At 49.2% G+C, this 121,199-nt stretch overlaps 3 protein-coding genes across 4 annotated transcripts; all 3 read right to left on the bottom strand.

Annotated features, from left to right (window-relative positions):
• Positions 1 to 3,145: 3,145 nt before the first annotated feature.
• prpf3 (PRP3 pre-mRNA processing factor 3 homolog (yeast)) lies at positions 3,146 to 30,491 on the bottom strand. Of its 2 annotated transcripts, none has more exons than XM_059642940.1 (16): positions 30,420 to 30,491; positions 25,664 to 25,818; positions 23,515 to 23,645; positions 22,106 to 22,246; positions 20,930 to 21,013; positions 19,712 to 19,932; positions 14,933 to 15,242; positions 13,984 to 14,150; positions 11,692 to 11,774; positions 10,835 to 10,978; positions 10,641 to 10,740; positions 10,045 to 10,158; positions 8,537 to 8,655; positions 6,329 to 6,412; positions 5,891 to 5,952; positions 3,146 to 5,126 (listed from the first exon to the last, which is right to left on the bottom strand). In XM_059642940.1, exons 2-16 carry the CDS (start codon positions 25,806 to 25,808, stop codon positions 4,977 to 4,979), a joined length of 2,055 nt encoding a protein of 684 aa, XP_059498923.1. In that variant the 5' UTR covers positions 25,809 to 25,818; positions 30,420 to 30,491; the 3' UTR covers positions 3,146 to 4,976. The 2 variants fall into 2 exon arrangements, with proteins under 2 accessions (XP_059498923.1, XP_059498922.1); XM_059642939.1 differs by lacking the exon at positions 30,420 to 30,491 and adding an exon at positions 30,259 to 30,364.
• A 17,153-nt stretch (positions 30,492 to 47,644) lies between these two features.
• On the bottom strand, positions 47,645 to 65,323 carry LOC125449660 (extracellular matrix protein 1). Its single transcript, XM_048525507.1, has 6 exons — positions 65,161 to 65,323; positions 57,610 to 58,007; positions 54,487 to 54,903; positions 52,455 to 52,675; positions 51,584 to 51,671; positions 47,645 to 47,883 (listed from the first exon to the last, which is right to left on the bottom strand). The coding sequence occupies exons 1-6, from the start codon at positions 65,225 to 65,227 to the stop codon at positions 47,740 to 47,742; spliced, it is 1,335 nt and encodes a 444-aa protein (XP_048381464.1). The 5' UTR covers positions 65,228 to 65,323; the 3' UTR covers positions 47,645 to 47,739.
• Positions 65,324 to 82,433: 17,110 nt separating this feature from the next.
• LOC125449824 (zinc finger protein 687-like) lies at positions 82,434 to 113,819 on the bottom strand. The gene is given in 10 exon segments (XM_048525745.2): positions 82,434 to 84,528; positions 85,546 to 85,678; positions 91,253 to 91,365; positions 92,881 to 93,144; positions 93,721 to 93,883; positions 96,208 to 96,384; positions 97,750 to 97,928; positions 101,999 to 103,863; positions 103,866 to 104,162; positions 113,575 to 113,819. Coding segments are annotated over 10 exon segments (3,648 nt in total). The 5' UTR covers positions 113,591 to 113,819; the 3' UTR covers positions 82,434 to 84,087.
• Positions 113,820 to 121,199: the final 7,380 nt, after the last annotated feature.

Here is a 121,199-nt window from a genome sequence, read left to right as displayed (position 1 = left end):
CACGCCCCCTTCTCAACACACCTCCACACCTTTTCGTCAGAACACGCCTTCTTTCCCTAAGTCGAATAACCATTTCCACTCCCGCTCCCATTCTTTAGATGACATGTCCATCATGGGCCTCCTGCACTGCCACAATGATGCCACCCGAAGGTTGCAGGAACAGCAACTCATATTCCGCCTGGGAACCCTGCAGCCATATGGTATCAATGTGGACTTCACCAGCTTCAAAATCTCCCCTTCCCCCACCGCATCCCAAAACCAGCCCAGTTCATCCCCACCCCCCACTGCACCACACAACCAGCCCAGCTCTTCCCCCCCACCCACTGCATCCCAAAACCAGCCCAGCCTGTCTCTGCCTCCCTAACCTGTTCTTCCTCCCACCCCAAGCCGCACCTCCATCTCCTACCTACTAACCTCATCCCACCTCCTTGACCTGTCCGTCTTCCCTGGACTGACCTATCCCCTCCCTACCTCCTCACCTATCTTCTTTTCTCCATCTTCGGACCGCCTCCCCCTCTCTCCCTATTTATTCCAAAACCCTCACCCCATCCCCCTCTCTGATGCAGGGTCTAGGCCCGAAATGTCAGCTTTTGTGCTCCTGAGATACTGCTTGGCCTGCTGTGTTCATCCAGCCTCACATTTTATTATCTTGGATTCTCCAGCATCTGCAGTTCCCATTATCATTGACTCCCTGGTGAGCAAAGAGGCCATTCAGTCCATCAAGTCTGCACTGGCTCCAAAGATCATCCCACCATCCTGTCCCTGTAACCCTCGATTTTATCATTATTCCTTTCCACACGTGACTTGAAACACTGGGTGTTTTAACCATCCCAAAGTCACAGTTGCAATGCACCAAGTGTGGCAGTTTTCAAACACCATTTTCCCAAAACATGGTTAAATAAGCAAGTAAGCCAAGCAGCATCTCAGGAGCACAAAAGCTGACGTTTCGGGCCTAGACCCTTCATCAGAGAGGAGGATGGGGAGAGGGAACTGGAATAAATAGGGAGAGAGGGGGAGGCGGACCGAATGTTTATTTCGGGTAGATTTCTTTCTACACACACACACAGAGTTCCCATTATCTCTAAATAAGCAAGTAATTGGCTGAAGTATTGGAATGTGCTTTTAACTATCATGCCAGGATACCATGAAGAACTTACCTGCTCTTCTCCAAAATAAGGCAGTGCTCAAAACAGTCAGCCAATCATCTGCATGACGAGACCCCACCATGGGGTAACTCAGAGTGCCAAACCCTCAGCACTGACGCCCTATCATTGCCCGCTCCCTCAACACTGATGCTCTGGCAGTGTGACAACCCACAGCACTGAGCCTCCAAACAGTGCAGTGCACCCACAGCACTGACGGTACAAACGTACAATAATGCTACACTCCCTCACAACTGAACCTCTAACAGTGCACCCCTCCACCAAGGTGGAACAGTTGTTCAGTGGTCAGAACTGTCCCCTCATAGAACCAGGGGCCCATGTTGGGTTCCAGCCTCTGGTGACTGCCTGCGTGGAGTTAGTACATTCTCCCCGCTGTCTGCGGGGGTTTCCAACAGGTGCTCCCGCTTCCTTCCACAGTCAAAAGATGTGCAGATTAGGGTGGATTGGCCATGGGAAATGCAGTGTTATAGGATAGGGGAATAGGTTTGGGTGGGATGCTCTTCAGAGGAACGGTATAAACTCCATGGATCAAATGGCCTGCTCCTACACTGTGTGGATTCTATCAGTGCTCAAACAGTGCACTGCTCACTTAGTATTTTATCACTTATAAATGCCCAGTCAGCTTTGAGCCCACAAGCATCAAACTTGAATGATGGGGCTGCTACCAACTGACATGATGTGAACAAGATTTCAAGGCTAGGCGGCATATTTTAAGTGTGAGGAGGACGACGATTTGGAAAGACATGAGGGGCATTTGTTTTTTTAAACAAAGAGAATGGTTCACATATACAATGAGCTTCCAGAGGAAGAGGCAGACATGGACACAGTTACAATGTTTAAAAGACTAAGCACATGAAAAGGTTTGGAGGGATATAGGCTAGGAGCAGGCAGGTGGGACTAGTTTAGTTTGGATTTATGGTCAGCATGAACGAACGAGTCTGTTTCCATACTGTATGAATCTACGGCAAAAAAAGAGCGACACACTGGGGCATGGATGATGATCAGGTGGTACCTTTGGAACGCAATTCAGGGAGCGGCAGCTGTTAGCTTGACAATTGCCAAGGAAACACAGTTCTTAGTTGGCTCAAACTACAATCTAACAGAAGAAAGCATCGTTAAGTTGATCTGCATAATTTCCAATGGGCACTGGTATTTGTTTTGTAGGTTAATTTGTTCTGGTCCACCTGGTCTATCCAAATCTTACCACCCACTTCAATGTGTTGTTGTCTTGCCTCACCTATGAATGCTGGCAACCTAGCTAGGCCCCAACTCATGCAGCATGAAGATCAAACCTGGAATCTTGCTGCTCGGTGGCGCAGGCCACCGTGGATGGGTTGCTGCCAAGTAAAGCCATCTGAACAGGGTGAATGGGCTTGAGTTACAGGTCAGTCATGATCCAGTGCAACAGGATTGGGGGTGATGAGGCTCCAGCAACAAATGACCTCTTCGCTTTCCTATGGTAAGAAGACATTGACTCCACTGACAAGAGGCCGCCCAGACAGAAGTGAAGCTGTTTGGGTGTACTGTAAAACAAGGATAAATGGTGACAGCGTCATGGAAGCCATCCTCCAATCCATGGACTCCACTTAACACTTCTCGTTGCCTTGGAAAGGCAGCCCATATCATCAAAGCCCTCCCACACCATTAATGCTCTCTTCCAATATCTTCCATCAGGCAGAAGGTACAGAAGCATCTTCTCTGTTGTTATTAGACTGCTTAATGGACCTTTCTAATTTCAAATAATGTTGATCTTGCTAATGCTGATTTTTGTGCACCTCCTGTGAAGTCATAACCTTGTATGCCTTGCTCTGTCTAAGCACACTATGATTTGTATGTCCTTGTTTGCTGTGATCGGCCTGTACTGCTCATTAAACAACACTTTTCAATGTACTGAGGTACACGTGACTACGATAAATCACATCAAGAGGCAACTGTGCTACACTGCTGCCAAGGACACAAACTTCAGAACACTGCACTGACACTTTAGAAAAAAAATAATTAGTCTTTATTATGAAACTCCAAGCTGTAACCCTCTACAGCACTGAAATCGTATCTGAGCAGCTTCTCTTCTTTTTACAGGCTGTTAACACACTCTTTGAGGTTCTCACTTGAAAGGTAACAATCAGCTGTTAATGGGAGATTATTCAGGTTGAGCACAGGACATAAGGGTAGAATGAGACGGTCACCTTGAGATATGTCAAGGAATGCCAGCAGTTGTCAGAGTGTCAAGTTCAGGACATGGCAGAAGTGGGACAATTTCGCACATTAGACATCACTCCCCGGAGTCAGCATTGCATCATCTCAGAGCTGTTACAGCAGGGGGTTAGATAACGATTAAAACTCCTTCTACACTGTCTGCCTCCATCAATCACTCCTAGGACAGGGACAGCACAGAGTTAGCTTCAGAGTAAAGCTCTGCTACACAAAGAAACAATCTGTCTTAACCTCAGCATCAGAAACAGGACCACTGCAGCACAGAGAGCTCTCACAATATCCTCAGGCTCAAGTACAAAGTGCAGTAAAAATCCTGACCACACTGGGCTATCCTCCAAACCAGGGGCAATCCAGCCTTCAGACCAGAGAGATTCCAACCCACCTCTCTGTGGCCAAGTCAGGGTCACTCCACTGCAGTGAGCATTCACCTCTTAACCAGAATTCCTTACCACCAGCAGACAGGGCAAACAGAACATGAACACGTTACGGCCAGAGAGAGAGAATAAGAAAGAGAGATATGAGTCTCTGGGTGGAAAAAAACAGCACATTTTCCACAGAACTTTTGTCAGGAGTGTACATTTGCACAAACTGCAGGAACACCACAAGCAGAAGGTCCAGAATAAAATAACTCAATGCACTCATCGCTGAACTCAAATGAAGTGGGGGACCCAGGGCTCAGTCCGAGTTTAAATTAAATCGGAACTTTCCGATCGATGCTCAAAACTGAATTTATCTTAAAGGTCTTCAGTGGGTGGAAGTGGCATGGATCATTTCAGAAACCTGTTTGATCAACCCCAAGAGAAGCACACGTCAGCTTTTCTTTTGCGGAGGTGAGCGGGGAGTGAAAAATCATGATGTGGTAATGGCATGCACATGTCTGCCAAAGGTCGACAGCAACGCACACACAGTCTGAGCAGCTCACCAACTCTCACTGTCCACGTGCCACAAATGAGGATTCTAGACCTGGGGAAGGGGGAGAAAACAAATGATCACGCCACCTCTGCCCCCACCCCTCCAATCCTGTTATGTATAACAAAAATGCACATCATCACATGGAATGGATAGGGTGAGAGAAGCAGCTGGTTCCTAACAGGGTGTGTGGTTCCAAACAGACTAGAAGCTGTTCAGAAAACAATTCAGCTCAAAAGCATCCGAACCATCAAAACAGACTGGCAAAGGGATTACAAGACCCTCCCCCCCACCCACCACCGACCTCCATCAACCCCTCTCTCATCATGCTGTGACTGGCCACTGCATCACATTTGCAACACTCAATAGTTCTTTCCCCTGGCAGACTTACGCACCATTGACATTAGATCAGAAAGGACTGCACATCTTTGCAGTCTCCTACATGCTCTAACGACACGATGACTGTGCAGACAATGGGGTGCACAAGAGAATAGCGGTATCTATATCTGGAGGCAATATTGAATTCCTGCATTTTCGATCAGAGAGCCTTTGAACTCCTGGCTTCTTCCTGGCCCCAGAGGAAAGCTGTCCCATGCCAAGACACCACCTCCTCTCACCCTCCCAGGCCCAACACCCGTGAAAAATCCAAAATGGCCACAGTCGAAAGACACGGAGCTGGGTGATGCTGCCTCAGTCCTCTGTAACCTCCAGCACCGATTCACTGATCGCCAGGTCCCAGTACTGTTCCACTCCGTGTTTTTTGAAATGTTCCCGTGCCATGCTCTCTGTTGGACACTGCTTGAACTTCATGTCACCAAAGCTCCTCTCTTTCGCCGTGCCCTGGTGGCAGAGACAAGGGGAAGGGACAGTGTCACACACAAACATTTCAGTCTGTCAGAACAAAGACCCGGCGGAGCAGCTGCTGAACCCGTCACTCCTCATGCATGCCAACACCCACCAAAAATCGTGGCTAGTCCTGAAAACGACAATCCACCACGGATGACTTGCATTGATGTAGCACTTTTGTGCCAGCACCAAAGAGAAGCACGTCCAAAATTAAATTGACACCAAGCCACTTGAGGGATGGCTGAGGAAAGAAGCCAGATTTTTGAAGGGGAAGAGCGTGCGTGCAAGCGAGAGAGAGAGAAAAAAAGTAAGAGAGAGAAAAGCAGCAGAGTAGAGGTTTAGGCAGCTGATTCCAGAGCTCAAGGCCTTAGGCAGCTGGGATATGGGCCTGTAACACAAACCAGGTAATGAGCAACGGTCCAGAATTGGATCTCGAAAGACCGCAGAGGCTGAAGACGTTACAGCGAATAAGCTACTCAATTAAATGTATTAGTTAACAGCTTCACCAAAGACTCTGGAGAGGTGTGGCGGGACAGGCAGCTGTTCTAGTTGGCCTCAGTGCCATCAGCCTGAGGGAGTGGGGTCAAGCCTGGGGTTCCAGCAACTCCACTGACCATACAGGATCAGTTCCAGGTAGTAGTTAGGCAACCCCCGGCTCTGGTGTTTAAACAAAGGGGCTAAGCCATCACGCCGGGCATCTGTGAGGTTACAGTGTTGGGGGGACAGGGGGTGAAATAATTGACAAGACCGCTGCTTACCTCCCAAACTAGTACACACTTGTTCACCTTCTTCACAACCTCATCGTCCGATCCGTCGTCATCTGCGCGGGCAGAAAGGTGGAAACTCACGATTACAACTTCTGGCTTAACTCACTCGAAAAACGGTGAGCTGCACCCGCCATTGTGGCCCTTTGACTACCTTCCCTCATGTCCACCACTAAATAGCTGAAGGCGATGAGCTTCAGCACGAAAGCACACTGCACTGAAGGTGGCCATTTAGCCCATCATGTTGGGTCTAGGAGGAGCTTTACCATTAGTGTGCCCTCCTGCTCTCTCTGCATGCGGTAGCAAGTAGCCACTGGACACTGACAGGTGTGTGCTCTGTTCCCTCAAACTCTGCCCCAGCGTCAGGTTCATACCGGGGGGAGCGAGCTCCTCAACATTTACCCCGCAGCTGGAAACAACAGCAGAACTCACCATCATCCCGAGAAGTGGCTGTCTGCTCAGCCCACTTTATACGATGCAGCATCAAACGTTTGAATTTCTTCTGTGCTTTGGGACCTGAATGGAGAAGAGAGGAGAACTTCGAAACAGGGATTCGAAGGTTTTAAGCTGCGCCTTCTGGCCACGCTCACAGTTCTGAAGGCATAGAGATGGCTGCATCACATCGCCTGCCCTAATAGGGACATGACCCATGTACTGAGCAAATTACCCCCAATACCTTGACCCTAGGAAGTACTCTTTGAAGACAATAGATAGGCTCCTGCTACTCCTTTAATTATATTCATTGGAATTTAGAAGAATGAGGGGTGAATCTTAGAAACATATAAAATGATGAAGGGAATAGATAGAAGCAGGGATGTTTCCACTGGCAGGTGAAACTAGAACAAGAGGGCACTGCCTTAAAATGAGGGAGAGCAGATTTAGGGCTGAAGTGAGGAGGAACTCCAAAGGGTTGGCAATCTGTGGAATTCCGAACCCAGTGAAGTAGTTGAGGCTACCTCATTTAATGTTGTTAAAGCTAAGATAGGTAATTTTTTGAACAGTAAAGGAATTATGGTGAGCGAGTAGATAACTGGAATGGAGGTCACCAAAAGATCAGCCACGATCTTCTTGAATGACAGGGCAGGATTGCTGGGCCAGGTGGCCTACTCCTGGTTCTTATGTTCAATGTTTAAAACTAATGTCAATCTCCTTCTACGCCTTTAAAACAAAAGTAATTCTCTCTCTACATAGTCACCAAACTTCCAGGACAGGGACAGTTTGTGATTCTACTCTTTTAAACTGAAATCAAAGCTTCCTCTACTCTGTCCCCCATCAAACACTCCCAGGACAGGGACAGCACGGGGTTAGATACAGAGCAAAGCTGCCTCTACACTGCTCCCCCATCAAACACTCCCAGGGACAGGGACAGCACGGGGTTAGATACAGAGTAAAGCTCCCTCTACACTGTCCCCCATCAAACACTCCCAGGGACAGGAACAGCACGGGGTTAGATACAGAGTAAGGCTCCCTCTACAGTGTGCCCCCATCTAACACTCCCAGGACAGGGACAGCACAGGGGTTAGATACAGAGCAAAGCTGCCTCTACACTGTTCCCCCATCAAACACTCCCAGGGACAGGGACAGCACGGGGTTAGATACAGAGTAAAGCTCCCTCTACACTGTACCCCATCAAACACTCCCAGGGACAGGAACAGCACGGGGTTAGATACAGAGTAAGGCTCCCTCTACAGTGTGCCCCCATCTAACACTCCCAGGACAGGGACAGCACAGGGGTTAGATACAGAGCAAAGCTGCCTCTACACTGTTCCCCCATCAAACACTCCCAGGGACAGGGACAGCACGGGGTTAGATACAGAGTAAAGCTCCCTCTACACTGTACCCCATCAAACACTCCCAGGGACAGGAACAGCACGGGGTTAGATACAGAGTAAGGCTCCCTCTACAGTGTGCCCCCATCTAACACTCCCAGGACAGGGACAGCACAGGGGTTAGATACAGAGCAAAGCTGCCTCTACACTGTTCCCCCATCAAACACTCCCAGGGACAGGGACAGCACGGGGTTAGATACAGAGTAAAGCTCCCTCTACACTGTACCCCATCAAACACTCCCAGGGACAGGAACAGCACGGGGTTAGATACAGAGTAAGGCTCCCTCTACAGTGTGCCCCCATCTAACACTCCCAGGACAGGGACAGCACAGGGGTTAGATACAGAGCAAAGCTGCCTCTACACTGTTCCCCCATCAAACACTCCCAGGGACAGGGACAGCACGGGGTTAGATACAGAGTAAAGCTCCCTCTACACTGTACCCCATCAAACACTCCCAGGGACAGGAACAGCACGGGGTTAGATACAGAGTAAGGCTCCCTCTACAGTGTGCCCCCATCTAACACTCCCAGGACAGGGACAGCACGGGGTTAGATACAGGGCAAAGCTGCCTCTACACTGTCCCCATCAAACACTCCCAGGGACAGGGACAGCACAGGGTTAGATACTGAGTAAAGCTGCCTCTACACTGTCGCCCCCCCCATCAAACCCTCCCAGGATAGGGACAGCACGGGGTTAGATACAGAGTAAGGCACCCTGCACGCTGTCCCAATCAAAACAAAAATCTCAGAACAGGTACATGGTGACCTGAAGCGCAGGACACCAGCACAAACCCTGCCCAATTGTCCTCACCTCCCTCCACCACCACCACGTTAACGTCTTTGTGCAGGACCACAGTCCCTGTCAGGTATAGCTGCCCCGCATTTGTTTCCACTTTGAACTTCTTCGCCGAGTTGCTCAGGTTTCTGATTCTGAAATTGGCAGAGGATCATCTGTTAGCATAAGGCAATGGCCTAGTGGTATTATCGCTGGACGGTTAATGCTGAGACCCGGATAACATTCTGGGGACCTGGGTTCGAATCCCGCCAGGGCAGACGGTGGAATCTGAATTCAATAAAATATCTGGAATTAAGGATTTAATGCTGACCATGAATCCGTTGTTGATTGTCGGGAAAAAGCCACCTGGTTCACTAACGTCCTTTAGGAAAGGAAACTGCCATCCTTACCTGGTCTGGCCTACACGTGATTCGACCTACAGCAACGTGGTTGACTCTGAACCGCCCTCTGGGCAATAAATGCTGCCTGGCCAGCGACATCCTGATCCCATTAACAAATTTTAAAAAATAAAAATTCCACAGCAATCCAGTGGGGGCGGAGGGGTGTATGTGCATCTGTCTGTGTGGAGCCCTACAGTTTAACATCAAATATACAGAGATCATCATACAGCGGTGTCGAGGGAGTGGGCTTTGTCAGAGAGTCGGCACCAACGGAGCGTCGCAGTGCAGGTGGGTCTGTTCCCTGAGATGCCGTTCTTTCAAAGGCATTGGCTATAAGAGAAGACACTAAACCAAGGTTCTGATTCTTGAGTGAATGGAGAAAACCCTGTGAGCCCCATTGCAAATAACAGAATGGAGCAGTTGAGCCCCATTTCCTTTGGGCCAATACTATATGTGAACCAACATTTAGGTGGTCTGAGTTCAAGCTCCTGTTCGTTCGACCTGATCGAGCAGGTTAGCCACTTTGCTTCCTATCGCAATGTGTAAAGTTCAAAAATGTTTGCTGGGAGCGAATACACTAACACTAATGATTGCCAGAGCTGATCAGATAGTGATATCCTAAAGCACTTTGGCTCCCCGCAAGGACCGAATAACATGCACGCACACACAATAAGACTTTTCAAGTTAGGAGTAACGGTGAACTAACTGATGGCTGGCTGGCTGATGCTGCCCTGGGACCAGCATCACGTCAGGCAGAACGACTGTAGCTTCCAGACTCAACTGCCAGGGACAGGCAGAGCTTGATTGAATCTGTGCAGCTGTGGAGGGGAAGCAGCGAGTGCGCGGGGCTGGCAAAGGGAGTGAGGGGGACTGGAATTCCCTGACACGTGAAAAGAACACAGTGATCACCACTCAGCCCAGCTCCCATACCCTGCTAAACAGGGAGGATGGCTGCGATGTGTCACCCTCGACAGTTGAATAGGCCACAGGTGGCGCATGCATTTACGATGGGCACCTCAGGCGAAGGAAGGAGGCAGTAAATCAAGTGGAGAAGCAAAGAGGGTCAATTCAGAAGGCGAGGAAGGGATATTATCCTGCCAGAGATGAGGAGCTGGCAGCCAAAATCTCTCAGCCCAGACCCACCGGTAGACTGCGATGTGGACACCCTGGGACACGTCTTCCTTCAGCTTCTTCACCTTCTTTTCTCTCCGCTGGTCAGCTGTCAGCTTTCGAGCACTGTTGGCATCCTGATGAGCCCTGAAATGAAACGTGTGGGTCACCCGAGGCCTGTGAAACTCCCAAGCCATGCTCTCCCGCTGGTATCCCTCACTGGCACCGTCCTCCCCGATTTCCAAGGAACCTGGCTCACTCTCCTCACAAGCTGTCCCCCACACCTCCAAACCACTCAATGCCTGTCAGTCACCGTCACTCCCGTACTCCAAGCCCAATTCTGCCTCCCTCCCATGGTGGGACGCTGCTCCCAGAAGAAGGAAACATGAATTCAAAGACAAACCCCCTCTCAGACTATGGGCTGCTGAGTCCTGCCAAGGCAATGTGTCTGCTGTTTCCCAATCTCTCTATCCCATGACCTCAAATCCCTGGCAACTTCATCACATGGACAAATGTGACACCCGTACAATCCACCAGACTCTGCCCTCTCCTACCCTGGCCAAGTCTCCACCCTTGCACGACCCGTGCATCCTCAGCCTCCATGCTCCCTCCCCCAGCCCCTCACTTACTTGAGCCTCTTAGCCATCTGAGCCCTGACATGAGCCTCCACCTTGGTTGGATCCTGCACAGCCTCTGTCCCAAGAACCCGCATCAGGTTGGAGATCCGCACTGTGGAGAGAGAAAGCAGGCCCTGGGTTAGGGGTGGGAGCGGGAGCCGATAGAGGGGGAATGTGACCGTGCGAGGGTTCTGCTGCCTGCTCACCCTTGGGCTCGGGAGGAGGCATGAGCCCCAAGCGGATCTTCTCCTGCATCTCCTTGAGGCCCTCCCGCCGGGTCTGTCGTCGCAGCTTCTTCTGCTCCTTCTTGGTCAGGTAAACGCCAAGCGTCACCGGCTTGTCCGTGTCAACTGTGCAGACAAACGTGGGAGCAGACAGACAAGGAACATCAATCAACCACAGCCTGATCCCTGTGCTCTCTCCAGCAGCCAATTTACTCTCTCTCTCTCTCTCTCTCTCTCTCACACAAACACGCGCGCATAGAACAGGCAGAGATAAACCCCACGCCAACCCACAGCAAACGTGTTAGTTGCAGCCACGCACAAAGGGTGGATATTCGGTCCCTAACACATGAAACACATTCCACTCTCTCCTCCACCCAGCCAGAAGCTCAAGGGCTCAAGCCCCAGATTTCAGCACAACATTCAGACTCTCCACTGCCATCACTGATGGGGCGCCGTGCCAAGGGAGCACTGCACTATCACAGGGTCCACACCAAGGGAGCACAGTGCCGAGGGCAGTGCTGAAGGGGCACCGCGCCGTTTGGTCCACACCAAGGGAATTTATCATTCGGCCACCACATATTCTACATCTCTGGAGAGTTTTGATTGTACCACAGCAGTTGAAAAATATTTTGGTATCTGCCGAGGTCCTAAAAATTGCCATTGAAAAGTTGTTGTTTTCTTGTTGGGCAGAACTAAAATGGACTGCGCAGGCTTACCCAGCAGCTTGAGAGGGGAGATGTAGGGAGTGGGGAGGAATGTGTAAAGCAGTTAAAGCTGGACTGGCCTTCCCGCGCGCACACACCCCACAGCATCAATGTTAACCCCCGAGGGGCTCATACCGGGAGGGCTGATTTGAGTTGGATGCTCCACCAGGTTCGTGATGCCGTGAAAATTCTGCTCGTTCTTCAGATTCTCTGGTGTCCTGAACAGAGGCAGTGAGATGCAGACAAACATCAAGACGGGAACAAATAAGGGTGCAATCCTGCTCGCTCTCCGGCTTTTTCACACAACTTACCAGTGCACGGAATTTGGGAAACACAGACATGTCTTGGCTGCCCTAACTACTTCCGGAGGCACAGGTGTGCATTAGTGCCTCAGGACGTGGGCATGTTTGCATAAGACCATCATTTGTTCCCCTGCCCCTAAATGCCCCTTGAGCAGAGTGCCCAGCTCAGGGCACTTCAGAGGCCCAGTGACAGTCAGCCCTGTCGCTGCGGGGTCTGGAGTCAAAGCCCCGGTAAGGCTTGTAGATCCCCCCTCACCCCAACACCCCGTGGATTTTTTAACAACAATCTATGATAGTTTTTGTGGTCACCAAGATTAGCTTTCAATTACAGACTCCATTCGTTGAATTTAAATTCCACTCAGTCCCGCGGTGGGATCTGAACCCGGAACATTCTATCCAGAAATGTTACTGTCATGTCACCCCAGTCACAGTCAAAGTTAACTCTGGGCTGGATGAGCGTGACAGGCAACAGAGGTATAATTTGTGTTTAAATCAACCAGCTCAGATGTGTTATGACACACCTCTTGAGCAGGTGGGATTTGACCCCGAGTGTTCTGTCCCAGAGGCAGGACCACTACCACGACACCACAAGAGCACTTCATGGAATTATAGAACCCCGACAGTGTGGAAGCAGGCTATTTGGTCCATCGAGTCCACACCAACCCTCTGAAGGTCACTGCACCCAGACCTGCCCACCTGTAACCCTGCATTCCCCCACGGCCAATCCACCCAAACCTACACATCCCTGGACACTACGGGGTAACTTACCATGGCCAATTCCACCCTGACCTGCATATCCCTGGGCACTATGGGTAACTTAGTATGGCCAATTCCACCCTGACCTGCATATCCCTGGACACTACGGGATAACTCAGCATGGCCAATTCCACCCTGACCTGCATATCCCTGGACACTATGAGTAACTTAGCATGGCCAATTCCACCCTGACCTGCATATCCTGGGCACTACGGGGTAACTTACCATGGCCAATTCCACCCTGACCTGCATATCCCTGGGCACTATGGGTAACTTAGTATGGCCAATTCCACCCTGACCTGCATATCCCTGGGCACTATGAGTAACTTAGCATGGCCAATTCCACCCTGACCTGCATATCCTGGGCACTACGGGGTAACTTACCATGGCCAATTCCACCCTGACCTGCATATCCCTGGTCACTACGGGATAACTCAGCATGGCCAATTCCACCCTGACCTGCATATCCCTGGGCACTATGGGTAACTTAGTATGGCCAATTCCACCCTGACCTGCATATCCCTGGGCACTATGAGTAACTTAGCATGGCCAATTCCACCCTGACCTGCATATCCTGGGCACTACGGGGTAACTTACCATGGCCAATTCCACCCTGACCTGCATATCCCTGGTCACTACGGGATAACTCAGCATGGTCAATTCCACCCTGACCTGCATATCCCTGGGCACTATGGGTAACTTAGAGTGGCCGATTCCACCCTGACCTGCATATCCCTGGGTACTACGGGATAACTCAGCATGGCCAATTCCACCCTGACCTGCATATCCCTGGGCACTACGGGATAACTCAGCATGGCCAATTCCACCCTGACCTGCATATCCCTGGGCACTATGGGTAACTTAGCATGGCCAATTCCACCCTGACCTGCATATCCCTGGGCACTACGGGATAACTCAGCATGGCCAATTCCACCCTGACCTGCATATCCCTGGGCACTACGGGATAACTCAGCATGGCCAATTCCACCCTGACCTGCCTACCTTTGGACTGTGGGAGGGGACCGGAGCAACCAGAGGAAACCCACGCAGGGCGAACATGCAAACTCCACACAGTTGCCAGAAGCTGGAATCGAACCCAGGTCCCTGGCACGGTGAGGCAGCAATGCTAAATACTGAGCTACTGTGCAAAAAATTCAGTAAACCAGGCAACCAACCAGATTTCATTAAGTTTCGTGGGGTTTAAGCCTCACAAACAGATAGGCCAAGGACACGGGTTGGAATTCCATTTCACAACATGTGTATGTCAGACATTCCCACCCTCCCTTAGTTAGCTTGAATCTATCAGACCTCGGGGAGGGGAGGGCTGCGACTTCAACCTCACTCCCCAGCCCACATTCGGGAAACTCACAGGTCAATCCCGCTTTGAATGATGTAGGAATCCCACCACTCGATTTCCGGCACCTCACCCTCCCTCAGCTCCTTCTTGGGGGCGATCAGTGCCAACTTGGTCGAGGTCTGGATGCCTGTCTTCTTGGCCGCCTGTGCGATTTCGGTCTGCAATTTCTCCAGCTGCGCCTGAACATAGAATGGGGGAGGGAGGTGATAACCGCATGAAAGATACAGCACCAGCAACATCACACCTTCCTGCATCATTGCCCGCTTCCTTTATCCAATTCTAGGATGCAAGGACTGCACCTCTTTCCCCCGCCATCCATGCTCGCTCCTGTCATCCACAGGGTAATCCTGCGGGGGGGAGTGACTTTAACGTGAGCTTGGTGGGGTTTTCCTCTACCTTTAACACATCCCTTCACTGATTCAATTTCAAACGTTTTTCGAACAGGATTTCTGAAATGCCTGGCTGTACGGCTCGGACTTCTTCCTAGATTATTAAATCAGTGATATGTAATCACTGCTCTGCTTACCCTATAAAAGACACAGCGACTTCCTTATCAAGCAGAAAAGGCCACAGGTAGAGGGAAGTGTGGTGAAGGATGAAAATGGGGTTCTGTTTCCCCTTCACAGGGTCACTGGAGTTTTACAAACCGTCAAAGGTTTGCATTGGAGGCCCATGAAACAGCAAACCAATCAGCTTACAAAAAAGTGCGGAGGGGTGGGGGGAGCTATCCAAACGGTCACAGCTTTCAGTTCACTGTGGAAAACTGAACTATAAGGACGGCATTCCATTCTGCTCTTTATCCCTACCCTCAAATCAATGTACTCTGCTGCTAGCCAGTTTAAAATACCACACTGCCCCCCTCCCCCATCAGATTCCTCTTTCCCAAGGCGGGGCTTGAGGGGAAGGGGAGCCTCCTCCCAGCCCCATCACAGCTTGCTTGTCCCAGGCCGGCCGCCGCTACCTTGGTGCGTATCCTCTGGGCTATTTTCTCAAACTTGCCCCTCTCGTGGAAGCGGAAGATCCTCTTCTGGCGCTGGGAGGGCAGCACGGGCACACGGGGATCGTAGAAGGTGTTGCTCTCCAGGTCGTCGCTGGGCTTCTCCCTTAGCAGCAGCTGCTTGAACTGTTCCCGCTTCACCGCCCGGATGTTGGCTTTCAGGGTGGGCATCCTGTGGGTCAGCTCCACCTCCTTCCCAGTGGCATCCACCGTCCGGCCCTGGTCATCCAGGATCAGCGGCGTCGGCTTCAGGTGCTCCTTTAACTCCACTTTGCTGCCAATGGAAACAGGAGGTCAGTCTGAACCAAAACACATATTAACACCTCAGATTCCAGACAGCCCACCATCTGGGGAGGGGGTGTGACCATAGTTATGCCCAGTATTTTTTGGGAGGGGGCAGACAATCGGACTGGGTGCTAGTAATCAAGTCATCGATTGGGGTTGACATGTCGCAGATGGCATTTGTACCATGCAATGACCATCTTCAATATAAAGGAATCTTACCACCTCCCCATCTTCCCTTGGAGTTCAATGGCGTTACCATCACTGAATGCCCCACTATCAATGCACATTTGGTTGCTATTTCCAACAAGACAGAATCTAACCATCTCCCCTTGACACTCAATGGCATTACCATTACTGATCAGTCTGCTTGAAATGCCATTGTTAGATTAATGCTAATGCTAGATTCTCTCTCATTGGTAACCCCTCATTGTTGATTATGGGGGATTTGACAATATCAACAACCAAAGGGAATGTAACCATTTCCCTTTGACATTCCATAGTGTTACCGTCACTGAATTCCCACTATTTACATCCTAGAGTTTACCATCTCACAAGAGATGATCTACCTATCAGTCCTTAAAGCTCAAAAGCATTACCAACACTGAATACCCTCCACTGTCAACATCCTGGGAGTTACCATTGACCAGTAACTGAAGTGTAACAACCACATAAATAGTGTCCACGACAGCAGGTCAGAGGCTGGAAATCCTGCAGCGAGTAACTCACCTCCTGACTCTTTTCCAAAGCCTGTCCCACCATCAACAAGGCACAAGTCAGGAAGGTGATGGAACACTCCCCACTTGCCTCAATGAACGTAGCTCCATCAACACTCGAGAAGCTTAACACCATCCAGGACAAAGCAGCCCACTTGATTGACACCACACTCACACGCATTCACTCCCTCCTCCATCGATGCTTATTAGCAGCAGTGTATAACATCTACAAGATGCACTGCGGCTACTCACGAAGGGCTCCTTTCACAGTACCCTCCAAACCCACAATCATGACTATCCACAAGGAAACGGACAGCGGATGCATGGTAATACCACCCCCCTGACAGTCCCTCTCTGAGCCCCTCACTATCCTGACTTGGGAAATATATCATTGTCCCTTCAGTCACCGAGCCAAAATCCTGCATCTCCCTCCATATAGGTATTGAGAGTCTACCACAATGCTTCAAGAAGGCAGTTCACCTCCACCTTCTCAAGGGCAACTACAGATGCTGGCCCAGCCATCAACACACCAATCCCATGAATAAATACACATTTTCTAAAAAATACCAAATAAGGATCAGCCTCAGCTAGCTAAATGATGTGCTTGTCAGCAAGCTAGAATTCACTTGTGGAGCGGCAGTACTGATAAACAGAGAAATCGTATCAAGCTTACGGAACCTCGGAGGCGCCAGACAGGCAGGGCAACTGGGCACTGGTCGAGTTTACACATGATGCAAGGACACGAGGGGACAATAAGAGAATGTTACAGCTTGGAAACAGATCTGAGAGGTTATATCAAGTTTTGAGAAGGTTTAAGGTGAGAGATTGACAGATTTCTGGTTAAGTTGTGTGTGGAGTCAGATGAGATAGGGGAAGCGCTAAATGAATATTTTTCAACAGTATTCACTCTAGAAAACGACAATGTTGTCGAGGAGAATACCGAGATACAGGCTACTAGACTAGGTGGGATTGAGGTTCACAAGGAAGAGGTATTAGAAATCCTATAGAGTGTGAAAATAGATAAGACCCCTGGGCCGGATGGGATTTATCCTCGGATCCTCTGGGAAGCCAGGGAGGAAATTGCCGAGCCTTTGGCATGGATCTTTAACTCGTCATTGTCTACAGGAATAGTGCCAGATGACTGGAGGATAGCAAATGTGCTTCCCCTGTTCAAGAAGGGGAGTAGAGACAACCCTGGTAATTATAGACCAGTGAGACTTACCTCAGTTGTTGGTAAAGTGTTGGAAAAGGTTATAAGGGATAGGATTTATAATCATCTAGAAAAGAATAAATTGATTCGGGATAGTCAGCACGGTTTTGTGAAGGGAAGGTCGTGCCTCACAAACCTTAATGAGTTCTTTGAGAAGGTGACCAAACAGGTAGATGAGAGTAAACCGGTTGATGTGGTGTATATGGATTTCAGCAAGACGTTCGATAAGGTTCCCCACAGTAGGCTATTGTACAAAATGCTGAGGAATGGAATTGTGGGAGATATAGCAGTTTGGATTGGAAATTGGCTTGCTGAAAGAAGACAGGGTGGTGGTTGATGGGAAATGTTCATCCAGGAGACCAGTTACTAGTGGTGTACCGCAAGGGTCGGTGTTGGGTCCACTGCTGTTTGTCATTTTTATAAATGACCTGGATGAGGGCGTAGAAGGATGGGTTAGTAAATTTGCAGATGACACTAAGGGTGGTGGAGTTGTGGATCGTGACGAAGGATGCTGTAGGTTGCAGAGAGACATAGATAAGCTGCAGAGCTGGGCTGAGAGGTGGCAAATGGAGTTTAATGCAGACAAGTGTGAGGTGATGCACTTTGGTAGGAGTAACCGGAAGGCAAAGTACTGGGCTAATGGTAAGATTCTTGGTAGTGTAGATGAGCAGAGAAATCTCGGTGTCCATGTACACAGATCCTTGAAAGTTGCCACCCAGGTTGACAGGGCTGTTAAGAAGGCATACAGTGTTTTAGCTTTTATTAATAGAGGGATCGAGTTCCGGAACCAAGAGGTTATGGTGAAGCTGTACAAAATTCTGGTGCGGCCGCACTGGGAGTATTGCGTACAGTTCTGGTCACCGCATTATAAGAAGGATGTGGAAGCTTTGGAAAGGGTGCAGAGGAGGTTTACTAGGATGTTGCCTGGTATGGAGGGAAGGTCTTACGAGGAAAGGCTGAGGGACTTGAGGCTGTTTTCATTACAGAGAAGAAGGTTGAGAGGTGACTTAATTGAGACATATAAAATAATCAGAGGGTTAGATAGGGTGGATAGGGAGAGCCTTTTTCCTAGGATGGTGATGGCGAGCACGAGGGGGCATAGCTTTAAATTGAGGGGTGATAGATATAGGACAGATGTCAGAGGTAGTTTCTTTACTCAGAGAGTAGTAAGGGAATGGAACACTTTGCCTGCAACGGTAGTAGATTTGCCATCTTTAGGTACATTTAAGTCGCCATTGGATAAGCATATGGACATACATGGAATAGTGTAGGTTAGATGGGCTTGAGATCGGTAAGACAGGTCGGCACAACATCGAGGGCCGAAGGGCCTGTACTGTGCTGTAATGTTCTATGACATCTATGACATAAGGGGGTTGCACATGTAACTGGCATCAAAGTAAGTCATCAGCCATGATCAAGAATGGTGGAGCAAACCCGAGGGGGGGGTGACCAGCCTTCTCCCATTCCTATTATTCCTAGGCAGGATAACAAGCTGGAGTTTCCAACACCAGAAAGGTGAACTTTAAGGTTCTGAAAAGGGTTTGAAATGACAGATGGACTTTTATGGGAATAAGGATCCATTAATACAAGAGAAATCACTAATAAATCCTATCAGGAGAAACATGTTCACACCAGAAGCAGGAAGAACATCAGACTCACTCATTTTGGAAGTGAGGCGGACTTGCTCCCCCAGGGGGCTGGGCAGAGACCCACTCAAATGTGGAAATACTTTGCGCACAGAAAAAAAAAGTGTGAAGGAATGGCCGCAACTACAGGACTGTCAACACGTTGCAGTTACTAATAAACAACAATCCAGAAGAAATGTCTGCATCCGGACAAGGGGAGAACGTGGAATTAACTAACATTAGATTCATTTTTCAGACACCCTCACTGACTTGATGCAAGAGCAACCTGGTCACAAAAACACAGTCCTTTATTACTAGGCAAGTACAAGCTGCAGAGGATCGCTGTACGCAACCCGACACAGAGTGCTGAGTATCGTGAGTGATTCTCCCCGAACAGGGGACAGTCCCCGCTTTTATACCCTTGGAATTGGCAGATACATAAAAAAAGTACTACATCTGAGAGCAGGATACAGCTTTGATTGTCACGAAGTGTATGATAACGACAGGATGTGATTTCAAGTGGTGACAACTGCCTGGTCTGATCAAAGGTCACTGACCGAGCCGTTTCAGCAGAAACAGGGGCAGGCAACAGTGTGGGTAGAGCGATAGATTAGAGAGCTTAATGCCATTTGTTTTTACAAATATTTCACACCCTTACACATTACACATGTTTCACACCCAATCCTGTTCAGACAGTGTTCACAAACCCCTGTATGAGGAGCATAAAAAGTCATGGGATGTTAACCTATTAACATCTCACTACCACAGGGTATGGTCAAGATATATAGCAGGACAGGGGTAACAGGAGGGAGTCAGTGTTACAGAAGATGTACCCACGCACCCTCAGCCAATGTTGCCGGGACCACTCGTTTTCTCCCCATGGGCAGTAAGCTGTGACTCAGATACTCACGGGGGTGCGATGCCCATGGCATGCAGATTGGCGAGGCCCACCAGGTTGGTGCTCTGGAGCAGCCCTGGCTTCAAGGAGAGCTGGGTTTGGATCCGGGCCTGCAGCTCGGCCGCCTTCTTGGCCTTCTCAATGGCGTCGTTCATGAAGGAGGCTGCCTGCGACGGTTGGATGGTCTGGCCCATCGGAGGCAGGTCCGAATTGGGAGCCAGGGCCGAAACCCGCTGCAGGGGAACAACATCGCATCAGGCAACAGAGAACAACAAACAAAGAGAGACAGCAAGAAGTGCCGATGCTGGAGTCAGAGATTAACAGTGTGGAGCTGGAGGAACAGGCAGTATCAGGGGAGCAGGAAAGCTGACGTTTTGGGTCGGGACCCTACAGCTCGATTTCTAGAGGACCTCTCGCAACCTCTGCAAGCCCCCGAACTGTTTGCATCCCTTGATGCTGGGCAGCAGCCACTCAAAACTACAGGCAGCTTGACGGTCACTCCGTCCACAACTTGTTTAGTCCCTCCACCACCAACGCGCAGTAGCAGCAGTGTATACCATCTACAAGATGCACTGCTGCGACTCACCGAGGATCATTAAACAGCTTGGCCTCCACCAGCTGGAAGGACAAGGACAGCAGATCTATGAGACTGTAAGCTCCCCTCCAACCACTCACCCCCGGCTGTTCTTTCACTGTCACTGGGACAAACTCCAGGAACTCACTCCCTAAAATCACCATGGACTGCAGCGGTTCAAGAAGGCAGTTCACCATCACCTTCTCAAGGGCCAACCAGCGACAACAATAAACGCCGAACCAGCAAATGACTGCCACCCTCCCACGACCAAACTGAACCTCAACAGGCGATGTGCACACCGCAAGATGCCAGAAACACGACACCATGACCCATCACCTCACCTCGCACTGATGTCATGTCAGCCACGGAAGGAATGACCCTCCGCAATCCCTCCCTTTCCCTCTTACACAACACCTTGCCAGTCTGAGCACTCAGTCCGAAGATAGAATCCCCTTGTTAATTCCCAGGACATTCCTTCCAACTGGGCAGGAGTGATAACTGGAACTGTCCCATACCCTACTCACTCTCCCAGTCGGAGGCACGCTGAAGTGCATCAATGATCAGGCACATTGGGACTTCCCTACACAGCACAGGCCCACTATCACAGCTCCTGCAGTGACAGTACTCTCAGTCGCCCCGTAACATTTCACCATTACCTGCTGGAACGAAGGTGTGATTAGACTCAGCTGCCGTTTCCGTTCTTCAATTTGTTTGGTCGCCGCTTCCATCATCTGTTTGATCTGTAAGGCGCAGTTAATAAAAAGGGAAGAAAACAGATTAACAGCAAAACAATATTAGAATCAACAACCAAACTCCGTCAACGCTTTGAAGCTGAAGGTAAAGCTTCATCAACTCTGTCTCCAACAAACACTCCCAGGACAGGGGCTGCATGGGGTTAGATACAGAGTAAAGCTCCCTCTACACTGTCACCCCATCAAACACTGCCAGGGCAGGGGCTGCATGGGGTTAGATACAGAGTAAAGCTCCCTCTACACTGTACCCCATGAAACACTCCCAGGATAGGGGCAGTGCAGGGTTAGATACAGAGTGAAGCTCTCTCTACACTGACCAGCAACACTCCCACGGCAGGGGCATGTCAATAATTCAGCCATCGTTAAATATTGAGGTTGTGAGGCGGTTTATAAAATAATGGAGGGATATGAAAATGGTGAACGATAGTTGTCGTTTCCCTAGGGTGGGGGATTTCAAGACCAGCGAGCACATTTTTAAAGTGAGAGGAGACAGATTTAAAAAAGAGAAATTAGGGGCAACATTTTTGTTTAGATGGAGAGTGGTTGGCTTGTGGAACAGCTTCCTGAGGAAGCGGTGGATGAGGGTACAGTTAGAACATTTAAAAGACATTTGGATAAGTACATGAGTAGACAAGGTTTGCAGGGACACGAGCCAGACAGGTGGGACTAGTTTAGTTTGGGATTATTGTCAGCACGGACTGGTTGGTCTGAAGGGTCTGCTTCCATGCTGTAGGACTCTATGATTCTATGTTGCTACAGTTATGCTCAAAGACACTGTCCTCCTGCTGCTCATCAACAGTTTGCTGCAGTGTGCAGTTTAAATATTTTTTAACTGTATATTGTAACAATGTACATGTGACAATAAATAAAATCAAATCAAACTGACCCTGTAGACTGGGCGCCGCAGTGTCCTAGTTAAATAGAATCTGTATATTGTGGTTAATAGTGTGCTGTTTAAGTAGATACAACTTGCTGTAAAATACACTGTTTGTTGAATCCTGGTGTAAATCCAACGTTGCCTTTCCCACTCCTTGCGCAGCCCCATGATATCTGTACATGTCATGGAGAAACCAGACTGACCTGAATCTTTGTTAGCATTCCTGGGCTCTCTGTGGGTGGTCCAGGGATAATGTCATTCTCCTCAACCTCTTCAAACCTCAGGATCCGTTTCCTCTTGGATGATAATTCCCGAGTGACCTCCGAATCCTCGCCGAAGACCTCCTGCCAGCAAAGTAAAAAGGGAAAACGATGAGGGACCCGTCGAGGTTAATTCTGTCTGTGGGCAAAGGCTTGCATTAACATAGCACCGTTAACACACCAGCACGTTACGTAGGGTATAAACTGGATCAAATTTAACCACAAGACACACAAGATACGAGGTGACCAAAATTGTAACTAGAGTGTCTTAGAAGTGGAGGGACAGGCAGAGAGGTACTGGGAGAGAATTCCAGGCTCAGGTACCATAGGCAGTGAGGATGTGGTCATCGACCATAGAGCAATTACAATCCGACAGGGGAGAGTGTGCAGGAGGGTCAAACTGTAGAAGTGCAGAGACCACAGAGGGTTGTAGAAGCTGGAGAAGGGTAAGAGAAACGGAGGTTCCTAAGGACTGAAGGAGATTCGACACAGGGAGCGGTATAGGGGTTGAAGGGGATTAGAGAAATACGGTAATGAACATGAGCTGGAGGGGGTGGCCGGTTTGGGGAGAGGCATCGGGGCTGGTGATGGGAGAGGGTGGCCGCAGAGGGAGGGTCAACTGCTGTGAAGGAAGGGGAGTGCAAGGGAAGGAGGGGGTGACAGAGATAGGTAGGGGGGTCTAGGAGCTGCAGGATAGAAAAAGACAAGGATTTCTAAATGAGAATTTTCAAATCAAGGTGGTGGCAACCTCAAGAAATATTAATTTGTACTCTTGGAGAGGGAGCTGAAAATCAATACCCATACATTTGCACTTCCTCTAACACCTCAGTCAAGAGAGAGAGGCTGTTGAGGTTCCAATTGATTAAGTGAGAAAGTGTTTCCTTGGGCAGGAGGACTGTCAAAAGAGGGATACAACTTAAAGAGAATATTCAAAGAAACCAGAGTGGGAAAGGAGGAGAGTTCCTTTGCCACAGTGAGCTGTTCTGATCTGGAAAATACTGCCTGAAGATTTAACAGGAACAGCCGCAGAGTTGTGGGCTGTTGGGGAACGGGGAGGTGGATGTGAACGGGACCTAATTGGTATCTCTCGCACTGGCACGATGGGCTGATGGTCAGTGACGAAGGATTTAACGTGACTGCGTCTCAGAGAGAGGGGCTGGCAGAATTTGGAAAAACAGCGAGCTCAGTCATAAAACAGAGAAGGGAAAAAGCACAATCCCACTCCACCCCCACTGTCGGTGCCACAGTCAGCATCTCAACCAAGTGAGGCAGCATACAGAGTTGGCCTGGCATAGTAAATGAGCAATGTCTATGCCCCACACCAAATGCTCAGGGCTCCAGCAAGTGCCAACCTTTAGCTCCCTTTTCCTGTGTTTCTCGCCGCCAGATTTGGAGTGCCGGGTGTTACGACCTTCCTCCACCGCCTCAAACAGCTTGTCCACGAACCGCACCGTTGAATCATCGAGGAATGGTTTCAGATGCTCTGCGGAGGAGAGGGGGCAGACACAAAGGAGTAGGGGCGCAGAAGAGCACGGAGAAACCGAGAGAGCACACAAACACAGGGTGGTAAGGAAACAGAGACACAGTGTGCACGCACAGGGAGAGAGAACATGGTGAGTGTGAAAAACGGAGAGAGAACATATTGCGTGAGAAACAGCCAGAGAGCAAACGAGCACAGACAGAGAGAGAGAGAGAGAGAGAGAGGGAGAGATAGAGAGGGAGAGATAGATAGAGAGAGAGAGAGAGAGAGAGAGAGAGAGAGAGAGAATGGTGACACAGTCAGACGGACCATATGGGAAAAAAAGAGACAGCAGTCATTTTTTTTTTTTGGGGGGGGGGGGGCAGGGAGACACAGCGAGCACGCACGGGGAAAGCCAGAGACGGAAGTTGCGCACAGGTAAGACAGAGAAAGAGAGACAGCAAGCATAGTGAGACAGAGACAGAAACAGCACAGGCAGTGAGCAAGCAAGAGGACGGTGAGAGAGTCAAAGAGAGCGTGGCAGTAGGGGGCACAGGCAGAGAGAGAGGGGGAGGGACGGCATGGAGAGAGAGAGAAAGGGAGCACAGCAGAGGGACAGAGAGATTACGAGCACAGGGAGAAAGAGTGAGCAGGGCAAAGGACAGAGTGAGCATGGTGGGGGTGGGGAGAAGAGACCGAGGTGGTGGGGGGGGAGAAAGAGGTAGTGAGAGTGAGCATGGGGAGAGGGACAGAGATAGACCAAGACAGCATGGAGAGAGGTGAGATAAAGAGGCAAAGAATAGAGAGAGGACAGAAGTTAGATGCATACAGCATCACTTTCTGTTCACTGCCTTTTGCCCACCTCACAGAAGAATCACAGAATTGTTATAGAGGAGGCCATTCAGCCCAACATGCCCGCACCCACCTCTTCATACGAGCATCAGGCCCCCCCCCTCCCCCGGGGCCCCCACCGCCAACTCCTGTAGCAACACCCAGGGGTTTTTTTACTGGGTCAGTTAGCTGTACAGCTACTTTACTACAGTGACATCAACAGCAGGGGTTCAATTCCCACAAAAATTCCATCTTCTCAACTTCCTCCAAGGCATGGGGATCGTAAGTTTGAACCCACCACCAGTCGTCCCTCTCTTTCTCTCTCTCGAATGAGACAGCAGTCCCCGGTCTGTGGGCACCACAGCAACTTTACTTGGTTTTGGCACTGGGCCATCTGCCCGCTGGCTAAAGAAACTCAGGCCGGGTTGAGGGTGGTACCTGTGACCATATCATGCAGGGACAAAATCAACACCCTGCGGCTCATCGGCTACATCAGTCAAAAGGCCACCTTGGCTGAGCAGGTCCTCACATCTGCATACTCCCCACTGAATCATAGAATGATCGAATCCCTGCAGCCTGAAAGCAGGCCATTCGGCCCTTCAAGTCCACAGCGAGCCTCAAAACAGCATACAGCCAAGAGCCTATCCCAGTAACCCTGCATTCCTTATGGCCAATCCACCCTAAGCTGCACACCTTTAGACTGTGGGAGGAAACAGGAGCACCCACACAGACGCAATGGGAATGTGGAAACTCCAGAGGCTGGAATCGAACCTGGGTCCCTGGCGCGGTGAGGCAGCCATGTGAGCTACAGGGCCACTGTGCTTGCTGTCTCTCTCTCTCTCTTCCCTTTCTCCCCCCACACCACACCACCACCACTATCAAAACTGGATGTCCAAAGATCAAGAAGAGTGCAACCAGGCATATAGCAGCAGCCCTATCAAAAACTAGAAGTTGCAACCTTGCGTAGCAAAAGAAAACTTTAAATATTTTCTAATTGACCTATTCAACGATGTTATTCGATATCTGTGCAGCAGGTAGGATTTGAACCTGGGCCTCTTGGCCCTGAGGTAGGGGCACTACCACTGCACCACTCGTTATGTGCACTCAAGGACATCATCAATCAATATATTCCACCTGCTAATGTCTACCCTTAGCAATCCAAATGAAACATGAACCAGTCTCCAAGTTTACAAAGGGCATTACCACCTTACCCACTGTTTTCTTTTTGTCCATTCCTTTGCCCACACAGTTGAGTGCGGCCGTGACAACCGTCTGCTCTGAGAAGCCCAGTACCTTCTTCACCGTCTTCTCCACCCATGGTTTCAGTTCGTCCAGATCACGCTTGGACAACGACATCTCTGCTGAACTGGGTGGAGGGAAAAAGAAAGAAACACGGCATCAGGATAACAAATTCAATCATTCCTGCAACCTCCAAATCTGGAAAGGACGACTCTCACTCACGCCCTCGTGGACGGATGCATGGCCGATGCAGTTTAATGTGGATAAATGTGTGGTTATCCACTTTGGTGTCAAGAACAGGAAGGCAGATTACTATCTAAATGGAGCCAAGTTCGGTAAAGGAGAAGCACAACGAGATCTAGGTGTTCTTGTACATCAGTGAATGAAAGCAAGCATGCAGGTACAGCAGGCAGTGAAGAAACTAATAGCATGCTGGCCTTCATAACAAGAGGAATTGGGTACAGGAGCAAAGAGGTCCTTCTGCAGCTGTACAGGGCCCTGGTGAGACCACACCTGGAGTAACCTCACTCCGGAGACCTGAGCAACCATAATCCAGAATGATCATGCTAGTGCAGTACAGAGGGAGTGCTACATTGTCACAGGTTCACATACATTCCCACTGTAATCATTGTGATACTTCCACAAGGTCACCAAATTAGCTTCAAATAATGACATTTCAGTCTCTCATCCACGTAAAACAAACAGCACCTTTTCCCACCACACAGGTGTCCACTTACTCTCTCTGGGCTTGCTGTGATGGCCCCAGAGCCTAACTTATTGCTTAGCTTCATACCGAGTCAGAGAGTCCGAGTTGTACAGGCCCCTCAGTGCCACTTGTCTGTGTCGACCAGATATCCTAAATTAATCTAGTCCCATTTACCAGCATTTGATCCATATCCCTCTAACTGTTCCTGAAATGTACTCGTCCAGATGACTTTTAAATGTTGTAATTGTACCGACTGCCACCACAGCCTCTGACAGCTTGTTCCATACACACATCACCATCTGTGAAAAAGTTGCCCCCTCAGGTCCCTTTTAAATCTTTCCCCTGCCCTGGGGAAAAGACATTGGCTATTCACCCTTTCCATGCCCCTCATCATTTTATAAACCTCTATAAAAGTTTCTGAACCCTTTCAAATTTCACAACATCCTTCCTGTAGCAGGGAGACCAGAATTACACGCAGTGTTCCAAGAAGTGGCCTAATTATTGTCCTGTACAGCCGCAACATGACCTCCCAAATCCTATACTCAATGCGTTGACCAATAAAGGCCAGCGTACCAAACGCGTTCTTCACTATCCTGTCTACCTGCGATTCCACGTTCAATGAACTATGAACCTTCACCCCAAGGTCTCTTTGTTCACCAACACTGCCCAGGACCTTACCATTAAGTGTACACATTCTGCTCTGACGTGCCTTTCCAAAACGCAGCACCTCACATTTATCTAAACATTATCTGCCTCCCACTGGCCCATCTGATTAAGGTCCCGTTGTACTCTGAGGTAACCTTCTTGGTTATAAACTATACCTCCAATTTTGAACTGGAATATATCACACTCAGGCACTTGTCATTAACACTGACTGAAAATGATTCAAATGGCAGCGTTATCAACTTGAAGCTCAGCCTTTCCAAACCGACTGTTTCCTGTCTCTTATTCAATCCTCTATCTGCTTGTCCCTTAGTCAGTGCTATATCCATGCTGATATATTAACCTCAATTCTATGTATCCTGCTTTACAGTAATTGACTCATACGTGGCACTTTAATCAAATGCTTTATGAAAATCCAAATACCCAACACTTTTTTTACTCAGCCTACTGGTGAACACACTGCAGCGTATTTGTGCTCACATTGGAGAGGAGAAGGGAACTTGATCCCAGCCTCCCAAGTCAGGGGTCAGACTCTTTCCACTTGCCATGGCTGACAGACACAAAACCTGTGCTTGATGTCGCTGCTGTTTCCTTGTTCCCCACGTTTACTTTCAACAGCTGGTTCCATTTTATATATTTACAGAAGGCTCTTTTCATTTTTCTACAATTACACATGCAATCTCCTCCATCAATTATTTTTGTCATTTTTTGCTGAATTCTAAAGTCCTCCCAATTCTCAACTTGATACACGTCATTTAATCTGTACCAAACCTTATAACATCATGTGGTTTGACTGCTTATCCTGTTTGGTAGTTATTCCACATTACAGGAAGGATGTGGAGGCTATGAAGAGGTTTACCTGGATGCTAGCTGGATGAGAGGATATGAGCTATAAGGAGAGGCTAGAAAAACTCAGATTAATTTCCACTGCTCCAGAGAGCAAGGGCAGACTTGATAGAAGTCTTTTAAATTATGAGATGCATAGATAGGGTTGACAGGCAGAATCTTTTTCCCCAGATTTGAAGTGATGAAAACTAGGGGGCATGTATTTAAGATGCAAATGAGAAGTTCAAAGGAGGTGTGAGGGGCATTTTTTTTAGACACAGACAGCGCTAGTAGTTTAGAACATGCTGCTGGGGTGGTGGAGGCAAATACAATAGGGCCATCTAAAGGACTTTTAAATAAGCACATGAATATGCAAGGAATGGGGGGGGGAGCGCGATATGGACAACGAGCAGACAGAAAGAGTGAATTTAATTTGCAGTCATGTTCGGAAGAACGTTGTGGGCTGAAGGGCCCATTCCTGTGCTGTACTGTTCTATGTTCTAAAATGTATTTACCACAAATTATATATAAAATTTAAATATCTTTTAATACATCATGGATTTTGTAACAGTTTCCTTCGAATGCCAACGTGCCTACTGAGAGCTTCTAGTATTTTCTGTTTTTATCAGTGATTTCCCACATCTGCAACATTTTGATTTTGGATCATGATTTTGTTCCAATCTGTTGAGGTCAAATTTGCCTTTGTACACCGTTCACCTTGCTCAGACTTAAGAGCCTAATTCAAATGTAGAAATTAACAGAAACTCAGCAGGGCTAGCAACATCTATGGGCAGAAAATGTCATTAACGTGTGAGTCCAATAACCCTCTTCAGACCCTAGGTTATGACTTAACAAAATTATTCCCAGTGTCATGACCATGTTACGATCACTCTTCCTCAGATACCCTATAAAGTTATTAGTTAACCCTGTATAATACAAGATCAAAAACCAGCCTGAATGATTCCACAACTGGTTGATCAACGAAATGATTGTGAATGCATGGTGGGAGGTAGGCATTAATCAAACTTGGTTTTCATCAATTCGTCTTGTGCCTGGAAGAGCTTCTGGCCAATTACGTCATGGCTACAAGAGGGCAGGAGGGAGCAGTTAGTCAGGGTCACTGGCCGTCAGTGTTTACTGAAAGCCAGCTGGTCAACCACCTTTACTCCACCACCAATGTAGAACCACTCATCAAATGTCAATGACAGAATATGTGAAGACACTTGTGCGGGAGATTGGGAGTAGGGTTAGCACATGGGAGTTCTGATCAGGGACAATGATGGGTCAGCTCACAGGAATTGACATTTTAATGTAGACAGCACAACAGGATCTCTCATGTTCTACAGCAACAGGCCGCTCTCTCGTCACAAGGACGGTGTTGAATTCTATGCTGAAATTCATTTCAAAATTAGGTTGGAACCCATAATCTTCATCCTGCGACTGGGAGCTCTCAGGACCAAAGAATAATACAGGTCCTGGCAGGTGATTGACAGAGCATCAGCACTGAGGGAGCGTTGCACTATCGGAGGAGCAGTGCTGAGGGAACCGGTGGTTGGTGCCAGTCTGACTCACGGGTGTGTGTGTGTGCGTGCGCGCGTGTGCATGTGCGGTGTTTTGCTGATGAGGGTGCCAGATCACCACCGTCACCCCCACCCCCTCCAGGTGCCCTGGAGTGGAGGGATCAATGGGGCGCAGATCTCTTCGGTAGATTCAGACAGTCTTTCACCACCATCCCCATCTAGCCATATCCCACACTAACCCAGCCCCTCCTTCAAGTCTGGAGGGAGCAGCAGGGTGGGGGTGGTGGGGGTGGTTGGGGTGGTGGGGGTGGGGGTGGGGTGGGGGGGTGGGGGTGGGGTGGGGGGGTTGGGGTGGGGGGGTTGGGGTGGGGGGGTGGGGGTGGGGGGGTGGGGGTGGGGGGGTGGGGGTGGGGGTGGGGGGGTGGGTGGGGGGTGGGGGGGAGAAGGGGATGAAGAGAGGGAGAGCAGGAGGAAGGGCTGGAGGGGTCGGGGAGAGTAGTGGTGGTGGTAATAGGGGACCACACGGTCGGGGGGGGGGGGGATTAGAAGGTGGGGTGGGCCAGGGGGATGGGGAGGGAAGGGGGGGTGGAGTGGAGTGGGGAGGAGGGGGGGTGGAGTGGAGTGGGGAGGGGGGAGGGGGAGTGGAGTGAGGAGGGGAGGGCGTTGGGGTTAGGGGATGGAGTGGGGGGGGGTGTAATGGGAGGGCAAAGGCCCCAGGACCTCGTCCGAGTGCCACATTGAGGCTGTTAATGATGTGAGGATGGCGATGGTGGATACTACCCCGCGCCAAGCCTACTGCCCCCCCCCCCCCCGACACAACAGGCGCAGGCCGCAGGCCTCAGGCCTCACTCACCCGCTGCGACGACTGTCCCGCGAACAGACGGGGAGTGAGAGAAAAGGGGTCGGGAACCGGAAACCGGTGTCCCCGGCTCAACCGTCCTCCCGGACCCGGAAGCCGGTGCCCCCCTCCTCAACCTTCCCCCTTCGTTCCCCTCCCCGCCAGCTCCCTCGTACCTTTTCGGCACAGCACACCGGCCTCACCGGAAGTCCGCTGGCGCCACACTCAAAACCGTCCGGGGCCGAGTGTAACAACGAATGCACTCCCCGATTGGGCGCGATGCATCTGTTTTGGGGAAGACTGGGGGCGGCGGGAGAAGAAAGGTTCCGCTTCGTCCTCCTGACCGCGGGAAGGCGCCAGAGGGTTGCCCCGAACTTTCCAGACGCTTCTAGAACATCACAAAGGACCGTTTGGGGGGAACGTGTGTTGTTTTCGACAAACCCCAGCCACGATGTTTTGGAAAAAAACAGAGGAATCTGGGGTGGTGTAAGAAGGACATTGTCCCAGAATTGTACTAGAACATCACAGGGGCAAAGGCCTAGCGTGTTCTAGAACATTCCAGAGCGGGATCCAGCCTTTCCAAACAGAAAGAAACAGAAAAATAGTCTCCCTCCCCAAACAAAAGCATTCCTGGAGAAAGGATGGAAATGTACCGTAAAATAATTTCAGATACAGATCCAGAGGAATGCTCTGGTGAGTTCTGGAAAGTTCCAACACACCTAACTCCATGTATAAATCGGAATTCGGAGTAGAACCAGGCTGGACACAGTCAACAGAAAGTTCTGGAATATTCCGTGGCCCCAGAATGTTCCTGACTATTCCAGGGGAAGATGGGAATTCTCAAAAGATCAGTTCCAGGGAAATATACAGAATATTCCTGGGGAACGTTGAAACTCAAGGAGATAATTTCCAGGGAAAGGCCTGGATTGTTACAGGATATTCCAGGGGAATACCTTTACAAGATCAGTTCCAGGGAAGCGTCAGAACATTATGGAAATTTTCACAAATCGTCCCCAGGAGTACCCCAGATTGTCCCAGAAGATTGCAACCAAATGGCTCCTGAAAATTCCAAGCGAGTACCCAGAACTCTACAAGATCAGTTGCAGGGAAGGTCTGGATCATTCCAGAAAATTCCAGAGCTTTGCTGCAAATTTAGCAACTGTGAAACAAACGTCCAGGCATGCAAGGAAATGCCCAGATGTGGGGGAATTTGACAACCCTGAAAACAAAAATTACCCCAGAATCTCACAGAGAAGGTGTATCAGGATTCCTAAGTTTGAATCCAGGATTCAAGAAGTTCCATCAAACTTGAATAGATTCACGAATGGGTTTACAGTGAGCCTTTTGAGAAAGAATTTGGAAGATCTGAAAATTCCTGGAATCTCACACCTACCAAAAAACAGAATTTCACCAGGAATCTGAACCTGATCTAGAGCATCCCTGACAAAGCTGGAATTTTCAGATTCTTCCCAATTTGGTTTCTTTCCTTGCACCTGTGTAGATTCCACATCTGCTGCATCATTTACCGAAAATCCCAGGATTTGCAACTGACGTATCTGAAGATGAGCCTTACAGTCCACTAGGCCATCTTTCATCCAGTGGGAATAAAGTATCAGAGATTTGAGTTACTGAATTTGCACTCTTTTTAGTAAGTGCCATTGCAAAGTTAATGACCACGCCAAGGGCCCTAAGAATGCTTCATTGAAATTTTGAAATTGTTTGTGTATGTAGGAAAATGGATGCATGTGGATGAAGTTAATAAATGCAGATCAGTCACGTTCGCATTAAATGTCAGAACAGAGGATCTCAGTGACTTCTTCCTATTCCAGTTGTTACACCTCACTGGGTAGCATGCTAGAAATCAAGCCTCACTCTTCTGGGGTCATCACAAAAGCTAAAGATTTTAAAACATATGCCAAATTCTCCAATTTACCTGACCTTTACTCCCAGGTTGACAGAAAGAACAGACCAGGTTTCCATATTTAACAAGAATATGACTATATATTAGAAGTAAATAGACTCTAACTACAGGTAAACAATTTTGAACCATCAACAAATAGAATTAGATTTTATTGTCATGTGTACTAAAGTATAGAAGAACAGTGAAAAGTGTTCAATGTTGCCTCTTGTGGCACCATCTTAGGTAATAAAGGTACTTTATTAAATCTTAGATACCAAAAGAGGAATAAAAATTAACTACTAATTAAAACTCTAAATCCACTTATAAACCCCTCTAAGCACAAATTTGGGGGAAAAAATGAGTGTTTTGGATGGAAGGAAAACTGAGAAAACAGTTTCGTGCTCTCTGTTCACAGGACCTGCTGGGATGGTTCTTGTGCTGATCAGAACGCTGTTTCTCAATCTTCCTTTACTGGAGGTTTTCACTGATTTGAAGGAAGCTGGTTCACTTAAAGATGGTCTCTGATTCTTTACTTAAAATTCGCAGCATACTGCACTGCTGAAGGACAGTACGGTGATTCAGTGATCAGCACTGCTGCCTCACAGCGCCAGGGACCTAGCCTTGGGCTGTATGGAGTTTGCACATTATTCCTGTGTCTGCGTGGGTTTCTTCCCACAGGCCAAAGATGTGCAGGCTGGGTGGATTGGCCGCACTAAGTTGCCCATAGTGTCCAGGGATATGCAGGCTTAGAGGGATTAGCCATGGGAAAAGCAGGGTTACAGGGATAGGGCAGGGTTTGTGTCTGGGTTGGATGCTGTTCAAAAGGTTGGTGTGGCCTCGATGAGCCAAATGGCCTGCTTCCACACTGTAGGGTTTCTATGAAATGAATCCTATCTAATAAATAAACTTTTTCTTTGGTTTAATGGGTGATTTGATGGTGGAGATCAAAGAAAAAGTACTTTCAGAGACGTGTAAAAGCCTCCCTGGTAAGAAGAAGAATTTATCTGGAGGCTGAAAGAGAACAAAAATAATTCCTGAGCTGGTGGAGATCAGATGGCCTCTCACCATGTCTTGTTCACAACCTCAAGCAGTTCAGCTACTTGAGAACCAATCGCAGATCTTTGTCATTGATAACTGGACACTAGTTGACAGACTTGTGGCCAGCTGTATCTCCATTTGTATACACCATTGCCTGTGCTGTGTCTGCACCTTCTCCTCCTCCTGTTTGAACCAGCAGCTGTGCAAACAGTACTTCCAATGAGAGAAAACAAGGTGTAGAGCTGGACGAAGACAGCAGACCAAGCAGCATCAGAGGAGCAGGAAAGCTGACATTTCGGGTCAGGACCGAAGGGTCTAAACCCAAATGTCAGCTTTCCTGCTCCTCTGATGCTAATTGGCTTGTGGTGTTCATCCAGCTCTGCACCTTGTTATCTCGGATTCTCCAGCATCGGCACTTCCTTCTGTCTCTGAAACACTTCCAATAAGTGTCAGGTTGCTTGCTTTCAAAGAGCATAACAGTAGCCTTTCAGCAATCCTTGGTTTTAAAAGAGTTCTTCTCTCATTTCAGTCCACTAATAAAAATACAGAAAAGTGAAAAGACTCTTACGACACTGCATAACAGGCCTGAGGGGCTGAATACCACCCTCTCTTGCTTCACCCACCCTTTGGGCACCTCCAAACCCTCCCTCTTTATCCCTATCCCTCATCCATTTACCCCCTCTATCCCATTCCACCCCCCTTTAAGACCCCCATCCCCATTCCCTACCCCATCCCTCTCCCATTCCGCCACCCCACTCACTTCCACACTCCCTGCTACCTTTCACCATCCTGCTGCATCGATTTCAACTCACTCCCACCTTCCTTTCACCCCCACCTTGTCCCTCCTCTCCAACCCTTCCCCTCACCTTTCCAACGTCCTTCCCATTCCTCATGCACCCCCCCATTCCTTCTGCTGCTCATCTCCATCCCTTCTCCCCAAAATCCCCATCCTGCCCCCCTTCCACCTTCACCACTTCCCCCTCTGTCAGTTTTAGCCTCTCCCCTCCCCTTCAATGCCTCTCCAGTTCCTACATCTCTTTTCCCCCTCCCTTTCCCCCACCCATTATCTCCCCTGCCTTTCCCCTATCATCCATCCCATCCACCCCGTTCCCATTTCTTCCAGACTTGAGGGAGGCCTAGTTAATGTGGAATGTGGTTACTTGGGATGGAGGTGAGGGACTGTCTGAATCTGCCAAGGAGATCTGTCCCCACAGAACCCTGACCACACGGCACCCAGGTTGAGATTTGACAGCCTCATCAGCAAAGCACCCCCTCACCCCAGGTCCTGGAACCAGACAACAGACTGGCACGAGGTTCTGTCAGCACTGACCCTCCGACAGTGACAACTCCCTCAGCACTGAGCCTCTGACAGTGCCCGCTCCCTCAGCACTGACCCTCCAACAGTGCCGCTCCCTCGGCACTGACCCTCCAACAGTGCCGCTCCCTCAGTGCTGACCCTCCAATAGTGCAGCACTCCCTCAGCTCTGACCCTCCAACAGTGCAGCTCCCTCAGCACTGAGCCTCCGACAGTACCCACTCCCTCAGCACTGACCCTCCGACAGTGCCCGCTCCCTCAGTACTGAGCCTCCGACAGTGCCCGCTCCCTCAGTACTGAGCCTCCTTCAGTGCCTGCTCCCTCAGCACTGACCCTCTGACAGTGCCCATTCCCTCAACACTGACTGTCCCACAGTGCCCACTCCCTCAGCACTGACTCTCCAACAGTGCCCGCTTCCTCAGAACTAACCCTCCAACAGTGCCCACTCCCTCAGTGTTGACCCTCCAACAGTGCCCATTCCCTCAGCGCTGACCCTCCAACAGTGCAGCACTCCCTCAGCGCTGACCCTCCTACAGTGCCCGCTCCCTCAGCACTGACCCTCTGACAGTGCCCATTCCCTCAACACTGACTGTCCCACAGTGCCCACTCCCTCAGCACTGACTCTCCAACAGTGCCCGCTTCCTCAGAACTAACACTCCAACAGTGCCCACTCCCTCAGTGTTGACCCTCCAACAGTGCTCACTCCCTCAGCACTGACTCTCCAACAGTGCCCGCTTCCTCAGAACTAACCCTCCAACAGTACCCGCTCCCTCAGTATCGACCCTTCAACAGTGCCCACTCCCTCAGCACTGACCCTCCGACAGTGCCCACTCCCTCAGCACTGACCTTTGTGGTAAATACATTTTAGAGCATAGAACAGTACAGCACAGGAATGGGCCCTTCAGCCCACAACGTTCTTCCGAACATGGCTGCAAATTAAATTCACTCTTTCTGTCTGCTCGTTGTCCATATCGCGCTCACCCCCCCCCCCATTCCTTGCATATTCATGTGCTTATTTAAAAGTCCTTTAGATGGCCCTATTGTATTTGCCTCCACCACCCCGGCAGCATGTTCTAAACTACTAGCGCTGTCTGTGTCTAAAAAAAATGCCCCTCACACCTCCTTTGAACTTCTCATTTGCATCTTAAATACATGCCCCCTAGTTTTCATCACTTCAAATCTGGGGAAAAAGATTCTGCCTGTCAACCCTATCTATGCATCTCATAATTTAAAAGACTTCTATCAAGTCTGCCCTTGCTCTCTGGAGCAGTGGAAATTAATCTGAGTTTTTCTAGCCTCTCCTTATAGCTCATATCCTCTCATCCAGCTAGCATCCAGGTAAACCTCTTCATAGCCTCCACATCCTTCCTGTAATGTGGAATAACTACCAAACAGGATAAGCAGTCAAACCACATGATGTTATAAGGTTTGGTACAGATTAAATGACGTGTATCAAGTTGAGAATTGGGAGGACTTTAGAATTCAGCAAAAAAATGACAAAAATAATTGATGGAGGAGATTGCATGTGTAATTGTAGAAAAATGAAAAGAGCCTTCTGTAAATATATAAAATGAAACCAGCTGTTGAAAGTAAACGTGGGGAACAAGGAAACAGCAGCGACATCAAGCACAGGTTTTGTGTCTGTCAGCCATGGCAAGTGGAAAGAGTCTGACCCCTGACTTGGGAGGCTGGGATCAAGTTCCCTTCTCCTCTCCAATGTGAGCACAAATACGCTGCAGTGTGTTCACCAGTAGGCTGAGTAAAAAAAGTGTTGGGTATTTGGATTTTCATAAAGCATTTGATTAAAGTGCCACGTATGAGTCCATGACTGTAAAGCAGGATACATAGAATTGGGGTTAATATATCAGCATGGATATAGCACTGACTAAGGGACAAGCAGATAGAGGATTGAATAAGAGACAGGAAACAGTCGGTTTGGAAAGGCTGAGCTTCAAGTTGATAACGCTGCCATTTGAATCATTTTCAGTCAGTGTTAATGACAAGTGCCTGAGTGTGATATATTCCAGTTCAAAATTGGAGGTGTAGTTTATAACCAAGAAGGTTACCTCAGAGTACAACGGGACCTTAATCAGATGGGCCAGTGGGAGGCAGATAATGTTTAGATAAATGTGAGGTGCTGCGTTTTGGAAAAGCACATCAGAGCAGAATGTGTACACTTAATGGTAAGGTCCTGGGCAGTGTTGGTGAACAAAGAGACCTTGGAGTACATGTTGTCAGGGATAATGGAACTGCAGATGCTGGAGAATCCAAGATAACAAAGTGTGGAGCTGGATGAACACAGCAGGCCAAGCAGCATCTCAGGAGCACAAAAGCTGACGTTTCAGGCCGAGACCCTTCATCAGAAAAGGGGGATGGGGAGAGGGAACTGGAATAAGTAGGGAGAGAGGGGGAGGCGGACCTCCATCCATTTTCGGTCCACCTCCCCCTCTCTCCCAATTTATTTCAGAATCCTCTCCCCATCCCCCTTTTCTGATGAATGGTCTAGGCCCGAAATGTCAGCTTTTGTGCTCCTGAGATGCTGCTTGGCCTGCTGTGTTCATCCAGCTCCACGCTTTGTTATCTTGGAGTACATGTTCATAGTTCGTTGAAAGTGGAGTTGCAGGTAAACTGTCCAGTGAAGAAGGCATTTGGAATATTTGTCTTTATTGGTCAGTGCATTGAGTATAGGAGTTCGGAGGACATGTTGCAGCTGTGCAGGACATTAGTTGGGCCACTATTGGAATACTGCATGTAATTCTGGTCTCCCAGCTGTAGGAAGGAATTTGTGCAATTTGAAAAGGTTCACAAAAGATTTACAAGTATGTTGCCAGGATTGGAGGCTTTGAGCTTCAGGGAGAGGCTGAATAGGCTGGGGCTATTTTCCCTGGAGCACTGGAGGCTGAGAGGTGACCTCATAGACGTTTATAAAATGATGAGTGGCATGGATAGGGTGAATAGCCAAGGTCTTCTCCCCATTATGGGGAAATCCAAAACTAGAAGGCATAGGTTTAAGGTGAGAGGAGAAAAGGGACCTGAGGGGCAATATCTTCATGCAGAGTGTGTTGTGTGTACGGAAAGAGCTGCCAGAGGAAGTGGTGGAGGCTGGTACAGTTACAACATTTAAAAGGCATCTGGATGGGGACATGAATAGGAAGGGTATAGAGGGATAGGGGCCGAATGCTGGGAAGTGGGACGAGTTAATTTCAGGTACTTAGCCAGCAGGTTTGACCGAAGGGTCTGTTTCTACATTGTCCCATTCTGTGACTCTCTGACAGTTTAACAGATCTTGCTGCATCTCCATTGTTACCATGGTCTGACCAGCACCGCCTCCTCATCCTGCATAAATTGCTATTCCCTTCCTGAGCTTGGTTTCTTGATTTTGAGTCCTGATCAGCGCAAGATGAAAAACGTCAACTTCATGTTCCCTTTAATCAACATGCGAGACAGTGCTGCATTATAGACTTGTAGAACAGAGTTAACAGTTTATGGGATAATGGGGACAGTACATTAACACAGCATCAGGCTGCATGGCAGTAATTAGAGAGTCGCGGTTAATGTAGGAAATCAAAGAGCTGCAGAAACAAAGACGGAAGTTGCTGGAAAAGGTCAACAGGTCTGCCAGCATCTGTGGGCAGAAATCAGAGCTAATGTTTTGGGTCTTCCTCAGAAAGAGCTGCAAATAGAACAAAGAACAAAGAAAATTACAGCACAGGAACAGGCCCTTCGGCCCTCCAAGCCTGCGCCGATCCAGATCCTCTACTTCAACTTGTCACCTATTTTCCAAGGAACTGTATCCCGCTGCTCCCTGCCCATTCATGTATCTGTCTAGATACATCTTAAATGACACTATCGTGCCCGCCTGTACCACCTCCACTGGCAACCCATTCCAGGCATCCATCACCCTCTGCTTACAGAACTTTCCACGCATATCTCCCTTAAACTCTTCCCCTCTCACCTTGAAATTGTGACCCCTAGTAATTGAGTCCCCCACTCTGGAAAAAAGCTTTTTGCTATCCATCCTGTCTATACCCTTCATGATTTTGTAGACCTCAATCAGGTCCCCCCTCAACCTCCATCTTTCTAATGTAAAAATCCTAATCTACTCAACTTCTCTTCATAGCTAGCGCCCTCCATACCAGGTAACATCCTGGTGAACCTTGTCTGCACCCTCTCCAAAGCATCCACATCCTTTTGGGAATGTGGCGACCAGAACTGCATGCAGTATTCCAAATGTGGTCGAAACAAATTGCTATAAAACTGTAACATGACCTGCCAACTCTTGTACTCAATACCCCGTCTGATGAATGAAAGCATGCCATATGCCTTCTTGACCACTCTATCCACCTGCGTTGCCACCTTCAGGGTACAATGGACCTGAACACCCAGATCTCTCTGTGTATCAATTTTCCCCGGGGCTTTTCCATTTACCACATAGTTCGTTCTTGAATTGGATCTTCCAAAATGCATCACCTCACATTTGCCTGGATTGAACTCCATCTGCCATTTCTCCACCCAACTCTCCAATCTGTCTATATTCTGCTGCATTCTCCGACAGTCCCCTTCACTGTCTGCTACTCCACCGATCTTAGTGTCATCAGCAAACTTGCTAATCAGACCATCTATACCTTTCTCCAGATCATTTATGCACATCACAAACAACAGTGGCCCCAACATTGATCCCTGTGGAACACCACTGTTCACAGTTCTCCATTTTGAGAAACTCCCTTCCACTACAACTCTCTGTCTCCTGTTGCCCAGCCAGTTCTCTATCCATCTAGCTAGTACACCCTGGGCCCGAACTTCACTTTCTCCATCAGCCTACCATGGGGAACCTTATCAAACACTGGAGATTTGAGACAAATGCAAACGGAAATAGCTGGACAAACTCAGCAGGTCTGGCAGCATCTGTGGAGACAAAATGGCATTAACATGTCAAATGCTGTGACCTTTCTTCAGATTAATGGATGTTCAGACTGGAAGAGGTTTCATAGTGGAGTTCCCCAGGGTTTGGTGGTTGAACCTTTTCTCTTCTTGATACATCAATGATCTACACCTTGGCGTATAGGGGACAATTTCAAAACTTGCGGATGAGACCAAACTTGGAAACATTATTAACTGTAAGGAAGATAGTGCAAGATTTCAAAAGGGCGTTGGCACATTGGTGAAGTGGACAATGTCAGATGAAGTTCCATGAGGAGAAATATGAAGTGAGTCATTTTGGCAGGAAGACTATGGAGAGACTAAATAAATTAACGGTTATAAGTCTTACAGGAGGTTCAAGAACAGAAGGATCTGGGTGTATACGTGCCTGAGTCATGGGAGGCTGTAGGAGAGCATTTCATAAAAGTATACAGTGTCCTAGACTTTATTAACAGGAACACAGAGTACAAGAGCAGGGAAGTTATAGATTCATACAGCACAGAAATATACCTGCCTGCTGCTGGCCCATATCCCTCCAAACCTTTCCTATTTATTTATTTATCCAAACGTCTTCTAAATGTTGTAATTGTACCCACATCCACCACTTTCTCTGGAAGTTCATTCCACACACGAACCACCCTCTGTGTTAAAATTTGCACCTTCTTTTTAAATATCTGTCCTCTCGCCTTAAAAATATGCCCCCTAATCTTGATAACCCCCACCTTAAGGAAAAGAAACCTACCATTAACCCTGTCTGTACCCCTCATGATTTTATAAACGTTTAAAAGATCTCCCCTCAATCTCCTACGCACCAGTGAAAAGAGTCTCAGCCTAACCAGCCAATTGCAGCATTCCATATCTTGCAACATCCTGGTAATTCACTTCTGAACCTTGTCTAGCTGAATAATATCTTTTCTATAACATGGTGACAAGAACTGGACACAGTACTAAAGAAGAGGTCTCACCAATGTCTGGTAGAACATCAACATGACGCCCCAACTCCTATCCTCAAAGGACTAAGCGATGAAGGCAGGTGTGCCAAATGCCTTCTTAACCACTCTATGTTGAATTTTTATAAAGTCAGAAGTCAAACGACACCAGGGAATAGTCCAACAGGTTTATTTGAAATCACAAGCTTTTGGAGCATAGCCCCTCATAGCCACTTCACCTGATGAAGGGGCTACACGCTGAAAGCTTGTGATTTCAAATAAACCTGTTGGACTATTCCCTGGTGTCGTTTGACTTCTGACTTTGTCCACCCCAGTCCAACACCGGCACCATCACATCAGAAGGCAATGACCTGGTGTTATCACCGGACTGCTAATCCAGAGACACAGATAACATTCTGGGAACCGGACTTCAAATCCTGCCATGGCAGATGATTGAATTTGAATTCAATAAAAATATCTTGAATTAGGAATCTAATGATGACCAAGAATCCATTGCCACTTGTCGTTAAAAACTCACCTGGTTTACTAATGCCCTTTAAGGAAGGCAATTGCCATGCTTACCTGTTCTGGCCTACATGTGACTCCAGACCCACAGCCGATGTGGTTGACTCTTCACTGCACTCTGGGCAATTAGGGATGGGCAATAAATGCTGCCTGGCCAGCAATGCCCTCATCCCATTAATGAACAATAAAACAAACTTCTACAAGACAGAGTAGATGGCACAAACCTATCCCGACTTGTGAAAGGGTAAAGAATGAGATAACACTGCTTGAAAGTAATTCTCAAAAGAAGCAAAAACGTCATGAAATTTCAACACACAAGTGGTTTAAGGTCTGAAATGCACTGCCAGGAAGCACATTCAATTGAACATACAAAAGGGAAATTCAACTGTTACCTTATTACGATCCTGGACCAGAATGCCAACTTTTATGTTACAATCTGACTAGGGACCAGTGACTCTTACTTTTAAATTTGGCAAAGTGTGAGGTCTGGGGATGTAAACCAAGAGAGTAAAGCCACAAGATTCCAATGTTTTGAACAAACAACACACTTTATTATACAACATTAAAACAGTCTTACATTCTACAATATACGTGCAGCAATAACATGATAAATATGACAGTAAACTGTCTGAGCACTGTAAATGTACTCGATTACTCAAATTACTCAATGTAAATCAAATAGCAAATGTAATCAAAGCAGATCTCACAGAGTTTTCACCCAGATGTTAATGACACAATGGTTTATCAAACGTACTTCAATTTCATAAGGGATTACAATTCTTCACTGTTGCTAAACTGACCCTCTCATGAGTCACTGTCATGGATTGCCTTAACAACTGCTCGTATTCTGGTTGATCATCCTCCTTTCCTATGTTCGAGAGTTCCACACCAACTCCACAACTGCAGTTCAGCTTTTACCTGCAAGCATGACTCAAACTCTTCACCGAGCCAGCCCTGCCCCTGAATTCCATCCCCACCCCGCCGCCTCTCCCCAACCCAAGTTCCAATCTTGCTCAGTAGTATTCAGGCAAATACTGCTCAAACACCCATTCTCTCACTTGTGTTGAACTCATAATTCTCCTGATCCTTTCATGGCTTCCCCTATCACAGAGCCAGTGACTTCCCACTTTCTCAGCATCTTAAGCCTGGCTCCAATACATAGCTATCTGCTAATTCCTAGAATCTCATGCTCTGAGTTCTAACGACACAGAGACATCCAACTGCTCTTGACTCCTTCAATGAGTCTCCTGGTTCAGCTGTCTCCCCAGCAGTAAGCTAACCACAACACTCCATAGAACCACAACATAGAAAAGAGAAACAGGAGCAGGCACTTTGCCCCATTGAGCATGCTCTGCCATTCAGGATGATCACAGCCAATCCTCTGTGTCACCATGATATTAATGCTTTCTCCCCATGCCCCTTGATGCCTCTAGCATCCGGAAATCTATCTATTTCTCTCTGAAATGTATTCAATGACTTGGTCTCCACACACTTCTAAGGACATTACGTGAGGAATAAGAGAATGATCAAAGAAAGAGTAGGGCCGATCAGGGATAGCATAGGGAACTTGTGTGTGGAGCCTGAGGAGGTAGGGGAAGCCCTAAATGAGTTTTTTGCTTCTGTCTTTACGAAAGAAACGAAGTTTGTAGTGAATGAAACCTTTGAAGAGCAGGTGTGCATGCTGGAATGGACAGAGATAGAGGAAGCTGATGTGCTGAAAATTTTGTCAAACATTAAGATTGACAAGTCACCAGGCCCGGACCAGATTTGTCCTCGGCTGCTTTGGGAAGCGAGAAATGCAATTGCTTCGCCACTTGCGAAGATCTTTGCATCCTCGCTCTCCACTGGAGTCGTACCTGAGGACTGGAGAGAGGCAAATGTAATTCCTCTCTTCAAGAAAGGAAATAGGGAAATTCCCAGCAATTATAGACCGGTAAGTCTCACGTCTGTCGTCTGCAAGGTGTTAGAAAGGATTCTGAGGGATAGGATTTATGACCATCTGGAAGAGCATGGCTTGATCAAATACAGTCAACACGGCTTTGTGAGGGTAGGTCATGCCTTACAAACCTTATCGAGTTTTTTGAGGATGTGACTAGAAAAGTTGATGAGGGTCGAGCTGTGGATGTGGTGTATATGGACTTCAGTAAGGCATTTGATAAGGTTCCCCATGGTAGGCTCATTCAGAAGGTCAGGAGGAATGGGATACAGGGGAACTTAGCTGCTTGGATACAGAATTGGCTGGCCAACAGAAGACAGCGAGTGGTAGTAGAAGGAAAATATTCTGCCTGGAAGTCAGTGGTGAGTGGAGTTCCACAGGGCTCTGTCCTTGGGCCTCTACTGTTTGTAATTTTTATTAATGACTTGGACGAGGGAATTGAAGGATGGGTCAGCAAGTTTGCAGACGACACAAAGGTCGGAGGTGTCGTTGACAGTGTAGAGGGCTGTTGTAGGCTGCAGCGGGACATTGACAGGATGCAGAGATGGGCTGAGAGGTGGCAGATGGAGTTCAACCTGGATAAATGCGAGGTGATGCATTTTGGAAGGTCGAATTTGAAAGCTGAGTACAGGATTAAGGATAGGATTCTTGGCAGCGTGGAGGAACAGAGGGATCTTGGTGTGCAGATACATAGATCCCTTAAAATGGCCACCCAAGTGGACAGGGTTGTTAAGAAAGCATATGGTGTTTTGGCTTTCATTAACAGGGGGATTGAGTTTAAGAGTCGTGAGATCTTGTTGCAGCTCTATAAAACTTTGCTTAGACCGCACTTGGAATACTGCGTCCAGTTCTGGGCGCCCTATTATAGGAAAGATGTGGATGCTTTGGAGAGGGTTCAGAGGAGGTTTACCAGGATGCTGCCTGGACTGGAGGGCTTATCTTATGAAGAGAGGTTGACTGAGCTCGGTCTCTTTTCATTGGAGAAAAGGAGGAGGAGAGGGGACCTCATTGAGGTATACAAGATAATGAGAGGCGTAGATAGAGTTGATAGCCAGAGACTATTTCCCAGGGCAGAAATGGCTAGCACGAGGGGTCATAGTTTTAAGCTGGTTGGTGGAAAGTATAGAGGGGATGTCAGAGGCAGGTTCTTTACGCAGAGAGTTGTGAGAGCATGGAATGCGTTGCCAGCAGCAGTTGTGGAAGCAAGGTCATTGGGGTCATTTAAGAGACTGCTGGACATGCATATGGTCACAGAAATTTGAGGGTGTATACATGAGGATCAATGGTCGGCACAACATTGTGGGCTGAAGGGCCTGTTCTGTGCTGTACTGTTCTATGTTCTATGTTCTATGTTCTATGACATTATGGTGGGGTTGTACAGGGCATTGGTGAGGCCTCTGCTGGACTACTATGTCCAATTCTGGTCTCCCTGTTGTAGAAGAATATTATTAAGCCAGTCAAAGTTCAGAAGAGATTTACCAGGTTGTTACCAGATATGGGGGTGTTTGAGTTGTAAGGAGAGGCTGGATAGGCTGATATGTTTTTCGCTGAGCATAGGAGTTGAGGAGTGACCTTACAGAGCTTTATAAAATCATGATGGCCATAGATAAGGTGAAAAGCAGGTGTCTTCTCCCTAGGTTTGGGAATTTCAAGACTAGGGGACACTTTTTAAGGAGAGAGGAGAAAGAGTTAAAAATGATACGGGGGTGCAAATTTTTTACACAGAGAGTGGCTTGTGTTTGGAATGAGCTTCGAGAGGAAGGGGTGGATGCAGTTACAGTTACAACATATAGATGAATACGTGAATAAAAAACATGTTTGCAGGGATATAGGCCTGGAGCAGGCAGGTGGGACTGAATAGGCTGTGGCTAGGTTCTCTGGAGCGTTAGAGGCTGAGTGGTGACGTTATAGAGATTTATAAAATCATGAGGGGCAGAGATAGCGTGAATAGCAGAGGTCTTTTTCCCAGGGTAAGGGATTCCAAAACTAGCGGGCATAGGTTTAAGGTGAGAGGGCAAAGGTTTAAAAGGGACCTAAGGGACTCTCTTTTTCACACAGAGGGTGGTGTGTGTATGGAATGAGCTGCCAGAGGAAGTGGTGGAGGCTGGTACAATTACAACATTTAAAAGGCATCTGGATGGGAAGGGTTTAGAGGGATATGGGCCAAATGCTGGCAAATTAGACTAGATTAGTTTAGGATATCTGGTCAGCACGGTCGAGTTAAACTGAAGAGTTTGTTTCTATGCTGTACAGGTCTAAGTCTCTATGACTCTTTCTGAATGCCACAGGTATCTGTACCGGGGCTGCAATTACTTACAATCTGCATTAATGACCCGGATGATGGGACCAACCATTCTGTAGCCACAGTTGCTAATGATATAAAGGTGGTAGAAAATCCATGAGGAGGAAACAAGAGATATGTTAAAGGGAGTGAACAAAAATTTGGCAGATGGAGAATGATGTGGGAAAATGTGAGGTTGTGCACTTTGGCAGGGAAAAAAGAAGAGCAGAATATTATTTAAATGGAAAGAAACTAGAGCATGTTGCAGTGCAAAGAGACCTGGGTTTTCTTGTACATGAATCACAAGGCAGAAGGAATGTTGGGTTTTATTGCAAGGGGTGGAATTCAGAAGGAAGACTTGCTACAACCATGCAGGGTATTGATGAGATTCTGCATGGAGTGCTGTTATAGCTCCTGTCTCTTTGCCTGAAAAAATGCACGCTTGCATTGGAGGAAGATTCACTCAGCTGATTCCTGAGATGAAAGGTTTCTCACATGAAGAAAGATTGAGCAGGTTGTGCCTCTCCACATTGGCTTTTAGAAGAATGAGAGGTAATCTTACAGAAGTATTAGATTCTGACGCAGAGGCTTGCTGCTGAGAGGATGTTTCCCATGACTCATGAGGACTCTAAAAACCAGAGGGCATTGTTTGAAAGTAAGAGGTCTCCTCCCAAAAGGAGAATACTTTTTCTATCTTTGTTAGTCTTTAGAATTCTCTCCCCCAGAGACCAGTGGAGGCTAGCTCACTGAATATATTCAAAACTGAGTTGAGTTTTGATTGATGAGGGTATAAAAATTGATTCAGTGTGAACAGGAAAGGGAATTTGAAGGCAGAACCAGACCATCCATGACTTTACCAAATGATGAAGCAGGTTAGAGAGGCTGAATGAATGCTCCCACTTACATTCCCTCCATTCTTGAACATTCTGACCAGGCACTTTAATGTGATCAGATAATACAAACTGTTGGTAGTTTGAGCAATGTACGTCTAGATACTAAAAAAACCCAAACTGTTAACCACCCAACCCTTTGGCCTGTGCATCGGGTGGTTGTTGAAAATCCCTCACATTCCACATGGATAGAGTGCAGACAAATTCTTTTCAGGCAATTTGCCTGTATGTTTGCATTTTTAAAAAGCCCTTAGTCAATATTTCTGTCCACTTAAATGTGTATATATGGTCAATCAATGGTGCAAAATTGTTACACTTGGCATGAAGTCATGTTGGCAAATGAACAGACGTTTCAGATACAACAAGATCCCACAAGAATGCATACTCAGTCGATTCTTTTTTCCATGTTATTAATGGGAATGTTGGCCAGGGCATAGGGAGAATCCCACCCCCACCACCATCACCCTTCAGTAGTTGTTTGGGGTATTTAACATTTACCCAAGAGGGCTCCTGGCTTGATCCCTCCTCTGATACACAGTGACAGACAATGCGGCACCCCCTCCCCTCGGTATGGACACTACCCTCGGTATGTCAGTCCAGCCAGAGGATGGAGCTCAAACCTTCTCATGAAAAGTAAGTCATTCCAGATGCCACCTAGCCTCTCTCAAAGACAACACACATCATCAGTACAGGTTTCCACAAATAACTTTTTAACTGATCCTGCAAAAAGGATATGAACCAACTTGAGATTGTGAGCATCTGGCTAAAAAGTACATCCCCTGTCCTCCAGTCAGAACACCACCCAACCAAAGTTAGCAGTGACTGAACACTAATTGTACAAGCACACCTCACCCATCCGAAAAGAAATGATTGGTTAAATATGAAGAGGAGTTCAAGAATTTATTGGAATAGACAAAATCTCAAGGATGTGATTGGTATCTTTCACTTTCCACCCATCTGTCCCATCGTGTGTTTCTCTCTATCCCTCTGTATGTGTGTGTGTCTCTCTCTCCCTCTGTATGTGTGTGTTTCTCTCTATCCCTCTGTGTGTGTGTGTCTCTCTCTCTCCCTCTGTCTATGTGTCTGTTTTTCCCTTGATCTGTTTGCCTCTCTGTCCCTCCACATGTCTCTCTCTGTCCTTCTGTATGTATGTCTCTCTCAGTGCCTCTGCAGGTGTTACTCTGTTTGTCGCTCTGAATGTGCATCTCTCTGTGTGCCTCTGTGTATGTCTCTCTCTGCCCTTCTGTGTGTCTCTTCCAGTGCCTCTGTCTGTGTGTCTCTCTGTCTCTCTGCACATGTCTCTCGCAGTCCTCTGTATGTACGTCTCTCGCTGTCCCTCTGTCTATGTGCCTGTTTTCCCCTCAACCTGTATGTCTCTCTGTCCCTCAGTATTTCTGTCTTTTTCTTTGCATCTCCACCCCTCATTGCTCCATCCGATTCTGCACCTTGTGCTCTCAGTCTCTGACCTTGGCCTACTGTAAAGATATTCACATATCACAAAGATCTGAGAACTCTGTGCGGCTGTAATCACCAGCTAAACACACTGTCCAGTCCATCATATCATTCAGCTACCTTCCCAAATTCACCTCATGATAGGGACAGACGCCTATGAAAATGAACCCATTGAGCATCCCTCAAACATACTAAAATTTATCAAAAGTGGAAGCTACAAACCAGAAAATCAAGACATTTAATCATTCACTTTATATACTTGAATTGTTCAAAACCATCACCAACTGAGCCACAAGATTCCCCTCGACACTCAGAAATTATACATAGCGGCCACTGTAATGTTGGACAGGTAAAGAGAATTGAAGCAAGACTCAATGTCATGGGAGCAGCAATTCAGGTGATTTTTCCGGGTACCATGCTGACTGCCACACAAGCGGGAAAAGAAAGACCGTTTCTGTGGAAACAAAATCAGACAGCAAGGCATCTCATTGGAGTTTTTTGGTTCATTGTAACTTGCTGCGGTGATTTTTCCACCATGACCACAAACAGAAATCTCAGCAACAAGTCAGTTGCTCATTTTGTCATGTTAGCATCAATGATTGGAGACATCAGAATCCACCAGGACAGGGACAGCACGGGGTGAGATACAGAGTAAAGCTTCCTCTACACTGTCTCCCATCAAACACTCCCAGGGACAGGGACAGCACAGGGTTAGATACAGAGTAAAACTCCCTCTACACTGTCCCCCATCAAACACTCCCAGGGCAGGGACAGCACGGGGTTAGATACAGAGTAAAGCTCCCTCTACACTGTCCCTCATCAAACACTCCCAGGGCAGGGACAGCACGGGGTTAGATACAGAGTAAAGCTCCCTCTACACTGTCCCTCATCAAATACTCCCAGGACAGGGACAGCACGGGGTTAGATACAGAGTAAAACTCCCTCTACACTGTCCCTCATCAAACACTCCCAGGGCAGGGACCGCACGGGGTTAGATACAGAGTAAAGCTCCCTCTACACTGTCCCTCATCAAACACTCCCAGGGCAGGGACAGCACGGGGTTAGATACAGAGTAAAGCTCCCTCTACACTATCCCCCATCAAACACTCCCAGGGCAGGGACAGCACGGGGTTAGATACAGAGTAAAGCTCCCTCTACACTGTCCCCCCCCCATCAAACACTCCCAGGGCAGGGACAGCACAGGGTTAGATACAGAGTAAAGCTCCCTCTACACTGTCCCCCATCAAACACTCCCAGGGACAGGGACAGCATGGTGTTAGATACAGAGTAAAGCTCCCTCTACACTGTCCCCCCCATCAAACACTCCCAGGGACAGGGACAGCATGGTGTTAGATACAGAGTAAAGCTCCCTCTACACTGTCCCCCCCATCAAACACTCCCAGGGCAGGGACAGCACGGGGTTAGATACAGAGTAAAGCTCCCTCTACACTGTCCCTCATCAAACACTCCCAGGGCAGGGACAGCACGGGGTTAGATACAGAGTAAAGCTCCCTCTACACTGTCCCTCATCAAACACTCCCAGGGCAGGGACAGCACGGGGTTAGATACAGAGTAAAGCTCCCTCTACACTGTCCCTCATCAAATACTCCCAGGACAGGGACAGCACGGGGTTAGATACAGAGTAAAACTCCCTCTACACTGTCCCTCATCAAACACTCCCAGGGCAGGGACCGCACGGGGTTAGATACAGAGTAAAGCTCCCTCTACACTGTCCCTCATCAAACACTCCCAGGGCAGGGACAGCACGGGGTTAGATACAGAGTAAAGCTCCCTCTACACTATCCCCCATCAAACACTCCCAGGGCAGGGACAGCACGGGGTTAGATACAGAGTAAAGCTCCCTCTACACTGTCCCCCCCCCATCAAACACTCCCAGGGCAGGGACAGCACAGGGTTAGATACAGAGTAAAGCTCCCTCTACACTGTCCCCCATCAAACACTCCCAGGGACAGGGACAGCATGGTGTTAGATACAGAGTAAAGCTCCCTCTACACTGTCCCCCCCATCAAACACTCCCAGGGACAGGGACAGCATGGTGTTAGATACAGAGTAAAGCTCCCTCTACACTGTCCCCCCCATCAAACACTCCCAGGGCAGGGACAGCACGGGGTTAGATACAGAGTAAAGCTCCCTCTACACTGTCCCTCATCAAACACTCCCAGGGCAGGGACAGCACGGGGTTAGATACAGAGTAAAGCTCCCTCTACACTGTCCCTCATCAAATACTCCCAGGACAGGGACAGCACGGGGTTAGATACAGAGTAAAACTCCCTCTACACTGTCCCTCATCAAACACTCCCAGGGCAGGGACCGCACGGGGTTAGATACAGAGTAAAGCTCCCTCTACACTGTCCCTCATCAAACACTCCCAGGGCAGGGACAGCACGGGGTTAGATACAGAGTAAAGCTCCCTCTACACTATCCCCCATCAAACACTCCCAGGGCAGGGACAGCACGGGGTTAGATACAGAGTAAAGCTCCCTCTACACTGTCCCCCCCCCCATCAAACACTCCCAGGGCAGGGACAGCACAGGGTTAGATACAGAGTAAAGCTCCCTCTACACTGTCCCCCATCAAACACTCCCAGGGACAGGGACAGCATGGTGTTAGATACAGAGTAAAGCTCCCTCTACACTGTCCCCCCCATCAAACACTCCCAGGGACAGGGACAGCATGGTGTTAGATACAGAGTAAAGCTCCCTCTACACTGTCCCCCCCATCAAACACTCCCAGGGCAGGGACAGCACAGGGTTCAAAACACAATAAAGTTCTCTTGACATCGTCATAGCAGGAAGAGCTGCTGTATTTCGATATTGTGGAATGCTTCCATTTCTGAGGCCTGTTGAAGATACTCCAAATCAACTAGTGATATTTTTCTGTTGTCTATTGTGATGGGAATCTTTTTGTCCCGTTGATTAAGATGGATTAGAACTGAACTGAGGGTGGAGGGGAAAACACTCATTGTTTAACTGCAGGGCAGCCACTTCCACTCGTGTTTCCAAGTCCCTGTCATAATTTGCTAACTGATCATGGACACTAGGTGACAGCACTGGGCTATCCTACAGGCAGTTTCTACACAGAGACAGCAAGAACTGCAAATGCTGGAGTTGGAGTCAATACAGCTTGGAGCTGGAGGGACACAGCAGGTCAGGCAGCATCACAGGAGCGGGAAAGTCGACGTTTCAGGTTTACACCCTTTGTCAAGATTGTACTGGCTGCTGAGCTGGGTAACGTTCAACTGGCCAATTCAATTCAGCACGATGCTGAGGTTAAGCTAGACATAACCAAATTGTTTAACTAAGAGTTGGTAAGTCATGTCACGGCTGCACATGACGTGCTTTAGGCCACTTTTGGAATACTGTGTTCAGTTCTGGTCTCCCTGCTATAGTAAAGATGTTGTCACACTTGAAAGAGTTCAGAAAAGATTTACAAGAATGTTGCCAGGGTTGGAGAGTTTGAGCTATAGAGACAGATTGACTAGGCTGTTTCCCGGGAACATCGGAGGCTGAGCGGGTGACCTTTTAGAGGTTTGAAAATCATGAGGCAGTTGAAGAGTCTTTTTTCCTGGGTTGAGGTGAGTCCAAAACTAGAGGAGCACAGGTTTAAGGTGAGAGAGGAAAGATTTAAAAGGGACCTGAGGGGTAACTATTTCACACAGAGGGTGGTGCGTGTGTGGAATGAGCTGCCAGAGGAAGTGGTGGAGGCTGGTACAGTTACAGCATTTAAAAGGCATCGGGATGGGTACATGAGTAGGAACGGTTTAGAGGGACATGGGCCAAACCCAGGAAAATGTGGCTAGATCAGTTTCAGCTATCTGATTGGCATGGATTAGTTGGACCTACAGGTCTGTTTCTATGCTGTACAACTCCATGACTCAATAATTTGAGTGTGATCACCATGTCTTTTCTGACTGTACCTAGCTATTTACTAAAACTATGAGTGTGTGCTGGGATAGACCAGCTCCCCTTGCAGGCAGCTTCCACGTGGATGAGATTGGTATCAGCAAAGTATTTGCTTCCTAGATGGATTGATCTTGTCTATGATGCACGACACAGTCAGATAGGCAGCCAGCACCATTAAAAGTGCTACTGGGGGAGGGAAAGAAGAAATCATGAAAGAAGATATATTCTGACCTTCTCCGCTCCGCAGTGAAATCTTTGCTTTGGATTGCTATGGGGGCAGCAGTCACTTCGTATCATCGTCAATAGTTTAGATACAGGCCTGGAGGTATAAAAACTATCAGTGTAATTCAAACAATAAACAATTTAGTTTCTAAATATTTCCTTTCCCCATTCTCCTTATATTGTCGGGTTATATACCCCATATAGCTCTCCATGCCTCCCACCTAGGGTAACCAGTGCAGTTCATAACCTTTAACACCCGAGTGATACCCTGATTAAGTTTAACAGTCAGTTTACTGAACAGTGCCATCGTCAGAAAGGCAAATCCCTTCATTGTTGCATCTTTTCTGGGCGTGTTTGATGGGGACTGTGTGGAGGGAGCTTTACTCTGCATCTAACCCTGTGCTGTCCCTGACCTGGGAGTGCTTGATGGGAACATGTAGAGACAGCTTTACTCCGTATCTAACCCTGTGTTGCCCTGTCCTGGAGACGTTTGATGGAAGGACAATGTAGAGAGAGCTTTACCCGGTATTGCCCCTGTCCTGGGAGTGTTTGATGGGGACAGTATAGAGAGAGCTTTACTCTAACCCTGTTCCGCCCCTTTCCTGGATTTCGTGTGTGTGTGTGTGTGTGTGTGTGTGTGTGTGTGTGTGTGTGTGTGTGTGTGTGTGTGTGTGTGTGTGTGTGTGTGTGTGTGTGTGTTTGTGTGTGTTGGGGGTCCCGGTGGAACAGTGTAGAGGGAGCTTTAGAACATTTATCATCCCTTAAATAGGAATATTCACTGGAGACTGTGGGATAAACAGTAGTTCATTGCTCAAAACTGACTCTGCCCTTCATTAAAAGCCAATTCACCCAAACTTTATCAAATAGATTCGCCACTCACCTTCTGGTCAGTGATTTGAAATGTTTCTGACACAGTGTGAGCAGAGTATTGTCTGTCACATTTACCAGACTGATGGTCTTTATCTCGTGATCGTATTTGGGGAAAGGAGCAATGTTTCTGAAGCAAGTGAACAATTCATCCTCTTTCTTCCAGCAGCAATGATCATCCAAGTTCTTTGCAGATAATTTGTTGGCACAGTATTCAAGCAGCATCTGCTTCCACTGCAAGAATTGAATTGAATTAGCTTTACTGTCACACGTACTCACATAAGTACAATGAAAAGAAACATAGAATCCCCTACAGTGTGGAAGCAGGCAGTTCAGCCCATCAAAACCATACTGACCCTCTGAAGAACATCCCACCCAGACCCACCCTATCCCCACATTTCCAGTGGCTAACCCACTCAGCCTGCACATCCCTGGACACTGTGGGACAATTTCCCACGCCTAATCCACTCTAACCTGCACATCATTGGGCTGTGGTAGGAAACCTACACATACACTGGGAGGCCATGCAAACTCCAGGCTGAACTTGAACCTGGGTCTTTGGTTCTGTGAGGCAGCAGTGCTAATCACTGGGCCACCGTGCCCCTTTTCTTTAACACATCACCACTTAAGGCGCTAAAGGCCAGCATTACGGAAATTCAGAAATACAAAATTACAGACATAAATTAGAAAAATGAAGACATAAAAGCTTCATAATAACAGTGCTTCCACCATAACATAACAGGGGAAAAAAGGAAAGAGAATTTAGGACAAAATGACAAGGTGAACTCAGTGCAGCGTGAGGAGGAGAAGGTCAGGGAGTGATAGTAGTCCACAATGCCAGGCAAATGCCTCAAGGAACAAGGGTTGAAATCCTCATTATAGCTCAAGCTATTAAAATTGGCTTAATAAATCTGAAATAAAAAGCCAGCCATCATAAATGGGAGGGAGGGAATCAGCTATCCTCAGCACTGACCCTTCAACAATGCGGCACTCCCTCAGCACTGACCCTTCAACAATGCGGCACTCCCTCAGCACTGACCCTTCAACAATGCGGCACTCCCTCAGCACTGACCCTTCAACAATGCGGCACTCCCTCAGCACTGACCCTTCAACAATGCGGCACTCCCTCAGCACTGACCCTTCAACAATGCGGCACTCCCTCAGCACTGACCCTTCAACAATGCGGCACTCCCTCAGCACTGACCCTTCAACAATGCGGCACTCCCTCAGCACTGACCCTTCAACAATGCGGCACTCCCTCAGCACTGACCCTTCAACAATGCGGCACTCCCTCAGCACTGACCCTTCAACAATGCGGCACTCCCTCAGCACTGACCCTTCAACAATGCGGCACTCCCTCAGCACTGACCCTTCAACAATGCGGCACTCCCTCAGCACTGACCCTTCAACAATGCGGCACTCCCTCAGCACTGACCCTTCAACAATGCGGCACTCCCTCAGCACTGACCCTTCAACAATGCGGCACTCCCTCAGCACTGACCCTTCAACAATGCGGCACTCCCTCAGCACTGACCCTTCAACAATGCGGCACTCCCTCAGCACTGACCCTTCAACAATGCGGCACTCCCTCAGCACTGACCCTTCAACAATGCGGCACTCCCTCAGTACTAACCCTCCAACAGTGCCCACTGCTTCAGCACTGACCTTCCAATAGTGCCTGCTCCTTCAACACTGACTCTCCGGCAGTGCAGCACTGATCCTCTGACAATGTGGTGCTCCCTCAGCGCTGACCCTCCGACAGTGCCCACTCCCTCAGCGCTGACCCTCCGACAGTGCCCACTCCCTCAGCCCTGATCCTCTGATAATGCCCGCTCCCTAAGTGTTGACCCTCTGACAGTGCAGTGCTCCCTCAGTGACAGCAGTGGAAATGTTGACCAGGACTTTACACCGAAATCTGGGAGTAGATTGCGAACCTGCCTCCTTGTGCCTCCGTGAAAAATTAAGCAGATGGTGATAACCACCAGAAGGAGCTGTCAGCCACCTGAGGCTCTGCAAGGGCAATGCCCTCTCCCTGAGTTCCTTACCTGTTTATGTGCACACCCCAATTTGTTGTGTGCAATGCAGCATTTCTCGTAGTTGGCCTCTAGCTGATCAGTCACCTTAGCCCGAAGAGTCAGCTCATGGTAGCCTGTCAGTGGCAGGGTCCCAGGTGGGTATCGTGGCCGGATCTTCCTCAGGCTACAGATGTTGTGAATGTTGTCCCTGTTGGGTTCTCCCGGAGGGAAGATGACATTTGGCAATGACATGGTCGACATGGGGACGTTATCACGACCGGCAACACTATGTCTGTTCCTTCCCTGCCGAATGTCATCAGTGTAGCTGTGGTGACGAGCATCATTCTCAAAGCAGTTGTATCTTTCATTGCCCTTCAAGCAACAATGATACTGCTTGGTTTTAATTGACTTCTCCATCTCACAATAGTGATGCAGTTCCCTTTTCCACTGTTGGGAGAAATTAGGCAGAATTTCATGGCAGCACTGTTACAGCCTCAACACCATAGGCCCTTTGACAGAGCCAGACAAGACACCATTAAAAATGCACTGGCTATCAATGACTGACAGACAACTGCCAGGCTTTGTTTAAATTTCAAATCAGGCAGGTTGACTGTGATTGGTCAAGGAATTGCCCTGAGAAATGAATCAGAAAATGGCTATCATCTATCTTGTTCAGTTGAACAAGTGCATTGCCTGTACATATTCCATCTGTCTGCAAATAATTAATATACATAGATTTTAGTATGTGCAAGTGCGAAACATTGACAATCGTGAATTTGTTGTCAGTATAATACTGGGCACGCTCAGGATTATTCAACAAATGTCATCTAATTTCAGAATCACACCTAATGCGGTGTAGAGTGTTTGGCAACTAGAAGACGATTGGGTCCAGTCAATAACTGCTTGTTGAGAATGACCAAATGCTTGTTGTTTGATAAATTGGCCAATCTTTGCTGTACAGCCTCCATAGTTGCCTGGTATCACACTAGCACTGAAATTCATTTCCTACATCGTGTATTTGTGTGATTGGCAGAATGTCTTTTTCCCATTCTAACAAAGACATAGAGCATATAATCAGTGATAATGGGAACTGCAGATGCTGGAGAATCCAAGATAATAAAGTGTGAGGCTGGATGAACACAGCAGGCCAAGCAGCATCTCAGGAGCACAAAAGCTGACGTTTCGGGCCTAGACCCTTCATCAGAGAGGGGGATGGGGAGAGGGTTCTGGAATAAATAGGGAGGGGGGGGAGGCGGACTGAAGATGGAGAGAAAAGAAGACAGGTGCAGAGGAGAGTATAGGTGGGGAGGTAGGGAGGGGATAGGTCAGTCCAGGGAAGACGGACAGGTCAAGGAGGTGGGATGAGGTTAGTAGGTAGGAGATGGAGGTGCGGCTTGGGGTGGGAGGAAGGGATGGGTGAGAGGAAGTGAAAATGGGAACTGCAGATGCTGGAGAATCCAAGATAATAAAATGTGAGGCTGGATGAACACAGCAGGACCAGCAGCATCTCAGGAGCATATAAGCAGGGCTGGTTACCCAAGGATCACCTCTAGGCAGAAGTCAAGAGGTTGAGGGACCAGGGCTCAGTGCTCCAGGTGGCTGCAGGCATGGCTTACAATGTGGAGTGATGGGAAATGTGCAATAGTCCAGAATTGGAGGACGGTGACAGAGACAGGGAGGGATGTAGTGGCTGAAGGATGTCACAGAGATGGGGATGTGTAGAGGCCGGAGGAAGGGACAGCGATAGGGAGGGAGTGTAGGGGATGGAGGAGTCAACAGAGATAGAAAGGGTGAGTAGGGGCCAGATATGGCTGCCCAAGATAAGGAAGGGTGCAGGGATAGCGGAGGTGACAGTGAAATGGGGGGGGGGGTGGTAGAGGGGTTTACAGAGATAGAGAGGGGGTGTAGGGGCTGGACGGGGGGTTACAGAGATAGGGAGGGGTGTTTGGAAATGGTTACAGAGAGAGGGAGGGGTGTGTGGAAAAGGTTACAGAGAGAGGGAGGGGTGTTTGGAAAAGGTTACAGAGAGAGGGAGGGGTGTTTGGAAAAGGTTACAGAGAGAGGGAGGGGTGTGTGGAAAAGGTTACAGAGAGAGGGAGGGGTGTTTGGAAAAGGTTACAGAGAGAGGGAGAGGTGTTTGGAAAAGGTTACAGAGAGAGGGAGGGGTGTTTGGAAAAGGTTACAGAGAGAGGGAGGGGTGTATGGAAAAAGTTACAGAGATAGGGAGGGGTGTGTGGAAAAGGTTACAGAGAGAGGGAGGGGTGTGTGGAAAAGGTTACAGAGAGAGGGAGGGGTGTGTGGAAAAGGTTACAGAGTGAGGGAGGTGTGTGTGGAAAAGGTTACAGAGATAGGGAGGGGTGTGTGGAAAAGGTTACAGAGATAGGGAGGGGTGTGTGGAAAAGGTGACAGAGATAGGGAGGGGTGTGTGGAAAAGGTTACAGAGATAGGGAGGGGTGTGTGGAAAAGGTTACAGAGATAGGGAGGGGTGTGTGGAAAAGGTTACAGAGAGAGGGAGGGGTGTGTGGAAAAGGTGACAGAGATAGGGAGGGGTGTGTGGAAAAGGTTACAGAGATAGGGAGGGGTGTTTGGAAAAGGTTACAGAGAGAGGGAGGGGTGTATGGAAAAGGTTACAGAGATAGGGAGGGGTGTTTGGAAAAGGTTACAGAGATAGGGAGGGGTGTTTGGAAAAGGTTACAGAGAGAGGGAGGGGTGTGTGGAAAAGGTTACAGAGATAGGGAGGGGTGTGTGGAAAAGGTTACAGAGAGAGGGAGGGGTGTATGGAAAAGGTTACAGAGATAGGGAGGGGTGTTTGGAAAAGGTTACAGAGAGAGGGAGGGGTGTATGGAAAAGGTTACAGAGATAGGGAGGGGTGTGTGGAAAAGGTTACAGAGATAGGGAGGGGTGTTTGGAAAAGGTTACAGAGAGAGGGAGGGGTGTGTGGAAAAGGTTACAGAGAGAGGGAGGGGTGTGTGGAAAAGGTTACAGAGATAGGGAGGGGTGTATGGAAAAGGTTACAGAGAGAGGGAGTGTCAGAACTGCTTGTGTTTAGAAATAATTATATAAAATGAAGAAAACACAGTGGAGTGTTAATGTCTGGGGTGGAATAAGTGCCGGATCTAACAAGGTCGAACAGCAGGTTGATAAATAACTCACCACTTCCAATGAGCACGCCAATCTGTGTTCTTCACTCGACATGTGACAACAGTTCCTGTAGCCCTTCTCCATCCTGTCTACTGCTTTAATCTGTCGGTGTAAATTGGCGAAACCAGTTTTCGGGAGCTGTGTTTGACTGTGCGCCCTCCTTTGCCCATGGTAATGACAGACATCATTGATGTTGGCAGCACTGGGACGTGCCAGGGGGAAGGTGACCTTGTATTTGTGCTGGTTGCTGTGCCTATGCTTTAATGCTTTTGGACATGCGTGCACATCTTTACAACCTGACCTGGCTGGGTGTCTATGGGGCTTGAAGGAAGCCATTGCTGGATAGTTTTGACGTTGCAGTATGCTGTGGGGTCCTGTTACATCACCGTGTGTCTTAGTATGTTCACCATCTATGATGAATCAAAAATAAAAACGCATTTTCATTATAATGACCAGACCAGACCAGGCTCCCTCAAATTATTTTAAGATATTAGCCTAGGCCTTAACTTTTTCTTATTTTTAAGGCAAATGTAACATGCTGTGTTCCCAAGGCATTGCAACTGCTCGGAGTTAAGAAAAACTCAATTTATTTAAATGAAATACAACTAAAGAAAAAGAAATTTAGATTACCTTAACTCTTTTGGAAAACTTAACAGAAACAATAGTTACTATAACTATCACTAATGAACTATTCCAATATGCCTAAAACACACTCTTTGGCAAAAAGGCAAACTCAGAAATCAGATTTTGTCTTGTGCAATCAAGCAGCCTAGAGAGAGAAGCCCCAGGCTTTAGCTGTAATTAAGAGAGGGCAAAAATAGTGTCCAATTCTTCGGGTCCACAACAGCAACTGCTTAGAGCTAAACCTGAAAACTAAAAAAACCTAGAAATCCTGGTTCTGTGAGAGCTGGTCACACCCAGCCAGGCTGTTTCTATTGTTCCAATTTAAAAAAACCCAAAGCCCAAAACATTGACTTTCCTGTTCCTTGGATGCTGTCTGACCTGCTGTGCTTTTCCAGCTTCACAGCTGTTGAATCAAGCTTTCAGCATCTGCAGTCTTTACTGTCTCCAAGGCCCCCACAAGCTGTTTAGTCTCTGGTTCTGGTCGATGGGCCAATGGGTTGAGGAGTGGCAGATGAAACTTAATTTAGATAAATATGAGGTGCTGCATTTGGGAAAGGCTCATCAGGGCAGGACTTGTATGCTTAATGGTAAGGTCCTGGGCAGTGTTGCTGAACAAAGAGCCCTTGGACGCTGGTTCATAGTTCCTTGAAAGTGGAGTCACAGGGTGGTAAGTTAGTGAAGGCGGCATTTGGTATGCTTACCTTTATAGGTCAGTGCATTGAGTACAGGAGTTGGGAAGTTATGTTGCAGCTGTAGGGGATGGAGGAGTCAACAGAGATAGAAAGGGTGAGTAGGGGCCAGACATGGCTACCCAAGATAAGGAAGGGTGTAGTGATAGCGGAGGTGACAGTGAAAGGGAGCGGGTGGAAGGGTTTACAGAGATAGAGAGCGGGTATAGGGGCTGGAGGGAGTTACAGAGATAGGGAGGGGGTGTAGAGGGTGGAGGGGTTTACAGAGATAGAGAGGGGGTGTAGGGGCTGGAGGGGGTTACAGAGATAGGGAGGGGGTGTATGGAACAGGTTACAGAGATAGGGAGGGGAGGTGAGGCCACTTTTGGAATACTGCATTCATTCTGGTCTCCCTGCTACAGGAAAGATGTTGTCAAACTTCAAAGGTTCACAAAAGATTTACAAGTATGTTGCCAGGTTTCGAGGGCTTGAGCTACAGGGAGAGGCTGAATTGGCTGGGGCTATTTTCCCTGGAGCATCAGAGGCTGAGGGGTGACCTTGTAGAGGTTTATAAGACTATGAGAAATATGGATAGGGTGAATAGACAAGATCTTTTTCCTGGGGTGGGGGAGCCCAAAACTAGAGGGGCATGGGTTTTGAGGTGAGAGGGGAATGATTTAAAAGGGACCTGAGGGGCAGCTTTTTCAGACAGAGGGCTGTGTGTGTATGGAATGAGCTGCCAGAGGAAGTGGTGGGGGCTGGTACAATTACAATATTTAAAAGGTATTTGGATGGATATGAAAATGGGAAGGGTTTCGAGGGACATGGGCCACATAGGAATAGATTTATTAGCTAGTCACCATGCTGTATATCTCTATGTGTCTATAACTGCTTGGTACCTCTGTCTTACAACCTCTGTTTTACAACAAAAACAATGCAAAATAACCTCTTAAAGCCACAGCATCCTCACAGGGTTATGAACATTCCCTGGATTATAATAGCAGTCTGAACGAAGAAACCCTACAGTGTGGAGGCAGGTTATTTGGCCCATCAAGTCCACACCAACCCTTCAAAGACATCCCACCCAATCCTTGTAACCCTGCATTTCCCATGACTGATCCACCTAACCTATACATCCATAGTCAATCTGCAACAATTTAGCACGGCCAATCCACCTAACCTAAACACCTTTAGACCATGGTGGGAAACCAGGGCACCCAGAGGAAGCTCATGCAGACACAGGGAGAACGTGCAAACTCCACACAGACAGTTGCCCAAGAATGGAATCGAAGTTGTGTCTCTGGTGCTGTGAGGCAATAGTTCTCGCCACCGAGCCACCTTTCTTTCCCAACATGCTTGAGTGAAACTTGCCCAGTCTCTTCCCATGTGTGTGGGCCAAACAGAAACTGCAAGGGCAGGATATTATCACAGTGTAGTCAAAGAAGTCACTATTTTTTTCTGTTTTTATCAATAACAATTTTAATGGACAACTTTGAGAAGTGAAATTGAACACACTGCATCAGTAGAATTTCTATTAATTGCACACAGACAGAACTGATCCACAAGGGAGTGGTGCTCTGCACAAAGTGTTGGGGCTGGGAAAATCATGCTGAGAAGATTGGTTTGTGGAAGGAGTCAATTCGGTGACAGTAGAGTGCAGCGAGACACATCCACAAGTCAATGCTAAACTACAGAAAATTCCAGGTCATCGAAAAACAGAAACTTCTAAACACGCAGTAAGGTTTTAAGGAGAAAATGTTATGCTGATAGTCCGGTAGCTGGAGCTTGAAATCACACTTAGCTTCAACAAAAGCTGTACTTGCGTAGCAGAGAGCTGAATGTCTCTAACTGCAAAACCATGCCTAGGCTGATGGCAGCTAAGAATAGAACAGATAACATATTAACAAAATGTCATAAGGTGATTGCTTTATTGTGTTGTTAAGGCACGTGATCAAAATATTATTGGACAACAGCAAAGTATGACTTAGTGTGAAAAATGCAACTGTAACCACCTGTATCAGACGTGCCCTGTCGAGTAGTTAAAAGCCACAGGTCAATTCTCCAAGCATGCAGCTAATAAAGAAGAAGTCATTTGGTGTGTTACCATCTGACAAGTTATTTCTTCAACAGGTTCTGTACGCACTTTGACAAATTTTCCTTGCGTATTACATGGAGACTGTAAATCATTCTGGCTGTTAGCACATGCCATTCCCACACCTGCACATGCATCAAAACTAATAGGCAGAATATGCCTCTTAAAAACAACAGAAAATATGATTCCTAAACCTAGGCCAACAGCAAATTTCCCCACCATGTCTGCCATATACCCCTCCAAAACTTCCTTGCTAATTCAATCTCCGCCATCTTACAATGGCCCACATTCATCACCTTTACACAGTATTTTCAAGGAGCACAAAGAGATGTGGAGATACCTAAGGAGGACATTCCAGAGATTGGCCCACAGGCAGCGGAAGGTATGGCCCCCAGTGGCACAGCGATGGCTATCAAGAAAGGTCAGAACAGGAGGAGAGCAGAGACCTGGGAAGTTTGTGGGGGGTGACAGAGATAGGGAGGGGGTGTAGGGGGCTGGAGGGGGTGACAGAGATAGGGAGGGGGTGTAGGGGGCTGGAGGGGGTGACAGAGATAGGGAGGGGGTGTAGGGGGATGGAGGGGGTGACGGAGATGGGGAGGGGGTGTAGGGGGCTGGAGGGGGTGACAGAGATAGGGAGGGGGTGTAGGGGGCTGGAGGAGGTGACAGTGATAGGGAGGGGGTGTAGGGGGCTGGAGGAGGTGACAGTGATAGGGAGGGGGTGTAGGGGGCTGGAGGAGGTAACAGTGATAGGGAGGGAGTGTAGGGGGATGGAGGGGGTAACAGTGATAGGGAGGGGGTGTAGGGGGATGGAGGGAGTGTCAGAGATAGGGAGGGGGTGTAGAGGGCTGGAGGAGGTGACAGAGATAGGGAGGGGGTGTAGGGGGCTGGAGGAGGTGACAGAGATAGGGAGGGGGTGTAGGGGGCTGGAGGAGGTGACAGTGATAGGGAGGGGGTGTAGGGGGCTGGAGGAGGTAACAGTGATAGGGAGGGAGTGTAGGGGGATGGAGGGGGTAACAGTGATAGGGAGGGGGTGTAGGGGGATGGAGGGAGTGTCAGAGATAGGGAGGGGGTGTAGAGGGCTGGAGGAGGTGACAGAGATAGGGAGGGGGTGTAGGGGGCTGGAGGAGGTGACAGAGATAGGGAGGGGGTGTAGGGGGCTGGAGGGGGTGACAGAGATAGGGAGGGGGTGTAGGGGGATGGAGGGAGTGACAGAGATAGGGAGGGGGTATAGGGCTGGAGGGGGTGACAGAGATAGGGATGGGGTGTAGGGGGCTGGAGGGGGTGACAGAGATAGGGAGGGGGTGTAGGTGCTAAAGGGGTGACAGAGATAGGGAGGGGGTGTATGGGCTGGAGGAGGTGGCAGAGATAGGGAGGGGGTGGAGAAGGTGACACATAGGGAGAGGTTGACAGAGATAGGGAGGGAGTCATTAATTTAATTTGAAAACAAGGGCATGAACATAAATGTGGTCATTGATTTAAACTGCAGCTACAGAGATCACGGGGGAATCAGTTTCCTGGGAGTTTGATTACAGCGTAGCAGAGTGCTTTAATTCTCGGGGCTCTGGCAGGCATGGTGCAGGAGGGAGGTAGGGGTGGTTCGCTTAACAAGTGTTGGAACAAATAAAAGTATCATTGCAGTTAAATGGCAGAGCCGGCTTGGAATATTAAACAACTTCCTTCCTGTTCCTCTGAGCAGTGAAATTGGAGGGGTTGAGACAGGGTCAGAAATCACATGACACCAGTTTATGTGTCCATGAGCAGATGTCGTGTGATTTCTGACTTTGTCTACCCCAGTCCAATCCTGGCACTGCCACACGAAAATGGTCCCAGGAATGGAAAGCTTAACATGTGAGGAATGTTTGAGGACTCTGGGACTATACTCATTGGAGTTTAGAAGGATGTGGGGGGATCTGATTGAAACTTACAGAATGCTGAATGTCGTAAACAGTGGGAAGATGCTTCCATTGGTGGGAGAGACTAAGACCCGAGGGCACAGCCTTAGAGTAAAGGGAAGACCTTTTAGAATGGAGATAAAGAGAAACTTCTTCAGCCAGAGAGGGGTGAATCTATGGAATTCACTGCCAGAGAAGGCTGTGGGGGCCAGGTCATTGAGTACATTTAAGACTGAGATAGATAGGCTCTTGATTATCAAAGGGATCAAGGGTTACAGGGAGAAAACAGGAGAATGGGGTTCAGGAACTTATCGGCCAGGATTGAATGGTGGATCAGACTCAATGGGCCGGATGGCCTAATTTCTACTCCTGCGACTTATGGTCTTATCAGGATGAGAGCGAGTGAGTGAACATTTGCAGAAGTGGAGCTGTATAAACTTGGAGATTAACAATGACTGAGTCATCGATGGAGTAATCAAAAGATTTCCTGCATTCAGTGCAATCCGTGCCCATGATCCAAACAGTAAACCTTCACACATCAAAGACTCCCTGCAGAGTCTGATTGCAGTATAAATCCCTTCTGCAGAACCTGCTCGTCGTATAACAGGTTCCTGTCATAGTCATCATCAACACAAACAGACAGGGGCAATAATAGGTGAATACCACACCCAGCATAACTTCATAAAGTGTCATTTATAAACCTAGAACAGTCCAAAGCATTTTCACAATGTTTTGAGGTGAAGTCAGTGTTACACTTCAGCAAATATAGTGCCCCTGGCCCCCAATACACACACACAAACACACGCATACACACACACACACACACACACACACACACACACACACACACACATGCACACATACACACACAAACACGCATACACACACACACACAAACACGCATACACACACACATGCACACACACACGCACACACATACACACACACACACATGCACACACACACACAAACACACATACACACACACACAAACACACACACACACATGCACACACGCACACACGCATACACACACACACACACACACACACACAAATACATGCATACACACACATGCACACAGAAAGGACAGTGTAATCATCACTAGATATTCTGATCCTAATGTCAGAGGCAGGGGAGAGTGCTGCTACCAGTCTGCAACTTATTTGCCAAAGGATGTTCAATCTGAAAGGAGCCTCCGACAGTGTCCACTCCCTCCAACAACAACTCTCTCAGCTCTGACCCTCCGACGGTGCAGCACTCCCTCAGCTCTGACCGTCCAACAATGCCTGCTCCCTCAGTGCTGACCGCCCAAAATTTCTGAACTGAGAGTCTCAGCCTAAATTTCTGCTGTGGTCTTTGAAGTGGAGTAAGGATGGGCTCCCCACTGACAGCAGTATGTCAATCCCAGTAGGTAAGAAGTTGATATGAATGCTGATTCACCAGGAAGTCGCCTGGGCTGGAGTCTTTCAGCTCACTACAGGCTGCGTTTGTTTTCCTTAGAGCAGCGAGAACTGAGGGACATGAGATTTGAGATGTAATAAAATTATAAGGAGCATAGATAGGGAGAACATTTCCTGTTTAATAGAGGATCAAAAACTGAGGACAGTTTTAAAGGTGATGTGCAGGAGGTTTAGAGGGGACTTGAGGAACTAATCTTTCACCCTCAGGATGGAGAGAATCACTGTCAGAAATAATGGTGGAGGCTAAAACCCTCGAGGCTATGGGGGAATCCCTGGGGGAAAAAAGGAGTAGAATAGATAGACTGATGAAAGCATAGTGGGCTAAAGGTCTGGTGGAATCACTCAAGATTCCAGTTTCCAATATAAAAAGAAAAAATCTTTGGAATGATCCTATGTCCCAATCTTCCCTTTTGGATGTAACCCCCTCATTCTTGAAAAGTCAGATTGTACTCAAAACGTTAAACTCAGTTTTTCTCTCTCTCTCTCTGCACAGATCCTACAGCCCTGCTGAGCTTATCCCACATTTTCTGTTTTTCTTTAAAAACAACTCCCCCAGACCCCTGTTCATCAATCGAGAGAATCTACATCGAGTGTAAAATATATCCCATTTCCCAATCAGGTTTTTCCTGGGGGGTGAGGTCTGCAGTTCCAGGAGGCAAGACAGACTCTGAGATTTCAGTCAAAAATCATCAGACTTTGTCTCCCTGTCAATCCTCCGACAATCTTCTTGGACCATATCCTGCTCCCCATACGAACCCTGCAGCCACAACAACAATATTTGCACTGTCAGTCTTTAGCAGAAAAATAAATTTCGAGACACTTACGATGTTCAGTGGTAGAAGAGATGTGGAGGAGCAGGAGGAAGTGAGTAATGAACAGATGGACCCACATTTTGTCCTCTCCTTGAATAATTCGAGATCCTGGATTTCTTCTCAGTCCAACTGTCTGTGTGAGCTGCAGTGGTGAGAATTTAATGTGTGTTCTACCCTTCTGACAGACTCTGTGGGGTGTGTGTGATCTTATTGTAACTCCTCCCTGATTGCAAAACACAGATTAGTGTTGCGAACATTAGTTCTCATTCCTATATTTCTCAATGCACTGTTGTAATTTCTGAGATTTGAATCACTCAGCACCTCTGAATGAAATAACCAGCTAAGACAAAAAGTCATAGGAATAAAAGTAGACCATTCAGCCCAGCGAGTCTGTTCTGTGGCTGATCTGATTATCCTCATCTTATTAGCCATAGAGTCATCGAGATGTACAGCACGGAAACAGACCCTTCAGTCCAATTTGTCTTTGCCAACCATAAATCGTAAACTAATCTAGTCGCATTCAGCCCATATCCCTCTAAACCCTTTCTATTCATGTCCCCATCCAGATGCCTTTTAAATGCTGCAACTGTACCAGCCTCCACCACTTCCTCTGGCAGCTCATTCCATACACACACCACCCTCTGTGTGAAATAGTTACCCTTCAGGCCCCTTTTAAATCTTTCTCCTCTCACCTTAAACCTATGTTCCTTCTAGTTTTGGACACCCCCCTACCTTGGGGGCTAAGACCTTGGCTATTCACTCTCTCCACGTCCCTCATGATTTTATACACCTCTGTAAGGTCTTCCCCTCAGCCACAGATGCTCCAGGGAAAATAGCCCCGGTCTATTCAGCCTCTCCTACAACTCAAACCCTCCAACCCTGGCAACATCCTCGTAAATCTTTTCCGAACCCTTTCTCGTTACACAACATCCTTCCTATATCAGGGAGACCAGAATTGCACTCAATACTCCAAAAGTGGCTGAACCATTTTCCTGCTTTATCCCCATATCCTGGGATTCCTTTACTGTCTAAAATTTGTCTGCCTTGAATCCCTTATCAACGCTGCCTTGACAGTTCTAAAGAATTCACTGCGCTCTGAGAGAAGAAACTCTCCCTCATCTCTTCTTAAATGAGTGACCCCTTACTCTGAGTTACCTTCACAACGCAGGGAAGATTTCCATCTCTCGCTCCAGCTGTCTCGATGGCTCAGGACTCCATTCACTATCACAATTTTCAATCCATTGAGCCTTGACAATTAATGTTAGCGAGCTCTTCAACCATGGAGTGCATCAAGCTTAAATGTTCAAGAGAATTAGCAGAGAAAAACACACAAAAATAGTTTTGTCGGTTGTAAGCTGTTGACCTCAGGACCTCTCTTGGAGTGGAGAAGTATGTTTATAAGTGCTGCTAATGATTCTTTTATGGCAACCTTCGACCTTGTAAGCTGAGATGATGGTGGTCACCCCTGTTCTTGACCGGGGTTACAGTCTCCATCCCCTGAGGCACTGCCTGTCCCTGCTGCTAGAACAGAAATGTTTCCAGTGTGTGTACAGCTTCAGTGCCTGGAGGTGTGTCCAGTGCAAGCAAGGCAGTGGCGTTACTGAGCTCTTCCACTGTGGCCTTGAGATCCAAATCTGCCATGACAACCTCGCCCTCCATGGTGTCAACAACTTCCTCAGAGGGACATAAGGTAATATCTTTCCAAATAGTCTACAAAAATCATGAGAAGTGTAGACAGGGCGAATAGCAAGAACCTTTTTCCCAGAGTGGGGGACACAATTACTGGGAGTCGCAATTTTAAGGTGAGAGGGGAAACGCTTAAGAGAGACATGCGGGGAAAGCTCCTTACGCAGAGGGTGGTGGGTGCCTGGAACACATTGCCAGTGGAGATGGTAGAGGCGGGCATGATAGCATCATTTAAGATGTATCTAGACAGATACATGAACGGGCAGGGAGCAGCGGGATACAGATCCCTGGAAAATAGGCAACAGGCTTAGAAAGATGATCTGGATTGGTGCAGGCTTGGAGGGCCGAAGGGCCTGTTCCTGTACTGTAATTTTCTTTGTTCTTTGTTCAAATGTTTTCTGCACTTGGTGACAATCTTCCATGGCAATGTTATTGGAGAAAACATTTATCACCCATTTCTCGCTGCCCTCTTGAACCACTGCTGTAGGAAATCCACAGTGCCAGTATGGAGGGGGTTCTGGGATCTGAACACTGGAGGAACAGCCAATATATTTCCTGGTGGGTCTTTTGGAGGGGAACCTGCTAGAGGTGGTGTTCCTATTTAGAATCTCTAGAAACAGGCCATTCAGCCCATCACGTCCACACTGACCCTCTGAAGAGCATCCCACCCTATCCCTGTAACTCAGCATTTCCCATGTGGAACCCACTGAACCTACATATCCCTGCACACTACAGGGCAGTCAGGCATGGCCAATCCATCCTAACCTACGCACGTGGGAAGAAACTGGAGGACCCAGAGGAAACCCACACATACATAGGGAGAATGTGCAAACTCCACACATGGTCCCAAGGCTGGAATTGAACCCACGTCTTTGGCAATATGAGGCACTGAGCCACCATGCTGCCCCAATGTCTCATATATCAGGGGTGGAGATAGGTTTGGAAGATCCTGTCCTAAGGGGCCTTGGTGAACTTCTGCAGCGCATCTTGTGGATGATACACTCTGCTGCTACTGTGTGTCGGTGGTGGAGGGAGTGGATGTTTATGGATGTGGAGCCAATCAAAGTGGGAGGAAATGCTTTGCCCTTGTGGCGTTGAGCTTGTTGAATGTTGTTGGAGCTGCAAGTGGGGAATGTTGCAGCACACTCCTGATTTGTGCCTTGACGATGGTGGGACTTGGAGGGCTTTGGGGAGTCAGGAGGGGAGTTACTCCCTGCAGGATTCCCAGCCTCTGACCTTCCTTTTGCAGCCACTGTATTGACATGGCTGGGTCCAGCTCAGTTTCTGGTTAATGGTAAGCCCCAGGATGGCGATAGTGGTGAATTCGGTGATGGTGACAAGGAGATGGTTAGATTCAGTTTGCTGGAGGTGCTCACTGCCTGGCACTTGTGTGGCTTGAATGTTACTTGCTACTTGTCAGCCCATGTCTGACTCAGAAGTGACTGCCGTTACACCAGAAACAATGTCCCCTTGTGAAGGTCCAAGGTGTGCATGGCAGCAACTTCTGGAGAGGCATGAAGCTCTTCGGCTTTTGTGTGGCCCTACAGCTTCAACCAAACATCGGCAGAGTCAAGTGATCTTGACCTACAGTCCAGGTCCACATCATTAACACTTGGCTTGGAAAGGAACAATACAGTAAGTGAGTGAGGACTGAATAAATACAATCCAATCCAATACAGCACAGGAACTGGCCCCTTCAGCCCACCAAGTCTGCACTGACTCTAATCCTTATTTAAACCTGCCACTTATTGTCCACGTCCAGTTTCTAGCCTTCTGTTCGCCTCCTGTTCATGCGTCTCTCAAGATACACCTTAAATAAAGTGTGCCATCTCCTCTAGAGCAGAGTCCCAGGCACCCACCGTCTGTGTGAAAAACTTCTCCCCTTAACTTTCCCCTCTCACCTTGAACCTGTGGCCTCTTGTAGTCGACGTTTCAACCCTGGGACGAAAGCCTCTGAGACTCCACCCCTATCTATGCCTCTATAATTTTGTAGACCTTTATCAGGTTGGCCCTCAGCCTCCGTCTTTCCAGTGAAAGCAATCCAAGTTATCCAACCTCTCCACCTAACTGAAACCCTCCAGACCAGGCAACGTTTTGGTAACAGAGATAGTAAGAACTGCTGATGCTGGAGTCAGAGATAACACGGTGTGTGGAGCTGGAGGAACACAGCAGGCCAGGCAGCATGAGAGGAGCAGGAAAGTTGACATTTTGGGTCGGGACCCTTCTTCAGAAATCATTTTGGTAAACCTTTTCTCCGAAGCATTCCAGGTTCTGCTGGGAGCGTGGCAAGCAGAACTGCACACAATATTCCATGTGTGGCCTAACTAAAGAGCTCGTGCAATGTTGACCAAATTTTATCTACAAAACAATTAGTTTCACTGAGGGCAGGAACGAGTAAATTAATAACCAGTCCTGCCAGTGAGCTGAACAACCTGTTCAATGGCATTTTGTTTTTTTGGAAGGGTGTTGTATGGAGGAAGGGCAGAATCAAACCAGGAAAATACACCAAAAAAAACCTTTGTTCCTCTGCACAATGATGCGATGGTAACGAGCTCCATGGGAAGAAGAGGAAGCTGTTCAGCAGCCTGAGCTCTTGCTGCTATCCAGTTAAAAAAAGACTCTTGCCTCAACTCTAGTTACATACCTTAGCTCCAGAATCATCACTACTGTTTGCCCACAGATTTCCCCTCACCTCCACTTTTAAAGTTCTGAAATCTATGTTATTAGCAGGGATGTGATAACACTGAGAGAGGGTGCAGAGGGAGATTTACCAGGATGTTGTACTGGCTGCGGGGCGGCGGGGGTGGGGGGGGGGGGGGGAGTTGGAGAGTTTCAGTGACGGAGAGAAATTGGACAGACTGGGATTGTTTTCCTTAGAGCAGAGGAGACTGAAGGATGGGAGAGGGGTGACATGATTGAGGATAAAATGATGACGGGTATAGATAGGGCAGACGGGGAGATACATTTTGGAAGGGTCAATGACCAGGGCTGGGGGGAGCACACATCAATTTCAGGAATGGGGCAGGAGGTTGCGAGAGGATTGTAAGGAAAAATCTTTCGCCCACAGGCTGGAATGGAAATTTATTGCCACGTGTAACTTGACATGAAAAATATAGTGAAATGTTTTATCAGTCATCCCTCTACGGCACCTACATCAGTGACAGGCATCATACATCACAATAAGATAAACTAAAATTAACACAAAGTTCACCACAGTTCAGTTAATGGCTCCTGTGTTTGAGGAATGCTGACTTAGGAACTGTGGAATACCCTGAAGACACAGCCAAGACGATACCGCCATTCTGCCAGGCTGCTGGAATACTGGGCTGGAAGCCCCCACCAAAGGTGACTGCCATGCCAGGCCGAGAATGCCCTTCCCAGACAAGGCTGCTAGCCAGGCCCCTGGAATACCTGGAAGCTGAAGGTGAAGACCTCCATGTTGGAACAAGACCATGATTCTGCGCCAAACCACCACTTATCCTTGTTCAGGCTCCGGGGCCTAGCCACAGCCCTGGAGCCTTGGCCTAGCCTGCCAGCCTGGGCCAGGAGTGTCAGCCCAGGATCTGCTCCTCGCTCACTGGCAGATCCTGTGTTGGGCTGGAGCTGTGTCTGGCTCAATCTGGCGTGGCTGCCGCTGCAGGTCTCCTCCTTCACCCACCAACTTCCAGGCTTAAACAGAAAGCAAAGTTAGAAGAAAAAGAGCCAAAGAAGAAAAAAAGAGAAAACAGCCGATGGGAGCAGACAAGCCCTGGGCCCAGCTGACCTACTCTGCCGCCATCTTGGAAAAAAAGCCAATGGGTTATGGCAATCTGGAACTCACGGACTGTGTGCATGATAGAAGCACAAACCCTCATAACATTGAAGACAAATTTAGATGCACATGTACTATTTCAAGGAGGCAATGGGCCAAGTGCTGAAAAGCGGGATTAGAACAGTTAGGGGGTTTTTGACCAGTGCAGACTCAATGGGCTGAAGGACCTATTTCTATGCTGGAGATCTCCGGTTGCTTCCAGCAGCAAGTCCCTCCCCAAGCTGACAGAGTAACAATATGCCTGGTACTCAGTCGATACAGTGTGGAGCTGGAGGAACACAGCAGGTCAGTGTCAGAAGTTCGGGTGAAGGGTCCTGGCCCGAAATGTCAGCTTCCCTTCTCCTCTGATGCTGCCTGACCTGCTGTGTTCCTCCAGCTCTGCACTGTATCGACTCTGACTCCAGTATCTTCAGTTCGTGCTGTCTCCTACACCCGGTTCTCATTTGTTTTCCAGTTCTAAGATCAGAGACACGCACTGGTTCAACATTGATAGCAATACCACACCACTGCCCAGGAACCAGCCAACACGAGTGAGGTAACATAGGCTTACCAAGATTGCACAAGGCTTTAGGAGAAACAGTAACAGGGGGACAGCTGGTAGGACTAGACAGTTCCTTCATCAGCTTTCACATTTCAAAAGATTAATTCAGTGGGATGTGAGGGGACATTGCTGCAAGTGGTGTGGGGAAAGAACTGCCATGCTGTATCACAGGAACCTAAATCATGTCAAATACTGACAGCAAGCCAAACAAAACATCAGGAGAAGGGGAAGAACATATAAATCACCGCACGGTTACAGGATGGGGTGGGCCGAGGTATCGTGGCCAGTGAACAGGATTATCTCATGTTACAAAGAGATCTTGATCCATTGGGTCAATGGGCTGGGGAGAGGCAGATGGAGTTCACTCTGAATAAATGTGAGGTATTGCATTTTTATTAAAACAAACAAAGACAAAACTTAAACTATTAAAAGTCGTGCCTTGGGCAGTGTTTTAGAACAGAGAGACCTAGGAGTTCAGGTACATAATTCTTTGAAACATATGACACTGGTAGACAGGATGGTTAAAAAGGTCAAAAGAACTGTGGCTGCCGCTGGAGGTCTCCTCCTTTGCCCAACACCTTCCAGGCTTAACAAGAAAACAAAGTAAAAGGAAAAAGAGCCAAAGGGGAAAAAAAAGAGAAAACAAGCCGATGGGAAATCAGGAACAAAAGCAGATGTTGCTGCAAAAGCTCAGCAGGTTTGGCAGCATCTGTGAAAAAGAAAAGATCAGAGTTAACATTTCAGGTCTGTTACAAAGGCACTTAGCACGAACGTCTTCATTGCTTGGTCCTTTGAGTATCGGAGTTGGGAACGTCATGTCGAGGTTGTACTGAACATTGTTGAGGGCTCTTCTGAAATGCTGTGCCCCATTCTGGTTGCCCTGTGTGGAATGAACTTCCTGAGGAAGCGGTGGATGTGGGTACAGTTACAACGTTTAAAAGGCATTTGGATAAGGACAGGAACAGGAAAGGTTTGGGGGGGATATGTGTCGGGTGCAGGCAGGTGGGACTAGTTTAGTTTGGGAACATGGTCACTATGGACTGGTTGGACTGATGGACCTGTTTCCATGCTGTAGGAATCTGTGACTCCCTGCGGGATCACAGTGAGACTTTACTCCACATTTTCTCAGAATTTCCATGCTCTGAAAGGAGGAGGTTCGTTTCTTCGGCAATGCCAGGAAGTGATTCCAGAGTTCACCTCAGTCCATGGGACAGTGAGCAGTGAAGAGCCAGAAGAGCTGGATGTCACAGTGCACAGACAAGCTGTCTGCCAAGCAGCCTTCATTTTGACGGCACCCCACCAAATACCTTCATTGTGGAAGCTCTTGCTGGACAATCAGATACCAGCTGCTTGCTCCCCTCCACCTCTGTCTACAAATGAGGAAGAGGCCATTCAGCCCCTCGAGTGAGCTCTGCCATTGGATGAAATCTCAGCTGATCTGACTGTGTCCTGAATGCTATTCTGACTCCCTTCTCTATCAGGCTAGGTGGGTTAGCCATGGGGAATATGGGGTTACAGGCCTGGGTGGAATGCTCTTTGGAGGGTCAGTGTGGACTCAATGGTCCAAATATCCTGCTTCCATATCGTAAGGATTCTAAAACGTGCTTCCCTCAGGTTTAAAAATATTCAGTGCCCTGGTCTCCACGACCATTTGGGAAAGAGAGATTCACAACCTGAGAACTCCACGGGAGACAAATTGTCATCATCCCCACCCTATGTGGGAGAGCCACTATTCATAAGCTCTTTATGCTGCCCTAGTTTTATTGCTGTCCAGCAAGAGGAAGCTACACCCCCAGCAATCCCACTGGCCTTGATATCACAAGTAGTAAATAGTAAGGACAGAAACCGTGCAATGCAGGATGATATCGACAGCCTGGTCAGATGGGCTCAACAGTGGCAAATGGAATTTAATCCTGAAAAGTGTGAGGTGCTGCATTTCAGGAGGACAGACAAGGCAAGGGAGTACATGTTGAATGGTAGGACCCAGATAGTTACAGGGTATCAGAGAGACCCCAGTGTGCAAGCCCCATAGATGCAGAGCTGGCACATAGGGTGGTTAAGGTAGCAAATGGGACTCTTGCCTTTATTAGTCAGGACACTGAATACAAGAGCTAGGGGGTTTATGATGGAGCTGTCTATAACCTTAGTTAGGCCGCAGCTAATGCAGTGTTCTGGTCCCCACACTGTAGGAAGGATGTGGTTGCACTGGAGAGGCGACAGGGGAAATTCGCCAGGATGCTGCCCGGGCTGGAGGGATGCGCTGATGAAGACAGGTTAGATAAGGCTAGGTACCCACATTGGCCTGAGTTAGGCATGTCTCTTTGTAGGGAGTGTAAAACATTCCCTGTTCCAGCTCCTATCCACAACCCTTTCTCCAGTATATCAAGGATATCATCAGTGCTGCTTCCTTCCCTCATCCAGAATTGGAAATGTTTATTGATTTCACTTTCAATTTCCACCCCACTTTCACTTCTCCCTTCCCTTCCTTAACATGTGTGTGTGTTTCTGGGCATCAGCTGGCCACCAAAATCCACTAACCCACAGACACCCTCACATACTGCTTCCTGTAAAGACTATTCCATTCTCCCAGTTCCTCCGAATCCATTGCATACATTCCACTGATGCTAAATGTGACAAAGGAGCCTCTGTAATGCCCACCTGTTTTCTCAATCAAGGAATTCCCCAGCACCATTGTTGACAGGGCCTTCAGCCATATCTGACCCACCCACCACATTTCGACCACCTCTCTCTTCCCTCCCACAAGAGTGAAAGGGTTTCCCCTTGTCGGCATCGATCATCCAACAACATCCACATCTGGAGGATCATTAACTGTCATTTCCACCACCTCCAGCAAGATACTACTACCACACACAGACTCCCCTCCCCTCCCTTGTCAGCCTTTCATGGGGACCATTCCATCTGGGAAACCCTGGTCCATTCCTCCTTCACTCCCAATACCTTCCCACACCCCTACTGCACCACGCAGTCACAGAAGGTGTAACACCTGACCATTTACTTCCTCCATCCTCACAAACCAAGACCCCAGACACACCTACCATTTACCTGCTTTTTCACTCAATGAAGTCTACTGTTTTCACTGCTCACAATGTGGCCCCCTCTACATTGAGACAATGAAACACAGACTGAGTGACCACTTTGTAGGACACTTGTGTTCTGTCCTCAAAAACGACCTTGTGCGTTCAGTTGCCTGCCACTTCAACACACCACCCTGTTCCATGTCCAACATCTCAGGCTTGCTGCGGTGCTTCAGCGAAGTTGGAAGAACAGCACCTCATTTTCCACCTGGGGACCCTGCAGCCTTCTGGACTCAACAACTTTAGGCTTGACCTCTCCCATACCCTTACCCCAGGCTTGTTATCTCAGTCTATTATTGCACACAACCCATTGTTAGCCAATAAGTCTCCGTTAACAGCTATTTACCCTCCTAGCCAGATCATCCGTTCCTTTGTCTGTCCACCCGTTCTCCTCTCTCTCTTTGGGCTCTATTCATCTGTCATTTACTCCTTACCCCCTCCCCCACCCTATCTTCTGCACATAAAACAACATTTTCCCAGTCACCATCAGTTCTGAGGAAGGGTCATTCAATCTAAAACATTAACTGTTTTCTTTGCTGCCAGACCTGCTGAGGTTTTCCAGCAACTTCAGTTTTTGTTTAGAAAAGGCTGGCTTGTTTTCATTAGAGGCAGCCGAGACCGGAGTTGGGGGGTGGAGGGGGGAAAGAGAGTGGTGCGACCGGACTGATGGTCATAGATTGTAAGAAACCTTTCTCCTTAGCAAAAAGGGACATAAATTGAAGAGAATGGGGTTGGAAGTTTAGGAGGGATTTGATGAAAAATGTTTTTGAGCCCAGAGTGTTGAGGGCGGTAGAAGTTGGAACCATCACAACATTTAAGAATTATTCAGTTGATCACTTGAAATGCTGTAACAGACAAAGTTGAGGACCAAATGCTGGTAAATGGAATTAGAACAGGTAGATGCTCAGTGACCAGTGCAGATATTGAAGGGCTGTGTGGCCTCTATGTGTAGACAGTAGACAAGTACAGAGATACCAGGAGCTGCCTTTACCAAGATAAGGAACTGTTTCAGAGCTGGGTAAAGCTAAACTGGGCTAGTGAAAGTGGATAATAAAATGTGAGGCTGGATGAACACAGCAGGCCAAGCAGCATCTCAGGAGCACAAAAGCTGACGTTACGGGCCTAGACCCTTCATCAGAAAAGGGGGATGGGGAGAGGGAACTGGAATAAATAGGGAGAGAGGGGGAGGCGGACCGAAGATGGAGAGTAAAGAAGATAGGTGGAGAGGGTGTAGGTGGGGAGGTAGGGAGGGGATAGGTCAGTCCAGGGAAGACGGACAGGTCAAGGAGGTGGGATGAGGTTAGTAGGTAGATGGGGGTGCGGCTTGGGGTGGGAGGAAGGGATGGGTGAGAGGAAGAACCGGTTAGGGAGGCAGAGACAGGTTGGACTGGTTTTGGGATGCAGTGGGTGGGGGGGAAGAGCTGGGCTGGTTGTGTGGTGCAGTGGGGGGAGGGGATGAACTGGGCTGGTTTAGGGATGCAGTGGGGGAAGGGGAGATTTTGAAACTGGTGAAGTCCACATTGATACCATATGGCTGCAGGATTCCCAGGCGGAATATGAGTTGCTGTTCCTGCAACCTTCGGGTGGCATCATTGTGGCAGTGCAGGAGGCCCATGATGGACATGTCATCTAGAGAATGGGAGGGGGAGTGGAAACGGTTTGCGACTGGGAGGTGCAGTTGTTTGTTGCGAACTGAGCGGAGGTGTTCTGCAAAGCGGTCCCCAAGCCTCCGCTTGGTTTCCCCAATGTAGATGAAGCCGCACCGGGTACAGTGGATGCAGTATACCACATTGGCAGATGTGCAGGTGAACCTCTGCTTAATGTGGAATGTCATCTTGGGGCCTGGGATGGGGGTGAGGGAGGAGGTGTGGGGACAAGTGTAGCATTTCCTGCGGTTGCAGGGGAAGGTGCCGGGTGTGGTGGGGTTGGAGGGCAGTGTGGAGCGAACAAGGGAGTCACGGAGAGAGTGGTCTCTCCGGAAAGCAGACAGGGGAGGGGATGGAAAAATGTCTTGGGTGGTGGGGTCGGATTGTAAATGGCGGAAGTGTCGGAGGATAATGCGTTGTATCCGGAGGTTGGTAGGGTGGTGTGTGAGAACGAGGGGGATCCTCTTGGGGCGGTTGTGGCGGGGGCGGGGTGTGAGGGATGTGTCGCGGGAGATGCGGGAGACGCGGTCAAGGGCGTTCTCAATCACCGTGGGGGGAAAGTTGCGGTCCTTAAAGAACTTGGACATCTGGGATGTGCGGGAGTGGAATGTCTTATCGTGGGAGCAGATGCGGCGGAGGCGGAGGAATTGGGAATAGGGGATGGAATTTTTGCAGGAGGGTGGGTGGGAGGAGGTGTATTCTAGGTAGCTGTGGGAGTCGGTGGGCTTGAAATGGACATCAGTTACAAGCTGGTTGCCTGAGATGGAGACTGAGAGGTCCAGGAAGGTGAGGGATGTGCTGGAGATGGCCCAGGTGAACTGAAGGTTGGGGTGGAAGGTGTTGGTGAAGTGGATGAACTGTTCGAGCTCCTCTGGGGAGCAAGAGGCGGCGCCGATACAGTCATCAATGTACCAGAGGAAGAGGTGGGGTTTGGGGCCTGTGTAGGTGCGGAAGATGGACTGTTCCACGTAACCTACAAAGAGGCAGGCATAGCTGGGGCCCATGCGGGTGCCCATGGCCACCCCCTTAGTCTGTAGGAAGTGGGAGGAGTCAAAAGAGAAGTTGTTGAGGGTGAGGACGAGTTCCGCTAGGCGGATGAGAGTGTCGGTGGAGGGGGCCTGGTCGGGCCCAAACCCCACCTCTTCCTCCGGTACATTGATTACTGTATCGGCGCCGCCTCTTGCTCCCCAGAGGAGCTCGAACAGTTCATCCACTTCACCAACACCTTCCACCCCAACCTTCAGTTCACCTGGGCCATCTCCAGCACATCCCTCACCTTCCTGGACCTCTCAGTCTCCATCTCAGGCAACCAGCTTGTAACTGATGTCCATTTCAAGCCCACCGACTCCCACAGCTACCTAGAATACACCTCCTCCCACCCACCCTCCTGCAAAAATTCCATCCCCTATTCCCAATTCCTCCGCCTCCGCCGCATCTGCTCCCACGATAAGACATTCCACTCCCGCACATCCCAGATGTCCAAGTTCTTTAAGGACCGCAACTTTCCCCCCACGGTGATTGAGAACGCCCTTGACCGCGTCTCCCGCGACACATCCCTCACACCCCGCCCCCGCCACAACCGCCCCAAGAGGATCCCCCTCGTTCTCACACACCACCCTACCAACCTCCGGATACAACGCATTATCCTCCGACACTTCCGCCATTTACAATCCGACCCCACCACCCAAGACATTTTTCCATCCCCTCCCCTGTCTGCTTTCCGGAGAGACCACTCTCTCCGTGACTCCCTTGTTCGCTCCACACTGCCCTCCAACCCCACCACACCCGGCACCTTCCCCTGCAACCGCAGGAAATGCTACACTTGTCCCCACACCTCCTCCCTCACCCCTATCCCAGGCCCAAAGATGACATTCCACATTAAGCAGAGGTTCACCTGCACATCTGCCAATGTGGTATACTGCATCCACTGTACCCGGTGCGGCTTCCTCTACATTGGGGAAACCAAGTGGAGGCTTGGGGACCGCTTTGCAGAACACCTCCGCTCAGTTCGCAACAAACAACTGCACCTCCCAGTCGCAAACCATTTCCACTCCCCCTCCCATTCTCTTGATGACATGTCCATCATGGGCCTCCTGCACTGCCACAATGATGCCACCCGATGGTTGCAGGAACAGCAACTCATATTCCGCCTGGGAACCCTGCAGCCATATGGTATCAATGTGGACTTCACCAGTTTCAAAATCTCCCCTTCCCCAACTGCATCCCTAAACCAGCCCAGTTCATCCCCTCCCCCCACTGCACCACACAACCAGCCCAGCTCTTCCCCCCCACCCACTGCATCCCAAAACCAGTCCAACCTGTCTCTGCCTCCCTAACCGGTTCTCCCTCTCACCCATCCCTTCCTCCCACCCCAAGCCGCACCCCCAGCTACCTACTAACCTCATCCCACCTCCTTGACCTGTCCGTCTTCCCTGGACTGACCTATCCCCTCCCTACCTCCCCACCTACACCCTCTCCACCTATCTTCTTTACTCTCCATCTTCGGTCCGCCTCCCCCTCTCTCCCTATTTATTCCAGTTCCCTCCCCCCATCCCCCTCTCTGAAGAAGGGTCTAGGCCCGAAACGTCAGCTTTTGTGCTCCTGAGATGCTGCTTGGCCTGCTGTGTTCATCCAGCCTAACATTTTATTATCTGGGAATCTCCAGCATCTGCAGTTCCCATTATCTCTAGTGAAAGTGGAGTTGCCATTTGCTCTAATTACCCACACAGTTATGACAAGAAAATAATGAACACAGTTCAGCTCTTCCTCCTGACTGAGGCTCCATCTGGGTAATCATTGCCGGCACTGAAATCCATAGCTCTTAAACCAATTCAGTTTTCACAGCCAAACCGGATATAATAACAGAAAATCAGGGTGAGAGGAGGAATAAATCATGCAAACAGACTCAGATACAGAGAGAGATGATGTCCAGCAGAGGGGGGTAAGGAGAGGAGGGAGGGAGGAAGGGAATGAAGATGACAAAAGAATGAAGGGGGTAAATGAAGCGAGGGGGGGGGGTCAGGGAAGGAAGGAGCGAGAGATGAATGGAAAGAAGGAGCCATAAGATGATAAGATGTGGCAGTAGACCATTCAGCCCATTGAATCTGCTCTGCCATTCAATGAGATCATGTCAGAACTGATAACCCTCAACTCCACCTGCCTCCTGAACTCGAAGAAATGCTTCCCATCTTGGTCTTAAATATTGCACCCTGTTATACTGAGATGATGCCTTTCTGGTCCTAGACTCTCCCACAAGGAGAACCTCTCCACATCTCTCCTGTTAATTCCTCCTGAGAATCTTATGTGCTTCAATAGGGTCACCTCTCATTCTTCTAAACTCCAATGAGTATAGCCCAACTGACTCAACCTTTCCTCATAAGATAGTCCCTCCATGGGACCAGCCTCATGCCTCCAGTCTATCTTTCCTTATCTAAAGGGGCCAAAAAAGTGGTCACAGTATTCCAGCTGTGGTCTGACAAGTGCCTTGTGTAATTTTTAGAAAAACCTCCCAACATTTCCACTCCATTTTCTTTGAAATAAAGACCAACGTTCCACTCACCTTCCTGATTAGCTAGTGAACTTGTACATGAGGACTCCCAAAACCATCTGTCCTGTAGCCTTTTTCCATTTCAATAATATTTGACTTCTTTATTCTTCCTGTCAAAGTTCACAACCTTACAGATTCCCACTCGATAATCCAGCCAGCAGGTTTTTGTGTACTCGCTTAATCTGTCCATATTGTGGAAACATAAAAGATGGAAGCAGGAGGCCATTCAGCCCTTTGAACCTGCTCCATCATTCTTCATGATCGTGGCTGATCGTCCAACTCAATAGCCTCATCCTGCTTTCTCCCCATAACCTTTGATCCCAATCACCCCAAGTGCTATATCTAGTCACCATTCAATGTTTTGGCATCAACTACTTCCTGTGGTATTTAATTCCACAGGCTCACCACTCTTTAGGTGAAGAAATGTCTCATCTCCATCCTAAATTGTCCACCCTGAATCCTCATACTGTGACCCCTGGATCTGGGCACACCAAATAATCAGGAACATCCTCCCTGCATCTACCCTGTCCAGTCCCGTTAGAATTTTATAAGGCTCTATGAGATCCACCCCCCCACCCCATTCGTCTGAACTCCAGCGAAAACAATCCCAACCTTCATACTCTTTGTATCATCCTAACCTTGTCTCGCACCCGTTTTTGTGTCGTCTGCAGAAGTGGATAGTGTTCACTTTCCTCGTTGGCACCAGGCAGGCAACACAGCCTTCAGAACTCCCTCTCACAACTGCATAGAACAGTACCTATCGCTCAAATTATGCTGCTCCCCGTCATTACTACATCGCCATTTCCTCTCACCGCAGCCCCCCCCCACCAAATGGCTCCCTGAACCAAGGCCAAGGCCCTTTTACTCCTTATTCTGTGAGACTCTACTCTGTATTCAACACCTTGCTGTCCCTGTCCTTGACATATTTGATGGGGGGAACAGTGTAGAGAAAGCTTTACTCTGTATCTAACCCTGAGCTGTCACTGTCCTGGGAATGTTTGATGGGCTGACAGCGTAGAGAGAGCTTTAGTTTGTGTTCAACACCATGCTGTTCCTGTCCTGGGAGTGTTTGCTGAGGGGATTGGGAAGGAGAAATAGCGTAGAGAGAGCATTACTCTGCATGTGACAGCTCGCTACGTTGGTAATGCTGGATGGGAACAGTCTCAGTCGTGAGTTGAATGGAGTTCAATGCGGATAAATGTGAGGTGATTCACTTTGGGAGGAATAACAGGAAGGCAGAACACTGGGTCAATGGAAAGATTCTTGGTAGTGTGGATGTGCAGAGGAATCTTGGTGTCCATGGACATAGATCCCTGAAAGTTGCCACCCAGGTTGATAGTGCTATTAAGACGACTTACGGTGTGTTAGGTTTTATTGGTACAGGGATTGAGTTCCAGAGCCGTGATGTCATGCTGCAACTGTACAAAACGCTAGTGCGGCCTCACTTGGAATATTGTGTACAGTTCTGGTCGCCCCATTATAGGAAGGATGTGGAAGCATCGGAAAAGGTGCAGAGGAGATTTACTAGGATGTTGCCTGGTCTGGAGCGAACGTGTTATGAGGAAAAGCTGAAGGAATTAGATCTGTTCTCATTGGAGAGAAGGAGGCTGAGGAGATTTAATAGAGACATACAAGATGATCAGAGGATTAGATAGGGTGGACAGTGAGTCTTTATCCGAGGATGACGATGTCAGCTTGTACGAGGGGGCATAGCTACAAAGTGAGGCGTGACAGATTTAAGACAGATGTCAGAGATAATGGGAACTGCAGATGCTGGAGAATCCGAGATAATAAAATGTGAGGCTGGATGAACACAGCAGCCAAGCAGCATCTCAGGAGCACAAAAGTTGACGTTTTGGGCCTAGACCCTTCATCAGAGAGGGGGATGGGGTGAGGGTTCTGGAATAAATAGGGAGAGAGGGGGAGGCGGACCGAAGATGGAGAGAAAAGAAGATAGGTGGAGAGGAGAGTATAGGTGGGGAGGTAGGCAGATGTCAGAGGCAGGTTCTTTACTCAGAGAGTGGTAAGGGTGTGGAACGCCCTGCCTGCCAATGTAGTTAACTCAGCCTCATGAGGGGCATTTAAACAGTCCTTGGATAAGCATATGGATAATGATGGGATAGTGTAGGGGGAGGGGCTTAGATTAGTTCTCAGGTCGGCGCAACATCGAGGGCCAAAGGGCCTGTTCTGCGCTGTATTGTTCTACATTCTATATGACAAGTATCTGAAAGTGGATCCTAAGTAGAAATGTTGCAGAAATAAGTAAAAACTGCAGATGCTGCAGAATCCGAGATAACAAGGTGTGGAGCTGGATGAACACAGCAGGCCAAGCAGCATCAGAGCAGCAGGAAAGCTGATGTTTTGGGTCTAGACCCTCCTTTAGAAAAAGGGTCTCAAGAAGGACCTAGGCCCAAAACGTCAGCTTTCCTGCTCCTCTGATGCTGCTTGGCCTGTTGTGTTCATCCAGCTCCGCACCTTGTTATCTCATACCTAGAAACGCTGCATTGAAGAATCTAAGAGAAAGTAGTGCCTGTGTAATAAAATGTTAATAAAATTATTGAAACATATCGAGCTTCCTCAGCGGATAAACGTGATCCGAGGGGGCGAGAGAAGGCATGGAAAATGAACAACTGATACCCCGTTTTAACAAATAGCCGTGAAAATTTTAATGCAATTCCATTACATTCACTCGCACATTCACAGAAATCAAACTGTAGAAATCTTTTTAAATCTCTGCACCTACAATTTCAATATATAAATAAATTCTAAATAAAAATTACAATTTATATCCTTCGCAAGGCAAGAAGAAAAAACAGGCTCATTAAAGAATAGACTTCTGACAAATTCCAAAATCTTATCATACACCCCACGGGCTGAGTGCGTGCACCTTTGCAGATAATGCCCCATCAAACCTCCACGCCCCCCCAACCCCTCTCCCAAAACCCCCCACCCTCCCCAAACCAAAACTCTTACGTATCCAAGGAGGGTGACACCTTGATTCCAGACAGCGATGGTTAATTTCACTCAGCATCTCTTTGAAGCCTGTATATCAAGGTCACTACTGGGTGCTGGCTTGGTCTCTCCTGCAACACTGCCACCAGACAGCAACTGAAAGCAGATTTATTTTGAAGACTAACTTCCCAGGGGCATGGGCACTAACTCCCACCCAACTGTCACCAGAGAAAAGGTGGGCTCAAAACATTTTGGATTTGGGGGTGGGGAGGTGAAACAAGGCCCAGCTGGAACTGCTGATTCCCCTAGCACCTGATATCAGGAGCAGAGTGGAAAATTGAGTCAATGATCTTTTGAGTACCATGGAATTCTTGGCTGACCCTGTGAACACGACCATCGTATTAAACACCCCCATCCCCTCACCCACACTGAGCCACTGTTCATTTTCATTGATCCCTCTCCCTGGGATGACATAACTATGACATGCCCTACGGTTCAGGGATGGGTGTGCATGCACCCCAACGCCAGCTTTCTGCCGCCAACATGTCACTTGGAGCCTCACGCTCCTTCCTGTACTGCAGTCACTGTGATGATGTTCAATATGGTCTCACAGGGCATTCAACAGTAGAGGCCATCACAGCTGAACCTGATCCTGTCCTCAGTAGCTTCACATATACAGGCCTACCTGCACTGTGACCCTGTTTGACCTTTCCTAACCCATTCCCAAACGGGGAGAAGGAGAACATACATAAACCCCTCTCCGCCTCACCTGGGCACTTGTGTTGTTCAGTCAAGTGCAGTCCTGTCCAGTGAGACAGTAAAATGAAAGAAGAAACAGAGTGGTCAGAGATTCAACACAAAACATGCTCTGCTCAGGCATCACTTACAAACAGGGAAAGGTGAATGGTCTGGAAATAAACCATTAGCCACAACTTAACATCGCCTGGGTTACTGAGGGCCTACCAGCTCTGCTTGTCAGCTTTGTTTCTCTTTTGCCTGTCGGGCATGGAGGGGAATTTATCAGAGAGTTTGAGTTTATCAGAGACTCCTGGAAGGGTACAACAGAGCCGTGAGACAAAACTGCCGTCTTCCTGGTGCCTGATTACTGAGGGTGGAAGGGGAAACCCCCTCAGAGAGGGGGTCACTGAATGCCCCATCCAATGTGTGATGCAGGTTGCGTTGGGGGGAGGTGGTGGCGGGTGGGTTGGGGAAGAGGGCCAGAGGATGGTGCAGGGCACATGGAACACAGGAATGGTCTTACCCAGAAGTATCCTGCACTGGGCAGCTGAGCTTTCACTGAGCAGGGCAGATCACAGGAAACCCCAGGCCAAGTGTTGTTGTTGATCGCAGGTGGGAGCAAGCAGACTCCATTTAACCCAGGGACGGGATTCAATCCCTTCCAGCTCTGTGGCAGTCCACTCCTTCCCCCTCCCTGCCTGTCCCCACATCTCCATCCCTAGAAAAAAAAACCCCGTGTCACTCTCTTGGAGTCTCACCCAGAAGAGAGCCGAACTGCAAAAGGAGAAAAGGTGGTGACAATGAAACAAGGAAACTTGCTTTCCATCTCCTAGGACCTCTGGGTCTCTGGCATTCACCTTGCCAGGCACCATATAAATAAAAACATCTTTTAGAAAGAAAGCTTTTGTCGACATATTGTGCACTCACTTATCCAGACCGTTTTGTTTGGATTTGATAAAGGCCATCCCATGTGTCCGAAAATGTGTTTTTAACAGTGGTACACTCTCAAACAGCTTCCCGCACACATCACAAATCACCCCGCCCTCCAACTTCATCCACTCGGCTTCTCCCTTATCCTCAGTTCCCTTCACCCCCTGGGACTCTTTCAGCCCATGCACGATGAAGAGGTGACGATTTAAGGAGAGCTGGGCAGCAAAGCACAGCCCACAATGACGGCACTGGAATGATGAGGCACCGGTTCGGTGCTGGCCAATGTGTTTGTGGAAATCGGAGAAGCTGCTGCAGGTCTGGCCACACTTCATGCACCGGAAAGTCGAGCTCCCGTTCAGCTTCCGGCTCTTGGCGCCTTCGGAGCCCCAGTGCTCTGGCCCGTCCCGTGAGCTCGGCCGCTTACGAATGGTCGTCTGTTGAGTGAGAAAGAGCAAAAGACAGAGAGAGAGAGAGAGAGAGAGAGAGAGAGAGAAAGAGACCGAGCACAAGACAGCAAGATGGACAGAGGCCAAAGAGAGACAGGGAGCGAACACCAGAGTGAACCAAATTGGGGGTGAGAGCACAGGTACATGAGTGAGCCAGATGCAGAGATCAAGCACAATAGTGGGCCAGACATTGAGGGTGGTAAAGTGCGCAAATAGGGCAGAGGGAGAGCAAGCCAGTGAGACAACGAGGGCACGAGAGAGGGCAGGCACACACAAACAGGATCGAGGGATATCAGGCGAGCACAAGCGTGACAGGCAGAGAGACCAAGCCAGGGCGAAGGAAAAGTGAAAGAATGGTGTGGACGCGACGGTGGATAGAAAGCAAAAACATGTCGGGTGGTGGTCAGGAGGATGAGGTGAAACAGCATGATTAAATCATATGGTGAAAGCAAGCAGGAGAGACAGAGAAAGTGAGAGCGATAGAGGGTGTGAGAGATAGAGAAAGTGAGGGCAGAACAATGAGTAGGAGAAAGAGCAAGAAACCCAGAATGTGAAAGAGAGAAAAATAAAGACTTTTAAAAAAATGTCATCACTAGCAGATTTGCTCAGTGTTGCTCCCGAAGTCTGTTGCACTGATAGAGCTCCACAGAACAGGGCCAAGACTATTAAAAATGATTTACAACGCAGCACAAATTGACTGTGGAAGCAGCAAAGTGGAATCCAATCCAGTCCTGATCAACACTTTAAACACTCCATTTCCAGTAGGAGTCTCTCTCAACAGCGATTAGCAGCAGAAACTCAGGCTGCTTTTGCCCTCCGTACCCCAGGATCGGCCCCGACTGCTGCCTCGCCAGAGTTCCATTAATTCAGCGCAGACCAAGCACTGAACGTGCGACCGCCTGGTCCAGACTGTACCCTACAAGGTGCTTTTCTAGGACAGCCACCAGGACGGAGGGGCTGTTACTCTGGAAGTCTGTAACGTACATTTGGTCTGAGCGGTGTTACCTTAATGCTCACTCTCTCGAAGAGATTCTCCTGGTCCTGAGCGTGGTCTGCCATGTTAATACCATGAATGACTTGCAAATGTTTCTCCAGAGTCAGGCGACTGCTGAATGTCCTCTTGCCTTCGCTGCAGTGTCTGAAATGACATGCAGGATATCACAACGCTGCTTTGTGTTCCTTCTAATAATAATATTTTGAGGGTAAATTAACATAAAAGGAAGGAGCCCAGCATGTTACGAAGCATAGGTTGACAGGAAGAAAGATTGGAACGGAAATCCCAGTTCTGAGGAACGGTCACCAGACCCAAGACGTTAACTTGGATATTTTTTCTTCACAGATGCTGCCAGAGCTGCTGAGCTTTTCCAGCAACTTGTGTTTTTGTTTGTGTTTTTTAAATAAATTATTGATAGTTTAAACAAAACAAGTCCCTTCTTAAAGAATGGGCAGGACGGTTTAGTCGAGGCTGTTTCTGTTTACTTTCAGACTGTTTCTCCATCTCGAGAAGATGCATTCCCAGAGGGACGCGAGATATAGCAACATGCGCTAGCCGACAATGCCGCACTCGAAGCACAAACAGGGCCGGCTTGCAAAAATTAATCTGTTCAGTTGTATAAGACTAGTGTGTGGATACACACATACATTCAGCTGCTGAGGGCTCCTGGGTGCAGCGGTAATGACCCTACCTCTGAGCCAGGAGGTCTGAGTTCCAACTGCTCCAGAGGTGCTCAATATTATCTCTGAAAACAGGGTGACTAGAAAACATCTGTCCTCAAATATTGGAGATTTACTGCATGACAAAGAATAAGAAGGGCATTACAGTGTGTACAACACAACAGCACCATAGAAGTGAATTTGAATGCATCTACCCAAAAGCACCGTGACAGCCAGTGTTGAAAGCAGCTCTGAAATCAGAATGGTTTTATATTCACTCACGGGATGTGGGCATCACCGGGCTGGTCAAGTTTTTGTTGCACAGAGGGTGTGGGTCTGGAATCAACTAGGCAAGGACAACAATTTTCCTTCTCTAAAGGTCACATGAACTAGACAGGAATTCAGGCCAAATTTTAGACTGTTGGCTAGCTTTTTTATTCCAGATTATCTGCTGAAATCAAATTTCACCATCTGCCATGGTAGGATTCAGACCTTCATATTCCAAACCTTAGGGATATAGGGCTTACCATAAACAAAAAGTATTTTTTAAAAAATTAAATACCCCCCTCTAAAAAATGTCAGCTTGATTACTGAATTCAGAACCTTTGGAGTAAAACAGGTTGTGCCAAGCAGGTAAAGAAATCTCAAATAAGTTAAAGACCAAAAGAACTGCAGATGCTGGGAATTAGAAACAAAAGCACAGAATGCTGGATACGTTCTGCGGGTCTGGCAGCATCTGCAGACAGAAATTACAGTTAATGCTTCAGGTTGAGCGACCCTTCTTCAGAACCAGTTCTGGGGAAAGGCCATTCGACCCGAAACATTAACTTTTGATTTCTCTACAGATGTGCCAGACCCGAGATTTTCCAACAATTTCCATTTTGTTTTGTGCATTGAAACATGCAGCTTGAGAATTAATCAGAGCGTAAACCACCGCGTGACAAAAAGAATGAAGCAATAAGCACTGAATGAGGCTGGAAGGACAACATAACTTTTAAATTATATCAACGTGAGACACGATCTGTACAGCTCAGGCAGTGAAGACTAATCAACAACTGAACAGCAGTAAATGGCAGACAGTGAAGGAAGCAACTCAACCGCACTGAAGACCTGCTCGAACAGAGATCTGGAAACACAGCCACTCAATGTTACGGCAACTGGAAAGGCCAAAAGACCACGGCTACACATGCCACTTCGGTGATGACACCTAACTGTGATGATACTGTGGCTTTAAGAAGTGTATTTTGTCCTGTTTGCTTTTTTGAAGACAGGTTTTGAGGTAGAGGCACAGAGGAGTTTATCAAAACGACCAGAGTATACGGCTTATGGGGCCTTGGGATTTTAAAAAAAGTTGGAACAATAGAAGCAGCCTGAAGGGGTGTGATCAAGCTCCCTCAGAGCCAGGAATGTGACCTTTAGCTTTCAGCCATCGCTGTTGGCATCTTGAAGAAGAGGAAGCTATTTCTCCCGCTAGCTCTCGATTACAGCCAAAAGCTGGTGGGTTTTCTTCCTGCTGAGGGAGTTGCATGTAAAACAATCTGTTTTCTGAATTTGCCTTTTGCTAAACGATGTGTTTACAGGATGTGACTATATTTGGAAGTTAATTAGTAAGCATCTATTGTTATGTTTTCCAATAGAGTTAAGACATTCCAATTCTTTCTCTATTTAGTCATAATTTAACTATAGTGGATGAATAAAGTGTGTTGTGCTTTCAATCTAGTCGATTGACAAACAAATTACATTGGGGACACCTTTGACCGGCCTGTAAAATCAGAAAGAGTTAGGGTCTAGTCTACATTGTATTTCAAGGGGGGGTTTGGTCTGGTCCATAATGTGACTCAGGACTATATGCATCACCTTGTGGATCCCCACAGGCAGGACTGTTGCACCAAATAACTGCTCTGTGGTGGTCTTCACGAGAGGAGGAAGCAGGATGAGAGCAGGAAAGGGCAGTAGCAACACTAGAATGGGGTGAAAACCCATGGGGGAAGAGGAGGAAGAGGAAATTTAGAGAAGGGTATCAAAAGTCTTCATGAGAAAAGGGGATAAAATCACCAGGTCCACTAGGACATCTCCTCGGATACTGAAGGAAGCAAGGGTAGGCACAAGGGCAGAAGCAAGGGTACCACTTTGGAGGGGAGCTGATGGCCTAGTGGTATTATCGCTGGACTGTTAATCCAGAGACTCAGATAATGTTGTGGGGACCCAGGTTCAAATCCCGCCAGGGCAGATGGTGGAATCTGAATTCAGTAAAACAGCTGGAATTAAGAATCTAATGAAGACCATGAATCCATTGCCAGCTGTTGGAAAAACCCATCTGGGTCACTGCTGCCCTTTAGAGAACGTAACTGCATCCTTACTCACTCTGGCCCACGTGACTCCAGGCCCACAATGTGGTTAACTCTGAACTGAGGTACAGGTAATAAATACTGTCTGGTCAGCGACTCCCTTATCCCGTGAATGAATAAAGAAAGAAAACACAGCAGAGGCTGCACCAGCCCCCACCAAAACCCCATTGGTGCCAGCAAACACTACACCTCAGTCAGTACAAGTTCAAGACAGATCACGTTGGATTAACTTGTTCTTTAGTAAGGCAACAGGGAGGGCTGAAGTAACTGAGGGTTCTTGCCTTGTTAGACACGGTCTGTTGAAACAACTGGACACGGGGGAGATGAAAATTACTTGGGAGTGGGAAGCAATTCATTTGGATCAGGAGTAACATAAACAAAACTGTTGCTGGAGAGGGAGTGCAGTGAAGGTTCACCAGACATAGTCGCAAGGAGGATGGGACTGTCTTGTGAAGAGAGATTGGAGAAAACTTCTCTAAAGTCTTGAAGAATGAGAGGCGATCTCAGTGAAACGTACAAAACACTTCAAGGGATGGACAGAGTAGATGCAGAGAAGATGTTTTGTTTGGGGAGATGAGAATCTGGGGCACAATTTAAAAATAAGATAGATAGCGCTTAGGGCAGAGACGAGGAGACTGTTGTTTAAACTCAAAGGGTGGTGAACCTTTCGGATTCTGTGCCAAAGAGGGTTGGGAAAGCACCTGTTGTGTGTGTTGGAAGGTAGCGATTAATAAGTTTCTCACTCTAGTGCCATACAGGGTAGAGGGCGGGGTGAATAAAAGGCCATTAAAGTGATTGAATAGCCACAATGGTTTGGACTGGCAGGCAGGCTCAATGAGCTGAACAGCCTATTCCTGTCCCCAAGTCCACAAAGTAATTGGTACAATTTTAAAAGCAGAGGGCAGGGCAGAGCACACACTCTTCTGATCACAGGTGGAGGTGGTTGTTTAGAAGTGGACAGAGAAACGAGATGACAAAAGGCAAAGCACTCGCTTGGCCTCGGCTGTGCGGCAGGTTCCGGTCTGGACCCCATGCTGTACGAAGAACAAAGTCACAGAGAGGCTGCAGCAGGAGATTTCTCCGTACGGGACCGAGGGTGGAGGCGCCTCAGTTCACAAGGCAAATCCAGGACGCTCCCGTTATATGTGGAGAAATTTGATAAAAAGCTTTCAAAATCTCACAGGGTTTTTCTAGCTCAGATAAGCGAGGAACTGTTCACTGTTCTGGGCAGGGCAGTAACCAGGGGGACAGACAGAAATTTAGCACAGCTGGCAAAAGGACCAGAGATGACTCGGGGAAGCCTTTTTTTAAAAAAAGTAGAGACAGCGAGATGTTGTGATCTGGGCTGTGTAGCCGGGGGTTCAACGGGAACTTCCGTAAGTGACGGGAATTTGGGGAAGTACACAAAGGAGAAGAACACTTGCAGGACCGTGGGCAGGAAACATCCACAATTAAGGGTACAGATCTACCAAAGGGCTGGCATAGGCACAGTGCGCCAAATGGCCTCTTTATCGATGCCACCATCTTATGGCGTGCTTGAACCTTTCCTTCATAGCCAGCTGACTTCTTTTGGGAATACCTGCTGAAATGGCTGCCAAGGGTCAGATCCCAATAAGTTAAATTATAGGAACAGATTATCAAGCAGTATCAGAGGAGCAGGAAGGCTGACGTTTTGGGCCTTGACCCTTCTTCAGAAATGGGGGAGGGGAAGGGGATTCTGAAATAAATAGGGAGAGTGGGGGAGGTGGATAGAAGATGGATAGAGGAGAAGATAGACGGAGAGGAGACTGACAGGTCAAAGAGGTGGGCATGGAGCCAGTAGAGGTGAGTGTTGGTGGGGAGTTAGGGAGGGGATAGGTTAGTCCAGGGAGGACAGACAGGTCAAGGGGACGAGATGAGGCTAGTAGGTAGGAGCTGGGGGTGGGACTTGAGGTTGGAGGAGGGGTTAGGTGGGAGGAAGAACAGGTTAGGGAGGTGGGGACACGCTGGGCTAGTTTTGGGATGCGGTTGGGAGAGGGAAGATTGTGAAGTCCACATTGATACCACTGGGTTGCAGGGTTCCCAAGCGGAATTTCACAAGCTTTCCTGCTCCTCTGATGCTGCTTGGCCTGCTGTGTTCATCCACCTCTACACCTTGTTATCTCAGAAAGCAACAGATGCCGGGTTAATTGTTCATTTTGAATGTGAGGTGGACAGACTTGCTTTGGCCAAAGATATTACGGGCTGTGGGGAGTTAGGCCACACATCGGCCGTGATCCTGTTGAATGCATGCTGAATGGCCTCCTGCTGTCCATATGAGGTAGTGGGAACGGAGACCAGCTGAGAATCTGATATACCGACGGGAGTGGCCACTCATCTCAGGATTGGAGTAAATGAACGAACTGAGCTGCAGCCAGCGCATAGGTCCAGACCAGGGCTTGGGCACAGTGAGCTAGTTTTCAATTCCCAATAACCAGCTGTCAGCTTCACAGTCACAGTCATGGTGGCCCACTCCCTGTTTCCCGATTTAAGCTGTGGTAAAAATTCTCCAGCCGCTGCTGGGGTCAGCGGTCTCGCTGAGAGTCAGACCCTGGCTCGAGTGTGGAGGGTGTCTGGCACTAAGCTGCGGGCTGCACCCAAAAGGTAGATTGGCCTGGAGACGAGAGCAGTGCAGCCGGGTGTGGACACCGCTCCACCAGGCAGAACCTTTGAACTGGGAGCGGTCAAGTTACCTGCAGCTGTAGACGCGCTTAATTCCTTCGTGGTTGACCCGGACATGCCTTCGCAAGCTCGGGGCGGAGCAGAATGATCTCTCACAAAGTCGGCATGGGAACTTCTTCATTGCCTGCACCACAGAGAATAAAACACCATCAAAAACCGAACGTGAGCACTCTGAGGCACTGTGCCATACTGCACGCCCTGCTGTCTCGGAGAAAACTCCCCGGGTCACAGAAAATTGGAGCAGGCCATTCAGCCCTTCAAACCTGCTCCACCATTCAATACTATCATGGCTGATTATTCACTTAGTCCCCTGTGCCTGCTTTTCCCCTTTAGGACTATATCCAACTCCTTCTTGAAAACATTCAATGTTCCAGCTTTGGGTGGTGGGTGCCTGGAACGCGTTGCCAGCAGAGATGGTAGACGCAGACACGTTAGCGTCTTTTAAGATATATTTGGACAGGTACATGGATGGGCAGGGAGCAAATGACACAGACCGTTAGAAAATAGATGACAGGTTAGACACAGGATCTTGATCAGCACAGGCTTGGAGGGCCGAAGGGCCTGTTCCTGTGCTGTAGGTTTCTTTGTTTCTTTCCATGGCAGAGAATTCCACAGGCTCCCCACTCTCTGGGTGAAAACATTTCTCCTGATCTCATTTTCACCCTGTCTCTTTTAGACTGTGAACCGCTGGTTCTGGCTCACCACCCACCCCCTCCAAACCTGGTCTTCGGGAACATCCTTCCCACATTTATCCCTGTCTCGTCCTGTTGGAATTTTATAGGTTTCTGTCAGATTTTCATCCCTCATTTTTGTAAACTCCAGTGAATATAGCCCTAACCGATCCAATTTCTCCTCATACCACCCCAGGGATCAATCACCCCAGGGAGTAAGGAAACCACTTCAAACAGAGAAAGATCCCACAAACAACAGTGAGGTGCAGGTCATTTTTCTCATGTGAGGATCAAGGGCTTAACTTCTGAGCAAAGACTCAGTTGGAGTTGTGAAGAAATGAATTTGATCTTATTGATATGTGTATGAGATGGTGAGGGCACCAGTGGAGTTAGATTCATGGAGGGTGTTTCTTCTTTATTGTCTGTTTGCCCCCTTTCAGGGTGGCACAGTGGCTCAGTGGTCAGCACTGCTGCCTCACAGCACTGGGGACCCGGGTTCGATTCCACCCTCAGGTGACTGTCTGTGCAAACTCCACACATTCTCCCCGTGTCTGCGTGGGTTTCCCCCGGGTGCTCCAGTCTCCTCCCACAGTCCAAAGATGTGCAGGTTAAGGTGGACTGGCTGTGCTAAATTGTCCCATAGCATTCCAGGGATGTGCAGGTTATGGTGGGTTAGGTATTAGGAAATGCAGGGTTTGTGGGATGCTCTTCAAATGGTCGGTATGGACTTGATGGGCCAATAGGCCTGCTCCCACACTGTCGGGAATTCTATGACGATTGAAGTGGAAACCAGTCAGAAAATAAAACATTAAGACAGAGAGAAGAAGAATGTGTTTCCCTCGGGAGGGTCACTTTTCCCTGGAATTTTCATTCCCAGAAGGTGGTAGATGAATGACGTTGCTGAACATTTTCAGCACCAAGGCACCAGGGTGAGGGTTAGGATGGAAATGTCGCAGCTGGGCACTCACCTTGCCATGGTCCTTCTTCATGTGGGTCACGTACTCCTCACGCTCAGGGAACCACATCTGGCACTGTCCACACGTCCAGCCGGCATTCTTCAGCTTCAGCCTCATCTCCTTCCTGCGCTGGAGGGTCAGCACCGTCTTGGAGCTGGTGGATGACTCGTCCGTGGAAACGTCAGTGGAGTCGGGGCTGGACTTGACTGTCCCTTTGTCAGGTGGCACAGTCCAACTGGGAGCCACATCCTCACTCTTCAGATTGGAATGGGTGCTCTGAGGGAAGGGAGACAATGCTTAGTGATTTTATCAAAGCACAGAGAGTAAGAGATAACCTCCCCCACAACCTTCCCTCCCCAGTGCTGCTAATGAGCCAGGAACTGCCCTCCGGCTCCTCAATTACTTGCGTGCATCGTCAATGGGATATTTGCTCACGTACCGTCCTGACATTACACACCAAGGCTTTCCTGGAAGAGCTGGGAAATGTACATATGACGCAACAAAACACGCGCAGCCACCGCAGACTTTGGAGTGAGAATCGAAGGCAGCTGTTTAGACAGAAGGACAACACAACCTGCTTCTCATCCCAGCTCCTCTGGAATAAGCAGCTTGGTTACAAGGCCCACTGGAAAGAAAGCACGTTTGGGCTCCCTCAGCGCTGGCCCTCCGACAGTGCGGCGCTCCCTCAGCACTGTCCCAGGAGTGAACCATGGGTTTGAAGTATACTGTCATGCCAATTCCCATTCCCCAGGGTGCAAGTGTCCAGTGAGCCCAGGTAACCCTCTAAATCTAAACCTCCTGGGTTCTGCTGGTGGAGGGAGAAGGGGGTGGGAGATGACGGTACTTTCTCACCTTGATGTGCTCCATCATGGTCCGTTTCTGAGCGTAAAGCACTGGGCACTGAGGGCACTTGAAGACATTGACCCGTTGTTTGGTCAGATGCTGGTCAAAGTGGGAGCTCAGCAGCGGCTGGTGGGTGAAAACTGTATCACACATGGCGCATTTATGAATCACTCTGTGGGCCAGGGAGGGAAGAAACACAGTGAAGACTGACACTGTAAAGCAGAGGTTTGACAACACACACAGGACATGGACCTGAGCCCCACAGGTTGAGGAGCAGCAGGAGGCCATTTGGCCCATCAATCCTGCTCTGCCATTCCGTACAATCATAGCTATTAATGTTCGTGGCTTCACTTTCACTTTCCAGCCTAGCCCTCAGAACCTTCAGCTCCCCGCTCAACCAAAACGTTCTCTTACTGAACTTTCAATGACCTAGCCCCTGGGGAAACAAATTCTGCAGGTTAGCTCTCCCGCAGAGGAAATTCCTCCTTGTCTTGATCTCAAATGGGACAGCCTAGGCTGAGGTTCCCTGAGTGAGAGGAAACATCCTCCCAGAATTTCCCTGTCAAGCCCCTTTGGAATCCTACCAAGTTTTAATAAGGTCACCCCTCATCGCAGGAAGTACAGACATCTCTGAACTACTTCCAACGCAAGTCCATCAAATGTGATGCAAGGCTTGTGTATACCGCACATTTAGTTTGCAATTTGGGCTTCAAACTAGTGGATTATAGGTTTCTGTCTGTGTTTATGATTAACTTTCAGAGTTTTCTAAAGCCGTGATTTTATTTAAAAGGAAAACTGTTTGAGAAGCAGTTTGAAGTATAGGAGAGTTTTGACAAACACAGGCTAAACAGTGATGTGCTTCCAGTAGGGAGGAACTGGAACGGTTATTTTTTGGGCTGCGGAAATGTCCAGCCTTCGCGAACAATTCACTGAATCCTGGTCGAAGTCAGACGCATGACAGCATTTCTCCAAGTTGGAACAGAAATAGGTCACCTCAGTGCGAGACATTTAGTTTGTAAGCTCCAGACCAGGAGTGTTTTGTTAGAACCTGAAGAGGTTATTCCACACCTGAAAATCTAACTTCAATTGTGAATACTCAAGGAAGTGACTAATAAACTCTCAAGAATGGAAATGTAATGGCACAGTTAATTCTAACCCTATAGATGTGACAAAGAAAGGATATTTGTAACTCTAATGGGGGTATTGTTGGGATTGATAGAACATTGTATTTTACCGTGTGTTTCAAAATCTTTAAAACTGAGTTACATGTAAACAGATTGGTTTATTCAACTTCATTTCTTTTGTGCACTGTTGAAGCAGAATCTGCAGCCCTGTATGCTTGAGTTTCAGTGCAAAACCTTGATGTTAAATTTAAAAAATCATGATCCATCAAGCCAGATTTCAGTCCTTCTGGAAATCCAGATACAGAATATTTGCTAGTGTCCCCTTTTCCACATCATTCGCTCCCCCCTCAAAGGTCTCCGGAAAGTGGGCTTGACAGATTTAATGTTTCCCAAAGCTGAGTAGACTCTGGCTAATTGTACAAACATTTTATAAACAACTCTTTATTAATGGATTCTAGAAAGATTCAAGGCTGGTTGTGCTACCCAGCCTCTGCTACCTATACTCTGTATTATTCCCGAAGGTGGACCTTAACCACTGCTAGGCTATTCACCCTCAGGAGGCATCACCGTTTGATATTGTCAGGTTCACAGACGTGCTCCAATCCAGCTGGGAAAATGGATGAGGGGGAAGTAGGAGAAGTGCCGTCCGACCAGGAATACTTTTAAGAATGAAGTAGATAGATTCCTGTTAGGCACGGAGATGGATTTCGGGAATAGGAGGCAATGTGGAATTCCAGACACATACAGGTCAGCCCTGATTTACTGGCAGAGCAGGATTGAAGGACTATACGGTCAACTTTTGCTCCTACGTTGCAATGCTATTAGGATCACCAAAGGCAGACAGTCACTAACTAGTCCGATCAGGAACTCAGGAGAGACATCTTCCATGCACTGGGAGGTGGGGGTGACTCACTGCCAACACGGAGTCGGGAGTATGGGTTCTTGTGAATAAACACACACAGGAGAGAAGATCAAAGGGAGTGCAGCAATGAAAGTGGGCAGTGAGGAGCTTTCAGAAGAGGTGTGGAGTAGATACACTGGCTTGGGGCAGATGTGCCAAAAGGACTGGTTCTGCTCTGGACAAAGGCACAGCATGATCCCAGATACACACCACAACCCTGCCAAACAGACAGTGCGTGGAGGATGGGGATGGCCTCTAATGCTTGTCTCACGCTCTCCTTCAGTTTGACAGGATGCAGCGGGAGTAAGCGCGGAGGGTCACAAGGCAGATTAACTTGCTCGCTTCGCGTTCACTGCTCAGTGCAAGATATCACCCTGAACACAGATGGGGGGCTGGCATCACAGACAGACACTTGGGAGAATGAGCTGGGCTGGCCTATCGACATCTCCACTCCTCCATACCATCACTTACTTGGCCTGCTGATTGCTGACGCCTGGGTGCTGTGTGTAGATGTGGGAGTGCGCACTGGGGGCAGATTTGAATGCCATGGGGCAAATTGGACATTTGTGGAATGCCTCACAGTGCACGTCCTGGATGTGAGACTTGATCGAGGTAACACCTCCATATACAACTCCACACTGAGGGCACCTGGCAGAGGGAAGAAGATCAGCACATTAGATGAAGGAAACAATTACTCAACACACACAAGACCATAAGATACAGGAGCATTTGCTGAGGCCATGTCTGATCTGACGATCTTCAACAACAGGCATGTACTGTTGAGGCTGTATAAGGCTCTGGTCAGACTGCATTTGGGCCCCATATCTAGGGAAGGATGTGCTGGCCTTGGAGAGGGTCCAGAATGATCGCTGGGACTGGCGTTTGCCTGAGCAGGACAGACTCAGACCTGGGGGCACAACCTCAGATCGAAGGGATGGCCCTTTAGAACTGAGATGAGCGGGAATTGCTTCAGCCAGAGGGTGGCAAATCTGTGGGACTCATTGCTGCTGAAGGATGTGGAGGCCAAGTCATCGACTGAATTTACAGAAACACAATCCCTACTGTGTTGAAACACACCATTTGGCCCAATACGTCCACACAGACTCTCCGAAGAACATCCCACCCAGACTCACACCACCCTCCTCCCCCCATACCCTATTCCCTGTAACCCTGCATTCTCCATGGCTAATCCACCCTAATCCGCACATCCCTGGGCACTACGGGACAATTTAGCACGGCCAATCCACCCTAACCCGCACATCCCTGGGCACTACGGGACAATTTAGCACGGCTAATCCACCTGAACTTGCACATCCCTGGGCACTACAGGACAATTTAGCACAGCCAAGCCATCCTAATCTGCACACCTCTGTAGTGTGGGAGGAAACCCACGCAGACACAGCAAGAATGTGCAAACTGCACACAAATAGTTGTGCGAGGCTGGAATTGAACCCGGGTCCCTGGCGCAGCGAGGCAGCAGTGCGAACCACTGAGCCACCGTGCCACCCTTTTAAGGCACACCTAGATAGGTTCTTGATGAGTGAGGGAATCAAAAGTTACATGGACAAGACAGGGGAATGAGGTTGACAAACATATCAGCCACGATTGAACGGCGGAGTGACCCAATGGGCTGAATGGCCTATATCTGCTCCTGCCCCTTATCGTCCTATGCACTGAAAAATAACCATTCACAAATCCCACTCTCTTCTCTCCTTCCATGTTGTTTTTCCCTTCTCTCAAGTGATCCTCAACACCTGATTGAGGGGGGGCAGAGGCCTCGCACTCTAATACTGACCACCCCCACCCCGTCCCACTGTTAAGACTCCTCAGAGGCCTGAGAAGTGGGATTTGAAGGCAGCTGGAGGCAGGGGAGCGCGGGACCTCAGAGCCAACACTCCACCCATCGCGTTGGTGAAGGTTGAAAATGCAGGACAATTAATCAGCAGCCACAGGAACGTCACACCACAGACTGAGCCAGAAACAGCCAGGATCTCCCGTCTGCAGGCCACCTACTTGTATCCAATCTTGCGGGCGTAGTGAAAGCAGACATCTTTGACGTGGGTCTGGATGTGCGCGGCTCGGCAGACCCCTCCACATTCAGGGCAAATGTACGGAGACTTGCTCTTGTGCAGGCGATAGTGAGCAAAGTAGCTGCACTTAGTGGGCAGTAACATCTGACAGAGCTGACACACCTAACCAGGGAGGAGGCACAGAAACAAGCGATTAGCAGCTGCATACAGCATTAACTCAGCTCGACATCCCATCTGGCCCCACACCATCGGCTTTCCAGCATACACAGATACAGCCAGTAACACAGAGCCCGGACGGGGGGAGAGAGCGGTTACTGAGTGACAGTGTGAGGGAGAGGGATTCACATCAGTAGGGATACAGTCAGTAACACAGGGCGCTGGGGGGGGGGGGGGAGAGGGGATACTGAGTGACAGTGTGAGGGAGAGGGATTAACACCAGTAGGGATACAGTCAGTAACACAGGGCGCTGAGGGGGAGAGGGGTTACTGAGTGACAGTGTGAGGGAGAGGGATTAACATCAGTACAGATACAGTCAGTAACACAGGGCGCTGGGGGGGAGAGGGGTTACTGAGTGACAGTGTGAGGGAGAGGGATTAACATCAGTAGGGATACAGTCAGTAACACAGGGCGCTGGGGGGGGAGAGGGGTTACTGAGTGACAGTGTGAGGGAGAGGGATTAACATCAGTAGGGATACAGTCAGTAACACAGGGCCCTGGGGGTGGGGGGAAGAGGGGTTACTGAGTGACAGTGTGAGGGAGAGGGATTAACATCAGTAGGGATACAGTCAGTAACACAGGGCGCTGGGGGGGAGAGGGGTTACTGAGTGACAGTGTGAGGGACAGGGATTAACATCAGTAGGGATACAGTCAGTAACACAGGGCGCTGGGGGGGGAGAGGGGTTACTGAGTGACAGTGTGAGGGAGAGGGATTAACATCAGTAGGGATACAGTCAGTAACACAGGGCGCTGGGGGGGAGAGGGGTTACTGAGTGACAGTGTGAGGGAGAGGGATTAACATCAGTAGGGATACAGTCAGTAACACAGGGCGCTGGGGGGGGGAGAGGGGTTACTGAGTGACAGTGTGAGGGAGAGGGATTAACATCAGTACAGATACAGTCAGTAACACAAGGCGCTGGGGGGGAGAGGGGTTACTGAGTGACAGTGTGAGATAGAGGGATTAACATCAGTAGGGATACAGTCAGTAACACAGGGCGCTGGGGGGGAGAGAGGTTACTGAGTGACAGTGTGAGGGAGAGGGATTAACATCAGTAGGGATACAGTCAGTAACACAGGGCGCTGGGGGGGAGAGGGGTTACTGAGTGACAGTGTGAGGGAGAGGGATTAACATCAGTAGGGATACAGTCAGTAACACAGGGCGCTGGGGGGGGGGAGAGGGGTTACTGAGTGACAGTGTGAGGGAGAGGGATTAACATCAGTACAGATACAGTCAGTAACACAAGGCGCTGGGGGGGAGAGGGGTTACTGAGTGACAGTGTGAGGGAGAGGGATTAACATCAGTAGGGATACAGTCAGTAACACAGGGCGCTGGGGGGGAGAGAGGTTACTGAGTGACAGTGTGAGGGAGAGGGATTAACATCAGTAGGGATACAGTCAGTAACACAGGGCGCTGGGGGGGAGAGGGGTTACTGAGTGACAGTGTGAGGGAGAGGGATTAACATCAGTAGGGATACAGTCAGTAACACAGGGCTCTGGGGGGGAGAGGGGTTACTGAGTGACAGTGTGAGGGAGAGGGATTAACATCAGTAGGGATACAGTCAGTAACACAGGGCGCTGGGGGGGAGAGGGGTTACTGAGTGACAGTGTGAGGGAGAGGGATTAACATCAGTAGGGATACAGTCAGTAACACAGGGCCCTGGGGGGGGAGAGGGGTTACTGAGTGACAGTGTGAGGGAGAGGGATTAACATCAGTAGGGATACAGTCAGTAACACAGGGCGCTGGGGGGGAGAGGGGTTACTGAGTGACAGTGTGATGGAGAGGGATTAACATCAGTAGGGATACAGTCAGTAACACAGGGCTCTGGGGGGGAGAGGGGTTACTGAGTGACAGTGTGAGGGAGAGGGATTAACATCAGTAGGGATACAGTCAGTAACACAGGGCTCTGGGGGGGAGAGGGGTTACTGAGTGACAGTGTGAGGGAGAGGGATTAACATCAGTAGGGATACAGTCAGTAACACAGGGCCCTGGCGGGGAGAGGGGTTACTGAGTGACAGTGTGAGAGAGAGGGATTAACATCAGTAGGGATACAGTCAGTAACACAGGGCGCTGGGGGGGAGAGAGGTTACTGAGTGACAGTGTGAGGGAGAGGGATTAACATCAGTAGGGATACAGTCAGTAACACAGGGCGCTGGGGGGGAGAGGGGTTACTGAGTGACAGTGTGAGGGAGAGGGATTAACATCAGTAGGGATACACTCAGTAACACAGGGCGCTGGGGGGGAGAGGGGTTACTGAGTGACAGTGTGAGGGAGAGGGATTAACATCAGTAGGGATACAGTCAGTAACACAGGGCGCTGGTGGGGGAAGAGGGGTTACTGAGTGACAGTGTGAGGGAAAGGGATTAACATCAGTAGGGATACAGTCAGTAACACAGGGCGCTGAGGGGGAGAGGGGTTACTGAGTGACAGTGTGAGGGAGAGGGATTAACATCAGTAGGGATACAGTCAGTAACACAGGGCCCTGGGGGGGGAGAGGGGTTACTGAGTGACACTGTGAGGGAGAGGGATTAACATCAGTACAGATACAGTCAGTAACACAGGGCCCTGGGGGGGGAAGAGGGGTTACTGAGTGACAGTGTGAGGGAGAGGGATTAACATCAGTAGGGATACACTCAGTAACACAGGGCGCTGGGGGGGGAGAGGGGTTACTGAGTGACAGTGTGAGGGAGAGGGATTAACTTCAGTAGGGATACAGTCAGTAACACAGGGCGCTGGGGGGGAGAGGGGTTACTGAGTGACAGTGTGAGGTAGAGGGATTAACATCAGTAGGGATACAGTCAGTAACACAGGGCGCTGGGGGGGAGAGGGGTTACTGAGTGACAGTGTGAGGTAGAGGGATTAACATCAGTAGGGATACAGTCAGTAACACAGGGCGCTGGGGGGGGGGGGGAGAGGGGTTACTGAGTGACAGTGTGAGGGAGAGGGATTAACATCAGTAGGGATACAGTCAGTAACACAGGGCGCTGGGGGGGGGAGAGGGGTTACTGAGTGACAGTGTGAGGGAGAGGGATTAACATCAGTAGGGATACAGTCAGTAACACAGGGTGGTAGGATTACAAAAGTACCAAATTGGCTTGAAGATTATTTCTGTGAATTTCTGATGATGTAATTCAGATTCGCACATCCAGAATTTGCCAGCCTAATGAGAAGGGGGAAATTTTCCAAAATGCCTCTGCAGTGATTGGAGGGAAAGCAGCAGTACATGATTGCTGTTGACTTTTGTTTAGACCCAGGAGCCAGCTCTGTTCACAAATGTTACCGTTGTTAGACAGGTTAAGGAACAGGTCAGCAAGCGTGGGTCACTGCCTGCACCCCCCCCCCACCCCCCCCCCCCCCCCACCCCAACCCCTGGAATGGAGGGCTGCACAGATGGGCTCTGGGAGGCTAATAAGGAGTCCATAGCCAAGTCTTCACAATTCTGAAAGGGTGCAGTAGGTTGATGTACGAAACAGTGTGTGTGTGAGCGCGCCTGTGTGTATTTGCTAAGGGGAGAGCGGTGCTAGTCTCCCATCAATGTCAGAGAGGAACACCTTCCCCAGGGAGTTGGGGGGGGAACTCTCCACCCCAGGGAGCCGGGAGAATGGGCATTCCCCTGGAGGGAGTACTTGTGGAGAAGGGGTTATTCCCACCCACTGGGGCATGGTCATGGTGACTAGCACAGATACATTAAAGGGAGAAGCTGGATAAACTAATGAGATAGAAAGGAATAGCTGGATGTTGGGGTGTGGTGGTGGGGAAAACGGGGAGGCTTGCACAGGCGGAGAAGAAATAGGCATGGAGCGGAGTTCAAAGGTGTTGGGGCGGACATGCGGTTCGAGGGAATTCAAAGGAAAGTTGTGTCAAATTGTTCAACACTTAAACAGGTGTCACTAAAAGCAGCGCCTCGACCAGCAGGACAGATACAGGTGGGGGCTGTGGGGCGGTAGGAGAGTTAGGAGCAGCACCGAAACCTCTCTGCACCTCGTTCCCCAATCCCATGCCTCCTGCCCGCACTCACCTGGGCAGTAGCAGCAGCGGCAGAAGAGGAGGAGCTGGGGGTGCCAACCTGGAAGTGCAGTGCCAGCTCGAGCTGGTTGGCGAATGGCAGGTCGCACTCGGCACAGTTAAAGTTGCTGCAGTTGATGAGGGCCGGGTCAGGGAACAAGGGCATCACCGGGGAGTTCTGCTGGCAGCCAGCGTCCACCGCGGCGCTCCTGGGCCGGCTGGCTGGCAGCACGGGGGCTACGTCCGGCTGGCCGATCATCTGCTCCAGGCTGATGGTCTTCATGACCAGGTTGGAGCACTGCATGACAAGGCCCTTGTCCTTGTGCTCGCGGGCATGCAGCATCAGGCTGCAGCGGTTGAAGAAGACTATTCTCTTGGCGCAGTGGTTGCATGTCACGTCGATCCTCATGCTGCGCCGGTCGTAGTGCCGCGCCAGGCTCTTCTCCAGGGCGAAGGAATCGCCGCATTCCAGGCAGCGGTAACCAGAGGGTGGCAGTGCCAGGCAGCTCTCTGCTGGCGGGTTGAGGTTGGGCTTGTAGGTGGGCAGCGGGTTCCTCCCGTTCAGCAACTTGTGGAAAGCCTCCACCAGGGGAGCTGCCGGGCTCCGGGGGGTGCCCTGTCCCGTCTTCTGTGCCCCTGCCGCGTTACTGGGCGATTTGGTGGCCAGCTGGAGGGTGGTGGTGCTGCTGCTGCTGGTGGTGGTCGTGGCAGACTTGGGAGCCAGGGCCAAGGGCCTGGTGGTGGTGACCACAGGGAGGGTCTGGGGCACCAGGTTCAGGCTGGCCAAGTGGACGCTTTTGGAGACAGGCTTGGCAGCAGCAGTGGTGGGCTTAGGCGGTGCCAGCGTGGCCTTCTGGGCTATGCTGGCCGCCATGAGCATGGCGGTGCTGGCGTTCTGGAACGTGGACGTGGGCAGGACCGTCCCTTTCACCACGGCGCCATTGCCCAGCTGCAGGCTGACCACCTCGGGGCCGTCACCATGGCTGGGAGCTGGTGCTGGGACCTCCGCTTCGGGGAGGAGCTGCTCTCCCCCCGTCTCCTCCTCCTCCTCTCCTTCCTCCATCGGCTCGATCTCTGCGTCCGGTGCCGCGCCGTCAGTCTGGTTGGGCCGTGGTTCGGAATCGGACGAGACCCGGGTCACAGTGCGCATGATGCCCCCTGAGGATGTCTTGATGGTCTTAATCCGCACCTTGAGGGGCCGCGATGAGCTGGAGGACGACGAGCCCTTGCTGCTGCTGTCGTCGCTGGTCACGCTCTGGGGGCTGTCAGCTTGCTGCTGCTGCTTCAGCTGCCTGCTGAGGCTTGGGGGTGAAGGGAGGCCGCAGGGACTCCCCTCACCCATTGCCAAGGGCACAGGGGGGCTTGGAGGCTGTGTCTCTTCCTCCCCCTCGGGGGACTTCACATCAGCACCGCCCGCCGCGCTCGAATCAGCGCTGGGATCTGTCCAGAGTGCAGCAGGCGACTTGGGGGCTGCAAAGGAGCCAGAATCGCTCCTCGGAACGTCGGGGAGACTGTTCTCCTGGTCGCTGCTCTGCTCCATCTCCTCTGACTCCACGTCCGATTGCCTCTCCTCCTCCTCTTCTTCCTCCTCCAGCTCCAGCTCATCATCCTCGGATGAGGACCTGACGGCTCCGTTTGCCCTCGTCCGGTCCTCCCCTTGGAGGCTGTAGGCCCGGGGATCCTCAGAGGCCGGAGGGACGGGGAAGAGGGGCGGGAAGGGAGCAGCCTCGTGTTCACCCTCCTCTTCAGTCTTCATGGGTGGGTCCTGAGCACAGCCCAACGGCTCGAAGGGAGGGAGCCCCTCAGCCCTGGCCACCTTCGGCCAGCCCTCGCAGCTGGTGGCCTGCAGCGATGGCTTGGGGAGCTGGGGTTTGGCGTGGCCTCGTAGCCGTTGTGTAGCGCTCCAGGGTCAAAGTGGTGCGCTTCCTTTCGGTGGGAGGGCGAGCGTTTGGGGCTGACGCTGTTCTTGACAATCACGCTGACCGCCGGCTCTTCTGGTAAGCTCACAGGCAGCTCGGTGGACGGCCCCTTGCCACTGGCTGCCTGCTTCAAGGGAGCCTCCTCTTGGCTCGAGTCAATGGTGCCCTGGGGGTCCAAATCGGGAATATCAAAGGCTGCCAACAAGTCATCAAAATCAGGCGTCGTCATTTCGCCCATTATAGGGAGGCTGGTCAAACCTGCGGGGGGTGTGGGGGAGAAACAGAGAAAAGAAAGGAAAAACCATTTCACACATTCTGCTCTGAAAAATATCACCATCCCCTTGCCTCTCACTCAGCAGGGCGTTACTGCCAGGCTCTTCGACTTGGCAAGGCCTTGCAAGCAACCCCAACTGTCCTCTCCAACGGCACCAGAAACTGCTGGAGAAACTCAGAGGGTCTGGTAGCATCTGCGGACAGAGAGACGGAGCTGACGTTTGAGTCCAGTTCCGAAAAAGCGTCTGGAGGGGGACATGGGCAAAAAGCTGGCAAACGGGACCAGATTTATTTAGGATATCTGGCCGGCACGGAGGAGTTGGGCCGAATAGTCTGCTCCTATAGTGTACGTCTCTATTTTTCTCTCCACAGATGCTGCCAGATCTGCTGAGTTTCTCCAGCAATTTCTGTTGTCGTTTCAGATTTCTAGCAGCTACAGCTCCTTGTTTCATCCAACTGCCTTCCCCACCAATTTCCACAAGGAATGGCATTCCCCCCTCCACCCAGTGTCCTTCAGGAGCCCAGCAGGCTCCTAACCTTGGCAGACTCAGTTTAAACAAAAAAGAGTCTTCCATTCAGGGCAGTGGAGACTTTTCTTCATCTCTGCCTAAGGAACTGGGGGAGTGGGGGGTGCTCTGGGAAACTCTCTTCACCAGAGAGAGTTAGAGGCTCGATCAGTGAATATTTGTAAGAAAACGCTGGAAGCAGATTTGACTCCCTGTTAACTAAGAGATTGGGGGGGGGGGGTGGAGAACTGGGGACTAATTAGAGGTGGAATAGCAGCTCAGCTCACTATCAGATCTTGAACAGGCTTGAGGGGCTGAACTGCCTTACTCCCATTTCCTGATTCGAACGTAACTCAGCGTTGGCAGCATTTACTGGTTTGGATGGGCTTTTTGCACAGGTCAAATGCAAAGCCTCTCCCCCGGCAGCCACAGGTTGGGTGGGAAGATAGAGCAACAATTTAAAATAAAACAAAAGGGGGCAGAACCACAGGCTCACTAGCCCTTGACAGTCGACATTTACTCGAGGGAAGCTGATGCTGTAACTCGATCTGAAACTTGGCTCAGGCAGGCAAAATAAAACCAGCTGCTTATCCTCACAGGTTGTCAAGGCACCCGGGGGTTGCTCTCTGCATTGCTTTCACCCCTCAGTGGCTCGCTCGCTCAGGAACCTCTGCAAAGTGAATTCCTCAAAGCAAACTATAGCAGGATTGCGGGTCGGTGGGGGTGGTGGTCTTCCCGTACAATTTAACGGTAAGTTGGCACACCCTCCCCCCTTTCAAAACTCATCAGATTTTAAATCAAAACTGGAGTTGGCTTTTCAATAAGAAAAAACCAAAACCACGCACACACACAGCCAACCTCCCTCAAGCACGCACGCACGCACATACACACAGCCACCTTTGTGCACACTCACACGCAAACACGTGCACAGCCGCCCTCTCTCAGACACGTTGCCACCTTCCCACCCAGGCTCACAAACGCACTGCCACACTCCATCATGCACATGTGCACTCACACACTGCCACCCTCCCTCAGACATGCGCGCGCGCTCACACACACACACTGCTACCCTCCTTCACGCGCCACATGCACACACGGGCGCGCTCACGCATGCACTGCCACCCTCCCTCACATGCACACAAGGCCATGCTCACACATGAACTGCCACCCTCCTTCGCACGTGCGTGCTCACATGTAGTCGCTCTCACACACACACTGCCACCCTCCCTCAATCTCCCTGGTAAATCTCCTCAGCCCTCTCCAGTGTAGTCAGAGGGACCACAGATCCCTGAAGGATGCAGGGTAGGGGCAGGGAAAATAAGGTGTTAAACAAGCTGCGGAAGTGTTGAGGGAAGGTCACGTTTGTGATGTTCAGTTGCATATTTTGAGGTGGTAACTTAGGAGCATTGATGACAGTAATCCATTTGATGTGCAATCAAATCCTTCCTGTAATGTGATGAGCAGAACTGCACACAATCCTTCAGCTGCGACCCAACCAACATTTTAAACAAATCCAGCATAACCTGTGAGGCTGGATGAACACAGCAGGCCAAGCAGCATCTCAGGAGCACAAAAGCTGACGTTTCGGGCCTAGACCCTTCATCAGAGAGGGGGATGGGGAGAGGGAACTGGAATAAATAGGGAGAGAGGGGGAGGCGGACCGAAGATGGAGAGAAAAGAAGATAGGTGCAGAGAGTATAGGTGGGGAGGTAGGGAGGGGATAGGTCAGTCCAGGGAAGACGGGCAGGTCAAGGAGGTGGGATGAGGTTAGTAGGTAGATGGGGGTGCGGCTTGGGGTGGGAGGAAGGGATGGGTGAGAGGAAGAACCGGTTAGGGAGGCAGAGACAGGTTGGACTGGTTTTGGGATGCAGTGGGTGGGGGGGGAAGAGCTGGGCTCGTTGTGTGATGCAGTGGGTGGGGGGAAGAGCTGGGCTGGTTGTGTGGTGCAGTGGGGGGAGGGGACGAACTGGGCTGGTTGTGTGATGCAGTGGGGGAAGGGGAGATTTTGAAACTGGTGAAGTCCACATTGATACCATATGGCTGCAGGGTTCCCAGGCGGAATATGAGTTGCTGTTCCTGCAACCTTCGGGTGGCATCATTGTGGCAGTGCAGGAGGCCCATGATGGACATGTCATCTAGAGAATGGGAGGGGGAGTGGGAATGGTTTGCGACTGGGAGGTGCAGTTGTTTGTTGCGAACTGAACGGAGGTGTTCTGCAAAGCGGTCCCCAAGCCTCCGCTTGGTTTCCCCAATGTAGAGGAAGCCGCACCGGGTACAGTGGATGCAGTATACCACATTGGCAGATGTGCAGGTGAACCTCTGCTTAATGTGGAATGTCATCTAGGGGCCTGGGATAGGGGTGAGGGAGGAGGTGTGGGGACAAGTGTAGCATTTCCTGCGGTTGCAGGGCAAGGTGCCGGGTGTGGTGGGGTTGGAGGGCAGTGTGGAGTGAACAAGGGAGTCACGGAGAGAGTGGTCTCTCCGGAAAGCAGACAGGGGTGGGGATGGAAAAATGTCTTGGGTCGTGGGGTCGGATTGTAGATGGCGGAAGTGTCGGAGGATGATGCGTTGTATCCAGAGGTTGGTGGGGTGGTGTGTGAGAACGAGGGGGATCCTCTTGGGGCGGTTGTGGCGGGGGCGGGGTGTGAGGGATGTGTTGCGGGAAATACAGGAGACGCGGTCAAGGGCGTTCTTGACCACAGTGGGGGGAAAGTTGCGGTCCTTAAAGAACTTGGACATCTGGGATGTGCGGGAGTGGAATGTCTTATCGTGGGAGCAGATGCGGCGGAGGCGGAGGAGTTGGGAATAGGGAATGGAATTTTTGCAGGAGGGTGGGTGGGAGGAGGTGTATTCTAGGTAGCTGTGGGAGTCGGTGGGCTTGAAATGGACATCAGTTACAAGCTGGTTGCCTGAGAGGTCCAGGAAGGTGAGGGATGTGCTGGAGATGGCCCAGGTGAACTGAAGGTTGGGGTGGAAGGTGTTGGTGAAGTGGATGAACTGGTCGAGCTCCTCTGGGGAGCAAGAGGCAGCGCCGATACAGTCATCAATGTACCGGAGGAAGAGGTGGGGTTTGGGGCCTGTGTAGGTGCGGAAGAGGGACTGTTCCACGTAACCTACAAAGAGGCAGGCATAGCTGGGGCCCATGCGGGTGCCCATGGCCACCCACTTAGTCTGTAGGAAGTGGGAGGAGTCAAAAGAGAAGTTGTTGAGTGTGAGGACGAGTTCAGCTAGGCGGATGAGAGTGTCGGTGGAGGGGGACTGGTCGGGCCTGCGGGACAGGAAGAAGCGGAGGGCCTTGTGGCCACCTCCATGCGGAATGCAGGTGTACAGGGACTGGATGTCCATGGTGAATATGAGGTGTTGGGGGCCAGGGAATTGGAAGTCCTGGAGGAGGTGGAGGGCGTGGGTGGTGTCACGGACGTAGGTGGGCAGTTCCTGGACCAAAGGGGAGAAAATGGAGTCCAGATAGGTGGAGATGAGTTCGGTGGGGCAGGAGCAGGCTGAGATGATGGGTCGACCAGGGCAGGCAGGTTTGTGGATTTTGGGAAGGAGATAGAAACGGGCCATGCGGGGTCGGGGAACAATGAGGTTGGAGGCTGTGGGTGGGAGGTCCCCTGAGGTGATGAGTTCGTGAATGGTGTTGGAGATGATGATTTGGTGCTCGGGTGTGGGGTCATGATCGAGGAGGCGGTGTCGGAGAGTTGGCGTCTGGCCTCGGCGATGTAGAGGTCAGTGCGCCATACTACCACTGCGCCACCCTTGTCTGCGGGTTTGATGGTGAGGTTGGGGTTGGAGCGGAGGGCTGCCCATTCTGCGGGGGAGAGGTTGGAGTGGGTGAGAGGGGATCCTAAGAGGATCCCCCTCGTTCTCACACACCACCCTACCAACCTCCGGATACAACGCATCATCCTCCGACACTTCCGCCATTTACAATCCGACCCCACCACCCAAGACATTTTTCCATCCCCACCCCTGTCTGCTTTCTGGAGAGACCACTCTCTCCGTGACTCCCTTGTTCGCTCCACACTGCCCTCCAACCCCACCACACCCGGCACCTTGCCCTGCAACCGCAGGAAATGCTACACTTGTCCCCACACCTCCTCCCTCACCCTATCCCAGGCCCAAAGATGACATTCCACATTAAGCAGAGGTTCACCTGCACGTCTGCCAATGTGGTATACTGCATCCACTGTACCCGGTGCGGCTTCCTCTACATTGGGGAAACCAAGCGGAGGCTTGGGGACCGCTTTGCAGAACACCTCCGCTCAGTTCGCAACAAACAACTGCACCTCCCAGTCGCAAACCATTCCCACTCCCCCTCCCATTCTCTAGATGACATGTCCATCATGGGCCTCCTGCAGTGCCACAATGATGCCACCCAAAGGTTGCAGGAACAGCAACTCATGTTCCGCCTGGGAACCCTGCAGCCATATGGTATCAATGTGGACTTCACCAGTTTCAAAATCTCCCCTTCCCCCACTGCATCACACAACCAGCCCAGTTCGTCCCCTCCCCCCACTGCACCACACAACCAGCCCAGCTCTTCCCCTCCACCCACTGCATCCCAAAACCAGTCCAACCTGTCTCTGCCTCCCTAACCGGTTCTTCCTCTCACCCATCCCTTCCTCCCACCCCAAGCCGCACCCCCATCTACCTACTAACCTCATCCCACCTCCTTGACCTGTCCGTCTTCCCTGGACTGACCTATCCCCTCCCTACCTCCCCACCTATACTCTCTCCACCTATCTTCTTTTCTTTCCATCTTCGGTCCGCCTCCCCCTCTCTCCCTATTTATTCCAGTTCCCTCTCCCCATCCCCCTTTTCTGATGAAGGGTCTAGGCCCGAAACGTCAGCTTTTGTGCTCCTGAGATGCTGCTTGGCCTGCTGTGTTCATCCAGCCTCACATTTTATTATCTTGGAATTCTCCAGCATCTGCAGTTCCCATTATCTCTCCAGCATAACCTCCAGTTTTAATGTCTCAGTTAAAAAAAGGCATGTATCCCACAAGCCTTGTTAAACACCTTACCTCCCTGCCCTATCTCTGCGGATATGCACACTAAGACCCGTCTGATCTTCTGCATGTCCCAGGGCCCTACCATTCACAGTATAATCCCTGGCCTTGTTTAACCTCCTCAAGCACGTCAGGTCACACTTTTCCTGGTTGAAGTCTGTTTGCACTTGCTCAGAGTTTCAACACAGAGTAGAACTGGAGGAACACAGCAGGTCAGACAGCAGCAGGGGAGCGGGAATAACACAGCGTGGAGCTGGAGGAACACAGCCAGTCAGGCAGTAGCAGGGGAGCGGGAATAACACAGCGTGGAGCTGGAGGAACACAGCAGGTCAGGCAGCATCAGAGGAGCAGGAATAACACAGCGTGGAGGTGCAGGAACACAGCAGGGAAGCAGGAAGAACAGAGTGAGGAGCTGGAGGAACACAGCAGCTCAGGCAGCATCAGAGGAGCAGGAAAGTCAACGTCTTGGTTTACATGAAAGGGAGTGAGCCCAAAACACTTGCTTTCCTGCTCCTCTGATGCTGCCTGACCTGCTGTGTTCCTCCAGCTCCACACTGTATGGACTCTGACTCCAGCGTCTGCAGTTCCTGCTATCTCCTCCTGTAGCTTACTATTTATCCTAATGATTTATCACCCTACAGATTTGCATCTCATCCGCAAATTTCTTGATCATACCCCCTTGCATTTAAATCCAAGTCATTAATAAACATCACAAACGGCCAGGACCTAAAGCCGAGCCCTGTAGAGCCCCCAGCGGACACAGGCACGTCTCCGTACCGTCAGCCTTTGCTTCCTGCCTCTCAGTCAGTTTGCAATCCAGGTCCCAAGGGCCAATTGCTTTCTCATCTGCTTGCCAACGAGGGGCCTTATCGAAAGCCTTGAAGACCACATCCACTGCTTCACCTTCGACAGCCCGGGGTGACCTTGTCAAAAACATTTGATCAAAACTACCAAACATAGCCTTCCCTTCGTAAATCCATGCGGACTATTAATCTGCATCCCCCCAAGTGTAGATTTACTCCGTCTAACATTCTCTCTGAGCTGCATGGTCCTTTGACGGGTCTGTACTGATCGATCCCACACGCAGACAGGTCACTTTGACCCCGGAAGCAGCGACCAGGCACAGACTTCCACCAGGCAGCAGGGAAAACTTCTGGCCCTCAGGATTCTCATTATTTCCCCACCAGTGACTAGCCCAGTAGACTGTGACATTGTGCCATTGTGTTCCTGAGGTTATAGTGCTGTCTCAGGAACTGATGTGACTAAGAGTTGGCATATGGGGGCATGGGAGGGTTAGATGGGTCACACCCTGCTGGCATGAGGGTAGAAGCTCACTGAGCCAAGTCAACCTCATGCCATTCACCATCCCTAATAGGTTCAGCTGAATCTGTCTTGATTCCCTCCACTGCAGGTCACGGGCCTCAAAGTTGTTAAGGATGTAATTAACTCAGCTGTCTGAATGGGAAGGGAAAACTATACTCCAAAGCGTAAGGGTCCCTGGGGTACGGTGGCTTAGAAGGTCCAGGATCAAATCATCATGGGTGGCTCAGTGATTAGCACTGCTGCCTGACAGTGCCAGGGACCTGGGTTCGATCCCACCCTTGGGCGACTGTCTGTGTGGAGTCTGCACCTTCTCCCCGTGTCTGCGTGAGTTTCCTCCAGGTGCTCCAGTTTCCGCTCACAGTCCAAAGATAAGCAGGTTTGGCCAAATTACATTTCCCGGGGATGTTTAGGTTCAGTGGGTCAGACACGGGATATCAGGGGTAGGATAACGGGTCTGGGTGGGATGCTTTTCAGTCGGGCAGTGTCGACTTAGAACATAGAACATAGAACAGTACAGCACAGAACAGGCCCTTCAGCCCACAATGTTGTGCCGACCATTGATCCTCATGTATGCACCCTCAAATTTCTGTGACCATATGCATGTCCAGCAGTCTCTTAAATGACCCCAATGACCTTGCTTCCACAACTGCTGCTGGCAACGCATTCCATGCTCTCACAACTCAGGCCAAATGGCCTGTTCCACACGGTAGGGATTCTATGAAAATAAATCTAAAAAAAGTCTCAGAGGTGTGTCCTAAGAGGTTGATTAAAACATTTAAACACCCTCCAAGACGTCAGGTACTGGCCAAAGCTGCCATTCAGTGGCTGCAGATTTGACCTTTGACACAGTGACCGTGATCTCCAGTTTCTCTCTAGAATGTATAAATCTTTTGCCTTTTACTAAAGATTTCAGTCATCGCAGAATAAGTACAACAGAGCGTCATCACCTGGATTCTCACGCACTCTCTCACACACCTCCAATAAAAAAAGCTGTTCCAACCGCCAATGCCACACAGTCTCAGTGCAGCTGTTTCTCATTGCCTGCAGTCTCTGGTTCAGTCCAGCAGCTCCTGCCGTACATATATATATATATATATATATATATATACATACATACATATATACACACATATAGGAACACACTGTGACCAATAAATCACATCCAGTTTAAAACAACTTGGCCAATTAAGCACTTGCTATGACCTGCCAACGTTGGAACCTCTTCCACTTGAGCGAATCAGATTCCACAGCTCCCCGCCGCCACCCCAACTCCTTCCCCTGACACCAGCACCAACATTTCACCTCCCAGAATCCATCACCTACAGCAGGGTGCAGGCTGGGGGATGTTCATGGTTTCTTGGCTGTCAGGGAGATGCTGTCCTTGTCTATGCTGAACGATTGAGTGTCGTTTCAGTCAGAGTTATCACAGTCTTATGCGTGTGGCTTTAAGGATGACACCATTTCAGATTAGGACACCCCCCACCCAGCAAAACAGTTCTCTCTCAAACAGACCAGGATTGTGAACGGAGTTAGCACTAACAGGTTTCCAGGCCCCACCTGTTAAATCTCTCAACAGGTTGGTGACAGTGAATGCCATTAAAACCAGGACTGGATGAACAACTGCAGGCAGGTGATGACAATTCTGGGTTCATCAAGTTAAATAACATTTCTGCTCCTACAGAAAGCCTCAGGCTCAATCTACTTACTCACCCGAGCATAAAGGCAAAACGCGTCCAATTCTTTCCAATCCCGTGCTGTCCCTGTCCTGGGAGTGTTTGATGGGGGGATGAAGGAAAACAGTGTAGAGGGAGCTTTATTCTGTATCTAGCCCCATGCTGTCCCTGTCCTGGGAGTGTTTGATGGGGGAAACAGTGCAGAGGGAGCTTTAATCTGTACCTAACCTCATGCTGTCCCCGTCCTGGGAGTGTTTGACTTGGGTGGGCGGAGGCAGTGTAGGGGAAGCTTTATTCTGTATCTAACCCCATGCTGTTCCTGTTCTGGGACTGTTTGATGGGGGGGGGAAGACAATGTAGAGTTAGCTTTACTCTGTAAGTAACCCCATGCTGTGCCCGTCCTGGGAGTGATTTAAACAGAGTAACCACATAAAACAAACGATGTGCTCAGATGGATCCACAAAGCTGTGTGTGATTGAGAACCACGTTCTAAAGTGAGAGGGGTTTCACAGAATCAGATATAAATCAGAAGTTAAGTATTCGGACCAGTAGATCTATGGTGTTTCTGACGTGACAAGACTGATACACCAATTCTACAGTTTAAAATTTCTCACTGAGCAGGAGATGTAAATAGAACAGTGACGGAATCATCAGCAAAGTTGGATATGCAGATTATAACCGTGGTGAGAATAACTGGGGCCATGGCTGCTCTTCCCCGCTCAGGGCATCACGTCTGTTAGCTCCTCACCCCAACACAAGGGAAAGAGGGGAGCAGCTCAGAGTAGGACACTGCATTGAGCAAGCTGGTCAGGGAGCCTACTCTCTCCGAATCAGCAGAAGCTCACCCGCCCACTGTCTCCACCCTGCTGTCACAGTCTACTCACTCTTTATAATCTCCATCCCTGGGTTTGTAACAACGCTGGAGGATCGGCTCGGGACAGTTTATTCCTTGTCATTCAGGCACGGCACAGGCTTCACAGTGCACTTCCTCTTGGCTGCCTGGCAGTTCCGCCACACACACTCAAACACACACACCCTCATATCTTCCAGAAAAGAGCTCATATAGCCTCTGACATCATCTATCCTGGCAGCAGCAGCCTCTTGATTGAATCTCTTGCCTACCCCAACCTCCCAGCCTCCTGCCCTACCTCGTCCATCCCTCAGGTTTAGAGGCAAGATATTCCAAACAAGGGAGGAGTGTTGCTGACAGAGCCAGGGGACAGGAGCTCGGAGCTGCACAGGGAGATGTTTGCACATAGGAAGCCGTTTCTAGCCTCCTGAATGCTTAATTGCAAGGAAATAAACAAGTCATCCAGCCAGGGTGTTTTTGACATTCGCTGCTGTTGTGTTTCTTTTGACAAGGGGATGGGCACCGACACTACACTACAAACAGCCACAGTGCGGCCATCAGCTCAATTGTTTGCAGGGAGGGGGTAAGAGAGAGAGAGAGAGAGGTGGAGGGGGGGGTGGGAGAGAGAAAATTGATCAGTGAGAATTTTCACTGTCCAGAGACATTGGCCAGAAGGTGGGTCAGCCATCAGCCCAGCTGTGGGTCACGCTCTGCTCTGAGAGTGTGTGACAAAGGACACTCTGTCAGCCAGATCGCGGCTGCTCCTGGGTCACCCTGTCCGAATAAACTCGCCTTGTGTTTCTTTCTCTCACCGATGTTCCAGTGCGATGCAGAACACAGCAGTGCATTAAACACAAGCCTATCCTGGGGATTAAGTTGTCATTACATTGTTTTTAGGGGGAATGGGGGGGGAGGTTGTAACTAGAAACAGGGACGGTGTGTGTGGGGGTGGGGAGAGGAAAGAGAAAGGTGTGAATAACATCTGGGAGAGAGAGTACAAGGTCGCAATTAAACGTGATGACTCACAGCAAGCTGTCGCCTCACATCCACGCTGTCTTGTCAATTGCAACAAGCTGCAAGTAAACATCTCACAGATCCAGAGGGAGAAGGGCCCTGACTCCCACTGTGTCACCCTCGGCAGCTGCCTGGGGGGAGCCACCAGCTCTGCAATTCCCACCTTCAACGTGCTGGAGCCAGGTACATCTAAGGTTATCAGGTGGTCCCCTGGCACAAAATAATGGGCAAGGGGACAGGAACAAGTTAGAGAGTTGGCATGGAGAGGGTTGGATGTTTGTTTAACAAGCCAGTGCAGGGCACAATGGGACAAATGATTTGCCTCCCGCTCTGCAATTCTGTGAACCTATTCATCCTCATCCCTCCGCTCTGTGACTCAGCTTTCGATGACCTGTTCCCAGCAGCTCGATGTGTGGCTGGCTGAGACATCTGATCAATTAGCATTCCTGGGACATTAAAAGGCACTGCATGAGGCAAGTTGTTGCTCTGAGGGAGCTACAAAGTGGGTCTGGGACCCAGTCCAAAAGCATTTACAGACGAGGGGGTGATAGCAGGGACATCAGGCTTCAGGGCAGAACAAGGACTTTTTGGGATCATTGATGGCACAAGCGGGGTCTAAGAGATGGCAAAGTAGGTATGGACTAAAGCTAGGGGTGCAGGCTATTCCCAAGGCAGCGCAGTGGGAGCGCGCTACCACACAGAGTGTGACACAGGCAGATGAAATAAACAGCCTAGCTCTGCCCTTTTGAAAACAAGATGTACAATCTTCATAAGTCCAATACAAAACTAAACATCCAGGAACACATCCAACAAAATAAAGAGAAATCAATGTGAGCCACAAAACTAAAAGCACAGCATTTGGAATGAAGTGGTGCTGCAAAGCCTCTTTGAAGACGAGCCTGCAGCAGGGAGGAGATGGGGGCTGAGACAGCACAAACGCATGCACCTACGCCACAGGCAATGGGCCCACCTTCATCATTTCAATCTGCAAACTCCCGTTCCCACGCACCCTCCCAGATACCTTCTCCGCCTCCTAGTTCCAAGCGGGAAGTCTCAGATCTTTACGGGACACAAACTCCACCAGCACTTTGTGGGTCAAAGCTTCCTTTTCCTTTGGGGTCTAGGCCAAGTTATTGGCAGTTCTCATCCCTGCGGGTGATCAGCAGAAGCTGAGGTATTTGTTGGTTGCTTCCCACTGTATTAGAGAATGCAGTTACTGGAAGTGCTTCCCCTCTGCTGTGCTTCTGCTTTCCACCACTCAGCGGGGAGGCCCTTCTCCCCTTCACATCGCTGCCATCTCTTTTGAGAAACCTTCCAAATAGCCTCAGATTTCCCTTGAACTTTCTGCAAGGCTCTTCAGCTTCATCCAGTTTGTGAATTATTAGTAAAACTGCTTTTTCACATTGTGTTAGCATGTATCATCGACAAGATGCACTAGTGTGACTCAATCCTCCAACAGCCCCTTCCAAACCCACGACCACTTCCATCTAGAAGGACAAGGGCATCAGATACATGGGAACACCACCCCCTCTGAGCCACTCAGCATCCTGATTCGGAAGTATATTGCTGGTCTTTCCTGGAACTCTCTCTATGCCAGCATTGTGGGTGTGCCCATGCCACATGGACTGCAGTGGTTAAAGGCGGCAACTCTCCACTACCTCAAGGGCAACCAGGGACGGGCAACAAATGCTGGTCCGAGAAGCAGTACTCACATTGCATACATGAATAAAAATATTCCTGACTACCGACATTCCAGAGCAGAAATCACAGCAGAATATTCATTTATAACTTCAACACCCCTCCACTCTCTCCCGGATTATCCGACGCCATGCTGCCCTCTACCAAATTATTCAACACGCTTCCATCTCCTCTTCCACATTATCCAGCAGTCCCTTGCCCTCTCCCGGATTATCCGGTGCACCCCTGTCCACTCTCCAAGATTGTCCGACGCACCTCCGTTCTCTCTCCCCAATTATCTGATGCACCTCCGTCCCCTCTCCCGGAATTTCCTCACTCTGACCATTTCTAAGCTAGTGAATTTGCCTCCTGTTTCCTTTTCTGTTACCTGACTGTTTGCTTTCAGGCCCTCTCTCAACCTTTCCAATCGTTTTTTTAAAATAGACATCTTGTCTGTATTTTGCTCCACATTGAGAGCTGGGGACGTGTCACTCATTTCGTGAAAGCCCCACTTCACATTTGAAGGAATTGCTCACTGAAGCCACGGAACTGTTGCTTCTCATGGGAAAAGCCTACTCTAGGCTCGAGCAATCTCAAATTTGATTGCTTCCCTGTCATTGTGGGATTTGGAATCAGTATATACAGCAGAACAAAACAGGCTGTTCTGCCCCTCCGCTCTGAGGGAGTGTTTCTGCTACAAATGGCTGACCTCTCACTCCCCTCTACATCACCCCACCGTCGAATCCTTTCTGGAGCATGATAATCCAGCTTCGCCCTTCAATTCACACCATTGCTGTCTGTCTCAACCAGCTGCCACGAGAGCAGCTTCCACATTCTTCCCCTCCCTAGGTTTCACTTTAATTCCCAATGGATTTATTCATGACTTTCTTAATCAATGAAGGTGAACTAATCAGTGCCTCGATCCTGCTCCGCCGTTCTCCCTTCTCTTTGGGTGAAGGAATTTCTCCTGCATTTCCCATTGGGTTTAGCAGTGACTGCTTAACATGAATAAATCTTGGTTTTCAATCACCCTGATGAAAACATCTTCAACTTTAACCATGACCTTTCTTCCCACAACCCTAATTAAAGCAACGCTCGCTACTGCCTGGATGTCTCATTTCTCACGGCTCAGTGCGAGGTCCCCTTGCCGCAGAGTCGGAAAGCTTTGGGTTCAAGCCCAACATTTTGGTGAATTACAGATGGAGCGCTGCACAGTCAACGATGCCAGTGCATAGCTGACACTTTCAACTGAAGCCCTGTCTGGCCACTTCGGTGGAAACGATCTTGCAGTCATTACTTCAAAATTCAGGGCAGCTCTCCCCACGGCTTTAGACAATATTTACCAGCCAATCAACATCAGCGGGAGCTTGCTGTGCTCAGAGTGACTCTCTGGCTGCAAAATGCTTTGAAATAACCAGAAGTGGTGACAAGGTGAGACTTGCTTTCACTTCCTACATATGGACACTTCACATCCCCACAGAAAGTGGTGAAATAACCTTAAGAGGGGCACAGCAGATGAACAAAGTTCCACTGTCCACAGCTAGCGGTGCAGACGGGTTTCTGTAGGATGTTTAACGGCTCTCAGGACATGCCCTCACATGGACAACAACACAGGGGCTGGAAGTCCAGCAGGAAACCAACAGGCTTTTTGAGCTCTCACTCTGAGGGACATTTCACATTGAGAAACAACCAGCTGGCTAGAGGGGGCTACAGCAATTCTCCGTTCACACACAATGAACCTGCTGTGCCCGAATAAACAGTGAGCTAAATCAGTGCTGTCACCATGACCACCCACGGTGCCTCCCGTAACGATCGAGTTGTGTCTGTGCGTAGAAGGGTAGGGGTTGGGAGAGTCAGGCACTTGGTGACCACCACCCTACTCCACCATCTTGGAAGTGGTCACGGGATCAGGGTGAGGCTTCGATTATGTCAATAGGGGAGAATTTATTTCAGACGCTGCGAGTTGTTCCAATTGATGGGAACATGCCAAAAAGGGAGTCGGATGAATACCTGAAAGGGAGAGTAGCAACAGGACGGCGATTAATCGGAGAGTTCTTTCAGAGGGTCAGCACAAGCAGGTTGGGCCAAGTGGCCTCGCTGTGTGCTGGATTATTGTATGTTCCTTTGTCAATGCCTTAATACTGCATGCATGACCTACATTGAGCACATGCCCCACCTGCCCACACACTAGCATCTCACCTCGGCAATGGACACATCAGCAACTTTATCTCAGAGTACTTACAGCTAACGCCAACTCTGGGAAGCCCCATTTTGAGAATTCCACTGTCATTCCACCTCACAATAACTGAACAGCTGCTTTCCAATGTCGGTCAGTAAACGAGAAGGATTTCAATCCCCAAGCTCTGCGTAACCCTAACCCTCTCACTTTTTACAAAAAGGAAGGGGAGACCCTCTCACAGATCCCATCAGCTCCCAAGCGAGACACATCAGACTGAAACTACTACAACAAGACAGACAGAATGAACAAATTGTGAACACTGGAAAATCTGGAAGACAAACAGGAATTGCTGGAGAAACTCAGCAGGCCCAGCAGCGCCCGGGGGAAGAAAGCAGAGTGACAGTTTCAGGTCCAGTGCCCCTTCTTCAGATTGAAACCACAGCGAGTCGAGGCACTGGGGACAGGTCTACAAGCTGCACTCGCCAGCATCTCAAGGGGCAGCAGCTTGACAGGAAGGTGAACATTGTACTTTGAGGGGGAGGGGTGGACAAAGGTGGAACCCCAGGGGCCACCTCAGCTAGGCAGAGTGGGGGGCTTCACAAAGAAAATTCCTAAGAGCTACCCTGCTACGAGAACACAGCACTTACACCCACGGCTGACGGTTCTCTCACCACATAATGCTGTCCGATTAATAACAAGTGCGTAGGGCAACATAGGAAATGCAAGCTAATTCATGTCGGTTGCGCAGGGCTAAGGCCAGCTGGGTGTGAGAAATGTATTTTTAGATGGGTAGATTTCACTGTCTTGCATCTTGTACCGAGAACAAGTCCCTCCTACAGCACACAGCTCCTTATTTAAATGAGGGATTTAAACGCATTGGAGGTGATTCAGAAGAGGTTTACAAGAGACATCTGGAATGAGCAGGTTGTTTTAAGAGGAAACATCAAACAGACTGGGCTTGTTTCCACTGGATTCTGGACAAGCGATGGGTAACGTGAGAGAAGTGTGTACAGTCCTGAAGGGTCTTGACAAGGTGAATGTCAAAGTCATAGAGATGTACAGTGCAGAAACACACCCTCCGGTCCAACTTGTCCATGCCAACTCAATATCATAAATTAATCTAGTCCCGTTTGCAGTAATTTAGCTTATATCTTCTAAAACCCTTCCCATTTATGTACCCATCCTGATGCCTTTTAAATATTGTAATTGTACCAGCCTCCACCACTTCCTTTGGCAGCTCATTCCATACACGCACCACTCACTGAGAAAATGTTGCCCCTCAGGTCCCTTTATATCTTTCCCCTCTCACCCTAAACTTATGCCCTCTAGGTTTGGACTCCTCTACTCTGTGGAAAAGACCTTGGCTATAGCCCCTCCCCATGCCCCTGATCATGTTATAAACCTCTATAAGATCACCCTCAGCCTCCTACGCTCCAGGGAAAACAACCCCAGCCTATTCAGCCTCTCTCTATAGCAGAAATCCTCCAACCCTGGCAACATCCTCGTAAATCTTTTCTGAACCCTTTCAAGTTTCACAACATCCTTCCGATTGCAGAGAGGCCAGAATTGAACGCAGTATTACAAAAATGGCCTCATCAATGTCCTGGACAGCCACAACATAACCTGCCAACTCCTATACACAATGTGCTGACCAATAAAGACTCAAATACCAAATGCCTTCTTCACTATTCTACCTCCCTGTGACTCCACTTTCAAGGAACAATGAACCTTCCCCCAAGGTCTCTTTGCTCAGCAACACTCCCCAGGACCTTACCATTATGTGTATAAGTCATGCCCTGATGAGCCTTTCCAAAATGCAGCACCTCACGTTTATCTAAATTAAACTCCATCTGCCACTCCTCAGTCCATCAGCCCATCTGATCAAGGGCCCATTGTACTGAGGTGATCTTCTTTGCTGTCCACTACATCTCCGGTTTTGGTGCCATCTGCAAACTTCCTAACCATTTCTGCTACATTCACTTCCAAATCATTCCTACAAATGACAAAAAGCAGTAGACGGGCCCAGCACCAGTCCATACAGCAAACCGTCAGTCACGGCTTCCAGCCCAAAAAGCAACCCTCTACGACCACCCTCTACCTCCTACCTTTGTGTCAATTTTGTGTCCAGTTGGCTAGCTCTCCCTGGATCCCATGCGATGTAATCTTGCTAACCAGCCTACCACATGGAAACCGGTGAGAAGGATGGTTCCTCTTGCTGGTCAGTGCAGAACCAGGGGGCAATATTTTAAAAATGGAGGTCACCTTTTCAGAACACATATGAGGGGCATTTTATTTCTGAGGTTAGTACAACTTTGGAAATCTGCTTCAGCGAGTGATGGAGGTGGGGGTGACTGAATATTTTTAAGGCAGAGGTAGATTGGTTCCTCTGTCTGACGAGCACCTCAGGTTGTTGGAGAGGAAGGGAGAGAAAATGTAGAATCCAAAACAAACAGATCAGTCATGATCTTACTGGATAGCAGCGCAGGCTTGAGGGTCTGAATAGCTTCCTCCTCCTGCAAATTTTGTTTGTTTGTATGGTTTTAAACCTCACTGTCCTTTTCTTAAACCACCTGCCCAAACCCCCACACAGAATCCTTCAGTCAATTTCATATGTGGCATTTCTTCCTTCAATTCAGAGTGCGAGACCCTCGCCCCCAAACAATCCAAACCCCCTCCACAGAAGTGGAAGTTTCAGAGCACTAGTGGGCCTGCAACAGCTTCAACACTTGGGGGCGAGGCAAAATGGTGCCTGGTCTTCCAGTCAGCTCGCCTCCACAGGGAGCATGCTT

Source organism: Stegostoma tigrinum, chromosome 47, assembly GCF_030684315.1.
Source record: "Stegostoma tigrinum isolate sSteTig4 chromosome 47, sSteTig4.hap1, whole genome shotgun sequence".
Taxonomy (NCBI): domain Eukaryota; kingdom Metazoa; phylum Chordata; class Chondrichthyes; order Orectolobiformes; family Stegostomatidae; genus Stegostoma; species Stegostoma tigrinum.
Note: the sequence above shows the minus strand (reverse complement) of the source record. Positions and strands in the feature narration are given on the sequence as shown.

What these genes read in the sequence shown, in the direction of transcription:
- prpf3 (XM_059642940.1), bottom strand. Translation starts at nt 25,808, where the DNA reads ATGTCGTTGTCCAAGCGTGATCTGGACGAACTGAAACCATGGGTGGAG. An exon ending in GAATGCTAACAAAGATTCAG is followed by an intron (nt 21,014 to 22,105) that starts GTCAGTCTGGTT and finishes TGCGCCTTACAG; the next exon opens with ATCAAACAGATGATGGAAGC. An exon ending in GCCTCCTCCCGAGCCCAAGG is followed by an intron (nt 10,741 to 10,834) that starts GTGAGCAGGCAG and finishes CTCTCTCCACAG; the next exon opens with TGCGGATCTCCAACCTGATG.
- LOC125449660 (XM_048525507.1), bottom strand. Translation starts at nt 65,227, where the DNA reads ATGTGGGTCCATCTGTTCATTACTCACTTCCTCCTGCTCCTCCACATC. An exon ending in TGGGGTGTGCACATAAACAG is followed by an intron (nt 52,676 to 54,486) that starts GTAAGGAACTCA and finishes CAATTCTTGCAG; the next exon opens with TGGAAGCAGATGCTGCTTGA. An exon ending in TTCACTGCGGAGCGGAGAAG is followed by an intron (nt 47,884 to 51,583) that starts GTCAGAATATAT and finishes TTGTTTCCACAG; the next exon opens with AAACGGTCTTTCTTTTCCCG.